Source organism: Acipenser ruthenus, chromosome 10, assembly GCF_902713425.1.
Source record: "Acipenser ruthenus chromosome 10, fAciRut3.2 maternal haplotype, whole genome shotgun sequence".
Classification (NCBI taxonomy): domain Eukaryota; kingdom Metazoa; phylum Chordata; class Actinopteri; order Acipenseriformes; family Acipenseridae; genus Acipenser; species Acipenser ruthenus.
Window position 1 is genome coordinate 3,115,992 of NC_081198.1, and position 102,442 is coordinate 3,218,433.

Below are 102,442 nucleotides of genomic sequence, written 5' to 3' on the forward strand. Positions count from 1 at the left end.
CCAATACTAAAATTACAGAAGAACAAGGTTCAAATTAGAGATGTTGCAGTAAATAAATGTGATTGTTTTATTACCAAATAATACATTTGTTTTTAATTACATTTGTGCATGATATATGGTTATTAAACTCCAGGACATGAAATGTGAGCATTCAGTAGTGTAATGATATAATTATTAGTGGGATTTAAAATGCAAACAATAAAGTAAATGCAAATGTATCACAGATACTCTATTTTAAACATATATTTGAATCCTTTTAAAATATAAATTGCACAGATCTTACTGTACTAGAATCCTGGGCTAATATACCTGGTTGCATGCTCTTTTAATGTTTCCAATGTTTCCAAAATCAATTCCTTCTGTAACACAACAGTGTTTTTTTATGCAAAAAGGATGCAAAACATTTCCCTTTTTGGAGCAAAAGTGACCCTTTAAAGAACAAAAAGCTTCCAATGTCATTTAACATATTTATTTATCCTCTTATCCTTTTTACTCCATGCTTCAATGTTGATCTTTATTAATGCTTCCTTGTAGGTCCTTTTCGAAGTCTCCAACTGTGTTGTAACTGATTTCCTCACTTCAGAAAGTCTTCATGGGAAGAAACTACATCATATCAATACTATATAGTGTAGTATATTGTAGTATTGTGTAGTATAGCAACTCTGAAGCTGAAAGTATTTCTGGAATGAGGAAATCAAAGGCAAAACTGTAAAGCAATGGTATTGTATTGTTCTGAGTCATTTCTTCCTAGATGTATGCTGTTTAAATTCCTCTCCAGGAATATTGCCTCCTCTTCCTTTAGGTATTTCTAAAAACAAATTTCGAGATAGTGATAAGGAATAGAGAACACACTTTCTACCAGGATCAAGCGTCACAGAAAGACCACAATGTGCCACCAGCAGTCAAGTGATGCAACTGCTGTTTCTTTGGGATTTTGTCTTGCAAACAGTGCTATCAGGTGGTAAAACAGTGCCGCAAAAAGCAAATACACCTAACTATAGATGACCTCATTGGCAAAAGGGTATAGCACTGCTGAAAAGCACTGATGGTTTAACACAGTGCTGGCTGTCTGGGAAGGAAACCCTTTCCTTGGGTCTGTGTTCTGAGGCTAGCTGGTAATATCTGAATATTACTATTACCCTGTAATGTGGGGTTTTATTGGTGAATTAACTCAAAATAATGTCTTTTTACATGGGAATTACATCGAGGTATAAGCTTTAAGGAACTGAATGAAATACAGTTTGGTATTCACGAATATGTTCTAGGCTATTGTGTGATTCTTTATTCTATTTTATAGCCTTTGAAAAAACGGTGTTGTTTTTGAGCACCAAAAGCATGTGTGTTTTCATTATAAAAAGTGGATATATAGGAACCAACTCCCCAGTAATGTTGTTGAAGCTGACACCCTGGGATCCTTCAAGAAGCTGCTTGATGAGATTCTGGGATCAATAAGCTACTAACAACCAAACGAGCAAGATGGGCTGAATGGCCTCCTCTCGTTTGTAAACTTTCTTATGTTCTTCTTATGTTCTTATGAACATAAGAAATGCTGGGAGCAAGAAGAGACAGTTGCCATAGGTCAATCAAGACTCCTCCACGTAGAGCACTACTAACTTCTGGATCATCTCTGTTTGTTTTTAACAATCCAGTGTTTAGCTTTTCCAACTTTCCCTGCTTACCTATCCCATGCATTTATTATCCTCCATGTAAAAAGAGTGATGTAACTTCTCAGCTTCTTTACCAATACTGATTTAGGATGTCATAAACCCATCCTATCCCTTCGGATTTTTTTTTCTATGCTAAAGGGATGGCATTCTTTTACGCTGTATAATAACACAGGCACTAAATCCTGGGCATAGCCTATTAGCCTTTTTCTGTATATCCTTAAGAAAGGGTTTTCTCTTTCTTGAGAGGAGTATGGCCAGTCCATTACAACCGGGGTCGAATGCAATACATATTGACTCCATTGTGTAGTGACTGCATTATATATTAACTGCATATTTCCATAATCCAGAAATCAAAAGATGAGAAAAGTGTTTTTTGAGATTGGTATTCATAGCATGTAACTGATAAGATAGTTGTATCTGCAAACATGTAAATAACACTCGTCTATGTTGTTTATCATAGGATCATGTCTTAACACACGAGGTAGTATAACCACAATGTCTGGGGTAATTTCCCTTGCAGCATAAACTAATTTTTAACACATCCTGTTTTTAAAACCAATTATTTTGGACACAACAAATACGTCAGGGAAAATAAATTGAAAAAAAGAACATGCTTTCATCTTTCGGGTTTTCAAACTATAATAAACATTGATTACAAAGTGTTTGTATTTATATTTCTGTGTTGTATGTTTATTTTTTATTTTTATTTTTTACCGAATTAGCTTTGTCTGCTTAACTAAAAAGTTAGGTCTCCTGAAAACAGATGATGGTCTTCATGATTTGTAAAATAAAATACATATCTATATTTATTTATTGATTAGGAAAGTACGTATTATATAAACTTGACATGCAATAAAAGTAAATGTATAGTCCTTGCCTAATTTTTGCCTAATTAGTAATTCATTTAATTTAATAGTGCCTCTAGTATGCAAAGCGTCGCAAAACAAACTTCAAACGAATACAAATGTCTGAGTGGCGTTTTATTGGGCTGCACAACTAGCTCGGCGGTTAATGGCGAGCACTAAGACCCAGAGTCAAAACCTACCTCTCAAAGGAGGAACTTCCCGTGCGGTTGTATCACATGTTCGAGTACGACACTGCCAAGAACTGCAGGCAGTAATTTACCGAAATACGAAATTTAATGGAAAGTTTAACTATTAGTTTCTTCATTCAATCTTGATCTATATACATTTATTAACAAATAGATCTAAATAACAGCCTTTCTTTGATTATTATTATTTTTTTTACATTATTTTATTTTGCTAAAAGCTTCAGACTCGAAACTGCGTGGGCGGTTTGGCAAGAATGACAGTGTTATACAGTATGGTATTATGTAATGAATCATGTTGGCATGTGTTTTTGGACTCCACGAGTTGTTTCAGCCATTACTGGAGAACCCCTTTCTTAAATAAAACAAGTTTAAACGCTTTTTGTATTTCATGAGTTCTGTTTTATTTCAAGGTAATGTAAAGTACGCCTGTAATTAAGGATTTTCAACTCATAACCCAATGTATTCTGGTAAGGGTAGTCCTGCTTCTCTTAAATGTAAGAGTGGTACCTGAGACAGGTAAAACGTTTTAAGTCTCAGGTACCATTCTTACCTTTAAGAGAAGCAGGACTACGCTTACCAGAATGCATTGGGTTGTGAACATCCTTAATGTCGGTGCATTTTGGAATATACATTAAGCGTTTCTTTTACTTTTAATCAACAGATAAACATTACATTTTCCACTATATTTCGCTCCTGGTGATTTACAATAGACTACACAGTGTATTCATTAACCTCATTCTAGAACAGTGCTTCCCAGCACTGGTCCTGGGGACCCCCTGTGTCTGCTGGTTCTCATTCTAACTGAGCTCTCAATTACTTAACTAGACCCTTAATTGAACTGATCATTTTCTTAATTAAACCCTTTTAATTGTGTTCAGCTCTTAAACAGTTGCAGAGTTCAAGTTATAAAATATTATAGCTAATTTGAGGTGGCGGAGTGGTGGAGTGTTTTATTCATTGATGAATGTCCTTGACACACCTGACAGAAGACAACGTGTGGCGATGTCGTGGTGAGCATTATGCTGACTGTTGCGTTGTTCAAGCCAACCGGTGGGGCAGTGGAAGTGTGATGATGTGGGGAGGTATCTCTTTTAACACAAGAACACCTTTGGTGCAGATTGAGGGCAACCTTACTGCTCAGTGATGCATTCAGAACATAAGAACATAGAAAGTTTACAAACAAATGGAGGCCATTCGGCCCATCTTGCTTGTCTAGTTGTTAGTAGCTTATTGATCCCAAAATCTCATCAAGCAGCTTCTTGAAGGATCCCAGGGTGTCAGCTTCAAAAACATTACTGGGCAGTTGGTTCCAGACCCTCACAATTCTCTGTGTAAAAAAGTGCCTCCTATTTTCTGTTCTGAATGCCCCTCTATCTAATCTCCATTTGTGACCCCTGGTCCTTGTTTCTTTTTTCAGGTCGAAAAAGTCCCTTAGGTCGACATTGTCAATACCTTTTAGAATTTTGAATGCTTGAATCAGATCGCCGCGTAGTCTTCTTTGTTCAAGACTGAATAGATTCAATTATTTTAGCCTGTCTGCATACGACATGCCTTTTAAACCCAGGATAATTCTGGTCGCTCTTCTTTGCACCCTTTCTAGAGCAATATCCTTTTTGTAGCAAGTTGACCAGAACTGAACACAATATTCTAGATGAGGTCTTACTAATGCATTGTAAAGTTTTAACATTACTTCCCTTGATTTAAATTCAACACTTTTCACAATATATCTGAGGATCTTGTTGGCCTCTTTTTTTACAGCTTCCCCACATTGTCTAGATGAAGACATTTCTGAGTCAACATAAACTCCTAGGTCTTTTTCACAGATTCCTTCTTCAATTTCAGTATCTCCCATATGATATTTATAACGCACATTTTTATTTCCTGCGTGCAGTACCTTACACTTTTCTCTATTAAATGTAATTTGCCATGTGTCTGCCCAGTTCTGAATGCTGTCTAGATCATTTTGAATGACCTTTGCTGCTGCAACAGTGTTAGCCACTCCTCCTATTTTTGTGTCATCTGCAAATTTAACAAGTTTGCTTACTATACCAGAATCTAAATCATTAATGTAGATTAGGAATAGCAGAGGACCTAATACTGATTCCTGTGGTACACCACTGGTTACCTTGCTCCATTTTGACTGCGTTCAGTTTGAGAATTAATCTTTTATGCAGGACTTTGTCAAAAGCTTTCTGGAAATCTAAATAAACCATGTCGTATGCTTTGCAATTATCCATGTTGCATCCTCAAAAAAATCAAGCAGGTTAGACACGATCTCTCTTTCCTAAAACCATACTGACTGTCTCCCAGGATACTGTTACCATATAGGTAATTTTCCATTTTGGATCTTATTATAGTTTCCATAAGTTTCCATATAATAGAAGTCAGGCTTATTGGTCTGTAGTTACCTGGTTCAGTTTTTTTTCCCTTTTTGTGGATCGGTATTATGTTTGCAATTCTCCAGTCTGTTGGTACAACCCGTGTCAAGAGACTGTTGCATGATCTTGGTTAGCGGTTTGTAAGTAACTTCTTTCATTTCTTTGAGTATTATTGGGAGGATCTCATCCGGCCCAGGGGATTTGTTTATTTTAAGAGCTCCTAGTCCCTTTAACACTTCTGCCTCGGTTATGCTAAAGTTATTTAAAACAGGACAGGAACAGGCTGACATGTGGGGTATGTTGTCCGTATCCTCCTTTGTAAAAACTTGTGAAAAGTAATCATTTAATATATTTGCTATTTTTTTTCTTCGTCTATGACTTTGCCATTTGTATCTCTTAGACATTTAACCTCCTCTTTGAATGTTCTCTTGCTGTTATAATACTGGAAAAACATTTTGGAATTGGTTTTAGCCCCCTTAGCAATGTTCATTTCTCTCTCTCTTTGGCGTTTGCAGTTCCAAGTACTCTTTCTGTGTACTTTGTTTTAGGTTCCTTTTAAATGCTCTGTAAAGTGACTTTCTTCGCTGAATATTTTTTTTTAATTGATCTATTAAACCATTTTGGCCATTTTGTTTTAGATTTAGATTTGCCTCTAGTACTACATTTTTTAAAAAACAGCCATCCTTTTTCTGTGGATGTTTTCTCTATTTTACTCCAATCTACTTCTGTTAGCCTCTGTTTCATACCTTCATAGTTTGCCTTTCTAAAATTGTAAACCTTAGCTTTAGTCATTACTTTTTGGGTTTTAAAAATCACTTCAAATGAGACCATGTTGTGGTCTGAGTTTGCCAATGGTTCTCTGACCTCGTTTTATTATTATTATTATTATTTATTTCTTAGCAGACGCCCTTATCCAGGGTGACTTACAATTGTTACAAGATATCACATTATATTTACATACAATTCCCCATTTATACAGTTGGGTTTTTACTGGAGCAATCTAGGTAAAGTACCTTGCTCAAGGGTACAGCAGCAGTGTCACCCCACCTGGGATTGAACCAACGACCCTCCGGTCAAGAGTCCAGAGCCCTAACCACTACTCCACACTGTACCTTGACAAATTGCGTTAGGAAGCAGTCATTTGTCATTTCCACCATTTCAATTTCGTCCGTCGTGCTTTCCCATTTTATATGGGGGAAGTTGAAAGCCCCCATTAGTATGGCTTCTCCTTTGCTACATGCATTTCTGATGTCATTGTATAAGTTTATTCTGCTCGGCGTCTGAATTTGGCAGTCTATAGTCTGCTCCTATTATTACGCCCTTTGAATTTTTGTCCATTATTCTGACCCATATTGATTCGGCATTGTTTTCTTTGTCCAGATTTAACACCTGGGCTTCAAGACTATTTCTTATGTACAGCGCTACCCCTCCGCCTCTTCTGTCCTGCCTGTCTTTCCTATACAGTGTATACCCACTAATATTATATTCATCTCCATCACACTCAGACAACCGTTTCTGTAACACCTATCACATCGTAGTTACTTGTTAGTGCAGTAGCTTCTGAGACTTCTAGCACTTAGATAAATACATTTAATGGCTATCTTACCCGAGTTGTTGCCCTTGTTTGATGTGGTCTCCCTTCTGTTTTTTTGATGAGCTTGGTGCATCAGGATCAAAAGGACTGGATCAAATTCTGCATTAAAAAGGCTTCCTAAAAACAAAACCGTACGTGTATCGAATGTTGAATGCGAGTTCCCTTTGAGTTCTGTACACCGAGGAACAATTGGAGGAAGGAGCTCTCATTAAAGTTCATCATCCTGTATCAAAAGGGAAGTTTTAAAGGTTAAACAGTCCCTGAGGTAGATCTTATATTTGAAAGGCTCTGATTGAACTGTGCAATTGTTCAGTTGAGTCAAATCAGTTTATAAGAAGAACCTCAACTAAAATAAATAAGTGGGTTAGGTAAGGTAGAGTTGGTTTTATCAGCTATAGTACGTCAATCTGTACCATATCTGTACTGATCATCCAGTTATGTCAGATGTGCTACATTAAGTTCCTTGCCTAAAAGTTTGACGCTTGGTCACCAGGTGGCACTGTGTTCTATGTAAAATGCCATTAGAATTGTTTTCTTCACATCTACAATAATTCCACTTAAGCAGGCTTTTTCAAAGGCAGTTCTTGACAAATGCTGATACAAACATCTTATATACTGTACTATATTACTACTGGTTATTGTTTAGCTGTTCACTAAACATTTAAACTTTAATTCAGTGCATTATTCCTACTTGAAGTTCTCTTTAGTACATTCTCTATTGCTATAACTAAAAATGGGGCTCACAGTTAATTTACACCTTACATCATCGTTCAGGAGTATTCATTCATCAAGCTAACTTTATCCTAAACAGTCGTTTACCACAGATTAGAAGGTTGTGGTAGTTATTTCAGGGTACCACTGACATGCTTTGCCATGGTAGAATCACAGGTTGCATAAAGTGTTTAGCTACAGTGGAAATATAATACGAAAGAACCACAGTTACCACAAAGTCTTTTTTCATGGAAACCCAAACATGTAGCCAGACAAGACCATTTGTTAAATTTGACAGTTTCTTACACAAGACTCAAAATCGAAAGTCAGGAAACATCCAATGGAGAGTAAATAAGATGAGTTTGGTTTTGCTTTCTGATCTTACATATTAAAACCGTGTTGTTTGATATTAGTATTTCTAGACTCCGAGGTAGAAAAAGGTTTTCCCCATTTTGCAGTTACTTGGCACTATTCCTTTTAGTGCAGTACGTGTGGCAAAACAACCTTAACTTCAGTTATTTATTCGGTGAAATTAAGTTTACAATGTATATTTTAGTAAATGTTATTAACCAACGCACACCTGTATTCCCAGTATAGTAAAAACCACAAAACTAATGTAAATGGGGAATAATACCAAGAAGAAAGTTTCTTCATCTTTTATCTAACACCTGTTCCTTTCATCCCAGTGTTAATGATTTTTACAGCTACAGGTTACATTACAGAACAAATGAAAAAATAAAACAACTATACATTCAGCAGTGAATGTGAGACTGCAGAGTAGACACTAGCCGTTGATTTACTAGTGAGCTGGTGCATTAACAACCACATAAATCAAAGCTGTAAAATATCTCTTTTTTTAACACACTAGTACTGGCCATTATGCAAATAGGTCATTTCCTTTATCTAAGCAGGGCTGGGACACGCTGGCCCTTCCTCACTAGGGCCAGGATTAAATCCAGATCACGGCAGCACCATATCTGCTATAAAGAATAGCTATGGCACCGCCGTACATTTTGATTTAATTCAGGGCCGGGTCTTTGATCCAACCGTGTTCTTATCTGAGCCAACTAAACATCCACCCCCGTTTCGAAATCAGGCAACTAATTCATTATGCCTGATAAACTTGGTGTAGAACCATGCGCCTGATATCCAGAAAGCAGAATCTGAAATCTGGTCATTCTGTACACATACAGTGGCACCAAAAATAATCCAGACAGTAGCAGCTATACGAGTAAATAATGTTCCCAGGAAACCGAAGTACCTATGATCTGCGTCGAAATGTTTATTTAAACAGTCAGTTTAAGGGACATACAATGAAAGGTTAAATAATATAATACAAGTAAAAGGGACATGTGAAACAAGCAGAATTGCAGAATTTGTAGTTATATGATCACTTTCTGATTTTATAAATTAAAAAAGAGCTGCACTATCATGACATCTTAGTGGGAAATATGAGTGGAACGGAAGCAGATGAAAGTATAGCAATTGTCTACAAAACAAAATACATTAGTAATAAAAGTTATAATATAAAATGCACAGCGCAAATAAAAACATGATTTACAAAAACGGTTTGCTTTCATTTCCTTTAGCTGCTCAGCACCTGATGAGTTCGGTTTCGCATTACGCCTTGTCTCCTGTGCCAAGAGGGCTGCCATCCTTCAGTTATCACAGTACTGTACTTTTAAGATGGACAGCATCAGCACTGAGATAACTGAGCCAGGGCAGCCTGTCACATCAAGCAGCCGCCCCTGCTGTCCAATGGGAACACTGTTCCATAGTCACCGTGACAACCCAAGAGAAACCAGATCCGTTCATTGCAGTCCTCCTGACACACATTCCGATTCTGAGGAGAACACCACACAGCATTTTAGTATAAAATAATGATAATGCACTCTAAATACAAAATCAATATCATCTGTAACTCAGCCTTACTGTGTGGCTAATATACATTGTGTAATAAATGTATTACCTATTGGTTGACAGTTCTACAGTACAGAATTGTGAATGTTGTGGCAATTCTTCTGCTGTACCACTGACTTGTCTAATTGAATTTTGAATTTTGAAATTTGTCTGGTTATAATCTTAATGGATCCAATAAATAGCTTTGTAATAGGGTCATTGGATTTCCTGCTAATACAGGGAGTTACTGGCAAAAACTGTTTCCCCAACACATTTACAAGAATATTTTATGATGCAAGGTTAAGGGCTAATTCAATGCGTATGTTTCAAATGGTGGTCTCTATTACATTTCACTGTTACTTACAGTACTTGCAGAGTTATAATGTCTTAATATTTTTGGAGCCCTATATATATATATATATATATATATATATATATATATATATATATATATATATATATATATATATATATATATATATCTATCTATCTTTGACTGTATACTTTTATGTATCTCTGTTCACAGCAACCTCTCGGTTGCATTATGTGCCTGTAGCTCCCCCTAGTCATCATTCAGTGATTACAGTAATACTGCATCTCAGTTCTTCTTTGACATCAGTAGAAGAGACATCTGTCTATAGACAACAAAACTGAATCCTTGCTGCGAAGATGCATCAAATCACAACTGTAATAGCGATCAGAAAAATACAAAGAGAACTCCTGCAATTGCCAAAAATATAAATTATTATTATTATTCACAGTTTTGGTTTTGTTGTTTGAGGCAGTAGAAAGAGATTGGCGCCGTGGATCCTGTCGCTACTCACTGAAGCTTTCCTGAGCTTTAAGAATAGGAGTCTGCTGTTCATTAGCACTACAGTACCATGCAAGCGGAAGGGCTGATAAGCACTGGCATGCTGGAATTCAGGGCTTTGTGGCTACAGTTCAGAAGCAAAACACAGCAGCAAACAATGGAAACCTGCTGCCATTTCAGACAGCTCAACACACACTTCAAACGTTACTTAGCACCTCTTCACCAGTCCAGAACCTACGGTGGCTCATTGAGGACATGGAAAAAAAAGTGTTAGAAGTTATAAGATATGTTATCTTGCTCTCAACATTGTTTGAAATGTTGAGATCCTGCGATCATTTCTCTCGTGATCTCAACATAACACATTTCTACCCCCCCCCCCCGTCCTTAATGAGCCACCATTAGAACCAGAAGAGACAGCATTAAAATATCATCTATCTGCAAGCTCTTCTGCTGGATTTCTTTTAAATCACTTTACAGTACCAGGGAATCCACCTGGACTGCATCAAATCACATAATTATCAGGGCAATTCATGTATAACCAAGGACAGGTGGCTGGTGCAATGCAGTGCCGCCGCTTCTGCTGTGATCTATTCCTTGAGGGGTATAGGCTGATCTAATCACCCCCCCCCCCCCCCACCCCCCACCCCCCCCCGTGTAATAACTGGCTAGATAACTACTAATTAAATAAACCAGAGGGCAGCAGAGAGCGACATGTTTATAATTTTCCATACAAACCGGCAAGAGCCATTACCAATAAATAATTGCTAATGATGAAGACAGTACTCTAAAAACAAAAAAGGTAATGGACTTATTAAGGGGTATATCTGTAGACTCAAACAAATCTTAATGTACTAAAAGCACCTACAAAGTTGATTCTGAACATCCTGACTACTTTCTGGGCAGATGTTCTGTGCGGGATCTCACTAATTAACGTCCTTACCATTAATCACGTTGGGATACCCAGTTCGCTGGATACATCTTATTGCATTTCCAGTAGGTCCCTGCCTATGATTTACATGTGCAATTAACCCCTAAGGGGCAAATATTTATTTTAGTTTTGACAACAGAACCAGTTTAGTAGTTACTGGGATGATAAAGTAAACTGCTTCTTTTTGTTTTACAGTTTATGAATGTTTGTAAATGTGTCTCCACACTAAACAAACTCTCCTTTCTACTGAAAGTTTAACTTGGTAAAAGCACAATATCACAGTTCAGTGAAATGCACACAACATTGGGCTGGATTTATTTGCAATTTTTAAAAACATCAGGTCAGGTCTGTTCATTTGTCTCTTTGTTTTAGATATTTGCCTTTAAAATTGGAACACACTCATTGTTTTAAAAACAGGAATAAGTTTAACAAAAAAACAAAGTTATTGCATCTTGTTCTGTCTTTACTAAATTTGGACCATACTCAGAAAAGTCAATAACTAGAAGTACTAGTTAAACATATTTTGCAAGTCAACATGTACATTCATTACACATTTAAATCATGCAATACACATTGTATTAATCAAATCAATGCACACCATACTGTTACAATAAGTAGATCTCTGTAGTGTTCTGATAGTGAAAACCTGGGTATCCAGTTATGGTAACCTTACTATTTAAAAAAAATAAAAAAAATTAAAAAAAAAAGATTTCACACTCCTGTCCTCATAGACTTTTCTAGAACACACTGCTTATTTGTACATTGGAGAATGTTTACTTAAATATAGTGATTGTATCGTTTTTATTATTATTATTATTATTATTATTATTATTATTATTTAATCTATATTTTTTCTTCTTTAGTGGCTTCTAGAACAAACCAGGGGGCGTATTATAGCATGATAGAATATACATACCAGCAATGCGGATCTGTCTGAACCTGGCCCGAGACCACCCTGGACTCTGTAACCAGTATCCCAGTCCGAGTCTCCCTCCGCAGCCTCCTCCCCCCCAGGACTCCGCCCTCTTTGCTGGATCCTTCATGTAAACAACTCAATTTCTTATGTTTGCCATCACAGGACATTTTAAGGGTCAGCTGCCAAAAAAAAATTAACAATAACAACTGCGCAATCATGAAAGCAAACGGGAAGCAGCACCACCACCAAAAAATACAGCTGTCCATTTGTACTACCGTTTATATTCGGTTTCATTGCTAAACTGCATAGTCCACACTTAAATAACAAGTTATACAGTTAAGATACTGCAGTCTGTACATACTAGCTTATACTGAAATTAAACATCTAGTCAGTGAGAAAAGGACGTTCACAATAAAAAGCGGTATCATTTTATATATTTTATCAAAAAAGTAACCAATGATATAATTAAGCATGATTAAATTAGACGCTTTGAATGCCTAGTATGATACTGCGAGTTGTCTCGCTGTTGGTGGCGAAGTATAAATCATGCATTGATCGCACATGTAAAAAACAAAATTAAAGACAAAAAAAATAATAACACTATCCGTCATTATATAATTAAGAAGACAAGACAAATGTTGCATTTTGAGATATGGTGTGTGCAGCCAAATTCTAACGCCCAGTACTGTGTTAACACACCCCCTACGCAGCCAAAATGGTAAACAAACCCGTTAAAAACAAGTTCAAACCCGTTTATATTCATCTTTCTCTATATCGTATTAGTACTGACACCCACCGTCTCAGACCCCCGCTTTCCCCCTCGGTTTTCCCGTTTCTTCCACGTGTTTGGAGCAATATTTTCTAATGACGCAGCAACACCACTTGGAACAACGTGATTATCGCCATTTTTTGTTGTTATTGAAATCTAGTCTCGGAGCCATGTGACAGATATACGAAGATGGAAAGAAAAAACTTCCGGGTCTCATGACCTTTTAAGAGAAAGAACACAGATTTATTTTTAGGACGCTAAAATACGCGTTAAAAAAATGTTTGCGTGTAGGTGGCAATAACAAAAAACCTTACTGTATCAAATGCTGACTACTGTACTATATTAATAATAATAATAATAATAATAATAATAATAATAATAATAATAATAATAATAATAATAATAATAACAATAATACATTTTTAAAAAATGTATTTATGGAATTAATAATTAAGTCAAACCACTGCTGGTATGTACCAGGTGGCTCTTCTCATACTAAACAAACAAACAAACAAAAAAAACCTTACAATTTTTATTCTGTTTCCCTGGTGGGCATTCACGAATCTGCACGACCCCAATTCTTCCAGAAACATTCCGCATTCGACAGCTCTGTTTTGAAGAATGCTACAGTTGGGTTGGTAACAACGTGCGGTATTTGGAGCAGTGGAAAGCAGGGGGGCATTCTACGCGGCAGTATATCCGTTGTGTGGCTGTAGCTTGGTACTTCAAATTGGAAATTATTCAATCTTTTCCAAATGAAAAGACCTGTTAACGTTACAAAACTATAGACAATCACAGCAGGTATTTAATTGAAGGCGGCTGAGTTTATTTATTTACACATTTTGAAACCTGCAAGGTTGTTTTTTTTAGTACCTTTTGAAATAATGATGAAATTTACACTTTGGAGTAAAAGTTTTGAAAATCAGCCACAATAACAAATTGATTTAGCATCTGCGGCATTCCAATACAATTGTACAATAAGCAATAGAATATTTGAAAAGAAAACCCCAAATTGTAATCTAATAGTTAGTCACCTGGACAATGTTAACATTTACCAGTAATAAGTGACACATTACTGTTAAAGTCCCAACCTATCAGAAACCTTTATGTTAAGCCTTTAGCTATTACCAGTTTTTAAACACTTGTCGCACACTGTCAGTGTTGAAACACACTGTCCTGTATACTAAGATAAATTAAGTTGCATACATTTTCACATGGTGCTGTGCTATTCTGTGCAAATGTGTTTCATAAAACATTTAAATGCAGCTATATTCATAGTTTACTGATACATATTAAAAACAAATGGTTGCATGTTTAAATATGTGTGGAAGAAACATGATTACGTTTTTTAAATATTCCCTTACAGAAATACATATATTTCTAATTATCTATCTATCTATCTATCTATCTATCTATCTATCTATCTATCTATTTCTGATATAGTCGACTTTCACTGTGATATATATATATATATATATATATATATATATATATATATATATATATATATGTAATTAGATTACAGATTAGATTACAAATTGGACAGACAAGGGTGTTACTGCTTACAAGAATTTATTTTTTTTGTCATTTGTTTTTGTAAATTATTACTTTATGTATTTTTGTAGGAAACCCTTTTTCAAAGTCTGAAAAACAAATGTAGTCTTTCAAAGAAAACACGTCACACGGTTTGTTTTTCCTTTTTTATTTAACATTTGTATTCAGGAATCAATTATTATGGATGACTCTAACTTCAGGGGATCAGAAGGAATATAACTTATGGAGCTGTGTTTCAAGTAATAATATAATACTGTAAGGTAAAGCTGTTTTCTAAAGTACTACCACTCTCTTGAAGATGAGCACAGTATTGAGGCCCACCTGAGCTTCCTATAAGAGGAGTGCCAGAAGACTCGACCGAATTATGCTCAAATAATTGACAGAGCAGCAAGAGCAGCACCATCAAGCCAGTCTAAAGGACACCAATCGTGGACACTATGGGACAATATCCATGGTTAAAAATGCCTAAATTAGTAAGTACCCTTACCAGAATTGTTCTTTTTAACGTATATTTTGAAATATATATACATTTTGAACCCTGTTTCGTGCACCTCATTTCAAAAATAAGAAAGTTAGCACAATTGTAGGCTGGTTGGTGGGATACAGATGTCTTGCATCTAAAGGGTTAATTATTCCCACAAGTGAAACATTCACCTAACATGTGAATCTTAGATGTATCGCTCCGATGCCATCCCAATGCCTCACAAGAAATTCATAATTTGAGGTAGATTTTTTCAGGTAATGAAAGACAGCCTACCGATTAACTTGACAGACCAGTAGTAATTTGCATACTTGATCAGTTTACATAATTTATATCCTTTTCAACTTGTCGCAAGCAATAGCTGCAGGAGTGACATGTTTTAAACGTGATAACTGATGTGTGCTGTTGTTTTTATTTGCTGAACAATCAGTATATATATTTTTTACAGTAAGTTACGACTATACATAGTATCGCGCTACAAAACCGAATGTTACCGAGAAACTACATATTCCAGAGTTCAGTCGCTGGTACAATTGTGTCCATGCGCAGCAAAGGTTACATACTTGCACGATGATGTGTTAAAAAGGAGTTTTTTAGCTGCGGAGGAGCAAGAAAACTGCTACCTCATTCATTTGAGTTGCAAAGACACTGTCTTAAAGATACAGTAAGAAGAGCAATTTCGTCGCTGGGAAGTTTAATATTTTACTCCTCGCTCTTAATAATTTCCATTTGAATAACAAACGCCATTTTGCAGAAAAAAACCCAAAAAAACACAAGGATTAAGAGGTAAGATTACTTTGTTCCCCCCCTCAGAAACAGACAAACGTTTTAGCTGTGTAATGCTGAAAACTGGACGAGTTTTACTTAAAAAGTTTATTGGCAAAGTATTCAACTCCAGTTTTGCACCACATAACCTTAGAAATGAATGTTTGTTGAAATTGTAAAGAAGTAAGTGAAAACCTATGAGAGCATCTGCACAAGTGTATTCCTTTATTTGACAGCGTTACATAATGGTGTTACTGTTCGCTGTAACTTATTTTGCATATTACATTTTAAGGTAAAGAATGTATTGGTTGTCTAAAAACTTTTTCTAAAGAAAAAATTAAGTACATCAACTAAAAATGATCATTGGCTTTTATTTATTTAGCTCTGATTGTGTAATTAATTAGCATAATTCTATTTACAGCCTTAAGTGTAATGCATGTATAACTTGTTGCCAAAAAAATGCACCTCTTGAGTCGTACATTTACAGTGCTTTGCAAAACATATGTATTATATTTACAAATAGGTCATTTTGAAGAGCAGGATGGCAGATAAATTGTTCCGAGCTGTCATTTTGGGCCCGCCCGGCTCTGGGAAGGGGACCATCTCTCAAAGGATAGCCCAATGCTTTGGCCTGCAGCATCTGTCCAGCGGGGATTTCTTACGAGAAAACATCACAGCGAACACCGGTGGGTTTGCAGTCTGTGTGGCGCTAGCGCGTAAAATCGCAGTTCTCATCGACTCTTAATAACGTCATCACTGTACGTGTTTGGATGCACAGAGCTGGTTCAGCAGGGAAGCATTATTCCTGTACCCTTTTTGAATCGATCTATCTGGTTGAATTAGAATAAGACGAGAGGTGGATTTAGCAGGTATCATTGTAATACATGTACTGTATACGTTTACTGTGCATATTTTCTTGCACAGTAGCTTATTGCAAGTTTTGTTATTTATATTTAGTTAATGAGCAGGGAGCTATAAAAAGCAAATGGTATGTGACCTGTGTTTGTGATTTTCAAAAGCGGTCAGCCATTCCAAATTGGGAGAAAATTATTTATTTTATTATTTGTTTATTTAGCAGACGCCTTTATCCAAGGCGACTTACAGAGACTAGGGTGTGTGAACTATGCATCAGCTGCAGTCACTTACCACTACGTCTCACCCAAAAGACGGAGCACAAGGAGGTTAAGTGACTTGCTCAGGGTCACACAATGAGTCAGTGGCTGAGCTGGAATTTGAACAGGGGACCTCCTGGTTACAAGCCCTTTTCTTTAACCACTGGACCACACAGCCTACCAAATTATAAAAATAATTGGCAACGACTAATTTTATAAAAAAAAATAAAATAAAATAAAAAAGTTACTATCGCGCACTATTTAGCGTGTGTGAATTGATTATTAATGGGTATTGGGCACACCAACAAGAGTTTTACAGCACCCAAGCTTTTATGCTTTATCAGTATGTTTGGTCAATGCATTCTCTGTGATACCTGTTTAGAAATGACTGCCTTGTTGAATGCTTAGGCACGTTGGTTTCATAGAAACAAACCTGTTCAGCTGTTTTTAGTCATCATTGTTGCTATGTGTCTGACTCATTTGTTATTCCCTTTACAGAGGCGGGAGTATTGGCAAAGCGATACATAGAACAAGGCCTTTTGGTGCCAGATCATGTTATAACACGTTTAATGTTAACCAGACTGGAGAAAATAACAAGACAAAGCTGGCTTCTGGATGGTAAGTAGGAGTACTTAGAAAGCAGTCCGTTTGATAGCACTCAATTCCATCTTCCCGTTGCCTCCATATTAATTATGACAGTGGCAGCATGGCTAATAATATCTCAAAAGATCAGGCCTGTCATCTGCCTTGTTGATCTATTATTTAACAATTATTGTATTACGCTGCTAAGAATCTAACTATAGGTGTAGACAGCAGTCCAGGTAAGCTGTGTACCTGCAGTTTTTATGCATTAAAAAATATGAAATGCTCACTAAATCTAAATTTAATACGTAAAAACATGCATAACAATTTTGCTGCACAGCTTGTCAGCCTCCCCTAATGTGTGGTCATTCAGATTTTGGGAGTTTTTTCCAGAAACAGCCTGTGTTTGAAAAGGACAGGTTAGTAAAAAAAATGCGACAGAGCCTTTTACAAGTTGGATATTAGACAGGTAAGAAATGAAATGTTCAGGCAAAAAAGAACAGCCTCCTTTCTGTGTGTGTGTGTGTACTGTAACTGAAGAAGATGAAAACTTACACCACTGTTTATTAACAAGTTCAAAATGAATAGCATGCCGAGAAAAAAAGGGTTAACTTCCGAAAGAAACAGAACCACACACACTGTGTTTAATCTGCAGAGAAATAACCAAAGAATCCCTTCAAAACAGAACATTTCCAAAGCTGAATACACATATACCATTTATGCCAAGCCACAAAATCGCAATCGTCCCTCTGGTTTTTTTTTTATGGACATATTATTTGCTAATGTATTTCTTTTTCTTTCAAATCACAATATGCAGGTAACAACATGTGAAGTTCAATGTTGTTTTGCTGTGACTGACCGGTGCAACTCTCGGTTTAAAAACGTACCCTTGCATTAACCTGAAGCAGAGTCCCGTGAGCTCTTGTGTTTTATTGAGCAGGTTTTCCGCGCACACTCGTGCAGGCAGAAGCTCTGAACAGCACCTGCGATGTTGATGTTGTGATTAGCCTGAACGTTCCCTTTGAGACCCTGAAAGAAAGGCTGAGCACGCGCTGGGTCCACCCCACTAGTGGAAGAATGTACAACATGGAGTTCAACCCGCCGCACATACACGTAAGGCAGGCTCACCATCTTGTGTTGTTTCCACTCTCCTCTATTTAACAAGGTGCACAAAGTCTACTAGATTGATTTAAAGAGTGGTGGAGAAAAAAAACTGTCCAGCCACTCTTTAGAATATGAATACAGGGCTTTATCGCCGTTATGCAAATCAGACATCTAAATGTATGGCTCTTTAGTGTAACAATGTTTGTAAAGTATATATATATATATATATATATATATATATATATATATATATATATATATATATATATATATATTTTTTAAATTTAGTCGTCACCAATTATTTTTACCCCGGTTTTCACCGCAATTTAGCATGCCCAATTATTACCTGTATCCCCGGCTCACCGCTCGCAACCCCCCCGCCGACTCAGGAAACGGAGGCTGAAACACGCGTCCTCCGAAACGTGCTCCTTCCAAGCCGTCATTTTTCGCACTGCAGATCCACAGCAATGCTGCCAGACCTATAGTGCCGGAGGACAACACAGATCTGGCGGCTCCGCTGCAGAGCCACAGGCGCCCTATCGGCCACAGGGGTCGCTGATGCGCGGTGAGCCGTGGATTCCCCTGCCGACCTAAGCCCTCCCTACCCGGGCAGCGCTCAGCCAATTGTGCGCCGCCCCCTAGGAACTCTCGGTCACGGTCAGCTGTGACATAGCCTGGATTCGAACCTGCGATCTCCAGGCTATAGGGCAGATCCTGCGAGGAGCGCCTTTACTGGATGCGCCACTCGGGAGCCCCCATTGAGATCATGTTAATGGTGGGACTCTGCTCTTACCAGCTTTACAGCCTAAAATATTATTAATAGTGGGAAAGTGTTGTACCCTCAGGGACGTTTCAGTGTTAAGGAGCTATTACTGAAGGACGGGGGATAGCAGTGAAAGTGCACACAATCAAGGGTTGGAAATGGATTTGAAATCTTTACCTAACCATGTACTCTTCTGACATACAGTGCATATTGGGTTGAGCTGTTTCTGTCTCTTTCTGCTCAGGGCATTGATGACGTCACTGGAGAGCCCTTAGTCCAGCATGAAGATGATAAACCGGATGTTGTTGCTGCACGGCTGAGAGAGTACAAGGGCATTGCAAAACCAGTCATAGATCTATACAAGTGAGTGCAATGGGCACATCTCTAATGTAAAGCTGTTGTGGTTTTTTTCACGTATATGGACCAGCACGACTTATTAACCTAAGAGCATGTGTAAGGGGCACTGTTATATGATTCTGTACCCTGTCGGTGAGATGAGATGAGCTTAAAAGCTCTCAGACTATGAATGCAGACGAGCCCAGCTCTTTTGCATTGTGGTTAAAACGCTTGCTTGCGGTGTGTGGGTTTGCCTCCACCCTGTTACACATGTCTGCACTCAAACAAATGGCAGATCTAATTTACAGAAATGTAAAATACACTTCTCCAGTTTCAGCTTTTCATAGCGCCTGCTTTTTCCTAATATGTAATTTCATACGTGTGTAATATCATTTTGTGTTTGTTCAGTATGATTCTCTATTTGTACTCGTATGATATTAACTGCCTCTGTTACTGTTGATTTTCTCATAGTGCACCTAAAGGGGATGCCTTTTCTATTCCTGAAAGTCATACACAGGACAGCAGTGCACACTATTCTATAAATGTCCTCACTCACATCATGTTTCTTCTCTGTGATCAAAATGTCACTGGCAGAAGTAAGACCTTTACCTCTTTGATGCATTTTCTCTTTTTCTACAACTCATCCCATTTTGAAGTTCAAGACCTTTAAAACATTACCTTGATCTCCCTTTGTGTGTAACGTTAGTCACGCTTCACTAAACGGTAATGACAAACCTGCAAGATGCACTAGGTAGAATCCAGTTCATTCAAAATGTCATTGGTCCTCTCGTAGTTCTTGCAGTGTTTTATCAGCTCCATTGTGCTTCTTTCCAGTGTGTGCCAATTTTGCCCTACAACCTGTAAGGTGTTAAAACGTGTTCACTTCTTATCCACAAAGACAGTGGACAGCATATTATCACCTTCGCGATGAAGGTCGTAACAAATGAATCAGATTACACCCGTGGGCAACAGCTTGGCTTCTAAAGGGTTATCAGTACATTGGATAATGCTCTGCGGTGCCAAAGGTAACGCAGGTCCTTTTTTAAAGACAACTTCAGAGGTACTTTTCATCACGTTGTTAAACATTAAATATGTAAAACATTACGACTAACATAGAAGCACATGCACATGCACACGCACATGCACACACACAAGCACGCACACACACATGCACACACACAAGCACGCACACACACATGCACACACACAAGCACGCACACACACATGCACACACAAGCACGCACACACATGCACACACACACGCGCACGCACACGCACACATACACATGAACACACACACACACAAGCACGCACACACACATGCACACACACAAGCACGCACACACACATGCACACACACAAGCACGCACACACACATGCACACACACAAGCACCCACACACATATGCACATGCACATGCACACGCATACACACACAAAACTCTTACCTGATTGCACTTAAACACTGTCGCTTGGACTTGGGGAGGAGATTTAGAAAGAAAACAGAGAATATGATGTGAATGAAAGAGTGGGATTAAAATAATATCTAATTCACTTTCCTTGGCTGTCCTATTTACTTGTACTCTACTAATAACTGCCCTGGAATCATGTCCAGCCCTTTAAAAATATAGTGTTGTCTTTTCTCACAGGAAGGAAGGTGTTCTACACTCCGTTTCGGGAACAGAAACCAACAAGATCTGGCCCTACATTTATTCACTGCTGTGCACCAAGATCACTCCAGTGGACCCAGAAGAGTCACAGCACTCCCCTCCTCTGTACAGCCAATAGGGAGCAGATACAGATAAGGACAGGACTGTATGTTAAAAGAAGTCTCCTACGACAGCCCATATCATAGATAAATCCAACATCTGTCTTGTAGATAAACAAATTACTATTTTTTTGTTGAACATCATCACTGTTAAATTGCCCTCTTTAAGCGTACAGCTGAAATTGACCTGTTACAGCCTTGTTTCCTGAAATAATGGCAGTTTAAAAGAAACCAGTATTTTATGCAATTATGTATTGCTGTGGAATCTTATATTCCTCTTGCATTACCTTTAGAAAAACATACATACATACACACACACACATACACATACATACATGCATACATACATACATATATACACATACGTTCACGCATACATACATACATACATACATACACACTAGCTTTCTAAGAAATAAGATGTTTTGCAGAAGTTCTTGTTGAAGTAACGAACAAGTGGTTAAAGTGACTTATATCTGCATTTTATTCTTTAACAAGACTTGCCAACAGTGCAGATGCATCTGCTATAGCTCAGCACACAGGTACAGTGGATAGACCAGTTCACCCTTCAGGGGTTGGAGTTACTGCATTGTAATGTGTTAGCTTCATTTTCTCAAAATCACTTGCTAGATTTTCATAGACCACCCTCCTAGTCAGATGATCCTAGGTTGTTCACTGACCTGCTTGATACTTTGTCAACACTTTCTAGAATTCCTTCAGATTAATATTCAAACCGACTGTGAAGTGCTGAGTCACTGAGCTGCCGTTAATGTGGCATCGGTGTTACTAAAAATCTCACGTGTTTCAGACAGGTTTACAGGATATGCATTACATTACCTTTGCTGTCTCCAGTGTTGTCCGTATGGCAGCATTATATTTTTGAACACACATCATGGGTCATGAATCAACTAGGGAATACATTTCTCAACATTTACTCTGGAGCGTTCGCCACGAAAAATAGGATTGCAGTGTATCCATATCACTCTCCCTCCTGCAACAATGCCTGTTTCCTCTTCCCACAATACACTACTCATTTATATCAGAGCACCAGCTTTGTTGCAGGAGGGAGCATGTATGGGATACACCGCAATGTGTAGAAGTTAAAAAAAAAAAATCCCTAGTTTATTTAACTATGATACAGAAAACGTCAAGGAACATGTTTCTTATAAACACTGCAGGATGTTCTGGAACGATTTAAGGGGATGTTCTAACCAAAGAATAGAAACAAAATGGTGGATGGATGTCACTATTGAGTTGAGCTGAAGAAGTAAATGTTTTTCACATGCAATATGTTTTTGATACCTAAAGAAAAACAGTATATATGTTTATAAATACTATACTAAAGGACTGTATAACAAACGTTAGGGGAAAAATAAATGTCATTTTATTTAACTGTTTTAATTAGACCAAGCTTATTACTTTGACTTGACGACTTTAACTTTTCATAGCCATATCTTAATTTGTGAATATGGGTCCAGTTTTATTTTAATTTTTGTGTATATATTTTAGAGTCTTTATTTAGCAGTGTTATGATGTGTAATTTAGAAGCACAGCAGGATAGTTAATACTGCTCATTGGAACAAGACAAAATGTAAACGATTAGTAAGCATTCTGGAAAGCAGGTCATGTGTCATTATTCCTACAAATACTCAGAAATACTACACATTTCTCACACAAACTCTGCTAGGTTATTTTAATTATGTCTGTAACAGCGTATCTCCTTGATTTGATATCTGTAATTGTTAGTTTAAAATAAAACATTGCATACTGTTTCACAAGCTGTACAAGTATGCATGCGTTGCTGTTTCTTTATATAATCTGTTGTGCAATATATATATATATATATATATATATATATATATATATATTATTTTGGCGTTGGTGGAGTCCTACTGATACAAAGGTGTAAAAATGAATACAATTATTTTCTCAAGATTTGTGACCGTGTGTGCTGATTTAAAACAAAAAACAAAGTGATTCACCCAAAGGCAGGAACCATCTCAAGAGGGTAACTGGAAATGTAAAATGACATTCTGAAAATAATTTTTGTGTATGAATTCCATATCACAGCCGTCACTCAAGGTTATTTAAATGAGCATGTATTACAGAAGAATTTTAAAAACAGGAAATACCTGAGTTACTGATATAGCTGTATTAGCCCGCTGGAACACAACGTGTTATAAAACATTACTACAGAATGCTCGGGTATGTAGCCAAAAGTGTAGAGTACAAATCTAAGGAGGTTATGGGGAGGTTGTGTAATGCACAGGTGAGACTGAAGTGTGTTTTAATGTCAATTTGTGGGTCACTTGAGTAGTCGTTTTTTTAAATGGAATTATTTATCACACGCTTTTAACATGTTGTGTGTGTATGTCAACAGAAAAAAGCGTACGTTCATAATAATGCTGCCGTCTACTGCCCTGCAATTCATCTCTGTGGTAAGGACCAAGGGGCACCTATTAACCAAGATGATTTTACAAATGATTAAAAAGCATTTTATCTGGTAAGTCCACTACCGATGTATTAGCTATGCAAGCATCTGTAGGGCAGCAGTGTGGAGTAGTGGTTAGGGCTCTGGACTCTTGACCGGAGGGTCGTGGGTTCAATCCCCAGTGCTGCTGTACCCTTGAGCAAGGTACTTTACCTAGATTGTTCCAGTAAAAACCCAACTGCATAAATGGGTAATTGTATGTAAAAATAATGTGATATCTTGTAAGTCGCCCTGGATAAGGGCGTCTGCTAAGAAATAAATAATAATAATAATAATAATAATAATAATGCATCTGTGGAAATGATACAGATACGTTCAGGAAATCAATCGCATTCAGGGCAATAACTAGTCACTGGTTATTGATGATTACCTTTGTATGAATCCAAGCAGCCAGACTCAAGGATATGATGATGTAACCCAAAGACATTTTGTTATTTTATTATATGTATGTATTTAGTATTTTTTATATGGACATGCTAAATTACTATGCTTTACAATAATTCCATGTGCGTTACCATGTTATATCACTGTATTATTATTATTATTATTATTATTATTATTATTATTATTATTAGTAGTAGTAGTAGTAGTAGTAGTAGTAGTAGTAATAGTAGTAGTAGTAGTCGTAGTCGTAGTAGTAGTAGACTACTACGACTAATAATAATCATAATACAAAATAAAATTATTTTGTTTTCAGAAAAACAAACTTAAACACAGAGAACAGTAAAATGGAGGATTCAATGGATGGATCAAATTGAATGTGAACAATACAGAGATGCATTTTATTTTCCAGGCCACAATCGGTCAAATGACAAGTCTGCAGTAATATGGGTAAGCAAACCTAATGTAGTTTTTATTCCCGTTCAAAGTCCGCGCCACGTTTTTCACCATATGTTTATGTCCTGCCTGCAGCAGTGATTCTTTCATGTGATGCTATATAACCCTGCAAACATTCAGTACGCAATAGCCCACAATTATCATGCACCAGTGTTAGGATTGATGACACCGTGGACGTACCTCGTTGACCTATGACTGACAGTGAATGACAAATCAAGGGTCAGCATTTCTCAGATTTGCTGTTCTGCAGCTGAAGAAAAAACAGGAGAATGAAAACAACTGCACATAAAGGTATGGGAAACGCTTCTAGAATGCGTGTATACGGTGACTGTTTTATGCAGATATGCTATAATAATACTGAGTAATGCATTACCGCTTTGGGGCAACGATGGCGAAATATAAATATACTGGTAGTTAAGGGATGTATTATGTTCCAAAAAAAAAAAAATACATGCAAATCACGGGCTTGTATTTTAAATTACAATTAAATGTGATTAATTTAATGGAATATAATATTAATACTAGCTACGTTGTTGTATATTGTGAATTTGTATTGTGGAATGTGATGACTTCACCAACAGCAACAGTAAGACATTTTATTCCCACCATAGAACTATTATAGTTATGAATCATTTTTATTGATTTGTATGTTTAATCATTACCAAATGTCATGACATACATAGTTACAGTTATTTGAGTTGGAATATAGTTTGTTTTTGTTTTTTTTCAAAGAAAAACATGTATACTATTTTTTTCTGTATTGTATTTATCACCATCTAAAAATACAGTACGATAATGATCCCTGCTGGGTTGATAGAGATATTTATGTAGTATGAATTATACTGTGAAAAACTGCTTTACCGGAATAGACCTGTTTTGCCCTTGAGATACTATATAAAAACGACCTCATACAGTTGAATGCTTTCAGCTATAGATTTGGACAGGCCTTAAACCCGATGTTCTTCTCTTTGTGAAAACAGTCAACCAAATATCACGAGAACAACAGTACAACACCATTTTAAACTGCACGATATTGCACATCAGATATTTCGTTTTAGACAGTGATTTAATTCTATAAATAATTAAATAAAAAGAATAAAAAGAAAAAAGGGTTGCTATATTAAAAAAAAAAAAAAAAAAAAAAAAAAGCAATCTACAGTGCGTGTTGACAGATCCATCAGTACTGTGGTTTCGCTGTTACGTCATTATCGCTCTAGAATTCCGGCTATATAAGTGAAATGCATGTTAATAATACGTGGAGACCGCCTGTGAAACAATGGCATGCGTTTGGCTTAATTTCTGTGGCTATCTGATCATTCATAACACATGAAGACCGCACACACTGAACACATGGTAACAGTGATACAGTATGCCCGTTTCTCTCTTTTAAGCATGATGCTAATTTTCCATTAGTATCCTATGCGATATAAACATAATTCTATGTTTGGTTTATTTTCACGTTCAATTTAATGAGCCCCAATGCTCTCTGTAAATCTCTCTGTTAACCTGCCATGTTGTCTGCACTGGTGTGTTAGTCAATGCACTGACTAGCGCTGTATTTCTGGTACTCACACTGAAGAGCAGAGCTGTGTTTATATATCCCAAGGTACTCTACTGTACAGGAGTATGTATTTGAAATTATTACTGAAGAATTCTTGATTCTGTTCTGACCTATGACATCATGCCATGGCTTGGTCCTTTGGCTAGCTTCCAGGGAATGGAGGCTGACAAACACATGTGATTTTGCAGCAGCCATCTCTTCTCATTTTCTGTAAGCATGCCGCAAGCTGGAAAAGCCCTGAGTCGTGCAGAAAAATGTATGATGAATGTAGAAGCACAGTGAAATGTCCTGGAGTGAGGGGGAGTTGGGGTGTTTGCATTTGAAGACTAGCTGAGACTGAGAGAGCGATCAGAAACTCAGGGGTTTTCTCTGCAGCATTGGTGAATACTGTGTGCATGAAACCACTGGGTAAACACACTGGATTGTATCAGCCAGCTATTGGTGGTTATACCAGGATTTCTTCTAAAAATAGATGTCTGCTACCCTCCAGGGAGATTCTTCAGACATTCTCTGAATCCGTCTGTATTATGCATTGTCTTTCCTCATAACCTTGTTTTTTTAAGTTAGGGATGATGTTTTCGAAACACGGCTTAATAAATGTGTGAAACACAATATAATACAGCCTCATAGATACATGCCTGTTCTAGGGAGGGCTCCCACCTGTCCCTGTTTTCCCTGGGTTGTCCCAGTTTTGAGAAATGTGTCCTGAGAATTCAAAATGCCTTCCCAGGACATTAAATGCCACCAGTACCATAAACTGAGCTCAAGTTAGATAAATCAGGATAAAATATTACCCTACCTACAGGATCAATTTGTTGATGCATCCAGAATGCAGTGGTTTACAGTTCCACAAGAATGAGTTGCTCTAATGCTCATTCGCTTTGTGAATCAATGCAGACATTTTTAATGGGATTCTGAAAAACCTGAGTTAGCCCTATTACTATTACTATGGTTGTAATGCTGATATTGTGAAGCATCTTGCTTTAGCTGTGGTACAGCAATTCAGACCTGTTTTAATATGTCTCCTATACACATTAACAGTTCAGTATTTCATTAACATCAAGAAGACTTGAGCTGTTGTGCAGGGTCTCGACTGTAAAACGTTAGACAGGAGTTGTTTGAAGATGTTGTTTTTTTATTGTGTTAAGCTCAAAGTTCAGTACCATGTCCACATTTTAAACATAATTGTTGAATCTGCTGGGGGGGCTGGGGGGGGGGGGGGGCGGGTCTGCATTGTGGTTTTGTAAGAGAGACTTTGCACTTACAGTGACTAACAGGATGTTATGTTAAGCCACATGGGAGTTCACCAGTCAATATACGGTAACCTTCAGTGTCAGTTTTTTGCAGTCGCACAAAGCAAAATTTGTCTAAACGATTTATGATTATGAGTTCCACAACTTTGCGATTCAAAAAGGCTTTCAAAAACAGTGATGTAACTGATACAAATACTGGATTGTTGTGTAATATTGCACCCTGCTAGCTTTACTTCTGCACAGTACTACTGTAGTAGCCTTATTGAGGTTGCTAGCGTGCTACATTGTACTAACGTTTGTGTTCCCATCTCTGTTGTAACTAGTCAAGACAGGGCAGCACTGGATCTCAATGAGCATTCCAGGTTCAGTAGATTAGAGGTGTAATTCAATAATGAACTACTTTCACACTTGAACTGGAATGGCGTAAGTGCCCTACTGTTGGCCATTGTGAAATCATTTGCCATGCCTTATACAGTATAGGCAACCTATCAACACCTCTCTTTGCATTTAACAAGGAAACTACGGATTGTGTTGTGATTTTTATTAATAGAAAACGTAAAGCTCAGTTCAACTTTAATGTGTGTTACCAAAAACAGCTCTAACTCTTTAAAAAAAAAAAAAAAAAAAAAAAAAAAGCAGCTCTGCCTGGTAATTTTACAGTTTACAAAGAGCTTCTCATGTACTGTATCCATGTTTTTTTTGCAATGCTTAACCAAAGGTATCTGAAGTTTACAATGCTGACCTGTGCTTAGCGTGATTTCAGTTTGCTTTCGATTACTCCAAGCTGCAATGCCTTTTCCATGGTATACCACAGGGAACGTATGATTACATGCTGTCCTATATACAGCGTGCAGTAACCGGGCTGCTTACAGCCCCTCTTGGTCCTGTATTTAGAAACATTTTTGAATGTTTTGTGTATAGCTGCATCTTATTACTTGCAGAGGAACTGCATGAGTTTGTTTTTCTGACAAGTTTCCCAGCTTTCTTCCTTTCTGTGAGAAATCAGGAAGCACTGGAGCTCCCAAGGAATTAAATCCAGGAAGGAAGACAAGAAACGGAATCACTTGTTAGAAAAAGTTTCCTTTTCAAGCTGCTGTGGCGGCTCGCAGTTAGCAAGAAAGCAAACCGCTTCTCCTGACACAGCACTGCATGTAGCAGTCAGTGCTGACTAATCTACTTCAGCTCATTAGCAGCATGATGACCAACCTCTCTTTACGTGTCTAATGCAGTGAACAATTTAATCAAGCTGCGGTACTTTTGCTACATCTCTCGAACCTTCAGCGAAAAACGAGAGAGCGTTAAATACAATCATAATACCAAATGAATAATGCTGATTTTGAGTAGAGATGCTTGTTGTGTTAGAGAGGTATATAGCATTTGTTAAGAGCTGTAGTCTTTCATCATCGGATGGCTTGAATGTTGTGATATTCTTGTTACATTTGCTGATTGACGTAACTCCTTACCATTGAGAACTGAATACTAAATCAGCAAGCCCAGTGTGTGCACATGGTTTACTATTCCAGTTGTGTGAGGATGTAGTGTCTGACCTGTTGGTTAATGTTTCTGCAGCAGACCCGTTTGAGAGTGTTAGTCATGGCTTTACAATCATCGTTTGCTGTTTGCTAATTGTTCTCATTTAAAGTTGGCCGCTTGGGCGTTTGGCAGTGAACAATTCCAATTTACAACAAAGAAACTGAACTGGTCTTGCAGATCGTGTGCCACATGACATGGGACCTGTTTGTCATAGTGTAAGCTTGTTTAAGAAGATATTGCCATTGTAATTACTGTTATACCTATAAATACATAGAAAGATATGTAGCAAACTGTTATATCAACTCTACTGTCCACCTGCGTTGTTTAGGTTTACTTTAAGAGGTGAATAAGGGGTTATTATTTCACATGTTTGTTCATAACATTGTAAAGCTGTACAGTGTTTTTTAAAGTAAAACGTGTGAGATCACCAGTGGCTCCACTAGTGTAGACAGTGCTACATAAAGTGTGAGGTCATGCAATCGGGAGCTTGCTGGTTCAAATCCAAGTCATGCCGAATTGCAAATCTGGGAGGCGCTCATTGGTTAATTAGGGAGGAACATTGTCTGTGGTTGGTTCAGAGAACCTTGTTGATCTTCAGTCCTCCTAAGTAGATCACATCGGTGAGGTGACATTCAAATTCGGAGCGCGTGGTTGGTCCCATACTTACTGTGCTAGTTCAAGTCCTTGTGTTGAGGTCATGGTAGTCAATCTTGGCAGTAAAAATGAGCCCCTGTTTTGTGGCCTGGTTGCATGTACAGTTCCTGCAGACAGACACGATTGTCTTAATTGTGACAGGTAACAATACAATACAAAGTGTGTTAAAATTAGAAAGCAACTGTAAAACCCATTCTTATCTCAGCTCAGATGTTTTCAGTATGTGATGAGCACTTTCAATTCAGTTAATCTAAACGGTGACACATCTGAATACTGCAGTGGTTTGATTCATGCAAAGAAAGGGACTTTGATACAGTCTAGCAGCGTGTGTGTGCGTGCGTGTGCGCATGTGTATGTGTGTGTGTCAGTGTGTGTGTGCGTGCATGTGTGTGTGTCGCTGTGTGTGTCAGTGTGTGTGCGTGCGTACATATATGTGTGTGCGTGTGTGTGTGTGTCAGTGTGTGTGTGTGTCTCAGTGTGTGCATGCGTGTGTGTGTGTGTGTGTGTGTGTGTGTGCATGCGTGCGTGTGTGAGTGTAAGTCTCTTTAGTGTGTTTTTGTGTTTTAGATAAATTGAACAATTGCCCCTTTGTGTCCTAGAGAGTGAGGAAAACATAACTGCTTTATTTCATTCAGGATTGAATTGAAAATGACTGATTTTCAAATTAATGATATTTACACATAATACACATAAGAATGGATGTCAGCTTTTATATTGAGATTGGTGTTGAAATTGCAATCTCGTTTTCCCTTTTATATGCTGTGATAAATGGCATTCAATGAATTAACTCAGAAACACTGGTGTTTATCTAGACAATAATTACAACCAAACACCCTTAAATATTTGTTGCGCTAACTAAGAAATAGTCAATGCAAATTCTGTACTCCATATTGTCATTTCATTGCTGCAAATGGCTTTTAGGTTGCAAATTAGACATTACATTGACATGTCATGTTGTCACTTTAGAAATGCTAGAAATAAAAGCTTTTTTTAAAACAGACAAAACAAATACACAAAAAAAGAAAATGTGTTTAATTTTAATGGCAAGGAATATTTCCCCTCCAGATAAAATCAGGCAGGCTTCAGACGCCTATTCCTTTTACATGCTATTGTCAGGATTGGCCTGCTGCCAGGAGGAAGCCCTGAAAGGACCCGCTAATTCGTCAGGGAGAGCAGTCTGCTTGTATGTGTTGTCTAGGAAATGCAGCCCCAGTGACAGGATTTTTCACAGGCAGAAGGAAACAGGGACACGAATTCCAAAATCCCTTTTTAAAGAAATCTCCAGTGAAGGCCGTGCACTGCTCTTTTCCCCTTTGCATGTAAGCTGCGGATGTTGGTATCCCTGTGCTCATGAGCCTGCTCGGTGGCTACAAGAAAAAGACTGGTTATGATGGTTATGAATCTTTACAGCTGGTCGACAGCAGCGGTGACTTCAATAACGGGGAGAGAGCCGGCAACACACAGGACAAGAGCTCGACGGAAGCACAGCTAGCAGCTAAAGGAGGCCCAGCCAGACAGGAGGACTGCAGTACCATGGACAGCTCAGGTAAAGCCACTGCCAGCACAGCAATCCTTTATATTATTACTAGGGTGTAACCCTACACCACAGTGCATGGTCTGCTGAATACTGTTCTGCTGTTGTTATATTGTAACTGCATACTGTTAAGGTCTACTGAAATGTTATATGTGCTTGTGATGTCTTTTTTGTGTGTATTTCTGTAATGTATAGTATATCTGTTTGATGTCTTGTACTTATTATCATCATATGCTTGTTGTCTTTGTGGATTTTTCATTTGCATGCGAAAAAGGCATACAGGTAGCGGTACCTCCTTTCTCCTCCACTGTTGCCTAGGCTAGTGCTGTTTTACGGTGTACTGCAGTTTTGAATGCATTTAGATTTGCATCTCGTAATCCAAATCAGTTTACCAAAGATTGTATGTTATAGTTCGGATCATTTCATTTCTGCTTTAATGCTTTACTGTTGTTGGACTAGATTTCACTAGACTAGTATGTCTGTTTAATTCATCAGTAGTGACACTGGGTTTTAGATGAGATACTATGGTCGTTTAGCTGTATTTGCCCTTATGAAAAAGTCAAGAATTGACATAAATTAATGCTGCCTGTGCATTGATGCACAATGCATCCATATATCTACACATTAGTCTGTGTGAAATCTTTGCATGTTGAGTCTTACATGAAACATTGTACATGCTTGAATCATTCAGGAAAGAGAATCCGCGATATGATTGAATGCAATTGAATAGTGATTGATGCAATTTGACATATGATTTAATGACGATAATAAATTTGGCTGGAGGCCTTGTCCAGGGTGCATGACTGTTACTTGCATTACTGGAAGTAATTTGCTAATTACTTTTACTCGCACATCTTAATAGGAGGATCGTTGTGGTGGCAGGTGTAAGAAAGGGGAACCTTTTCTTGGTGGAATTGAAACATGACTGCTGTGAATGCTAGACAATACTGTCGTGGGAGGTGCACTGCATTTCACAGAGACATGAGGAGGCCTTTAGGGCTCAGCCCATTTGAAATCATAATGTAATCATGGAGCGTTTACAAGCGGAGCAGCTTCAGCTGAGCTCTACGTGGCGCCACCGCCTTCATACTTTTTAGAGGGATTTGCACTACAGCAGTGGAATGCATCTTTGCAATGTTTGCAGGGGAGCAGCCTGTGCAGAGCCACATAGCAGAGATAGTGCATAAAATTTGCTGCAGTAGCTCCCAATGGATTTCTATTCCTGTGCCTATTACCAGAATATACGTGAGGGTATTCAATAAAAAAAAAATATATATATATATATAATATAGATCATTGTGTTTTTTCCACTCTGCTAATTTTATTTTTTCTTAGCATATTTATTAAAATAATGTGCACAATAATATATGACTGATATTCATATCTATTTCTTAATTCGTGCATGCAGCGAACGTGTTTCTTGCCATTCTCATCAGGGTTTCATCTGCCCTTCTATCGAGGTGGAATACTTGTAGTGGCAGCAATGCATAGAAGAGCATGTTACTCAGTGCCTGTTATCTGTTCCTCCACATGAGGTCATGTGTCTGTGTCGTGTGTGTGATTGTAAGTCCCTGAATCTGATCCTTTGAAGGGGCTTCATCTCCAGATATGGAGGCCAGCTCTGGGGGTGGGCTGCTGGACATTGTGAAAGGAGGGGCGGGGAGACTGTTCAGCAACCTGAAGGACAACCTGAAAGACACCTTGAAGGATACCTCTTCCAAAGTGATGCATTCTGTAGCAAGGTAAGCCTTTCTTTTAATATATGTTATTCATTTCAATAATGCTACCATATGTTCATGGCCATTGCCCATCACATTGTTGGGATGTTTCTGCTATGTGTGTATATCGGTGTATGTAAGCACAAGGTAATCTGTTTTTGATGAGCTGGAAAAAAGAAGTTCTCCACCACTTAAAATTGTAAATAGTTTGACCATGTACTGAATTACAGGTAGCGTTTAGTTACAGATACCGGTACTGCTGACCCCTGAAGGTGGTAATACAATATTACCGTCACACATTGGATCTGACCCTTTTGTACAGTGGCTCACTTGATTTAGTGCCATGATTCCACTGCTCAGAGAGCTCATGGCTACAGCTGATCCCTGCAGTCACAGAAGAGTCTAACAGAACGCAGGCAGGATGGCGTCTCTGATACAGATAGGGTTGCTCTTTTCTGAGCCCAGATCGCAGAATCGGACAGGTATTCTGATACAGAAGAACTAAAAGAAACTTAATGCCATGACAAACAGAAGTTTCTTTGAGTATTTCTAAATGTATTACTATTGAGGGTTGTATAGTTATGGGGGAGTTCTGATCATATCAAATCTAGCTGTACCAGTGGATACAGCAGATAAAAAATTTAAAAAAAAACATCATGATGAGATGTTTTGCATATATCCTGTATGTATTATATATTCAAATTAAAGCAAAAAAGATTAATGGTCATGGTTAAACATTTTAGCTTCCTGAGCCAAAAAGTGTAGGGAGTTTGTGAGTAGCCCCTCCTGCTGCTGACAGTGCCTGTCAGTGCCTTATCCTGAGGAGCTGCCAGCTCTATAGGCCCCACAACAGAGTCTGTGTTTGTCTGACAGGCAGCAGCCTCACTGCTGAACAGAGGGAGGGGGAGGGGAGGGGGAGGGGGAGGGGGAGGATGATTCTTGAACTGCTCAGTGCATCTCAGAGATTGTTGTCAATGCAAGCTGTCTGGCAGTGCTGGAATTCAACCCTCCAAACCTCTCTGTGCTGTGCAGTACAGTGAAGGAGGACTCGGCCTGTGCCTTTCCCAGTTCTCATTCCTTATTGATGCTGTTTAGCTTTCTAATGGATCCAGACAGGCTGTGCCATTTCTGGCATAGAGAGACATTATTCTTTCCTTCTTTCTTTCTTTCTCACTTGGTTTAATGTTATACAGTATATATAATGAAAACAAATTGAAGTAAAAGCTAGCGATATAGTCACGCAAGCTTAGTTTAGAAAATTAAAACTTGAAGGCCAGTTTCTCTAAGGGTTTGAGAATTCAGCCCAGAAGACGTCTGCTTCTGTGAAACGACTGGCTTCCTCAGCCCTGTGAAATATTTATAACATCCTTAAATGTTCATCTAAACAGTTTTTTTTTTCTCAGTGTTTCATGTTGTTTTGAGAAATGTATCTGTACTACTTTTAAAAAGAATAACTACTTACAAAAAATATTTAAAAAAATTAAATTCCCTGGCTAGCTGAACTGAACACCCCCTGCCTGCCGTTCAGTCCCAGTCCTCTGTGAAGCAGAGATGGCAAATTGTGGCAAATTGTATGATTTTACTTGCGACATCTTGCTCCCTTAACAGATTTTCTCCCATTTCTTGGATGCCTGTGCTTTCATGTATCTTTGGCAACAATGTATGATACATATTGAATAAATGTAGAATTTCTAAATGAGTCCATGTATCTAGGGATATGACCTATAAGGCTACATGTATCCCAGTCAACAGGAGTCTAAGGTCAGTCACTTCAGAATATCTACTTAATGTACGTGGATTGGAAATTCAGAAAATTACTTTGAAAATTATTTTGTAAATTTGTTTAATCCCATCACAGCTTTTTGTAACGTGTATGAAGTGCCTCTCGTATATTTTTGTATATTTGTGTGTTTTTCTATTTCAGTTACACAAAGGGAGAACTGGACATTTCTTATATCACCTCACGGATTATAGGTAAGTACTGTATTTTAAAAGTAATATCTACAATATCGAGGCAGACCTAATATCTCAATGATAAAATTAAGATGACAATACATTTCTGGGTGTTGAAACAACGCAATGGCAACTGCTACACAGTGTTCTGCTGTTTCTACCTGTACCAGTCTGTGCAAGTCATCTCTTTCTATTCCAGTATCAAACTGGAGCTGCCACTGGGGCCAGTCTACAATCCAGTCTGGTGTCAAAGATCGCCTATTTGTGTCATGTTTAAAATAATTGCCATTTATCATTGCCAAATGAAACAAACAGGATCGAGATCAAACTGCTTTGAGCTTAATCCCAGTTGCAGGTGGAAGCAAGACATTCGAGTTTATTAGAGTGCAGCGGGTCTGTAGAAACTGTCACTGAAATATCTAACCCTGCCAGGACTGTTCTTTATGCTTCTGTTCTCAATATATCTCAATCACAAGAAGGTTCTGTATTAAGTTCGGCGTACACAGCTTAAAAGTTATTATTATAATTGTCGTCTTTCTCTTTGACCCCATGGCATCCACCAAAATCTGGAAAAAGAGATTAAAAAAGGTTATTGTTGTTATTCTAAGCTTGCATGCAAGCCTGCATTGTGTCCCAAAAATACTGACATGTAGCAGTCAGCATTGTGCACATACAGTAACTTAGGGTACAGAGACTCAGTGGAGGAGACCGTACATGTCTGTCTGATTGTTCGTATGAATGTCATGCTTGCAGCTTGAGAACAGTTCTTCTAGGTATTGCTATTCAGAACAGTTCTTCTAGGTATTGCTATTGTTTCGTTTTTGATGGTTTCAATATCCAGGCCTGAGGATCTATGTATGCATGATTTCTTGTCGCTGCTGCTTGGTTGGGTTAATGAAGGCTACTGCTTGTCTCCAGAACAGCTTGGACTGATCTGATGAAACTTTTTGCATGGACTTCTGTTAAAGTACATATAGCTAACACAATAATTCCACTAAATTCCATCTAAAATGTATTGCCACATTTTCCTATATCAAGGAGGTACACATTATCTTCAACGTATATTCGATTTTTGTATTGCATTTATAAACAGTATAATTGTCGAACACATCTTGCACTGTTTTCCATGCTGAACTGCTCATTGAAGGACCGCATCCGACACATCTGAGGTACTTCTGGGAGTTTGAGCCTTTGTAGGAAAAACAGTTCTGAAAGTATTATTTTTTTTTTTGTATTTCTGTAGAATAAAAAATTGAAAAATTAAAAAATTAAAATACAGTCTATGTTTGCCATTAATTTTTTTAAAAAGAAGTCAAACTCTCAGAAGCCGGAAGCATTGCAATGGAGTACCAATCACTGCTATTCCAATGACTGATGTGTTTTCAATGGCGATTTCATTCCTTTAATGCGACTTTAGGAAGTTGGCTGGAAGTACAGCATTGAAGCGTTTGATAAATATACATTTCCAACACTTTAAAATAAATTTCCATTAAAAAATCGAATTCATCTGTACCGTAATGTGTGTGTTTTTCATATAGGAAAATCTGATACCAACGAAATTACAGCAATATATATTGGGTAAGATTTACAGGAATAATTTTGTTGACACCATGAATTTATTCCTCATGCTGTGAATTTTCTTCTTCGCTGTACTGACACCTGATTGGGAACTTGGGAACCACATGTTCGATTTTGATGAACCTTTGCATGGCGAGTACTATGAGACGCTATTCTCCTGGTAATGGGTGACGGTCATGCTACCCTACTGGAATGGGTTTTGTCCTCCTTAGGGGGGACAGTTAGACAGAATGGCATTGTAAAACTGTTTAATCTCTGCCCTCCTCACACAGTGATGTCATACCCTGCCGAGGCTGTGGAGATTGGATACAGGAACCATATTGAAGATGTCCGATCGTTCCTAGACTCCAGGCACATGGATCACTACACAGTCTTCAATCTGTCACAGAAACTGTACCGCAGTGCCAAGTTTCACAACAGGGTGAGTGGCCACTCCTATAAAACAAGTACAGATTGATGGACAGACTGAAGGCTGGCTGACCGGACTGTTCTTTTGCAGGTGTCCGAGTGCAGCTGGCCCTCCAGACAAGCCCCCAGTTTACACAACCTGTTTGCTGTGTGTAAGAATATGCACAATTTTTTACAACAGAACCCCAAGAACGTCTGCGTCATTCACTGCATGGTAAGACGAGACCTCAAGAGTGCTGGCTTTGCTTGTGCATCGTAGAGTTCATCCGTGCTTGAGGAATCTGCTTGTACAGGTAGATGTATTGGTTAGATTTGTGTACAGGGCCATTAACAGGGATTAGGAATCAGGATTGGGGATGTGTGCTCCTTCCTGCTGAATGTTTGTAGAAATAGTGTCATTCTGCAGGTTAAGGACTGATGTATTTAAAATCTATTCTCGTTCTTAGTACCTTTTTAACTGTGGAGTCTGCTGTTTAACATGTATTTCGTGAATTAATATTGCTTCACTTGGAAAAGTCTCTAGATATATAACATTATACAATCAAATATGAATCTCTCTCACTATATATGTGTGTCAACAAAATATATGAATCTGACTACCTTCATTTAATATTGCAGTTAAAAAACACAAATTACTACTACGACTACTGCTACTACACCTACTACTACTACTAATAATAATAATTCAGCCACAATTTGCTTGCACATCGCTCCTGCATGACCCTATTCCCCTGTGAGCTTGCACGGGTGTTATCATGCTGTTCATGCTGGCTGCAGAGCATACCATTCTCAGATATTGTGTACTTGATCGCTCTTTTTTCATACTATTGTCTAAGGATGGCCGAGCTCCCTCAGGCGTTCTGGTCTGTGCAATGTTCTGCTTCTGTCACCTCTTCAACAATCCACTTCCTGCTATTCAGTTACTGAACTCCAAGAGACCCGGCTCTGGGCTTTGGCCTTCACACAGGAGGTATGGCTTTGACTAATCTAAGCGCCTACGCTGGGATCAATCATCTAAGGATTTAATGATCACGGAGGTTACAGTCCTGTGTGCTGCCTTGGTTGCTCTCTCCTTTTTCTCTAACCATGCCTGCTATTAAATACAATGCAGAATTGACTATGTACCGGTTTGCTCTCCTGATGTTTTACTGTTTTGCTGTTGCAGGTACATAGATTATGTATGCAGTATGGTGTCTGAGAAACCCACGCTGCCTCACTGCAAGGCTCTCATTATAAAGTCAGTCACTATGAGCCCTGTCCCTAGCTTCAACAAACAGCACACTGGTTGTCGACCTTTCTGTGACATCCTCATTGGGGAAACAAAGATATTCTCAACAGCACAGGAGTATGAGAGAATGAGGTAAGGGTTACTGACCATGCTGAGCTCATTCGCTTCAATGCAAACACACCCTGGCAAAAATCCCTCGTCGCCCTAGAGGAAGATGCTATACATGAGAGTAACTACAGAATAAAAAAGGGAGCCGATACTGTACCCTCTACTGCAGCAGTGAACTAAATCTGTTTTGTTATTGCTGGAGCTCCTAGAGTTCCTTCAGGTAATAGTAATTATAAAGGCCTTTTGTTGTTTCACTGTTCTCTTACCTTTTTTATACAGTCATTCTTAATGATTCTAACTGTATATCCTCAATTTAATGCTGCCCTCAAATAAACACTGCCCTCGAATAAATGCTACCCTCAACAAGAAACAAATAAACAGGACACAGATTTACCATACTGGACCCATGTTATTCAAAAGAAAAAAAGCTAGAAGTTTAGAAAATCACCTAGTCAATAAACATCACCGTCAAAGGAGGGTACCACCCTCAAACCGTACTACAGTACTTCCAACAAGTGCCGCCTTGAATAAATGCTGTTTTAGGCAATTTAAGACAAACGCTGCGCTGTGAATTTGAAGATATAAGACGTTCCTGTTTCACAAGTATTGTCTATTTATTTTTTGATAAGATGCTGTGTTAAGGTCCTTTTGGTTATGAACTCTGGAGCTGCTGCCATAGACATCTGTAATGTAGGCTAGATCAGCCAAAGTGTCTTATATTAGTAAGCGCCAGCACCATCTAGTGCACAGCAGTGTATTACCAGCAGATCGCTAGATGGCGACTGTATTAAGATTTCGATCAATAATATAGACCCCAGGGTGTGTACAGCACAAAGCGCTTGAAAGGTTTGACTAATCATGCTTTATATACTGTAGAGTTTTCGATTGTATTGAACACATTGCTTTTTTAAGGGAGCACAGAGTCCTGGAAGGGAAGGTGATGATTCCTCTGGGGGTCAGTGTGCATGGGGATGTGGTTGTTTCAGTCTTTCACATGAGATCCACTATTGGAGGAAGACTTCAGGCCAAGGTAGGGAATGATTTGACCGGGGGTTTGCAATTCCACTGTCCATTAGCACTCCCAAGTGTTTCTTGCATTCTTTAATTAACTATGATTGCTTGCAAGGAGAAAATAAAAACATGTTAATGTCACAAAACACGTGATGTGCTTAAGAGAACTAGAAATGTAAAACGTAGTTGTCTGGCTTTAGTTTCGTTAACAGGTGTTTTACCTCTTTCAAAATACAGGAGATAATTAGCCTGGAGTAAATGGTTTGAAAATATGGCCACATCGTTCTTATTCATGTTAAACTTATGTCTTGATTTTATTTTTTTTGTTTCAGACTGTTAAATATGGCAACATTTTTTATTTTTACTTTAAGTATGTGTAAGGTGACTTCTTATACAAGTTATTTTTCAAACCAATAAATAAATTAAATCTTTCTTTTCTTTCTTCATTTCTTTTTTAGTTGACAAACACACAGATGTTCCAGATACAGTTTCATACTGGATTCATTGCTCCTGGAACGACAGTACTAAAGTTTACAAAGTAAGTCTGTCTGTCTAATTCATAACCTATACAAGTTAAATAAAACTAAACTTGTTTCAGTAGTTCGGGACAAACACCAATCACAAAATGTTTTAGTACAAATATTTATTGTAGAGAATGCGGAGTATGCGATTTAACAGAAAAGTATGCTGTATATACACATTCATTTGGCATCAAACCTAACTTGGTTTGAGGGTTCGCTGCCTGGCCAACTGGACGAGGCTGAGACCCCCATTTGATAAAACATAAAAACTGTTATTAAGAAAGGTGGAGATGGGGAGGTGGTGGGTTACGATGAAATCAAAACGCAACTGAGAGATAAGTGAAGAGGGTATTTATAGTGCTAACAATTTAAATTAGCTAATGTGTAAATTGAATGATTCAATTTGGTGATGCGGAGATTGGTGTCTGACCCTCCTCCCGAACTTTAATTATAAATTTCATAAAGACCCACCCCTTTTCACAGCAACAACTCTGATGAAACCACAGAAATAAACATGTATTTTTAAATGCATCATTAAAAGTCCTTTGAAAGGGCTTTTGTTTGGAATGACATGACAAACTACTTGGAGTCATCTGCTGTTGCCGTGGCGTTTACAGAATTCTGAGCAGAGGCATTGCAGTAAAGCCCTCCTACTCATGTGAAGTCCACTTTCTGACAGTTTGCTACATATAAGGTAAAGTTTTATAAGGGCTATATTCGGGTGTCGCTCAGAAGGAAGCAGGTCGTGGTGCCTGCAAAGGTTTTTACAGTTGAGTAAACAGACTCTCACAGCATAGCATAACACCAATCATTGCCAACAGCAGAGGCCTAAAATACATTGTCAGTTTAGCACGGTTAGCGTTTTCATTTTATTAAAAAGGGCACATTGAAACTGGGGATGCTGTTTGAAAGAAAAAGTCAAACCGCAAATCAAACAATGTCTAATTGTGTGGGTTTTTACAGGAATGAAAACTAGAAACGATTAAGAAACAATACCATAAAGGAATGGGAGTTTCAGAGTGCCTTTGCATTTTGTTGGTTCATGAATAAATTGGCTACACCATACATGTATTCGTTCAGCTCGGATTGCTACAAAATACATTTGGCCTAAATCAGGTTTTTGGTCAAATGAAGTTAGTGTTTTAAAAACTACAACAGCGCTGGAAAATAAGTCTTGACACTTAAAACCCAGCAGAAGGGATTTAGTGGATATGCATAATTGATGAAAAGCAATTGCACTGAAGGTACTAGCTGCACTCGGAACATGGAGAAATTAAGGGCATGGTCTTTAGAATGAATATTTGAATGTTTGTCCAATGTACTGTATGCTGCTCCTGGTGAACTGAAATGAACGGACTTGTCTTTTTAGCCAAAAGTGCCAATTTGGTATCTGTACATATAAATGAATTAAAAAAATATTCGGCTATGCAAAATATCATTTTTTCTGAATCGAATGGGCTGATACTATTCCTGTGATCGCTAAGGAATCTGCCTGTCAGGTTTTCCACTGAAAACAATGAATTAAAAAGTGTATTTTAATTACCCATAAGCCCTGAAGGAATTGCAGAGTATGACATTAGTTATGGTGGTAAAACATAATAGCTTGCTGTTAGGTGGATGTGGTTGATTAATACATGAAATTGATTCATAATTCTAATTTCCAGCCGCTTCGTAATAATGAAGCCCTAGTTTTAGAGAGCTGTTTCTGAAAGGATGTTTAATTCAACATTTGCTCATGAATAACTCTCTTAGGCTAATGTAACCAGAGAATCCTTTTTTAATGTTACAAATTAAAGGTTCGCTATTAGGTGCAGTAGTGGGTGACTGTACTGGGCTTTTACCACTGGGTTTGTTTAGCTTTGGTTAAATGAGTTTGGGGTCTTCACAAAAAACACATAATTTGGGACTGAGCACTCTCACAATAATAACGCACGAGCAGTCTCAAAGGGAGATGCAAAGGATTGCATGGAGACTGAACTGCTCCGAGATTATACATGCATTGCAATGGAGCTCACAGTGCCACTGACTGTGCTATCGCTGCTCCCTGGATAACTACAGTAGATTTTAGTCTCCAGTGCACAGCCCCTGGATTCTCGGGTAATGTTATATACATTGCTTGTGATTGTCTTTAATCTCGATCCTTGTTTCCTCAGGCCCGAGCTGGATGCCTGTGATTCCCCGGATAAGTACCCTCAGCTCTTCCACGTGGTGCTGGAGATTGAGGTGGAGGCTGCTGATAAGCAAATGGACCTGACCTCCCCCTGGGAGCACTTCCCCACCAAGGATCTCAGTCCCAACATCCTCTTCTCCTGCCACCAGGAGCACCAGGACGCGCTGGCGGTAGGAGGTAAGATGGGAGGCAGCTGTAATCACAAACCTAACGGGACTGCCTCCATGTGCTGCAAGTGGACAGTTCTTTAGCTCTGTTTTTTTAAAAACAGCAAATCTGGAAATATGCCAACTCACACCATATACTGCATGGGTTATAACTTCCCTTCCCTAATAAGTAAAGTTTGTTAACATCTTCCTTCAGAACATGTTAAAACAAAATGCGTTTACCTTCATTGGAGTCTAGTCTGTTTGCTGCTGTTTAGCAGTCTTCTAGCTGTTCCTTGCCTCCTCAGTGCCAGCTGTCTGTTATTAATCTAGGCAGCAGTGTGGAGTAGTGGTTAGGGCTCTGGACTTGACCGGAGGGTCGTGGGTTCAATCCCAGTTAGGGGACACTGCTGTTGTACCCTTGAGCAAGGTACTTTACCTAGATTGCTCCAGTAAAAACCCAACTGTATAAATGGATAATTGTATGTAAAAATAATGTGATATCTTATAACAATTGTAAGTCGCCCTGGATAAGGGCGTCTGCTAAGAAATAAATAATAATAATAATAATCTCTTCTAAAGCGCTCCTTTTCCAGTAGGTAACACCCTTTCTGTCACAGTGGATTACTTCTTCTTGTGCCGTTTACTGACAGAGTAGGCATTACTGAAACAAAGAGCTTTAGAGGGGAGTGAGTGATTCCATTCCCTGCAGTAGATATCATGGGATTGATAATTAAGACAGAGATTGCCTTTTTACCTTTGACCCTGGTCATGTGCCTCTCTCTAACAAACAACCGTCAACACAACATAGTATAATAATGAATCTTGAATTGTAACATTTTATTAATTGAAATATGGTTACACTGTCGTATATTTGTTGTAAAGAAAATAAACCTGCTGCAAAGATGGCACAATGCAGAGCTGGCACAATGCAGAGCTAGCACAATGCAGAGTTGACACAATGCAGAGCTGGCACACTGTAGTCAAGCAGTGCAAGCAGGGGGTCCTGGGCAGCTGACCACTTCGATTCATTCTGAGCACCTGTGTTTAAACACTCCTGCAAGGAGCACTGCCTTAAATGTACTTCAGACTCCCAGAACACAGTTCAAAACTCTCTCTCTCTCTGTCTCTCGCTCTCTCTCTCTCATGCTTTCGCTCTCTCTCTCGCTCTCTCGCTCTCTCTCTCGCTCTCTCTCTCGCTCTCTCACGCTCTCTCGCTCTCTCTCTCTCTTGCTCTCTCTATCTCTCTGTCCCTCGCTCTCTCGTTTTTAGAATTAGTATTATTTTTCTTTAGTTTTTTCGGTTCAGGTTTTTGTTTCTGAAATGTTCAGTATCAGGTATTAATGGTAGCTGACATACAGTACAGTGGTGTCCAAACACACATAGGAAGGCATGATTTCCAGAAGAAGAACATGCAATATTGCTTCATATGTATTAATAAACCATTAAAATAATGGTGTGCTTGTAGATGAACAGTTTTTTGACTTGCAAGTAAAGCCATAGCCAACTCTGTGTATAAAATAAGATGTGTATATATATATATATATATATATATATATATATATATATATATATATAATTACAGTGGGATAAGGACCTGGGCCATTTAAATGCTGTCTGTAATTCGGTGTGTTTTATTCTTACAAGGTTATCTGGATATGGAGGAGTTGGAAGGTACGGTGCATTACAGGAAGCCACAGTGTAACACACCCTTAATGTAGCTGTTCCAATCCATTTGCTTATCCTGAACCTGCAAGAATCCTGAATCTGCCTTCCATGTCCCCAACGCTCTTCTAGTTGCAGTGTTTAGCCTACTGTAGCTCGTGTTAGAGTCACAGAGGTCCCTGCTCCTATGGTGTCTGTTTTCCAGTGCAGCCATCTGGCCTTCACCAGGTAGAGAAACCGTTCTCACGAGCCTCCTGCTGTTGTTGTTATTTCTCAGATCCCAGCAAGGGCCACCCCAGCACTGAAGACAAAGCGGCGCTGGTGCATGAAGACAGCGAACCCTCTGACGATGAGCTCCTGTCTCTCTCAGGCCAGCAGAGCAACACCAGCAACGAGAAGCAGCCTCCGCAGCAGCAGCAGCAGCAGCAGGGCACACCGAAGAGCAGCAAGAGGCAGGAGGCCCAGCCCACTCCCGCGGCCGCACCCCCACCACCGCCCGCTGAAGACGTGGACCTCCTGGGTCTGGATGGGGGTCTGGGGGACAAGGCCTTCACCGGACAGCCGCAGCCGCCCCCCACCAACGCGGACCTGTTGAGCGACCTGTTTGGAGCGAGCACCCCAGCCTCGCCCTCCCACAGGCCTCAGCCAGACAGCAAGCCTGCATCCGCTCAGTCCACCCCCAGGAAGGCAGCCCCATCCTCGTCCCCCTGCCCCTCACCAGGTGAAGGTGACCCGCGCCACTCTGTGTATCAGCTGTGATGGAAGCACTAGGCAGATCTGAGTGTAAAGGGAGGTCATACATTTTGAATTCCTTTTTAAAATCAATTCCCAATTCCAATTCCCTTTTTAATCAATCCCCACACATCATTGATCAAAATTGTGATTAAGAGGAATTCTGTTAAAAGGAGCTTCTCACAGTGGCAACAAATTACTTCAATTTAAGTCGCTGTTTGTCAATTTAATTGGCTTCAAATGAAAGCAGTGTAATAGTCACAAAAAATATGTCTCTAAAATATCAATTCCAATTCCTTCGAAGAAATTGGAATTGGAATTGGAATTGGAATTGACCCTGACCCTGAAGCCCTGTTGCAGTGATTGCTCTGATGAATCTCCATAGAGATATATTCCCGTGTTAAATCATTATTACGGGAAAATTGGGGCTGAGTGGAAATATTCCAGTACACAGTCCGGTACGCCCAGGTATTTCATTCATTTATGAATTATGAATGATTTCATCTTTCTGTTGCATTCTGTTTTTTAAATAAAATTATGTATGTTTAAGAACAAGATACAAATCCTGTTAGGAGCTCAATGTATCCATCATGGCTTTGATATACAGCAGTGGGTTTTCGAATTGTAAGATCTTGCAGCACTGGGAGGATCCAGGGCATCCGTTTTGCTGATTCTGTGTTTTTTTTTATGTTGATTGGCAGCTTTTGATGCATTTGGATCCGGACCTAACCCGGCTGGGCAGGAGTTTCTGGGATCGTTTCTCGGGCCAGGTAATGCTGGAAAGAGTGACCCTTTCCTGCATGTGACCCGGTCCCCCTCCCCCACAGCAAAGAGCACAGGCAGCGACCCCTTTCACATGTGTAAGGGCTGAAGACATGCCAGTGCTCACCTTTAAACAAAACATCAACTCACTCCAGGGTAGTGCATTGAGATATTGCTCCTCATTCCAATGGGAGTCTCTATAGACGCTACATCCACACTTTCATTGACTGTGCATGGAGGCTGTGCTTACTTTCCTATTTCTTTTTTTACCTTAATTTACATTGAATGATTCCTCTTAGGATCTCTCTTTAAATGTGCTATTCAAGGTTTTGATTATTATTAAAATAAAACAGTTTATTACGATAGTGTTCTGATGACACATTACAAGTGTAGAGCTTTGTGTGAAAGACTTGGAAGGTATTAGTTACATGTTCTTACAACTGTGTATCTCTACATCATGTAATATTATTGTTAATAAAGGTGGAGTGTTGTAATCAAAACTTTTATAACCTATTTCTTGGTGCATTATTGACTGTCTGTAATATATCCTTAAACTGAAGTGTCATCATGATCTCGTTCTCATCTATTATTCCATGAATATGACATCAACAGCTGCCTAAACAACCTTTTTAAAATATAGTTTTGAATTCATTAATTCAACTTCATATATATCTTGTCCTTTAGGTAGGACCTCCCCTGTTCCTCCCACAACCCCAACAGTGAATATCCAGCAACCGAACCTGATGGGAGGCTGGGAATGGAGCAAACCCGTGCCAGCAGGTAATACAGACGTACGCACTGTACAGCGTATGCTAATGTACAATGTGCAGATTGTGATAGCAATTTCTATTTCATAATTCCCATGTTTGAATCTTAATACAGTTTAATTGGTGGAATGCATTAGAAACATACGATGCCTGATGCATTAAAAACATATTACACTTTCTAGCTGGCCTAAAGAAAAATAAATCACTTGTTCTCTCTTGCTCTCCCAGGGGGATTTGGAATGGGAAGCAAATCTGCATGCACCAGTCCTACAGGGTCTGTCCACAGCACACCTACCCACCAATCCAAACCACAGACCCTGGACCCCTTCGCTGACATCGGGGCCCTTGGGGCCAATTTAGGAGGTTAGGCTCTTTTATTTCTCTGTCCGTTTCAGGGTTGTGATGGTTAGAAGCAGTAGTGCAGATAACCTGGATCCGTTCATAAAGCGATGTTGTCTTGGCTTGTTGTTCTTGTTGTCTTGCTCATTCATTTTAATCTCTGCAGCAGTTTTCTCATTTTTAGTTTTTCTTAAGCATTATCACATATTTCCTCATTCAGCTGTCCGCCTCTTTTTTGTAGCAGAAGGAAATACTATCTAAGGTACAGTATAGAATTTGCTCTCTGTTTTCTCTTTCTACATTCCTGGCTGCATTGACTATTTACCTAACAGGTGGCTCAGGATTCTCCAGCAAGCCCACCACTCCCACTGGGACAGGAGGAGCATTTCCGCCAATGGGATCACCACAGAAGCCGTCTCCCCAGCACACAGCGGGAGCGTCCTGGCAGCAGAACACTGGTTACTCCTGGCAACAGGGGGGGTCATCATGGCAACCCCAGCAGGGTAAACCGGCCCCGGCGCCCATGCCCCACTCCTCTCCACAGAACAGGCCCAACTACAATGTGAGCTTCAGCGGTGTGGCTGGCGCCCCCAACGCCAGCGGGAAATCACCGGCCAGTTTCGGTAGGCATCATGCCCTCTTTATTCTTAACCCATCTTCGCCCCAAGGCACAGATGTAGAAACAACAGCCGTTTACAGAGGAACACAGTATTAACCCTTAACTGTGATATATGAAGTCCCAATTTGAAGGTAGTTTTCATTCCAGCCAAATAGCGTATGCCATTGTTTTTTTATTGTCTAGTCCCTGCTTGCCACTTTCATTTTCTCTGGATCATTTGCTCTAGGAACAAAGCCAAAAATGCAACACGCTAACTTTGATGACCTGCTGTCTAGCCAAGGATTTTCTTCTGCCAAGGACAAGAAAGGGCCCCGGACAATAGCAGAGATGAGAAAGGAGGAAATGGCCAAAGAAATGGACCCAGAGAGGCTAAAGGTACAGCAAATCACTGGTCCAGTCATTTCCTGGCACTATCTTGATGCCACAGTTTGTAGTCTTGTTCGGTGTTCAATGTATTTAGTGTCTAGTGCTGTGGGCTGGGATCCCGGTTTTAGAAACGCTGGATCCTTTTCCAGAGCTTAATAAAAAGAGCCCTGCTTGTTGTCCATGTTCTTCACAGCTCCTTGAGTGGATCGAGGGGAAGGAGAGGAATATCCGAGCCCTGCTGTCCACCATGCACACTGTGCTGTGGGAGGGGGAGACCAAGTGGAAACAAGTGGGCATGGCAGACCTGGTCACCCCCGAGCAAGTGAAGAAGGTCTATCGCAAAGCGGTGCTCGTGGTCCACCCAGATAAAGTAAGTACGATGTTGCATCTCAATGGACTGTACATTGGTGTAACTTTAACAAATATCAGTGTGTTTTATTAGTATTTAAAGAATACCAAGAACATGTGTAGTGCTCTGTTTGAGCATAATAGATAATGATGACCCCTGTAGGTGAGGCTTGGTAATGAGATATTCATGCTATTAATTACCTGACCACACATTGTATAATGCAGCAGTGTGGAGTAGTGGTTAGGGCTCTGGACTCTCGGACCGGAGAGTCATGGGTTCAATCCCAGGTGGGGGACACTGCTGCTGTACCCTTGAGCAAGGTACTTTACCTAGATTGCTCCGGTGAAAACCCAACTGTATAAATGGGTAATTGTATATAAAAATAATGTGACATCTTGTAACAATTGTAAGTCTCCCTGGATAAGGGCGTCTGCTAATAAATAATAATAAAACCGCTGCATGTTGGGCATCCAGCAAGCCAGCATAATTAATGAATGTCTTTAAAGAATGTTGTTTGTTTTCTGTAAAAAAAAACTTTAATGAAACATGAAACTTTAATAAAATCTGTTTTAACCAATGAGTTCAAGCTTTGTCTGCAAGCTAAAAAAAACATTTTTTCTTTCTATTAATATTATTGTCCTCTTGCAGGCTACTGGACAGCCGTATGAACAATATGCCAAGATGATTTTTATTGAATTAAATGACGCTTGGTCAGAATTTGAAAGCCAAGGACTGAAACCACTGTATTAAAATGCTAGGAAGTACAAGCCCCAGTCAATATTTTATCCTTCAGAGCTGTGCTGTGGATTTTTGTTTTGTTGTCACTGTGATGTATTTTTTCCATAGAGAGTTTAATATACCAGGTTAGTTGTTTAGATGTGAAAATCAGACTCGCCTATTTAACTGGTGCACGCTGTCAAATGGGGGAAGATAAAGTTGTCTTGTACAGAACTTTCTTGACTGGAACTTAAATCAATACTTTGTTAAAACAACGTTATCCTTTACGGATGAGACATATTATTATTATTATTAATAATAATAATAATAATAATAATAATAATAATAATAATAATAATAATAATAATAATAATGTCTTAGTTTATCAGACACAAACCTTGCATTTTACAAACTATTCAGACCGGTTTGATCATGGTCTGCTGAAAAGTAATTTCAGACCGCTTTCAACTTGGTCCCAGTGGCTAATGGAAACAAGGCATGGGATTTGGGATTTGGGATTTGACTTTGCTTAGGCAGGACTGATTTGGATCATAGTAAATCCTGGAACAGCTTATCCCATTAATTACTCAAATATTTTTTCTTTGAAAAAAAATCAGAACACAAGCTGTATTTATGTCATTTGACACATTCTAAATCAATATGCTACCATTCCATTTGGACATGACTTTTGCGGTTAACAAAATGAGAGTAAATTATCATAACAATATAATTAAAGATTAAATTAAAACAATAGGTAGATGACAGTTTAAAATGTTCAAATTACAAAGTAGCCTGTCCTCAAATGAGGGCAATGGTACTTAATGGGTTCAATCGCTCACTAGGAAACTGGAATGTTGTCTTTTTATAGTTCCTGTCCTCAGAACTCCGGGGTACATTTTGAAATCTGAATTTGGCAGAAGTGTTTGGCAGCCTTTTTCCATTTCGTGAACTGCACAACAGACTGAAATTTTCCTAGTTTCCGTACACTTTTCAGATACATAGATTGATCCAACTGAACTGGGTTGTGCCGTGCATGTTAAAAAATCTACGTTTGTCTCATCCATAGAGGACCACTCTTTGTGTGTGTTTTTGTTTTGTTTTACCAGAAACGCAGCTAGCTTGTTTTAATAAAACCAGTATATACCTTTAAATAACTCAGATTGAGATGTACTGTATTTATGAGAAGCCGTTTACAGAAGTTTATTTTTAAATTGCATTCAGAATAACTTGCAATACAAACCCTGCAATTAAACATAACATACAACAAAAATGAAAGAAAACTAATAGAAATGTTTCTATCAATACTATTATTGAGAGAGCAAAGCTAACAGTAAGGAAAGTGAACATTAGAAGGAGGATGTTTTTCAATGAAATATATGTAATATGCAATGCAGTCCACCTTTTCATTGATCTAATTTGTGGGAGAGTACAGGAAATGATTGAACAGCAGTTAAGCTTAGCACATGTTTTACACCAATACACTCCAGGAAAGAAATCCTCGTTTTGCAATTAAACATACCTTCTGAAATTAAATCAAAACTCTTAATACAGCATTGTTTCTTGTTTTCAAAAATAACTGATCTACATGTTCACAATCGGCACATGGTATCCACAACCGGACCAGTTTAAATGGATTTTATCTGGGAAATCGTATTGGCACAATCTGATGTGCTTGGAATATATATTGAATCTCACCCCATTATTGTAACAATGAAAATATTCATTTAAAACAGTAGTTACATGCATGCACTGTTCAGTCCAGGAGTGTAATACTGTTAAAGCATTTCAGCAAAAGGGTGTAGTGTGAGTTGTGTCATTGCATTTAACCCAAAGCAGTTCTGATCCACAGCACTAGAGAGTGCTACTGTTTGCACTTGCACTGTAACTTCATTTGCATGAATTTGACATTAACTACTACCTTCCAAAATGCTCTGGTCCCACTACAGTCCTAATATGTGTTGGGAGTACTAAGGTATTTAGAAAGGGACACAGAGTTTTTGTGGGTGTAGATCATCTGTTGCAAGGTTTCCTACCGTGAAGTTTTTGTATCTGTTCTATAAACCTTAGTGTATACCAGACTGCTTGTCTGTCAATACCTGTATGAAGATCTGAAGATGTGAAAGGGATCATATGTTTTATATTATGTTCGTTCTTTTGGTGTTCTCTCAGCAAATGAGAAGTTTCACTGTTTTTGTAATATATTTTATAAAACAATGCACACTTTATTCACGAAAAGTTATAATTTATTGTAAACAAATATAATTATTTAAGAAATATAATTATTAATTTCTTTCTTTTAAAAAAAACAGGAATTTTTAGTATTTATGAAAATATTTTCGCTTATGGTTGGGATTTTAAGTCAAACAAAACAGAGTATTCAGCTAACTGATACTTGTTGGATATAGTTGATAGTTATAGTTGGGTGCAAAATGAGGTTTCCTTAATGGCTGTGAGAAGAAGTCACGCGTTAACTAATAGAAAAGTATTCTAGAATGTTGAATTGAAGACTCTGTCCTGTTTGTCCTATTATGGCACCAAATCCTGTGAAGTGTCTTCATCTTCCATGGAGTCTATTTTAATGAACTAAACAGCAGGGGATCTGAATAGCACCACTCTTATATTAATCCAGCTGGGTTGTGTAACGGGCAGTGCTGTGTGACGCAGTGCTGTGTGATACACTGTCGTGACGGATCGTGTCCCCGGTCGGTGAAATGAGATGAGGTTAAAAGCTCTAAACCTTCGAATGCAGACGAGCACTGTGGTTAAGACGCTTGCTTGCAGTGCTAGGGGGTGCCAGTTCATGCCCAGCCTCTGCCCTGTTACAGCAGTTTATTCACCCCCGTAATGACATTACTACATACCCTAAAAATCCTGTGAAAGGAGGTTGAAAAGCCAGGTTTATAAATGTTCCCTTTGCAATAAAAGTTTACCACAGTATCTACTGTGCATTTAACATCGCTAACCCTGGTGTTCCATGTTTATTAATATGCTTTACCATACCTCATTAGTCTTTACAGTGCTTACCAATGCTTTATTACACTTTGCTATGCTTTTATTATGGTATGTGTATAGGGATTAGGGTGGCGGTATTAAGATCTGTCACTGTTTAGATTAATAAAATACCCCCCCCCCCCTTGACATATAACCTGTGGAAATATCATGTTGTACTTTATAAATGAAACGCTTCTTTTGTTTGTTCATTTGCACCATTGTGAAAACCACTAATTTGTAACAATAACATTCCTGGGTTTGGCAAGACCTACCATGGCCTGAATTCAATACAAAATGAGTAACAGGGCTGTTTTAAATATAGCAGTGCTGCTGCACCATTCAATAGCATGTCTCCCCTGTGAAAATATAGCAGTGTGCTGGACCATTCATTAGCGTGTCTCTCTAGTGAAAATATAGCAGTGCTGCTGCACCATTCAATAGTGTAACACAGCACAGAATATCTCAGTGACCAGTGGTCTTGTGTTAGCAAGCATCTGCACAGTTAAAACAACACCTGTAAGAGCTTATCTTCCTGCCCCTCTTTAAGACTGGTCTATTTTCAAATGTCCAACTGTGTGAGAAGGTGGTGAGTTTTTGATACAATATGTTTTTGTTCATCTGCTGTAAAAGTATTACTGAATTGTGAATTATGTTTTTGTGAGTTGTTGGTTATGTTACTGCCCATTGCAACCTGTACATACAGTTGTGTGCAGTGCACAAACACAAAATAAAAAAAAATACAAAAAACAAAGTAGTGGTTTGTTTGTTGTCAAGGTTTATGTACACAGAATATATTTGTCACACTTTTTTGTGAACTGTTAAAAGGTACTGATTTCATTATAAAAGCCTTTAAACGATGGTTGAAACCACTGGTGTAGTATGTGGGACACATCTGACATTGTAATAAGATAGTACAGTATTCATGGAGAGTCAAATGTGCTGTGCAGAACCCCTTTGCAAGGCTTTATTTAATCATGGCACGCCAGGCCTGTCACCATAGTGATACACACAGCAAATACTGTGCACTATCCTGCCAGGAGCATTTTTGATACTACAAATTTGCTGAACTGCCCTAACTAACTTATCGGTCACACTCAAATCAACCTGTGCCAGTGGGAGCAATGATCTGTTTGTGAATTTGATTTATTTACCACTGACTACACTGAATCCTTACAGGGAGTGAACATGCACGTCCATTTAACTTTGAAAAATGCAACTTCATTGACTGTACATCTAAAACACCTTGTGACAAATAGAATACATATTTGTATTCATACAACAGTGTCCCAAACAATCCGTTGTGAACGAAGCTCCAAACATTCAAGTACTGCGAGTCCCTCTGCTGGCCAAACGACATATCGTTATTATTATTAATTTCTTAGCAGATGCCCTTATCCAGGTCGACTTACAGTTGCTACAAGATATCACATTATTTTTACATACAATTACCCATTAATACAGTTGGGTTTTTACTGGAGCAATCTAGGTAAAGTACCTTGCTCAAGGGTACAGCAGCAGTGTCCTCCACCTGGGATTGAACCCACAACCCTCCGGTCAAGAGTCCAGAGCCCCTAACCACTACTCCACACTGCTGCTCGTTATTTTTAATGTAACTGGTGCAAGTTGTACATACTGTTACATTAACCCGTGGTGTGTTTATTTCTGTATGGAAGGCCGTCCGGGTCAAAAACGCGTTATTTAGTACACGTTCTCATTTGACTTTAGTACGTGTTGTAATAATAATTACTAAGCATTAGAAATCGCTTTAATTCAGTGGTAACCCCACTGTAACTAATATGTAAATTTAAACAAGTGTTGAATGATCTGACATTGAATCTAAAATTAGCTATGGTAGCTCAATATTTAAGTGTAAAACTGAAATAAATATAATTATAAAATCAATCAAGCAATCAATAAATAAATAAATAAAACGATTGTGATTATTGTTAATACAAACTGAACCGGGTCACGGTCAACATTGTCTCAAGAAGTCGGTATCACTCAGCAAATCTGTATTTGCACGGTAGAAGAAAATGTCTCGCCGCTGTGATTTGCAGATGTTCTTATACTTCCATGTCTGAAATTCAATACAATGTTATCCCGAAGGTGATTGTCTACTCTTGTAATTAACGTGACTGTAAAACGACCAGCCACTAAGTAGAACATGCGTAGTTAATTTACATTTATTTACAAGCCGCGGCTTTATTATATATATTTTTATATCGGTCCAAATCAATACGTGTACTAAATATTTGAACGCGTTCTAAACAACGCACTTTTGACCCGATGAGTTTTGCTATCTAACTGTTAAATACCGTCGCTTCATGGAAGGCCATCTGGGCCAAAAATGCGTTATTTATTACACGTTTCAAATATTTAGTAAATGTATTGTCCTTGTCATTTGCATGTATTGTTACTAATATTAGATTCAATGATGCTCGTCTCAGAGGGTCCGGGTCGATCAACCTTTCTGACTTTACCCAGCAGGTCCATATACCGCCACGAATTGGGAGGGAATTGGCACTTTTAATTGGGTAATTTATTAAAAAATACTATTTTCTTTAAATTAATTGGTTGTTATTTTGTATTTAAATTCATTGGTTCTGATTGGCGAAATTAGTACCCGAGAATTACAACACGTACTGAAATCAAATTATAACGTGTGCTTAATATTTGAAACGCGTACTAAATAACGTATTTTTGACCTGCATGGCTTTCCATAGAAATGCCACGTAAAGTGTGTACTGTCTGTTTAAGAAAGTCAGCTGGTCGAGTGAGTCAAATTGATGCCATACACGCAAAAACGTAGCAGGAAACAGGAAACAGGAAGCGACTGCAACCACTCAACAACAACAACAACGAAGAAACCAAATCCTTTAACAACATGGCCGGGATTAAAGGTACGTCACACTTTGTTTCTGTTGCTCATTTAACCCTTATTGAACGCTGCTTCAGACACTTCTGTGCATGCTTGTAGTTGTGCTTTTAGCAACCGGCAAGATTATTGTTTTGTTTTGATTTGATTTGAGGTATGGCTGTGCCAAGATTGAACTAGCTGGGAATCATTCAGTGTGGTGGGGTATGCAAATGACAACGTCAGTTCAGTTTTGTACACCCAAAGTGAAGTTTTAAAACCTAGCGGGCTTCTGTTTTGCATGAATTCATCTCTGAACCTGATCTACAGAAACTTAAAACATCTGGCAACTTAACTACCGATGAACCAAGAGTGCTTCTGTATAAGGTGTGGCAACCGCCTTCAAAGTAAATACAGCCGAAAATGGCTTGAGATATGCGATTCTAACCCACAACAAACACAGAAAAAAAACACTCTGATGCAACACAGAGTATAAAGCTATGCTTTGAGGCAGCATGTTTGAAAAGCCTGGTGACCCAATGCGTCCAGTACAATCCCTCGTTACATGTCTAAAATGCCTCAAAATCCAACGTTTCTATCTTCAGCCAAAGCCGTTCTCTGCTGAAAATGCTGCCACACAACCTATTTGGTACACCTGCAAACCACTATGGAAAAACACGATTGGCAATTTAATGGTTACCTTGAGCGAAAAAGCAATGTTTAGCAAAAGATAAACCAACCGCTGTATAAGAGCAACAACTGTAAGTTACTTTTCTGACGCTGTTCTAGAGACGAGGGAAATCATGTCTGTGACAGGACACCGTAATGAAGACTCAGTTTGCAGCTACTGGACAGCAAATCAACAGGAAAAACACGATTGGTCCACATTTCTGTCATCAGCTCGCTCCAAACAACACCCCTCCATCAAAACCAGCCAATCAAACTGCCAACCCTGTTTCAGTTCTTTCTGCACCAGCCAATCCACTCTCTGCCAGCTTGAATGACGCCCCGCCTCCAACAACAAATTTCGAGTCCAACTACATACTAATTAGTGAGACAGTTGATTGGACAGTAGATAAGGAGTGATTTCAGCTGTTGAATTTCAAGCTTGATTAAAAGCAATAAAGAATAATAAAAAAGCCACGTCTGTCAAGAGAGCAGCGCCTTCGTGCAACGGCATGTTGGAAGCTGGACTAGGGCAGCGTACTGTGGCTCGCCGTCTTGGGTGCTCACAGCCAGCAATTTCAAACCTGGCGAGACGGTATAACCAGACACACTCTGTCAATGAAAAGCCACAAACTGGGAGACCAAGAGTCACAACACCTGCCCATGCTCGACAGATCATTTTGCAGCATCTTCGTGATGTCGGTTGTTAATCAGCACCATAAAAAGTCACAGGACGTGCTCTGAAACAGTGTTTGTCATTTTTCGATCACAGCTAGTGAATTTTATCCAAATATAAACGATATGTTTCTTTTGATGCTCATATATAAGTATAACTATTTAGAAACTATCTATTTCTCTTGTATATATTTATTTATATTTAAGTTAGTAAATCCGTTATATAAAAGCATTAAGGTACGAGAGGGCGTGGGTTTCCGTGGATATTGTCACAACTTGTTGCCATGTTAGGTACTAGGAACTAGGTACTAGCAGCAGTGTGGAGTAGTGGTTAGGGCACTGGACTCTTGACCGGAGGGTTGTGGGTTCAATGCTGTTGTACCCTTGAGGAAGGTACTTTACCTAGATTGCTCCAGTAAAAACCCAACTGTATAAATGGGCAATTGTATGTAAAAATAATGTGATATCTGTATAATGTGAAATAATGTATAATATGATATCTTGTAACAATTGTAAGTCGCCCTGGATAAGGGCGTCTGCTAAGAAATGAATAATAATAATAATAATAATAATAGGTGCTTAATGCTTTAGTAACGCAATAAACGAGCTTCATTCTTAATACATTGTTCCCAAATATTAATTCAGAATTCTGTATAGTAAATGTTTTGATACTTCTTTGTATTGCTGATTAATTACATTAATGAAGGCTGATAAACTGCAGGTAGCCTATATTTTCTGATTGTTTGAGTTTTTGTATGGTCTGCTTACTGTAATGACTTTGTAGATTGTATTTGAATTGGATCATCCGTGAAGAAAACTCTTGGACAAAGAGCTTTGTTATTGTTATTATTATTATTATTATTATTATTATTATTATTATTATTATTATTATTATAACTCTCCGTTCAGATTTTACATTTAACTAGAGTTGCCCTTGAGCTGTTGTTGCTGCCCGCTGCCAATACCAGATTAACCCACTCGGAGATAAAGAAAAGACTCCCGTTGCATAGCAGATTGATTCATTACAGGTTTTACTATGAATTTCATTCAGGGATGGAAATAAGACTCCCATTACATAGCAGTTGGATGCATTCTTGGTTTTACTGTGAGTTTAATAAGATACACCTGAGCTTGTTACTTGTACACTGTGGCCAGTCAAGCTTGTTTAACAACCTGTAATGGGTAGTTACTGTACAGTAGTTCAGGTGTGGTTAACTTCGGTCATAGTAATATAGAATGACTTAAAGAAACTTAGTTATTTGACAGCGTTACAGTTCTAAACCACGGCCACTTAATGAGCGGTCATCCATTCCTACTGTATGTGTATATATATAAAAAGTGGATCTTAGTGTTACCCTCAAGACTACTCCTGCAGTAATCTAGAATGTACAGTATGTAGTAATCCGATTAACACCTGTCCTTCACTTGCTGATCACCACGCCTGTCTACATTACAAAGTTGGGAACCATGAATGTTTATTTACTTTCGTGAGGTGGCATGCGTTTATTATAAATCTGTGTATCCAGAAACATAAATGGGAGACACAGAAATACATTTCTGCAGTGACCTGCTATTTCCACAAGATGGCAGCCTTGTACATGTTCAGTGTAGGACTGTATGCGTGCATGTGAACCTTCTTGAACCTTATTTCAGCTTTGTATTCAGTTCAGTAGTGCGTAACTCCTGATCAATGTAACTCCTGGGAATAGATACAAAGCAAGCTGATTCACTCTGTCCATGTTTTCAATGAAATGTAGCTGCCTTTGGTAGAAATGAGAATAATAGCATGTGCCATGATGTGACATTTTCTTAGCAATTAAAACTTATCAGCTTATCAATCAGAAATGTAACCATCATCATTCTGGTGGTTTCGAGTATAATAAAGGTTGTACCGTACAGCATTGAGTATTAGTGTTATGATTCCTTGCATAATGTATCTCTAGGTGGCAGGAGTAGATATAAAAACAGTACCTTATTTCAGTCATTGAAAGTTGCTGGAGTATTGTGTCATGCGAGTAGCCATTAAGAATTGTATTAATATAGTTTTATTGGCATAAGGTTAGCAACACTCTCTGACTACCTTACCTAAAGTAAAATTGGGATAATCCAAAATTAGTGCTAATTGTGGTCTGTGAAACCATCTGATATTTTTTTATTTCTTTTGTACAAATGTGGGCTCCATTTTACTCAGACCTTGCTATTTCCAACAATTTGAATTAATAAAATGAGTATCTGAAATGTTTTAACTGTTATTTCTGTCTTGGCTAAAATCTTGTTCTCCAGGTTAATTTAATTCAAGCAAGGTCTTCTCTTGCTACAAGACTTTCATTCATGAGTTTGTTTTGCCCCTGAGACACCATTAACCTATTTGGTTGTGCCCTGAATTTGAGTTGATGCAATTGAAATATCGCTACTAGTCACTTTAAGCTCGTTTGCATGTTTTCTTTTTCAGCTTTAGTTGGGTTGTCGTTCAGCGGCGCTATTGGCCTCACATTCCTAATGCTGGCATGTGGATTGGAACAGTTTGGGTATGTATTGTGTTTTTACTGGGCATACACTTCCATCCCACTGTAGGTATTGGCAAAAGGTGATATTTCATTTTATTGCATGTGGCAATACATTTCTATATCTCCTGAACTTGCTGTTCCCCAAAATATCTCCTTGTTCACAGGTGTGCTTGTGGAGAATTTGAGGAACACTACACAGTGCTAACAACACTTGTAACAAGCTCTAAATAGATTGAGATTATTTTCATCACTAAATGCATGCAACACATTTCAAAGGTTGTTTTTTCCCTGGGATTCTCCCCTCACAGTGTGTACTGGCCTCTGTTTGTCTTGATGTTTTACGTGGTATCGCCCATTCCTCACTTCATTGCGAAGAGGATTGGAGATGACTCGGACGCTGCCAGCAGTGCCTGCCGGGAGCTGGCATATTTTTTCACAACCGGAATTGTGGTCTCCGCCTTCGGGATGCCAATCATTCTCGCTCGGGTCAATGTGGTGAGTAGCTTTATAAATAGCCCATTAAAAAAATAGATCTTGCACAAGCTTTCTAGTTACCAACACTGGGAAACATGAACACTTTTTATGAACTGTAGGCATAATGGCTTTTGCAGCAGATATGCAATTGCTTGTTTATTGCCTATAAAGAAAGGAAGTTGATATCTGAATTGTAACCCATTTCATTTGCACAAGAACATTGTTACTACAAATAACATTAACAAAAGTATAAAGAAAGAATGTATTAGGAAAGTGACAAGTCACTGACAGATACGACAATACTGACCCCCTCAAACAATAAACTGAAACAATTAAAACCTATTTTAAAGACCTTGTCAAGACTTAAGGTCAAATCTACAGCTCGCCCACACTGCTGTGACAACTTTTGTCTTTTATCAAATATCTTCATGTTTTTAAAGATCAGGCTATGTCAAGTACATTTCTTCGTCAACGCGAAAGCCGTTTCCTGTGTAACTTCCAAATGACAAGAACCCTGCTCTCCAACGGTTTTTCAAGCAACCAATAACATGTCATTTATTTTAAATGTCAAGCATGTGAAAAGGTTACTGTGATTGTCTGTATGATTGTGAGTTGAATTGTGCATGTGGTTTTAAACGCCACTGAGCCCCATGTTATCTGCTGGAAGCTTTCTGAATGGATTTTGCTTTGCGTCTCAGATCGCGTGGGGAGCGTGTGGACTCGTGCTAGCTGGGAATGCTGTGATTTTCCTCACCATCCTTGGCTTCTTCTTGGTATTCGGCAGAAGCGATGACTTCAACTGGGAACAATGGTAGCTTACCCCCGAGTTAACACATAGGCATCACAAATGAAGACCTATTGACTGCTGTTTTGGTTGGTTTTATTTTGTACAAGAACATGATAATTAAGCACTAAAGCCATTCTCTGCAATTTTTTTTCTCACACTGACATAAAATAACAGTGGTTAAATTCTTGCTAGATTTCAGAAGAAAAACAATTACAAAATTATTTTACAGTGGCTTCGGTTACGGTATGCCAACTTCTGTCTCTAACGCATTTCCCGTCTGTGAAGTCTAGAAAATAAACTGAAACTTTTGAAATACCAAAGATCCAAAAATGTTAAAATAAATAGCAGCAGTTTCATGTTTTTGTAAATGGACACTGCCATCAAATCTGGGAATACAAAATAACATTTCCTACATCTATTTTCAAATTTTGGGATTCTTCCGCTACGTCCCAACCCTGCCCCGTTGTATAGCTGTCCGCCGTGACCAACACTGAAGGAGAGTGTTCATCTTATTGTCAGCTTTACCATAGAAGTTTACAAGTGTAGCGATTGAAGTTCTCCGCTACCTGGGCTTTATTTGCTGTACAAACACTGACATGGTGTGATTTGAATGGTCTGATCTATGATGAATATGATTGCTGATGCTCTTTAACTTGCTACTTTTCGATATTAATCATTACACGTCAAATTACCAAAAAATATGAGTTTGACTAAAGTAGATTTATATAGGATAAACGTCGGTAAAACCACTCGCTATTTTTTATTTTCTTACCAAAAATAATCATTTAGAAATCCTCTCTAGTTTGTGCAGTTTTTATACTTCCTGTCTGTCCGTCTCTGTTCCGCTCTGAATGGCTAGGCGTCGCTGTCAGTCAAATCAGTGGTCTGTTAGTACTGTGGTTTCGCTGTCACTGTCATTTCACCCTGTTCTGACAGATCTCATTGCCTGAAGCAGCGCTAGAATGCTCTCATTCGTTTAAATGCCTGTCAATCATCAGACCAGCACGGACTGTACACTTTCATTTGCCAGCTACAGTGTCTGTCATTCAATGCACCGACTTTGAAATTAGCAGGTAAGGTGTATGTAAGCTTTTGCTATTAAACGGTGACAGTTACTTGTTAGAGTGAAAATGTGGTGCAAGAGGAAAACACTAAATGAGTATTGTGCAGAATACCCTGACTTTGAAGTGAAAACTGTAAAGAAACGTGGGACAGGAGATGAAGAAAATATCCTGGTCTGTAAACTGGTATGTAACTGTGCAAAGCAGAAGTCACTGCAAAGGCAAACAGAATGGTTGAACACATGAAATCACAACAAGGTCATAAAAATATTAAGGCTAGCGCTCAGAAACTGTCTTAAAGTACAATGGATGCTTGCTTGGTGAAAATGCAGGAAAAAAACCAAGAATCCAGTGCTGGTTTCCCTTCTGATTTATTGCATAAATTGGTCAGATTCTGCACAGAATCTGCGCAGAATAATCTCTGTGAACGCACCCATGGTATCTGAGTCCAGCTGTGAGAGGGGGGAAGCTCAGACTGCAAATAAGTGCAAGTTGGTTCTGTTCAACTATCAGTTTTTTGTTCTGTGCATATTTTACTAGCAAATGTATGCTATAAAAGTCTGTGTAGCAAACATTTAAATGTGGCGTTTTCTGCAGTTTATTTGAGACATTTTATTTTTTTAATAGTGTAGGATCTTTATCTATACAAGACATAGCTCCGCATTGACCAAACGTCATTTCAGTTTGAATGTTTTTCTATTAGAATGTTGGTGACCATGGTTTTGTTGCATGTTGAACAATACAGGGGCTTCGCAGTGGCATAAACAGTCTGTTTTTTTTTTTTAAAGCATAAAGGTCGATTTCACCCATTCTCTGCTTGAATTGAAAAATAAAGATCGGGGGGAAAAAAAAAAGAAAATCCGGTAAATTCTTAAAAGTAAAGTTGTTGTTAGTCATTGATTTGGCAAAAAAATAAAAATCGAATAGTAGCAAGCCAAATTATAATCTAGTACACAGACTCAATTAAGTTTCTTTTTAATGAGGTCTTCGATGAGAGTGCTTTCTAATGCTTTAAAACCCTTTTCTTATAAGCTTTACTAACATTATTACTGGTCCCTCTTTTACTGGGTTCAGAATCTTCGTTCGTTCTTCGTGTTTTTCATGTCATGCAGATAATCCAAAACAACTCTATAGATAAACTGTTGTGTCCTGGTACCTTTGCTGTAGATCACATGGTCTGATTGCAGCTAGATCATTGGTGGGAATGTGTACTACATTTCATGAAGTGATTAATAACCAGGAAGTCGCAACAGCTTTTTTACATTTATCTGTAGCATTGTTTTTTAAATATTTGCGTATTCCAAATTGAAGTATGAAGTACAAGAAAGGAACCAAAGGTTATTCAACGGGGCCAGTGAGGTCATCCATAACTATGAAATACTGAGTAGAAACACTAAAATTAACTTCATCATAAAAAGGTCCAGTGATAATATTGATTGTGCTCTTATGAACCTTTAATAATAATAATAATAATAATAATAATAATAATAATAATAATAATAAACAACTAAGCCACCCCTGGCCCCTCATTAAAAATGTTTATGCTCAACTCACCGTTTTGCTAATCGACATACAAAATGGGGTGTGGCTGTATTATGGGATTATATTGAATCTGGAGTTAATTAGTCTGGAGTTGTCTTCATTTCTTTTTTTACAGTGTCAGTAGTTTACAGACACACATTATATACTGCATTTCCTATGTTATAACAATTTTGTGTTGGCTGTTTCGCAAAAACACAGCCAGTGTGATTTAGTTGCAATGAAGTGCCTTTTTGTTAATCATCCAGATATAATTGCTCCTGTGAATTGTATATGTCACTCTTCTTTTGTAGCGGGGGTATTTTTTCACGATTTAATTTCAATATCATGTAAAAATTAAAAAAGGAACTAAAGCACTATTTGTTTAGCAATTTGTATACAAAATTGTAATACAGACTTGTTCATTCTTCAGTTTTGTATTGTAAAATATTAATAATAACCCTTTTGTAATGTTGTTAACTGAACAGTGCCTATTACTAAATCTGTTTACATAAAAGTTATGCGTATAGTGCACTGGAGAGAAAAAAAAAAAGCTTTGTCTTCATGTGTGTGTGTGTGTTTTTTTTTTCTTACCTTTTTTTTTTTTAACTTGACTATATTAAAGTTTACTTGTAAGTACTTCTGTCGATTTATTTCATGTTAAAGAGAAAGTGAGCACAGGAAGTATTGTGTTTGAAATATGTGCATATCACAAAATGAAGTATAAAACACAAGCAAAGAACCAAGTACTATTCAACCCAGGATAATCATTACTAGTGCTTGGACAGCACTCATCTAAGACCCCAATAACATGACAAGTATTGCTGCAGTAGAACTTTTCTTTGTAAGGGGCCCTAACACACTGGCTGGGAATCTTTGTTGAAGATATGCCTGTTTTATACAATACTATGCTATTATACAGTAAGACAGGTGGAACCAACAGAGTTAAAAGGACACAGCTTCGCAGGGCTTTCTAAAGTGAAGAGATCAGACCATAGCCATATCTAAAGTAGAGGAACAGAAACTCACAACAGCAAACATAAAAGGTAAGGGAGAGAGGTGTTACAATCAATACATCCAGGTAATTAAATGGCATTGGAAGCTATATCCTCTTTTTATTGCTGCATGTCCTTGGAAATCAATTTGGTGAAATTGCAACATTGACTTTCAGACAGTCTGCATTGTAGTACTAAATATACAGTGGTACATTTCATGAAAGAAACACTGTGTTGTGAAGCTTTTTTCCATCAGCACCATAGTTCTGTTCCTGCACCTGACGAAGCACCTATAATATAAAAGGATTTCTCATCTGGCACATTGATAACAAAGTGAAAATGTTGCCTGAAGCATTGATTATGTCATTCTGTCTGTTTATAAAACCATTTCTGCTCTATTCAATCATCAAATAGACATCATTATAAGATTTATGCAAGCTCTTTAGGAAATTATATGTAATTGCTTACTTGGCTGTTCTCTAATGGCCGGGAAGCCAAAGGACAGTTTGTTTTTGCACTGATTCACGCCCTGGCTTATCTCTTTTAGTACCTTTATATTTATCAGCTGCACAAAGACGGCATCATCTTACAAAACTATAAAGTCAAAAATACAAAGTCAATAAAGTCAAAAATACAATCATGGGTAACCTATGTAAGCCTCTGCAGAACCAGTTTATATACACAGTACAACCGTCTACAGTTATGGATGTTAAGGAAAGCAAACTGATAAACATTTCTATTTTTTTTTTCAGTGTACAAGATTACTTTAGCCACTATGCAAAATACATTTAATGTGTGCAGTGGTTGTGTAATGCATGCAAGCAAACAAGGCATTTTCCAAGTCTTCAAGGGTTTATTCATGCAGGTGCATTTAGAAGTTACCAAATGTTTAGTTAATGGGGCAATACATTTTTTTTTTTCATTTCAAAGAATACATGCCCTTTTCTGATATACAAGCTTGAAAAAGCCCTCATAAGAAGATAGTGTTGTTTGTGGAATTGATTCTCTTCAGCTCTTTTATTTCCTGCTGCAAAAACACAGAAAAATGGAAGTCATGTCACCTGTGCCTGATTGTGTCTCAGTCGACCTCCTGCTATAGAAAACACACTATGATAGCTGTCATGGAGTGCTGACAGTGAAGTATTTTGATGGTAGATTCTTGACAGTTCTCTGATGGCTTAGTTACAGTAGGTAAAACTTAAAAGAAAAGTTTCCTGTACATGCATCTATCAGTGTATGCTCTGTATTGTTTTTTGGAAGTAGTTTATACAGGAGTGTGAGAGTAGGGGATAGCATACTGTGCACTACAAGCTGCAGTCTCTACAGAAGCATTATGAAGTCCTGCTCAGCTTGACAGCTGACTTATAGATGTAAACACCACTGTAAACCAGCACTGTGCCTTTCAAGCAATTCTAGCCTTTGATATGCAAAGTGGGGAAAATGTGTTGACAAAAGGCCTGCCTAATGTACAGTGTTTAGTAGTAATGCCTCTTGCTGGGAAGTTAATGTTAAAGCCACATAAGCACTGGGAAAAGCACCAATGTTCAGCTCAGAGTGCCTGGGTTGTGTGATGATTGGTACATATTCCTGGCTGCTCCTCAGAATAGTCTCAACTGTGTTGGCCTAGAGACAGCAGGCTGAGCCAGCAGAGTAACACATGTGTGAGACTGGATCGAAAGATAGCAATAACAACTTAGTGCTGTCTCTGTGTGTGTTTCTGGGTACTGCATCATGTAAATGTCCTTATCAACAATCGGTGAGTATTCAGATGTTCTTTTGATTTTGCAAACAATCATACTAAAGTAATGGTTTGCTTTTAATGGGTTTTGCAAAGTGTTTTATACTTGCTGTTTCAGTTTTCTTTGTTCAAAACGCTAGTAAAGTGTATTGGTTTCAGGTTAAGTAGTAATGCACTCAAGCACTTAAAGAGAATGATTCATTGCAAATTTTAAGTTTTGTAAGGCAATAACTTTACCATGCTGTTCCATCTACCTTTTAAAGCGCATATACGGCTATGTATCAATTTGAATACTAGGTTAAGAAACTTTATTCAGATCCCAGAAAAAACACCCCTGCTTTTTCTTTGTCACCGGGATTAATGGTAGGTTTCATGTTGGTATTTGTATAGTGTTGTCAAGTATCATGAAATCTCAAAATGCATGCCTAACATAATCACTTTGATGACCCAGTACAAATGTGTCTTTGATAAGATGTATCTCAGGGACAGCTTTGTGTTCTTTGGTGTACCAACCATTCTAAATGCATTTTGCTGATAAGTGTAACAGGCTTGGGTCCAGGCTTGTCATAAGCAAGTTCTTAATGTACTGTACAGTATGTAACAGTGTGAGCCAGCATTAATACTGAACTTGTTTTTTGAAACCATCACAAATGCAAAGCCTGGCATGTTGCTTAGAATCAAAAGGTTTCCATCAGAATGTTAGGATTGAGATATAATAATAATAAAAAAAAATATATATAAACATAATTTAGATCTTTTATTTAACATCACGTAAGCAAAGAAACTACAAAATGATATCGCAAAAGTCTACCGGAAACCATAATAGTAGTACAGTATTTCATGTTAGATTTCGAAATGTCACGTTTTTAAAGTTTTGTCAGTATTTCGTTTAGTACATGGAAAACTACATAGCAGTATGTTAACGTAACATTATTCAGCAGGTTTCATTCGTTAGTTAATTCTATAGGGCGATGCAAAACTTTTGTCCATAGGTGCATTGCTTTTAAACTGATATTTTGCTACAATGTGCAGTATGCAGATTCCTGACTCAGGTCATGGAGTGCAAGCCTTCAGCCATGCAGAAGCCCCGGTAGGATGTGTCAGCAGGTGCTTTTCTTTTTGGCGATGATTTGGGTATCGGCTTTCTGGAATGTATATAATGTAGGACCTTTCTCAAGACTCTTTTCTGTTACTGATTGAATCATTAAATGTGTTTGCTGATTTTAACAAGACGTGAAAAAACAAACAAACAAATAACAAATGCTCAACAATAAAACTAAACTGAAAGTTGCTGATTTTTATAGTTCTGAATGAATGTTGATAGCCTTTCAATTTTTTTTTTTTACGAATTGCATTACCTTTTAAATTCAGATGCTGTCTGCTGAATTGTATTTGCATATGGCACATTATGTGGTACAGTACAGTGCATCCGCAATATTTCACAATTCCATCATTTGGCCTTTTTACACTAAATTGTACAAGTACTATATTTTGCTGTATGAGGGCCCTTCACTAATTTACTGTTTTCAAAACTTCACTTTACTGTACTGCAATGCATTTAATGCAGGCCGTACAAATACAATAGACAAAATAGGTCTAAGGTTTGTATTCTGAGAATGTGACATATTTGAACTGTTAAACCTGGAGAGGAATGGCCCCCCAGGACCGGTATTGGGCCCCCTGGTCTGTATAGTGGTGTTCTATTATTCTGTATAAATAGCATATTGACTGAGAGGCTCCTGTGTGTTGTTGAGACTCAGGTTTAGCACTGCATGTTCCCGTTGTCCTAGTGACAGGCAGTGTGGTATCCCTGTACACATGCCTTCTGACCTTTAGTCTAGTCTAGGAGATTTCACTGCCAAGAACATGCAACCCTTCTCTAGACCCTTGTCATTTATGTAATTTAACACCTTTTTTTGTTTATTTTTTTGGCCAAAATAATTTGTACACACACAAAGCATCGTTCATTAAAATGCTTTAAAATCATGTTGCCGCTTTTTCATTTTTGGCCAATAAAATGTCAATACTGAGGTATACTATATAGAGATGGAGTAAGGACCATTTTTAATGGTTATTGAAAATGTATAAGCAGCAGCTCCTGGGCTTCCTAACAGAAGGACTGTCAGAAATGGATCAATAACCTTCTGTATAGGTGCTATTTGATGATGTTCTTGCTGTGAGAAATACCTGCAGTTCAACGGTACTGCTGATACAAGGCTCCTACTCATTGGCTCTCTACTCACACAGCACACGTCTCTTCTGACTTTCTGCTTGACACCCAAAATTAGGATGAAGGGGACTGTGAAATATGATATTCAAACCTCTAACAGCGTCCCTTTAAATTACTTTTAGCAGATGCTTGAGCACAGATTAGACAATTCAAAATGAATGGTAGGCTGTTTGGCAGAAGGCTGCATTTCACATTTAAAACTATATCCCTCAGCGACTGCTGTCTAGTTAAGGTAGCAGTTTCTAATGAAAAGTTTTGACAGTCTGTAATTAAGATGAATGCTGGCTGCATAATGCAACAAGTCGAGTTTATTGTTTCTCATTAGTTATTATTTTAAAAGTGAGCCTGTTTTATATATATTTGCTCTTCTGCTTTGTATAAACTTTCTGCCTTATGCAATACGGATAATCTTCAGGTTTGTGTTTATTCTTTGTCAAATCAGCGCTTATTTGTATAACAATTTACAAAGCAGTTGCATTGTCATTTCCATAATAATGCAAATACATAATAATGACTTAATAATTACAACCCCAGACTTAGTGTGAATTCATTTATTTAGCGGTTCTTAAAAAAAAGTCATGCACTTTGATCCTGTTTAAAGTTGGACAAAGAAAATATTGAAATATTTTCCAGACTTTAAAGTGTGTACTTTGGGCAGTGTCCCATCTACAACCAAATAAATTCAAGATGTGATTCTGTCTGTGACGCTGATGTAATTAAATACTGTAGATCACATACCAGGACTTGTGAACTGTCTTACTTCATTAGTGCACAAGATTAAAGTTGCTCTTGGTAATATTTATGTTAATTGAATCTGGTTACATGAAAAACTTTACCATGCTGTAGATGGTCAGTATAAAATTTATTAGCACTGCATTTGTTGAAAATAATTCTACTTGCATTGATCATTTTTAGCATAAAAGACCTCACCCCAGACACATTTTTCTTACTGATAAGCTATCTAGTGCTTCAGTTGTTCCACAAGACCAGGTTTTGCAGAAATCTTATTCTGAGAAACACATGTTAAATGGCAAGTATTTTAATACCGGTAATAATTGTTATTAATTTCCTGCTTGTGGTTTAAAAGAAATGATTTTTAGTTGACATTATTTATTCTGTTCTGTACCCATTGCAAGACGAATGTTCTCACATTAAATTTTGTTTAAACGCATATTTTAATAATTGTTATTTAAATGACCTCAGTAGGATTAGAGTACATAATGGGGTTTCTTTCTAAAAGGCTGGCATTTAAACGGAATGATTAGTTTTATTCACTGTTCAGTACGTTGCACTCCAGTTTATATGTGTATTTATGGGCTGTTTGCTTTCTTTAAGTGCTCACACTATAGAATGTAGGTCCAGCAGCCAGAAGGTGACGTCCATCTCTGCTGTTAACACATTAAAGGGCGAGTGTTAAATACATACTTCAGCTTGTCTTAGGAGCTGCACACCTTTTTTTATTACAGAATGACGATTTCCGTATGTTGTCAGAGCATTTTACAAAGATCGTTACAAAACTAGAAATTCAGAGCCTAAATGGTAACTGTACCTGAGTGCATTGTCTTACTTTTTCATTTCCAGAAACCCCACAACTACACTGACAACCCTGTAAAGGATCCATTAACACCTGATAGATGTTTAATGACATGTGCGTTACATGAATTAAACAAATTACACTGGAGAGCAGGTTTCTGTATAGACTGTGATAACAACATTTACAATTGTTGAGTACACCAAAACAGTGTTTAAAGCTCAGACCTTGAATTCAACATGAACTGTCTGAAAGTGTAGCTACACAAGAATATGACATTTAAGATATCCCAGTGTCCTCAAAGAACAGAATACAATTAAATAAACAGGAAAGGAGACCATGAATTACTGTTTGGCACATGAGCCAGAGTATTCTTCAGGCACAATTTAAGACTGCTCATCAGCAGAGCAGCACCATTTAATTAATGGCTAATCCAACGGTGAGCAAGGTACGGATCCCAGCTCAGTCAATAGAAATGTAATAAACGTTAAACCCTCGGTATTACACCAAGGTCAAGTGTCCATTACCAGCATCACAGCTCTGTGTAATTGTGTGGATTGAGCAGACACAATGAATTCAGCGATGTACTTTCCCCCCTCCCCCCTCTTTTTTGTTGGTTGTGTAATTCTTATTTTCTATAGATTTTCTAAAGTAGCTTGATTTTTACAGAGGAACTGGAGATGGAATTGGAATTGAAGAATAGGAATTTACCTCAACCCTGGCTGTTTCCACGGCATGTCCACTTCCTTATTGACTTTCCATTTCTCAACACAGCATTCAGTACCTTTGTATAAACATTCTGTGTTCGTAGTTTGTTCATATCTTCATGTGCCATTTTCTCAAAGAAACTTTTTTTGCAGACTATCTCAACAATATATATATATATATATATATATATATATATATATATATATATATATATATAATCGATTAATCAAACCCGTTTGCTATAAAATGCAATTGTAGTGAAAGACAACTAAAAGTAACAGTATTAATGCTATTTTTGCAGGCATTTATTAATGACACCTAACGTTTAACAGGCAATTACTGTGTTGAATAGAGTCGTTTTTAGTATAAACTTTTTAATAAACTATTTTATTTTAGTTTAATTTAGTTAGCTGAATATTCCACAATTAAGATTTAGACTTATAGCTGTATATAGCTGTAAATGTACTACTATGGTACAGATTGAAACTCATATAATACGTTGTATAAAATAAATTAACTTACTTGTGACTCAGATAATAAGATAAACTTGTAGTACTGTCATGAACGGAAAGCACCAAAGAGCAAATCTTGCAAGTTGTAGTCTTTTTTGGGTAGACTAGATTAATTGATTTTTTTAATCGACCAACATCTACAGGCATGATTAATCGATTAATCTATAATCGATTATAACCTAAGAATCTCTTAACAAAACCTAATTCTGTTAACAACACTAGACCATTAAAACTGATAACTAGCCCAGGCACATGTCAAGCACGGATGGTCAGATATATTTGGCAGGCATCACACAGCTCTGTTTTTAATGTGACATTTTGTAATATATGCTCTGCATTTTAAAGGAAATGTAACCATAGCAGAAGGCAATTAACACAAAAAAATTATTAAATCCTGATCAGCCTGAAAGATAAATGCATTAAAAAAAAAGGATTCTGGTGTACACTTTTTTAGATATTAATGTTGCTGGATTATTATTTCATGGCGTCAAGCTTTTTCTTTTTCCAGTAGGTTGTAAAAAAATAAAAAAATAAATAAGTAAATACATTTTTGCCTAATTCCATTCACTATCATAAGCTTGTAATAAAACATAAGATTGCCAGAGCTGACTTTTCAATTTTCCAAGCCTGGGAGGATTGTGGGATCGCAGCCATTATAGCTAAAACATATCCTCAAAGGACCTCAGTAACTGTCACCCATACATCAGGCTCACCATGGTAACAGAACAAGACCCAGGCCTACCTTTCCTGCCGTTGGTATTTAGTTGACAGAGTAATAGCTGCATGCTAAAATGAACACAAATACAAGATTCTCGCCCTGGCTTATCCTGGTCAGAGCGTGTAGCCGTACTGGTTTTAACTAGACGTGCTGGTTCAAGAATAAAAACAGGTCATTTAAAGTCCTTCAACTGTAAAAATGGAATCCAATTCTCGGCTCCTGCTGGTAACGAGCTCTGCAGCAGGGATCTTATTAATGGAATGGTTATTGGTAATAATACGATAATAAAGAAACAAGATAACAGAAAGGATTTATCACAGAAACTCTGGTGCAGGTTACATGACCAGACTGGCTGTGACACAGGGCTTCTGTAGACTTTGCTTTGACTGGGACTAAACTGCTGATTTTTTAAAGCTTGGTCCTTAGGTTGTAAATTCTCATGGCCCTGGGGTATGAGTTACTGATCTAAACAGCAGTGGTTCTAAATACTACCACTGTTTCGCTACCACATCAGTCCTGCTAGCATTTTTATTGGCCACCTAATTAATTAAATATTGTATATTTGAATACGATGTACCTCACAATCACCAGCCCCTTATCCGTAATGATTAGGGGCATTCACAACATAAAGACACCATGAAAAGATGTAATGCAGTATAAAAATAAGAAAGCCAAGGATTCGAGAGAGGTACATTTTGTTCCAAACTTGTTTCACACAGTGGTCAAATCATTGGAACTTGATTATGAAAGGCTGGGGTAAGATGGAGCAGCAGGCTAATTCACTAGTCTCTCTTGCTTAAGCTTATTTTTGCAATATTGTATGTGTGCTCCACTGTATTTCATTGCCATTGTTTTGTAACAGTGCGTCCTAAAATCAAGGCTGCACCATTAAAACGAAACACCAATATTTATGAAGCAATATTTCTGACACGCAATGTACAGATTAGCTATGCAAACAGTTCTTGTTGTTGGGACAAGCTGTAAAATCACACTGATTTTCCTTATTTTAAGATACATATTTATGAGTCTGACATGCCTTTCATTCTCATTGTATTCGAAAGCTTAGTGACTGCTGTTCGGCAGAAGCAGACATTAAATCATGCGCCACTGTTTAATGAATATCACATTATTACCTTGTTTGCGATAATGTGTCTGTGAGAGTTAATTGAGTAAATGTTCTGTTGTCTGCAGGGAGGCTGTTGGAAGCCAGGTGTCAGCATTTAATTTGGATTTCTGAAATGAAAGAGCTAAATCTCTCATCTGACCTTTTCATTGCTTTTTTGCAACACATGCAGGGCAATTCATTAGAGAAAAGGAAATTGGGTTACATGCCACCTTTATATTCTTGAAGGGTGACGGAGCTTAAGTTTCAGAATTGAGTTTGACTGCTTTGTGAAGGGAATAAACAAGCTGTTTTCTGACAAACTGCCATTCTGCCTGGCTTCACATCGTCCAGCAGATATAAAGCAATACAGTTCTGCCTTTTTAATTGATCTCAATGTACTGCGGTCATGCATTTCAGAGATTGCTTGGAATTCTAACAACAGACACGTCTTGCATTGTCCCTAATAAGAAGTAAAACACTTAAAAATAGAACATCTTTCTCACAAAGGGAAGCAGCCTCTGTAATTTACATGTTGGCAGTGTGTTCTCTTGATTCAGAGAGGAGAACAGCAGCAAACCAGTGAGAACCAAGCAATGAATTCTCAGTACAGATTAGCATAGTTATGAGCCTCGCTAATCATTATTGGCACAGCCTGTCAGCACATTCTGAGTTAAGGCAAACAAGTTGGTGCGGTTATTTGTTGATGAGCAAATATTTCTTTAATAATTGATTGATATGACAAAGATAATTCTCCTGGGACAGTGACCTCTCTCTATGATGTTATCATCGCTGAATTAGGCAATCCTCCATCTCTTGAGGGATATCAGTGTGTCGCTTATGTAATGTTTATTTAAAAAAAAAAAAAAAAAAAAATATATATATATATATATATATATATATATATATATATATATATATATATATATATATATATATAGGCTTAGCTAAGGGCACTATTACATTATTATTACATTATTACTATTTTTGCATAGCAAAGTGTGATAAAGCACAATGAAAGCATTGTAAAGCACCGTGACAGCCATGGTAAAGCACAGGGAGGTATGGTAACAGATCAAGAAACAGATCACATTTCTGTCTTCCCTTATTAAAGTCATTTCCATGTAGAAAAGGCTTAATTTAAAAGTTAATTTTCATTGATGCAGTCCTCATTCATGTCTGGGATTATGTACCAGATGTTTTGACCGAGAGCTTGGTGGATGATAGATGATATACCAGTGAGACCTTCAAAATAATAACAGCCTTCCCTTGTTTATAAAAGTGTGTTTGTTCTCCTTCGCACATTCCTGTTCCAGAGTCATTCACCTGCTGCTGTTGCTTCTTAATTAGGTGCTACCAGGGTGCTACCTGCCTCACAGAGACGAAGTGCAAGTCGGGTATTGCATTTACAAACAACAGCCGAAACAAAACCTTTCTTTAATATTCAGTACTAACACACAAGAAAATGAACACAGCATGCCCGCAGCATTCTCAAAGCTTGAGTATGAAATTTAAAAATAGAAGAGAAATTGAGAATGATTAAGAAAACAACAATGTACATTAAGTTACATAAATTTTGTTTTTGCTTTTTTTTTCTTATTGGAAAAGGGCAATTCATGTGTAACACTCGATCATGCAGTCTGAGGTAGAACCGTTACAAACTGTAAGAAAATCAAGCAGGCAAGTGTTACCAGCTAATGTAATAATAATATAATTAATGACACCAATAAAAGTGTTATTGTTACAGAACCAAAGCTACTGTATAGCATGAACTCCTAGCTGGGGAGATTGTCTAGATAAAAGATGTCAGGACCCAGGGGTGTCTTCCAGATCTGCCTCTTCAATCCAATCAGTGATTCACCCTGCCCTCTGAATCACTAAACTATCTATCACCGCACGATTAACAATAAAAAAATAACTTCCAACCTTCCATCTCTTCACTGGGTGGCATTTTTTATAAAATCATAATTCATTTTTGTTGGCTTTTTGTCTTATTTTGCTTCTCTTATAAGAAAGAGAATTTTGAATTGAAATAAAGGCTTGTGCTGTGGTGCATGTTTTTTTTTCCCAATAGGCTTTTTAGCAAAAGCATGAATTAATTTAGCACACAGAATAAAAGTCTGGTGCTGCCTTTTTGGCTTTTTGCAGCCTACTTATTGGAAACCAATTTCAATACCTGATAATACTTGTTTACAGGCAGTGTGTTATTAATACAAGATAAGGATTCAATTCCTTGAATTTATTGCCACACATAATCAGAAAAAAGCATCACGCTGTGCCGACCATCGCCTGCAGCTCAGAATCACACGCTGAGAGTAGATAGACTGATTCAGCTGGCAGTGGCAATTCCTAGGAGGTACTTTAAGTCATATACTGAACTCAGAGTGCCTGTTATATTCATTGACTTCCAATATCAAGCAACACATTGAGTTCAAAACCTTACTTTTTATTTTTTTGATCTGCCTCTCGAGCAATGCTTCCTGCTGTCTGTAGGTGCTGATCTCTTCTCCCGTGTCTCAAGGATATGCAATTCAAAATCTCTTTAGTGTATGTGTAAAACATTAGGAGTGGTCTTATTTTAATGATTTAAACAAAAGATGTTTTTAATATCCACCAGTGTTTAGATCAACTGACTAGACCCCAATATTTATATTTTCTTTTTCTGTTAATGATAGAGTGAAACATAAAGAAACCTTCAACCCGTACAGAACCTCACTGGATCTTTATGCATATCTTCATGTATATAGTCCTTCAACAAACGACAAGCTTGCTGACTTAGCGCCTTACATTCAAAGACATTCCAAAGCACTTTACTGTCCTTTCTAAGAAAGGCAATTTTGTGTAGGTGAATCACAGAATATATTAGATCTGATTCACACAAACAAGACCATAGAGATTCGGTGGGTTTACTGGCCTCCGTTTAAGCATCTATGCATCTTCAAAAAGCATTTTAAACACTTCCTTCCCCCTCAGGAATAAACATATCTAAACTTGTATTGATGTTTTAATAAGTTCTTCAATTGCGGACTTGTCAATGTAATTTATTGTGTGTTTTGTACTAGGAAGACAAATGAGATGGCAGAGGAAATTGAAAAGGCATTGATTTTCTACCTGCATTGGGTGATATAATACAATAATGAAGGGTCAACATGTGCAATGCTATGGAGACAATACCAGCTGGCATGTTTATTAGGAGCCCTTGTTGGCAGTGTATGGCTGTTGCACTGGATATCTGGGAGCAGTTGTGAAACTGCTTGATTTTAGCAGAGCACAGTTCAGCTTTTGAGTAATCAGTTCCCATACATGTCCCGTTCCTGCGGTTCTGCAAATTCTCATGCAACAAAGACTTTTTGTTGCATGAAAATTCTCAGTGCATGAGCAATAACTGCATGGGACTACAATGCGCTCATTGGAAAACTTGGAATAACAGTGATGGACAGACGGTCATAAAAGTCACTACAAGTGAGGTTGTTCAATAAATTGCTTTACATTATGCAATGCATAATTGTACTGTAATGGTACAGTAGTGGAAGAGCCTTATCAGATTAAAGTCTGTTGAGTGATGTTTGAGCCAATTCAGCCTTGGATAGGATGGCTGAGGCCCATCCTACATCAACAACGACAGGAAAACTGTGCTTCAGTAGAATCCCATTTCCATATAGATATTGCACCAATCAGAATGACTCTAGATTTACATTTTGATGGAGAGACTTTGAAGTGGATCCCAGAATGCAAGAGCAGAATAAAGGTTGATAAAAAACTTAACTTATTTCTTGTCAAGCTTTCAAAACCAGGCCTTGAGAGCTGCAAATAAAACAACTAAGAAAAATAAATACATTATCAAGGCCATCCTAATAAGATTGCTCCCATTATATGGAAATATGGAAATAATAATAAACTGCAGCTCCTTGTCTCTGAGTCTCTTTTCATGACTATAATACCTGGTGCCACAGCGCTATCCTTCCACACTACTGAACAACCACAAGGCACCATAATATTTCAAGGGGAGGTGAGGCTTTCTCTTTCTAGTTTTCCAATACTTGGAATATTTTACGAACAGTTAACACTTGCATCCCTTCCTACCTCAAAAAAGTGTTTTTTGAGAGCTTTATTGCTTTTGCTAATTTTCAGATGGTATAGAGATATTCTCCTAGAGTTGCTGCTGCACGATGCCCGAAGTTTAGATTGGTTTAATAAGTTCAATAAGTTCCACAGCAAATAGTTGTGCAACGGCTCAGCTTTCAGATATGCTGTAGAGCAGGGGTCTCCAACCCTGGTCCTGGAGAGCCCCTATCCAGCAACTTTTATACGTGTCTTTACATCATCAGTGGCTAAAGATATGGAACAACTGTTAATCTTGACTAATTAAGCCAATAATTGGTGCAATTAAGTAATTGAGAACTCAATTGAAATGAAATCCAGCAGACCCTGTAGCTCTCCAGGACCAGGTTTGGAGACCCCTGCTGTAGAGACAGTGTGCATTGGAATGTGTAGCACCTAGAGAAATAACGAATGCAAATATAAGTTTCTTGCTGAGCAGTGACACTTTTAACAATTTTATACTTCGAGCACGGATGCAGTGATGTGTAACTGATTGGGTATGCTTGCAGTCCCCAGACCCCCTTGTAAATAGATGCTGGATCTCCGAAGTATACCCTGTAGATCAAAAGTTATTTTAATATATCAATTTTGACAAAAATCCTTTTTTCTTTCATTACCATACAGAGTGAAGAATAGGGAAGATGAACATGGTTTGTTGCACAGTACTCTTCGCTCAACTTATCAGTATCAGATTCATTAAAGTTGCAGGATCGACACTTTAGCAAATTCTTGGTGGGGGGGAGGTGGGTTGTATTCATATATCAATAGCATGCTGGTTAACACATACGATTTGGTGGCACTGTAATAGTTTATTAATAAGGACCTGATATTTATCCTGCCTATGTTCACTACATACCCTGCCACTAATAGATAGGTAGCAATAGCACCAACTGCTTTAGACAAGTTGGATAGGATATATGATTAAACCAGTCAATGAGTTTGACATAATATGAAGTACTTGAAAACAGCTGGATATGAGCAAACAGCTCATCCTTTGTGAACAGTGCTTACGTTTTTATCAGCACACTTAAACATGATGTTATACACAAGGGGCAGCGTGATGATGTCATTGAGCAGACTGAGAAAATGAAGTGCGTAATTGTGGCACATTGGACTGCATTGTAAATTTGCTATTTGTCAAAATGAGCCTCATTAGGACTGGGGTCACCTAACCACCCCCAGATCCCCAGCCTGGACCAGGCTCACCTGGACGTTTTGCACCTCTGTGGCTCTGGTGTTATATAAAAGAGTAAGATGTTTAACTTGATGAAATTTCACATGTGTCACGCGTACTGTAAATTATGAAATTGAAAAAAAAAAAGTTAACTTCAGGGCAACGATGCTTGTGAGAAAGTGAGGTAAACGGACCAGTGAAACTACAGTAGTGCTGTAAGGGAAGAAGAGCAAAATGTTTTCATTGGGAAGAGAGAGAGAGAGAGATCCCTACAGACATTACCACCCCCCCACCACCCCCCACCCCCCCCGGGTGAGATCATTTGGTTTCATTTGTTGAGATCATCCATTTTGTAGGATAGGCAAATGAAGGACAGCTGGCAAATGTGCAATTAACATATTAAAACAAACAAAACGGCCAGGCTAGGGTGTCTTTCTGAGAATAGTGAGTATGCTTCTCATTCAGGTGAAAGGGGAGCAGTTTACCCTTTTTCTCCTGCAGTGACAGTTTGTGTTATCTGAGATACATCTCATATATACACTGTTGGTGGTTCTGAACCTTGCTTTTGGTTTATATGAAGTCTGCACCCCCTTCTGTACTGTAGTTCTGCACCAAAAACAAGGCAAGGCTGGTTTTATATAAGCTACGACAAACTCTTACTACAGAGGTGAAAGCAACATGGGATCCTTATACTTGTTGCACAGGGAGTGATTCTACTGTACATGCATAGTGTGGCAGGATGAATTGGTTTCATCCAATCTGAAGTACATTTCCTACAGAGTTTGTTTTCATGTTATGCTAAGGAGAGGTAATGTTTGTTTGTTTTTTTATTTTTTTTAAGTCATGGTTGTTATTACCTTTTTAAATATTAGCTAAGGTATGGTAGAGCTGAACTGCAGTTTCAGATGTTTATCTAGATTACTAGCTACACTACTATAGGGTGCATGCTTTCATTCACCACACTGCTGTTGTCAGACCCTGGACATTTTCCAAGCATAATCTAGAGACCTGAACTCTGTCAGACGGCGCTATGGCTCAGTGATGATTCTGAGCGTTATCAGGAGTGTCTAGTAGTTGTAGTCTCTGCAGCCGCGTGCGCAGCGTCGCAATGTCAATCACTTTCACAGCGCCTTGCTGAAGCGACAACCTCTGCCGGAACTCAGGTAGGACGCATACTGTTCGTTTTTTAAATCAAAACTGTGTGGAAATTTCCAGTTAACTTTAATAAAAATTAATGCACGTTAACGTGTTTCGAGATTTAAAGCGTTTTTTCCCCCCAGTTTGTATCTTTATATTGTGACAGTTCGCACCAGTAGCCTACTGTTTTTTTTTTTGTCATTATTGAAGACACATAGGAGACAAACAGGTTAATTAAATGTGAACACAACTACCGTACTGTATTTTTTTAATTAAGTTTTTTTTTTTATTTTGAAATGCAAGACGTGATAAAGTAATAATAATAATAATAATAATAATAATAATAATAATAATAATAATAATAATAATAATAATAATAATAACCTCTATTTATACTACTGTCGACTTGTCAATGTATTGTGCATTACCAGAACATTTCCAATTACTCCAAAATTAAATTAGCTAAAAAAAAAAAAAAGTTGTATTTATTTGGGGGAAAAAAACGATATAAATAGTATAATGCTGTTCCTATTATATTTTTAATTAAAAAAAAATTCTACCCTTACCATCTGTGCTTAAAAACTGTGCTGTTTTGAGACATTTCAGATGTTATCATCAGTGCTGCATTAATAGTATGTAAACGCAGGGTTAGTGCATTTAATATTTAATGAAAATAAACTCCTTTATAAATGCAAGATGTCATTTTGAAATAGTTTAAAATGTTTTTTTGTTTAAATCGAATTAAAATAATTGGGTTGATTAGTTCACTTTGGCATGTGAGTATTAAATTGAGGTACAATGTATACATTTTTTGTGATTATGTATTCTTTCTAGTTCACTATAAACATAAACACGTTGGCTGTATCGATGGAGGGAGCGTATGTGCCTGCAGAAGACCTTTACCATACCTTTAGGAGATGTAAACAATCTGGAAAGTGCACTGCAGAGAAGTGTAAACGATATAGATAAACATTTTGATATTGTGATGAAATGATTTGTATCCAGTTGGTTGGAATTTTTGATGCGCTTATTGTCCCAAATATACGGCGAACAAGGCGTTTTTCAAAATGAGTACAATTATTGTATTACAGTATAAACAACATCCATGCTGTCTGATCTGTCAGTAAATAATGATTTAAAATAAGTTTATATAAACAACTGACCCTGGGGACAATTCAGTAACAATTCAGTGTCGGATCTCAATACTGGCGCGGAGATTCTAATTTGAATGTGTGTACCAGGGTTATTAAAATCAAACATGTAACAGTGCATGTGAGTCTGCATTTCTGTCAGTAAAACAATATGTATAACACCAGAGACAGTCCAGTTTAGTGATAGGTTGACAGCCTTTGTTTTCATAAGCAAAGAACATCAATGTATTTTTGAAGAATAGGAGAGTAAGGCTAGGCGCATATGACTAACGATTTCCCATCAGCCCAGATGCTCATAATTGTTTAAATGCAGAGAACCTTGAAAGAAAACATGATCCATTTTATGCATTTGTTGTAGAATCTGTCAAGGGGGAAAGGGTTTTCATTATTTCTTTAACACGGATCATTCATTTTCAATGAAATAAAATGTTAGGCTTTCCCTGCCGGTCACAGTTATTCAGAGGGTTAACTTTTATTGTATTTTTTTTTAAGCGATCCTTACATTAATGCCAGGCAACCCATATATCATATGACAGAACTGAGGATTTGTAGGAACTTCAATCCCCTCCTAGCTATCAGGGCATGAGGTGTAGGTGATGGAGATACACAGTGGACTGTGTTCAGTATTTTCAGCTGCAGGCAGTGGAGCCCACAGCTCCTCATGAACAGCTGTTATGTTTTCTGAATAGATAGCAAGCTTTCAGCTAACAAAATGCGCTTGTACACACTTTCCCCCCCTCTTTATAATGTTGTTATGTGAATTTTCATCTTTGATATGACTTTGTATTAAATGATTGACATATATATATATATATATATATATATATATATATATATATATATATATATATATATATATATATATATATATATATATACACACACTATAATTGTATAGTGTAACAGTATTAAGTTGGAATAAAGAACATATTGTACAGGATTCATTTATTTATTTATTATTATAACAGCCACATTTACATAAGTGTTTTCAGACAGAATAAAAAGTAGCCATCTTGCTCCAGTTCCATTTAGACCGTTAATTTTCATTTTTTTTTTTAATTATTAATTAATTAGGTTCTTTTATTTCAGACCACACAGTACACTATTTAGCATAAGAGGGTGCATGAAAGAAATGATCACCCCTCTTACATTTAAGGTGCACAGTCCTTGGTGAGGAAGCGTACGCCGGATTGTTCCAGTTATCAGTGATATATCTGTATCTTCAAGTCCTACTGGGGAATCTAGAAACCACATGTAATTGAATGTCTGGTTACATGACTCCTGCTAATCAGCTAAATTCAAAATTGAAAACTGGACAGTTTGATGCAAGTTTTACCATCTTGTTTTGCAGCCTATCAATCATACATGTGAAGAATGAATAATGTGAGTAACAAGCATGTTTTGTAAATTTGTATGCAAAATAAATACATAATTAAATATGGAAAGCACCACTGGATGGCTTTGAACGATCATCATTTAATTGTAATAGAAAGTATACTGAAACTCTGAACACTGCTCTATGTATATTTTTGATAATACATTTTTTCCTGTCCAGGGGTTCTTTCGAAAAGGTTTTTTGGCTCCTATGCTTGGCTGCATCTCTTCAAGCAGGTAAGTGTTTACTTGTAAAATGAATTTCAGATTATACACGTGCTTTACCACGTCGTGTGGTTTTTGCTGTTTTTTTTTTGCTGCATAATACATACAGCATAAACAGTGAAACATAAAACAAGTACAGGATGTTTCTTTGTCCAACTGGTTTACGAAATCACAAATATGAACTTGGTCGGGCCCATCGGCACAATAATTAGGCATAATCCTCTTAACCCATTGAGTAAAAAATACAATTTTCTTTAAAAAAATCTGAACACATTTAGACTTTAACTTTTGCGGTTAACAAAATTAGAGTAAGTTATCATAACAACAGTTTTAAAGAGAAAATTAAAATGTAAGTTAAAAATGCTCCAGAAAATTACAAAGTAGCCACCCTCAAGTGGCTTTCTTGAGGGGGGTTTTCAAAGGCTTTATTCAGTATTACATCACTGTCTCTGACCCCATTTACATTCAGTCTCACATAATGATCACAGGAACTCAAATCCATATGACACAGTGGTAGTTTATGAACTATTCTGAACACACTGAAGCCAGTAATGATGGAGACAAAACAAATGACAAGCAGTCTTTAATAACAGCAACTGTAACCTGTAGTAAGTCCCACACAGTATTTTTCAAACTAGCTACCCTAATGTAACTCCAACATCAAACACAACCTTTTTGTTGTGAAGTGCCTTATATAATGATTCTGCTTTAAGCCTAGGCACTTGATATTGGAGAACATTCTCCAGTTTACTGGAGATTCAAAGCACACATAATTAATCTGTTGATTCCTCTATGCTAGACATCACAATAAAAACGGTGTCTTGTTGTCTTCTGTCTTGTTATTTTATGGTATTAATACAGTACATCCTTCCGGGACTCCTGAGAAAGTGTTCTTTAAATATTAACGAGAAAAAAACAGAAACATGACAAGGACACTTAAAAAGCACCCGAGTGGTGCATCTGGTAAAGGCGCTCCGCATGGAGCGCAGGATGTGCCCTTTAGCCTAGACATCGCCTGTTTGAGTCCAGGCTATTCCACTGCCGACCATGGATGGGACATCCCAGGGGGTGGCGCACAATTGGCCAAGCGCTGCCCGGGGTGGGGGGGTGGGCTTAGGTTGGCCAGGGTGTCCTCGGCTCACCGCGCATCAGCAACCCCTGTGGTCTGGTGCCCCGCGGGCTTGCCTGTAAGTTGCCCAGAGCTGCATTGTCCTCTGACGCTGTAGCTGTGAGGTGGCTGCATGGTGAGTCTACAGTGTGTAAAGAAGCGGTCGGCTGACGGCACGCGCTTCGGAGGACAGCATGTGATCATCTTTGCCGCTTCCGAGTCAGCGAGGGGGTGTTAGCGGTGAGCTGATCCTAAAAATAATTGGCTATTCCAAATTGGGGAGAAAATGATGAAAACAATTGATGACTACAAAATTAAAAAAAAAAAAAGCAGCGTCCCTATTACAGCATCTTGTGTCAAAATATAATATGTTCAGACCAGTCTCTGAAATACCATCTAAATCAATAGAACATTTCTTTGTTTCTAATGTGCAATAAAAGTCTCAGTGTCTCTGAAAAGTGGTTTTGCATTACAGTATATAGTGTAAAGAGGTTTTGGATAAGTACAGTAAGCACTACTGTACAGTAACACCTGTCATTTTACATGTAGACTTTTCCATTTTCAGGTGCCATTGCTCAGATTTTTATTGATGAAGATGCTAATGCATTTTGGATTCCTCCCTGGCACTTTTCATTGTCCTGCAATCTGTATAATGAGACCGATGCAGGAATAAATCCCTCTCAGAGAAGTCTAGGCAACATTAACAAGCAAACAAACAAGGAAAGTGCCATGAACCCCCATAATACTGACCTAGTTGGATCAGGCATCAGGAATGAAACTCGTTGCCATCTTTGGAGTGACATTAACAGTCAGAGATCTCTTTGTGATGACAAGGTTATGGAAGGTAAGATTCCTGACAATGCTCATTTGTACTGAATGATACAGTAGTATTTATGTATGTCTATTGTGGGATGCCATTTTCTGATTTCTAACTGGCTTTGCTAATTAAGGTTACCAGTATACAGTATCTTCATTAGTGTTCTGAATAGTGGAGGGGTTGGAGTGGAAGTGTTTTAACGATAGAGGTCCAAAATGAAGATAAGGATGTTGTCATTTAAATACATAAATACAAAATTCTGATTAATATGGATCCTGATTATCCATATGATGCCAGTTATAGTATGTGCTCAAAGTTCTAAAGGGGTATTGTTACATTTTTCTGCAGAGAGCTAAAGAGGAGCTTGATGCCTTTTAAACCAGAGAAAATGTGACGCTTACAGTATCTCTAAAGTACAAGATCAAGACACCTATCTGACCCGTCCTGTGCCAGTGATTTTCAGAACCTTGCTACTCAAGGGCCATGTGAATAATCTAAACCAAACCTTCATCACTGTTTAGATTAAATGAATAGACTCCTCTGTCTCTCAATTTACTGATGAAATTCAGCAAAATGAAGAAGATACAAGTCTGCTTTTGCAACAGATTTTAAAAAAAGGGACACTAAGGGGTACCTGTACATTCAATATACAAATCCTGCACAGCTTTATGACCCTGTAAATGCCAGTCAAAGATGTATACACCTGGACACATAACTGCAAATGTCAAAAACTCTCATAATCCCTTCATTTTAAGTGAGTGCACACTGTGCAAGTGCTGTATTTTTTATTTCTCCCTTAATGTCTGAATGATTTCAGCTACTGTAGGATTATACAAGGGCAATTGGAAGTAGTTATTTCTTTTGTTTGCAACACTTGTTACTTGTATGTGGATATACATGTGTTTAATGCTTTAATTCTATGAGACTGGCCATTGCTTTTCTTTTAACTGGAAGAGAACAATAAGGAAGGAAACCAGTGCCTTGAAAATCAAAAACAAGAAATGGACAAAAACAAAATGTCACAATTCAATGCTTTAGCATTCATCCAGCATAACCACTTCAATGTATGAGGCCTAAGACAGTCATGATTTCTGCAGTAGTGACAGTCGAGTTCATTAAAACAAAACACTTATCTCACTTTGAAACGGAATACAATTTATTTTCTGTATTTAAACTGGGATGATACATTTGCAATAATCCTCTCCCTTGATTTGCTTTTAATCATTTGATCGCACTTTGACTTTGAGCTATTGTGCTATTTTTTTTCAGTGTTCTGTTTGAACATCCTGTGCTGGGTTGATGGAAACCTGAGCCATTTAACTTGTAATCTGATGCCAAGCAGCAGACCGCCAGGCACAAGCATGTTATCTGCAGTGAGGCTCCATTATGAAATGTAAGTCATTTGCTTCCAATTAAAAATATGCAATGAATTCCCATGTATTACAATTGTATTGCCCTCACTAATTATTGTAATGAAATGATGGTGGTATTAAAGTGAGCGGCTGTTTATCCATTAAAACAGACCCTTTGAGTTATTTATACACCTTAAAACATTACAAATGTTATGAAACATTACACCTTTTGCAACTGACTGATTTGTACAGTGCCTTTGAAGAATGCCCATTCTTCATTCAACTAGAAGATAATGCGTTGGGAGATTTTCTGTACAGCAAACATTAGAAATACTGTATACCGGTACTGGAAAAGGCTTTGAATTACCTGTGAATAAAACAACTAATTAGAGCCAAATCGTTGCTTTCTATTTTAACCCTTCTGCTTTGCAGTATACAGTACATTATTCTGTTTAATGCATTTTCAAGAATGCATTCACCATAAAATAGCAACCTAATGATTTGTCATTTATTTTTTTTACTATAAATTGTATCCAGAAAACAGTGTTAAGAGTTTTGTAAACTTCAAAACTGTTTTTCAAATTATTTAAAGATCATGTAACAAATATGTATTCCCAATACAGGCGCATTGGGCTCAATCATTGGAATAAACCTCATTAATGTATCTGTCTTAAACTGGTTATTTATTATTAAATAAATGTATACAGGCAAAATTCAGGAATACATAAAAAAAAGCTTTAATGAGATAGACTTTATTTATTTATTTATTTATTTATTTATGTTTTTTTAGCTCAGACTCATCTTCGGAGGGTTTGTCTAGGGGACACAGAGAAGCTGTTATTCGTGCTGATGAAAGCAGCTGTTCTGGGGAGGAAGCCCTGCAGTGTGTCATACCTGGAATCAACATGAATTACACCTACACCCTGCTCCTATCAGTCACACATCACCAGAGCCGTGTAGAGGCTCCAGCCATGCGCGCCACTCCAGGAGACCTTGGTGAGTCTGACACTCTGAACCCCAAACCTGGAACTCACGAGTGGGTTGTTCGGTTTGGGTGTTATTTTTTGGAGTGCACAAAATACTATAATCAAACAGTCACCTGGAGCAGAGAGGTGTTGAGTCACAGTTCTAGAGGGGGCTTCCATAACAGGTAAGAGATCAAACAAAATAAATAACTACTTTAGAGTCTGTATGGGGGGTTATTTGGTTCAATTAAAACAATTTACAGTGGACTAGGATAATGGCCAACTGGGCCACCCCTGATCTAGAGTGACATACTTGTTTTGAGCCGAACAGGTAAGAGAATGAGTGGGGTGGAAAACATATCAACCCACTTTTAATTGTGTAATTCTCTGGTTAAACATATATCTTTCACATTGTTTTCCCTGTCTTCCAAATACTGTTGTTTTCATCCTTATCTTCCAATAAGATTGTTACCAATCTGAAGTTATTGTGTATGAACATACACTTTACAGGAGCATGATGACAGGCCACATTTCTCTGCAGTGATTGTCCTCGTCCATGTAACACTATCACAAGCCAAATGTGTGTGATTTTTTAAAACAGCTTTAATATTTACCATGTTGCTGGATAATTAAAACTGCCCTGTTTTAGCTATTATACTGGTAATTACATATGAATGTTTTTTTGGAATGAAGTGCATTGTTAGTTGTTTAAGTGCAGTGTATTTACTATGCAACCAGATGTACAAAGCCATGTTATGTAAAGTGTCAGATATATATCACACTATATATCCTGTTCAGCAAAAAGAAAATTATAGGCTGGCGGGGAGGAGATAAAAAAAGATGAGATTTTGATTCTTTATCACACCTGCTGGAAATACTATGCTGACAATATCTGGGCAAGGTAATTGGAAACAGACTGAAATCACTTACTGTGAGGTCAGGATTTATTTAAAGAAACAACAGGTAGATAAACTGGGCAATAGCAGACAGACCAGCAGAGCGCTGTGGTTTGTGTTCTTACTTGTGTAGTTTAGGTTGTTTAAGTCTTTGGGTTTCATCCAGAAGAATATTCAAGACAAGTGGAGTCTCTCTGCCATATACTTTATCTTTGGGATTGAAAATCCTGTTTTCCTGCGATAACAGTACCACAGTTTTGGTTAACATACGTCACAGCACTCCCTGTATGAACAGAGTGGGATTGCTACAACAGTATGTACTTGTAGGTAAGTCTAAACCTCAAATTATTGCTTGCATATGTTGTCAGCTACTGACAAACTGGGTTAAAAAAAAGACCACCTTCAGACACTTATTTTACAAAGCCGTATTTCCGTTGACATTTATTACTTCTGCCCATCTACTTGCCCACTTTAAATACATTATGATTAACTTCTCACCAGAAAGGATGTTTACTGAAGGCCGGAAACTATAGCAACAGGACGCAGTGTTAAGAAACAGGAAGCATCACTTCAGTAATGTAATCTTGTCACCAGCTTGACTAGATAAAGCACAGTCATTTCAGTTTGTTTAGAGCCACTTACAACATGCAAATACCAGCTTCAGCTGTTGAAGCGATACTTGTAAGTTATGTGTCTTTTTGATTCAGCTGACTGTACAGTATGCTCCTGGCTAAATGTTGAATTTGTTGGCTGTAGGCTAAAACAATAGGTACAGCTTGGAATTCAGCATTAGGATTGCCAGGGTATTAAAGGCACCTGGTAATAAAGGCACCTGCTGGCATTTTTCCCCTACTGGTCTTTTTTTTAAATCCCTTCCGTTTAGAAATTCCGATTTCGGAAGTGGAATACCAGTAGTATATAACCACCTAAGCAGAAACAAACATAGATAATGATACAGAACATACAAAATAGGATAATATAATGTATCCCTTAAATAGGAGCTTTTTAATAAAAATAAAACAAAATATGGAGACACTTAATGTTTGTAATATTACAGATCTTTTGAAGAGACTTTTTGGTTTACAGAAAATTACACAGTAGAGCACAGCTAGGCTTTTTAACATACTCTGTGCAGCAAGAAAATGAGAGATCCTGACCCCGTACAGATGCAGTGTAATTGAACATTGTCATTTGTAAAGAATTGAAAAAAATTGTTAAAATTGTAGAACCCTTTTATTTAAAACACGTGTATAGACTGACTGCTGCCATACGACAGCTAGTACCACGGGTGCTGTTTGGTTGAATCATCCCCTAAGCTTCAGCCATTACCACACATACTGTAAGGGAGACCATCTTCAAGGTAAAGTGATTTTGAGCACATTATTATGTATTATGTATTGACACCCAAGTATAGTTATGCTAAGTTGTTGTTTTTTTTATTGCTTATTATTATTTTTTGTATTTGCTTTATTTTTTTTTTAGATATGTATCAACCAGTTGTTGAAATCTGATTTTTTTTAAGGCCATTTTCATTCCACAGTGAAGCCTCACCCACCACGTAGCCTGCAGTATGAGGTAGTTGTTGACATCTGATTTTTTTTAAGACCAGTGAGTGATTTTCGTTCCACAGTGAAGCCTCACCCACCACGTAGCCTGCAGTACGAGATGACTCCAGAGGGGGTGTCGAGGATCAGCTGGAGAAGCCCAGAGCCAGCACCTTATGATCTGCAATATGAAGTTCGCTATTCTGTAAATGCTACTGAGAAAACCTGGACGGTATGATTATACACGAGTGGATCTCTTTGAACAAAAGCCCAAGAGGCTGGGTGTTTTCCCCTGGGGTAGATTTATAGACCCACCTGATTACACTAATATATCCAACAACAATACAATCTGCCACAGAAATTTTAGGGCAGAGTTATTTAGACCCACCACTGTTTTTAGACAGTCAAAATAGACCTCTGAATGGGTATATTTTACGTTTAGTTTGTACACCCAGGTATCGCTTAGAAAAATGCGTTTGTTTTTTTGTTTTTTGACACAGAATGTAGAAGGTGTCTTGGAAGCGTACGTGACTCCTGGTGATTTGAAAGCTGGCTTGGATTATACCGCTCAGGCTCGCTGCAAGCGGGACAGGAGACCTGGTCTCTGGAGTAACTGGAGCGAACCCCTTTATATAACGGTGCAGGGTGAGTAAGGAAATAAACATCACAGAGCATACTGTGTGCATTTATTCTGCTGAGAATGTGGTATATAATAAATGATCTGGTTTTGAACATCTGATATGTATAATTTTAAACAAAAATGGACAAAAACCCCAGTTTTTAGGCATACGTGATTGTAGTTTAAAGAGTAGAGCAGAGATGAGTGGTCTAAACAGTGGAACATGGATACTGAAGTCCACAAAGGGTGCTGGTGTACAGTGCTGTATACTTCACATTTCTTACAATTGTTTTTTTTTTTTTTTCATAGAAGTGACATATATTCCTGCAACAGTGCTGACTACAGCTGGTTCGAATGTAACTGTATACTGCGTATTTAATAACCGGAGCCCGAGTGTAAAAAAGGTGGTGTGGTGGCTGAATGCGTCCGAAAAAGTTCCTGAAAAGCTGTATTCTGTCATGAATGACCATGTGAGCAGGGTCACCCTGCCTAATGTGAGTCCTTCAAAACCCAGAGGTTATCACCTGTTACAGTGTTGCCGGCAAACAGGCGAAACATCGGATTGCAACTTCCGCTATGCTCAAATTTATGTTGTAGGTAAGCTTGAAGTACAGTAAGGCAATGCTTTCTTACTTGCAATTATGTGAGGTTGGTCTTGAATTGACCGAGACATTTGCACTTTTTCACTCATTGTTTTAAAGACAGAGACAACATTAAATGTTCATTGTATCTTTACATCTACAAGTTATGAGCTATTGGGGATCTTCGCACCTGCAATGTACTACCTGTTGGGTGCCATCATCTAAGGCGCAGTAAATTGCTACTTGAGATTCTATTATTAAGTGCATTTAATAAATACTGTAACAACTGTGTTATCTCAGTGTACATGTAGCACCTGTAAAATGTATCTAGCATTGTTTTATATTAATTAGTCAGTGTCTTGAACCGAAACGTTGTTTGTTTATTAGATGTCAACTTTCTGATCTCTTGCGAAACCAATGGATACCAAACCAACATGACTTGCAAATGGAATCCTAATGGAGTACAGCTGCCCCAGGGAAGCAGTGTCCGGTTCATGTATCGGTGAGTAAAGAGAGGAAAGGGCTGAGGTGAGCGGCACAATCTGGATAAGTGATCAAAAGAGAACGTTTTCCATTATGTAGAAATAATAATAATAATAATAATAATAATAATAATAATAATAATAATAATAATAATAATAATAATGACATTGTGAATTAATATTGCAAAATTACTTGCAACTACAGATGCTGCCATACAACAAAATCATGAATCATTTAAAATGTATATTATTATTCACTTCAATACAGAAGGAAAGTTGTAATGTTCCATAACTGAGAGACTTCACATTGCACTGTTCTATGATTCTTTCCATCTCTTTTAAGCATTAGGAATGACATCTCTTGTGATGCCCTACAAGATGACCTGCATGGCGCTGATGCAAAGGAGTGCCAGCTAGGAGTTCATGACGAGTGCACATTTCAACCCCTTTACCTGTATTTTTGCCACATAATGTGGATTGAGATGCAATACAAGCTGGTAACAGTGAGATCTCACCCAGCGTACGTCACTCCAATGGATGTGGGTGAGTATGTTTCATCAAATGAGTGAAATGTGACGGGAGCATACAGGATGTGTTATGCCCCTTGGAAATTGACTTTGTAATGTGGCCAAAAGTTTTGCATCACCCTATAGAATTAAATAAAACAAACCGGAATGAAACCTGCTGAATAATGTTACGTTAACAATGAATTACATACTGCTTTGTAGTTTTCCATATACTTAACAATGTCTCAATCCTAAAATTCTAGGTGATGCAAAAAAACGTTTGGCCATAGCTGTATAAGCATTTATCTACAGGAACAGAAGAAGGAAGCAAAGATGTTTCACTTGCCAGAGACTTTAATAATAAGCTTGTATTCTTTTTGCTGTTTTTGTTAGTAAAGCCAGATCCTCCTTTCAGTGTAAAAGCAGAGATCACTCAGACTGAAGGATTCTTGAATATGAGCTGGGAGAGAAGAGAGCTGCCTGTCTATGATCTTCAGTTTGAGGTTCGCTACTCTGGAGAGGAGCAGGACAGGAAATGGAAGGTGTGCCTCAAGAATAAAAAGCTTTTTCTGACATGCACAGGTTGTGATGTCAGTTAACATGTGATGTAATGTTAACCCTGTCAGTTAACATGTGATGTAATGTTAACCCTGTCAGTTAACATGTGATGTAATGTTAACGCTGTCATGTAACATGTGATGTAATGTTAACTCTGTCAGTTAACATGTGATGTAATGTTAACCCTGTCAGTTAACAGTACAAGATGAGTTTCACGGGCATGCTCAGTGACAGAAAGCATTGCTACACCTACTGGTGAAAGACTGCTGAAGAGGGGATTCTTTTAATTAGAAATTAAAAATCAAAAATAATAATGAATAGCTCATTCGTGCAACTTTTATAATAATCTCATAACATGGTGATACAAAAAATGGTGCATTGTTGTGGAAGATTAGTAAATACGCCCCATTCTGATTTAAATTAATTGACAACACCAAAACATTTTTAAAATAACATTGCTATAGAACAAAAAAAAATGCTACGAAGACCATTGTAAATTGAAAACATGACATTGTTATAAAACAGTTTAGCTTAGTTTTCAGTTGCATTTCATTTGCCTTTTTTTTTGTTTGTTTCCAGACCCTTGGCAATGTATATAATGAACAGGCTTTGATAGAAGTGGCGGATCCCTGTGTTGTATATGTGGTTCAGGTCCGCTGTAAGAGACACAATGGGACTGGACACTGGAGCACATGGAGCAGCCCAGTGAACACCAGGGTTAATGATATTAGGGGTAAGTAACAAAAGTTAGCATGCCATATTGGAAATAATGTGCCCAATCCAGATTGAGAACTGGACTTCACTTGCGCCTTTAGATACCATTGCATAAATATCATTAATGACCTGATTTCAATAAGTGAGTCAACTGATTTAATCTAATCTGCTGCAGCTCCAGCAAGGGGTCCAGATTTCTGGAGAGTAATCCACGAGGACACTGTGACCAAGCAAGCGAATGTTACTTTGTTATTGAAGGTAGGAATCTTTCTGATAATGGTCAGGATAACATGTAAGTGCTCTGGGATGCAGGACATGAAAGGCACTTTCTAAAGTTAAGAGATATTGAAGTAAGTGAGCCGCTCAGAGCAGCTCAGTGAAAGAACCCACTTAACAGCATGCTCAGTTCCGCTCCCCCTGAGCAGCTCAGAGCGCTACAGAGCAGGTTTCAGCAGTGATCCAAGTGAGTGGAAAAACTCTTGCTCTGAGCCACTCGGTTACTTAACGCACCCAATGTAAAACCTTTAGAATTCTTCTTATAAAACGGAATGACATTTATAGCCTGTACTGTGTAATATTGTCCAGTGCTCACTTTTGAATTGCGTTAGCATTTTCATTTAAATGAAGAAACAGTATCATAATTCATAGAGCAGCAGAGGTGATCAGCCTGCACTGTGTGTCCAGTCATGTTTAATGTAGGACAGTAATGAGTTCAGACATTTTGAATGCTGTGTTTCTGTCTTAGACTTCTGCTTTCCTATATTGAATATGTGTATTTTTCACCACCATTTTAAGCCTCTGAATATAAAAGAAGTCTTCTGTACTGTGAAGGGCTTCAGAGTCCAGCATCAAACCTCCAGTGGCTCCACGTGGTCTGATGACCTGAGCAGCGCCACTGCCTATAGCTTTCCCTGGACAGAAGACTTTCACAGTGTGTCAGTCATAGCCTTCAACTCCTTGGGATCTTCAACGGAAAACTACATTTTAAATGTATCAAGGCATGTGAGAAAAAGTAAGAAAGAAAGATTTGACTTTGGTACACTTACAGTACAGAATGCCAGCATGTAGCCCATATTGACTAAGCTTTTACTCCTGCACCAAGTTTGCAAAGGGAAGTCTTAAGTGACAAACTATTATGTGAGTTGCCGGATTTGGTGTTGACCCAGGTTGTCCCAGGCATTTGCCAAACCATTGATAACCCTGATTGGTTTGGCTGGGGTGTCGTTTTCCAAGCTTGTTCTGGCAATGGTTAACCAAGGCAATTGATGGCCAAATTAGGGTACGGTACACCATGTGAATGATCTTGTGGATTGAGATATTTCGAGTCCTTTGTTTGTTACATGCTTTGCCTGCACTCTAATCAGATCCTGTGAATGCTGCCTATCAGTACTTCTATTTTGATCTACCATTACTTTGAATTTTCATTACAGTTGTGGAAAAGCAAAACAATATTAGCCCTTGTGCAAATGCTTGGCATCATTTAGCCTAATGGACAATCTAATTAGTCTATATATAGTTATAATTAAGAGCTATTCATGAGTGTATTATCCATACCAGTTACCATAGTGAATGGTACCTCATGTCCCTTTCTTTCATAGTACAGTGTGTTCAGTCTTTCCATGCATCCATTGTAAACAGCAGTTGTGTGGCACTTTCATGGAAACTCCTACCAGACAGCCCTCTTCCTGAGTCTTTCATTATTGAATGGGAACGTCAAAAGAAAGAGGGGGGAGAGGAGGAGGAGGAGGAGGACAGCTTTAAATGGGTGCGAGCTCCTTCAAACCAGACCACCAAATATTACTTATCTGGTATGTTTACTTTCAAAGCACTGTGATGAAACGTCCTTCCAATGCATGTAAATGTTTCAAGAATTTGTTCAAATAATTGTACAGTGTACTAGGCTTTAGGGAGTGTTCCGGCCAAGAATTACTACTCAAGACATCAGATCCTGCACTTTGCACGTTTCTGATATTGTATTCAATTGATCGGAATGTAGCTCACTGTAATAAGCCTCAGGGTACAAGGAGTCTTGGGAGAATGCTTTTAACTTTCATTCCAGGGTAATGAAAACAGGTTTCAGTTTTCCGCATTGCTTGATTCTTCATGGTGTTAGTCTAACAGTAATAATGTAGTGTTTGTTTGGTGTTACTAACTTCACTTGGCCGGAACACTGCATTGTGTTTTTATGTTTTATTTTGTGTTGCTGCCTCTGATTGTGTGGCTGGGGTTCCCTCTAGTGGTAAGCCGTTTATTGAACGGAGGTTATTCTGTGGTCATTGCTAAAATTTAAAGAAGTAATGAGATCAGTTTAAACAGATACATTTGCTGTGTGATTTTGCTTTTATTTTATTTTTTAGTCGCCTATTATTTTTATTATTTTCTTCCAATTTAGAATATCCAATTAGTTTTAGGCTCAGCTCACCGCTACCACCCCCACGCTGACTCAGGAGGGCAAAGACGAACACACGCTGTCCTCCGAAGCACGTGCCGTCAGCAGACCACTTCTTTTCACACTGACTCACCGTGCAGCCACCTCGGAGCTACAGCGTCGGAGGACAACGCAGCTCTGGGCAGCTTACAGGCAAGCCCGCAGGCACCGGGCCAGACCACAGGGGTCGCTGGTGCCCGGTGAGCCGAGGACACCCTGGCAGACCTAAGCCCCCCACCCCCCCATCCCCACCCCTGGGAGCTCCCGTCCACTATGAGGCGCTGTTCAGGAAAAAGCAATTCATTCAATGGTCATTCATATTATTATTATTATTATTATTATTATTATTATTATTATTATATTGAATACACACACTGCTGTGTGCTGGTGAGTTGACTAGCAGACGTTTAAGTCAACTTTCCTTTAAGAGAGATCGTGAAATGATCTTGTAATTACAATGTTTGGTCACCAGGTGTCATCACTGAGTGAAGAAAATGACTGCATAAGATCACTTTAACCACAGTATATACTGGTACATACTTTTTCGTATCTTGAATTTGGTATGACATTTTTCCCATATCTTGATGGATGTGTGGGGGGGAGGGCTTTTGCTATACTTGTTGTCTAGGAAATTGCTTTTTGCTTGTGGTGGTCTCTCTCTCTCTCTCTCTCTCTCTCTCTCTCTCTCTCTCTCTCTCTCTCTCTCTCTCTCTCTCTCTCTCTGTACGAATCCTAACAGTACACTTAGGCAGGTTTTCAAGGTTGGAGGTTTCTAGGTTTCAGGCCACTAATTTAAAATGAAACTGGTTTAGCATATAGCTTGTCCCGATATTTGACATTTCATTTTCTTCTTACAGATGCCTTTTTTGTACATGATGCGTACAGGTTTATTCTGTACCCAATATTCCCAGAAGGGGAGGGATGGCCAGAGACGTTTTACATAAACAATAAAGGCAAGTGACACACATCGCTTGCCATCACTCTTGGATTCAGAGGCCAGGTTTCTTTGCTTGCTGATGCAGGTCTGTGTTGTTCTTTCAGGTGACAATGGGAGAAGCAGAGGAGAAGGAGCAGCCTACATACTTCTTCTTATAATTGCTTTTCTATCAGTTGTTCTGCTTGTGACGCTTGCAATCTCCCAACACCAGTATGTGCATTTATCATTCATATCTATTGTTGTTTTGTTATATTTTATACTGTATGTGCAGATAGAAAAATCGTTATGTGAAACCTTATGCTGCAATTCTCTAACAAGATAGGTGAGTGTAAGGATTTGCATTTTTTATGTATTCCTAATGAAACTTGCATAGTCCACAATGTGTCACTGTCAAATGCATTACAACCAGAGTCTAAAAACTGGTGACAGTCAAAATCTATTGAAAACCAGTGCAATTACACAGCCCTTTAAAACCCAACATTGGCCCTTTAAAACCCAACATGACCTATTTTGTCTTTCAATATATTTGATAGAATTTAGAGCCAAGTCTTCTTTTCTGTAAATCCCAATTTACTATACATCTCAAATTGTAGCACCCCACTGATCAAATGGCTCCAACTGCAAGACCATTACTGGGTGTTCATGGACCTGAAAAGTGAGTTGCTTTGTGAACTACATAACTCAAAGTCCATTACTACAGACAGGCTTGATGCTCTTTGCTCCATTATCAGGACATCAGGTCACCTTGCTCCAATAAGAAAGCCTGCAAAGTCACATTAACACGTTTGCAGGTACTTGCTATCAGCTATTTGAATAAGGTATCTTAATGTCAACTGGCCATTATGCCACGATACAGCGTCATGCATTGGTTTTATTACCCATGTTTATAGTTACAACACGGCTAATGCTATTTTTATACCTTAATTTATAGACAATTTCAGCTTCCAAATGAGTGTTAGGGCACATTCACATTTGGTACAAGCTGTCATTTGTTTGTCAGTACAATATAAAAGCAGAAATACTTCAGGGTCTATCCCACTGGTGTCAGGTGATTTCAAAAGGATTTTATTATTTTAATTTCTGTTTTTTAATAGTTTTTTTTTCTAAAAGAAACAGAAATGTGACAAAGCCCCTAAGTGTATCTCTATAGAAGAATGGAGGATTACTGTATCTGTCTTTATGAAAGGACGTTGTTATTACTGTTATTGTTATCACTGCCTTGCCAGAATGAAGAAGCTGGTTTGGAAAGATGTGCCTAATCCTAATAATTGCTCCTGGGCTCAAGGAGTAGACTTTAAAAAGGTATGTTATAAATCTTTGACTGAGCTGTAAACATGCAAAGCATAAAACAGCAGAACAGTGATATTACATATATGTATATATATATATATATATATATATATATATATATATATATATATATATATATATATATATATATACAGTGCCTTGCATAAGTATTCACCCCCCTTGGACTTTTCCCACATTTTGTAATGTTACAACCTGGAATTAAAATGGATTTAATTGGGATTTTTACCATTTGATTTACACAACATACTTAACACTTTGAAGGTGCAAAATATTTTTATTGTGACACAAAAGTTAATTAAACAAAAAAAAAGACATTTGTTGGTTGCATAAGTATTCACCCCCTGAGTCAATATTTGGCAGAAGCACCTTTGGCAGCGATTACAGCTGTGAGTCTTTTTGGGTAAGTCTCTACCAGCTTTGCACATCTGGATCCTGCAATTTTTGCCCATTCTTTTGGCAAAATTGCTCAAGCTCTGTCAAGTTGGATGGGGACCGTTGGTGAACAGCAATTTTCAAGTCTTGCCACAGATTCTCAATCGGATTGAGGTCTGGGCTTTGACTGGGTCATTCTAAGACATTCAGGTTCTTGTTTTTAAACCACTCCAGTGTAGCTTTGGCTGTGTGTTTAGGGTCATTGTCCTGCTGGAAGGTGAACCTCCGCCCCAGTCCCAGGTCTCTTGCAGACTGAAACAGGTTTTCCTCTAGAATTTCCCTGTATTTGGCTCCATCCATCTTGCCCTCAATCCTGACCAGTTTTCCAGTCCCTGCCGATGAAAAGTATCCGCATAACATGATGCTGCCACCACCATGCTTCACCGTGGGGATGGTGTTCTAAGGGTGATGAGCAGTGTTGGCATTGCGCCACACGTAGCGTTTTGCGCTAAGGCCAAAAAGTTCAATTTTGGTCTCATCAGACCAGAGAACCTTTTTCCACATGTTTGCTGTGTCTCCTACATGTCTTTTGGCAAAATCCAAACAGGATTTGATATGGGTTTTTTTCAGCAATGGCTTTCTTCTCGCCACTCTTCCATAAAGCCCAGCTTTGTGGAGCGTCCAGGTTATAGTTGTCCCATGGACGGTTTCTCCCATCTCAGCTGTGGATCTCTCCAGCTCCTTCAGAGTTACCATTGGCCTCTTGGTTGCTTCTCTGACTAATGCCATCGTTACCTGGTCACTGAGTTTTGGTCGCGGTTGTGCCATATTCTTTCCATTTTTTAATAATGGATTTAACGGTGCTCCGGGGGGATGTTCAAAGTTTGGGATATTTTTTTATAACCCAACCCTGATTGGTGCTTCTCCAGAACTTTATCCCAGACTTGTTTTGATAGCTCTTTGGTCTTCATGACACTGTTTGTTTAGATATGCTCTCTAACAAACTCTGGGGCCTTCCAGAAACAGGTGTATTTAATCTGAGATCATGTGACACTTTAATTGCACACAGGTGGACTCCATTCAACTAATTATGTGACTTCTGAAGGCAATTGGTTGCACCAGAGCTTATTTAGGGGTGTCACAGCAAAGGGGGTGAATACTTATGCAATCAAGACTTTTCAGTTTTTTATTTGTAAATAATTTTGAAAAATATGTAGATTTTTTTCCCCACTTCGATCAGTGACAAAATTCTATTTTATCCATTTTAATTCCAGGTTGTAACACTACAAAATGTGGAAAAGTCCAAAGCACTGTATATATATATATATATATATATATACATACCCATTTCTTTTTACCTGTTTTAATACAAATAAATCTTATTGTGTTAAAATTATTAAACAGTATATTAGAAAGAATATTACAAAATGTGTCATTTTAAAAATGTGCAATTGTGGTACAGTTGTTATCAAAACAGAGAAGAGATCTTCACTTGAGGTTCAATCCATTCCAATACCCTGTTTCAACTTCATTGCTCAATTGAAAACAAGGCAATTCAATTATGTAATTAAGAGACTTGGTTGGAACTATGAATTCAATGACCACAGATAGTGGAAAAGAGAGTCACAAACTAGCTTTAAGTTCCATGAGACATGGAGTGTTAGCTATCCTAAGGTTAAACTTCACAGTATAATCCACACTGCAGCACTGGTTATCACAGTATAATCCACACTGCAGCACTGGTTATCACAGTATAATCCACACTGCAGCACTGGTATCACAGTATAACCCACACTGCAGCACTGGTATCACAGTATAACCCACACTGCAGCACTGGTTATCACAGTATAACCCACACTGCAGCACTGGTATCACAGTATAATCCACACTGCAGCACTGGTTATCACAGTATAATCCACACTGCAGCACTGGTTATCACAGTATAATCCACACTGCAGCACTGGTTATCACAGTATAACCCACACTGCAGCACTGGTATCACAGTATAATCCACACTGCAGCACTGGTTATCACAGTATAATCCACACTGCAGCACAGGTAGACTACAGGGATTCTTAGTCTACCCCACAGCCTTCCCCTGCCCTGCACACTTCACACTTGAACAGTTGCACTCTTTGGATTATAACAGATCCCATGCCCTATTGAGCACAACTGGTACTGGTATTAAAGAATTCAGCAAGCCTCTGCAATGCTGAGTCTACTGGAGTGCATCTATGCACTTTATCTCTTGACTTTAGGAAATAGTCTCATGGCATTTTACTTGCCTCAGATTGCAGCCAAGATTTTGTGCGACCTCATTCCATACCGACTGCTGGGATTCTGTGCGACAGGGAGGTCTTTAACTTCATAATAGTATCCTAAAGCATATTGTGTCAAGAAATGTTCAAACTGACGCATTATTTGGTATCACATGAACATATAGGTGTAAATCTGCACAATCTATTAATAATCATTTTTATGTATAACTATTTTGCAAATATACACACACCACCCCCTTATCATCCAAAACCAATAGGTACAAGTGCATTCTGTTTTATAACCTTTTGTCACAAGTTACTGCATGCCAAAAAAGTGTTAGACAGAAAAGGAGAAGTCTGACAGAAAGGGCCTTATTTTCAAAGTGTTTCCTCTGTTCTTCAATACATTTTTTGAAAGGAGAAACAAATCATGTTAATGTTACAAAACGGGATACAAAACACATTGAGGGTGCTTGAGGGAACCTAATATATATATAAGTTTGGTTTTAGGTTTGTAAAATGAACAGGTGTTTTTTTACTGCTTTCAAAAAAATAGGAGTTTATTTTAGACTGGGGTAAACCCTGTACAGCTATCTCCTAACATAACCTGGGAGTACAGTAAGTTTTTTACAGTCACCTAAAGAGCTAGATGACATACTTATTGCACGTTCAAACAGTAATAATTACAATGATCAGTTGCTTATATTAGGAAAATAGAAATAGAAATGCTGACACTTTGTTTAGTGGGCCTAATTTATAAGGAACAATGCTGCTGTTAAATGCACTGCAGTAAATTTGTGGCATGCTACTGCTTTATGTACATCTTTAGCCAGGGTATTTAAATGGTGGTTTTGAGGGTGAATGGGGCTCAGGTATTTAGGGGTGAAACTGAAGATCAAAAGGAGAGTAACGAAATATTGTGTACTTCATAATTTTAGGCAGAAACCATTGGAAACCTCTTTAAGCACCACGAGAGGCTGACATCTGGCCTGCTTCTCTTGGAATCAGAAAGAATTTCTGAAGCTGTAATAGTTGAGAAAATTAAACAAAGTGTGGAGGAGAAGGAGACCAGAGTTGCCTTGGATGTCTCACTGAGTCAATGTCATGAACCGCAGCAGGATTCCCCTCCTTCTGAGCAACACAGCCACACTGAAGAAGAGGAGAGGGAGCCGGTGGTCTACCGAGACAGTTCAGGAGAGCCCAAAATAGAATATGCCACCATCCTGCCCAGCGATCTGTACAAACAGCAGAAAAGCATCAGCAGCTCCTCCGACGAGGGGAACTTCTCCGCTAACAATTCGGATATTTCTGGGTCCTTCCCCAACAATCTGTGGGAGGTTGAAAATCAGTCCTGCATACACTTAGCACAGGTCAACCCGCGGATGCTGCGCTCCTTTAATTCTTCAGAGGGCTTTTCAGAAGCTTTTGATGATCAGGACGACAGTCTTCTCGATGAACCGTGCCCCGAAAGAGACATTTACTACCTGGGGCAGGTGTCGACCGAGGAGGAGGGGGAGAAGGAAAAGTTCTTGAAAGAGGATGCACAGGTTCTGTGCCAGGACAGTAGAGATGAAACAGGACATGAAGCCAATCCTTTATTAAGCTGCCATTCTCTGCTTCAATTCAAGATGAACCAAACAGATTTACCACAGAAGAGTAGCAGATTATATATGCCCCAGTTTCGAGCAGTGTCTAATACAATTCCAAAAATAACCAAAGCACAAAAATAATTAAAAAAAAGCTTGCCAAGAAGATTTTATTTGGTAAATTCAATTCAAATCAATTCAAAGGGACTTTATTGGCATGACTAACATCGGCAGTATTGCCAAAGCATTTACAAAGTACAATAATAATAATAATAATAACAGTAACAATAATAATTATAATAATAATAAAAATACAGCATTTATAAACATTATTATTATTATTATTATTATTATTATTATTATTATTATTATTATTATTATTATTATTATTATTTATTTCTTAGCAGACACCCTTATCCAGGGCGACTTACAATAAACATGAACACATTTAGATACAAATAGTAAATAGAACAACACAAAGACACTGAATTAAACATTGAAACACTAAATACTGAATAACTCCCCTCCCTCCCCAGCAGTGCCCCCCCCCCCACCGTGCAGAGTGCTCACTGTGTGCCCCTCAGGCTGTGACAGGCGGCTACATACTGGGCAGCCAGTGGGGCTGTGTGTCCCTCTACCAGTACGACTGTCAGTTTTTCTAGGTCCATCGTGTTGGAAATGTGAGAGAATAGTAGGTATCTGAATATAAGAAACTATTTATTTGTGTATTTGTTTTTTTAAGTTGAGCTGGCATGATACAGTGCAAGAATGCAACTATTTTTAAAACATAAAAGCATTCTGTTTTGATTCCATGTAGCATTCTGGCTTCTGGAAAACCATCAATAACTGTTCTCCATTACTGGTGTTGTCTATCAAGGCACATATACAAAACATACCTCCCAGCCTACTCAGCAGTTAATGCTCTTGATACATTATGAATACACAGTCACTGTACTTGGCCAGCTATTCTAAAATCTTCATCTTTGTATTTTTCTCAAAGCAGATAGTTAACTGGCAATACCATTTTTAGCATGCTGTTATTGACCAGCTGTTCTGCAAAAAATGGTGAAAAATGTTTATCTGTATTTGCAAAACAACAAATGAATTTCTATTTTTCTGTTGTGTGTTCCAGTATCTGTAAAATCCTGTGTTACAGTATGTAAGGTTTGTGCCAAACTATTTTCTCAGTGTGCTATTTTTCTAATCACAGCAGGAGATGATTGTGTCAAAACTTTGAAAAGGCATAACTTTGTAATTGTGATTTTACACAGTGCCTACAGTGAGAACAGTGTAACTACAAAACTGCTTGCATATCAAGATTGGATTCCCTATATTTTTGTGGTTAAAATAAAGTATTTATTGTCAAAGTTGCTGCTGTTGTTTTCTTCGATGGAACTTGTAAAGAAGTTATGTCCATTTAGACAAATGTTCTTTGTACTAACTGAGGCAATTGACTTTATGTCTCAATAACAGCTAATAGGGTAAAACACAGTCAGGAGGTACAGTAGCATAGATTTGCTATGTCTTAGATTTTGTAGCCGTTTGCTGTAATATTTATTTTAGCTATAACAGAATATCTCAAGTGAATTCAAACAATGCCAAAGTACATTTCTCAACATGCAAATGAAAAACATCTGAAATAATGCAGGTGACCTTGTATTATTAATTGAAATGCTCACAAAGGATCAGGGAATAGAGGAATTGTATGAAAGGATAAAGAAGCTGCTGCTGCTGTGAGTCACTAGAAGGGAAACAATCGAGAAGAAAGATAGTCATCCTCACAATTACTTGGCAGGATAAACTGTTTCTGGACCTCAAAAGTTACAAACTGTTTCTCTCTCAATCCACCTTGGGTGTATGTACTGTAAGTAAAGCGATGACATTTGGGTGTATGTACTGTAAGTAAAGCGATGACATTTGGGTGTATGTACTGTAAGTAAAGCGATGACATTTGGGTGTATGTACTGTAAGTAAAGCGATGACATTTGATCCTTATTACAAGTTTATTTGGTACTGTGGCTATGTACCATGGTCTGAAAGTGCTCTTGAGATTCATTTTTAACTAGGACATTTGTCTGGGGGGGTGGAGGTGGAGAGATGGGACTTACTGGCACTGACGAAGAATAAAGGTAAAGATGTTGGAATACATAACAGAAATATACAGCATTGTGAATACAGTTGGAACAAAGCACAAAACAGACAGAGAAAAAGGAGAGTGTGAGAGAGGAAGAACTACTAACTACTAACAAGATAGAAAGTTTTGATTAATGGTAGTTAACACATGATTCAAGACAATCATGGTTATCCTGGTAATTATTAGCCGATGATCCATAATTAGATCGATTATGGATATGTGACAACAGTTCGCTAAATCTTTAACCGATTCATACGAATGTGGTTCTAACTCTGCCACCTGTTGGCAACACCAGTGCAATGAAGCCATATGACATTTTGTATGCACCTTTAACCAGAATAATAATTATAAGAAAATAAAAAATAAACCAAGATAGCAGTGTTGTTCTGGTGAAATTCCCAGTGTCTTCACGTCTTTTACAGTAGTGACAGCTCTGTTTGCAGGTTTCATGTTGTGTGTTCGGGTTGAGTGGCCAGTTTTATTTTTGTTTTGTTTTTTTATAGCAGTGAACTCGCTTCTAAGGGTTTGCTCAACTCTCTGCAGAAGTGTTGACACATCAGTGTCAGAGCTCTTAGATGAAAGGTCAAGATCTTAACTCGCAGGCTCTGGGAGATTGATCACTGGTCTTAAGCCCTGTCCTGCTTGTTAGCTTGATTAAACAAGGACATTTTCTCAGATTTTTTTTTCCTGGAACATTTCTGAACACGTTACAAAACCCCTAGACAAATTGCCACTGCTGCAGGCAGTAATAGCACACTTGTGAGGATTAAAATAATACTGATTGATTCTAATCTAACCCTAACAGATCTACCTGTTCTACCTAATACTTACCTAATA

The 102,442-nt window shown here is 38.1% G+C and overlaps 4 protein-coding genes and 1 long non-coding RNA gene across 17 annotated transcripts; 4 read left to right on the forward strand and 1 right to left on the reverse strand.

Moving 5' to 3' along the window:
- Positions 1-8,043: 8,043 nt before the first annotated feature.
- On the reverse strand, positions 8,044-12,927 carry LOC117405534 (uncharacterized). The gene is made up of 3 exons (XR_004544869.3): positions 12,752-12,927; positions 11,956-12,134; positions 8,044-9,244 (listed from the first exon to the last, which is right to left on the reverse strand). It is a non-coding gene; the product is annotated as an uncharacterized LOC117405534 (long non-coding RNA).
- A 1,715-nt stretch (positions 12,928-14,642) lies between these two features.
- On the forward strand, positions 14,643-22,966 carry LOC117400262 (adenylate kinase 4, mitochondrial-like). 3 transcript variants are annotated; one of them, XM_059031509.1, is made up of 7 exons: positions 14,643-14,751; positions 16,048-16,210; positions 17,135-17,254; positions 18,159-18,331; positions 19,330-19,448; positions 19,893-20,017; positions 21,070-22,966. In XM_059031509.1, the coding sequence occupies exons 1-7, from the start codon at positions 14,716-14,718 to the stop codon at positions 21,273-21,275; spliced, it is 942 nt and encodes a 313-aa protein (XP_058887492.1). In that variant the 5' UTR covers positions 14,643-14,715; the 3' UTR covers positions 21,276-22,966. The 3 variants fall into 3 exon arrangements, with proteins under 3 accessions (XP_058887492.1, XP_058887493.1, XP_033855815.1); XM_033999924.3 differs by lacking the exon at positions 14,643-14,751 and adding an exon at positions 15,117-15,545; XM_059031510.1 differs by lacking the exon at positions 19,893-20,017 and having other exon boundaries at positions 14,648-14,751.
- Positions 22,967-24,572: 1,606 nt separating this feature from the next.
- Positions 24,573-51,950, forward strand: LOC117411411 (putative tyrosine-protein phosphatase auxilin). Of its 10 annotated transcripts, XM_059031518.1 has the most exons (19): positions 24,573-24,807; positions 30,928-31,063; positions 32,643-32,793; positions 34,694-34,743; positions 36,573-36,721; positions 36,800-36,920; positions 37,537-37,678; positions 37,874-38,068; positions 38,957-39,074; positions 39,514-39,593; positions 41,730-41,923; positions 43,835-44,284; positions 44,991-45,149; positions 45,736-45,831; positions 46,047-46,181; positions 46,490-46,780; positions 47,003-47,151; positions 47,336-47,512; positions 48,140-51,950. In XM_059031518.1, exons 2-19 carry the CDS (start codon positions 31,051-31,053, stop codon positions 48,239-48,241), a joined length of 2,772 nt encoding a protein of 923 aa, XP_058887501.1. In that variant the 5' UTR covers positions 24,573-24,807; positions 30,928-31,050; the 3' UTR covers positions 48,242-51,950. The 10 variants fall into 10 exon arrangements, with proteins under 10 accessions (XP_058887501.1, XP_058887494.1, XP_058887497.1 ...); XM_059031511.1 differs by lacking the exon at positions 24,573-24,807 and having other exon boundaries at positions 30,675-31,063; XM_059031514.1 differs by lacking the exon at positions 24,573-24,807 and having other exon boundaries at positions 30,675-31,063; positions 32,658-32,793.
- Positions 51,951-53,927: 1,977 nt separating this feature from the next.
- LOC117412891 (leptin receptor gene-related protein-like) lies at positions 53,928-61,759 on the forward strand. Its single transcript, XM_034021517.3, has 4 exons — positions 53,928-54,099; positions 57,847-57,922; positions 58,210-58,396; positions 59,074-61,759. Exons 1-4 carry the CDS (start codon positions 54,084-54,086, stop codon positions 59,188-59,190), a joined length of 396 nt encoding a protein of 131 aa, XP_033877408.1. The 5' UTR covers positions 53,928-54,083; the 3' UTR covers positions 59,191-61,759.
- A 2,631-nt stretch (positions 61,760-64,390) lies between these two features.
- LOC117404132 (leptin receptor-like) lies at positions 64,391-100,927 on the forward strand. 2 transcript variants are annotated; one of them, XM_034006887.3, is made up of 20 exons: positions 64,391-64,492; positions 80,190-80,221; positions 80,394-80,449; positions 82,111-82,389; positions 83,632-83,755; positions 84,505-84,710; positions 87,206-87,351; positions 87,620-87,764; positions 88,048-88,335; positions 88,707-88,821; positions 89,145-89,344; positions 89,701-89,849; positions 90,445-90,598; positions 90,755-90,837; positions 91,375-91,591; positions 92,178-92,387; positions 93,865-93,960; positions 94,049-94,154; positions 95,171-95,246; positions 98,824-100,927. In XM_034006887.3, coding segments are annotated over exons 2-20 (3,444 nt in total). In that variant the 5' UTR covers positions 64,391-64,492; positions 80,190-80,219; the 3' UTR covers positions 99,616-100,927. The 2 variants fall into 2 exon arrangements, with proteins under 2 accessions (XP_033862778.3, XP_058887503.1); XM_059031520.1 differs by lacking the exon at positions 64,391-64,492 and adding an exon at positions 77,604-77,713.
- The last annotated feature ends 1,515 nt before the right edge of the window (positions 100,928-102,442 follow it).

What these genes read in the sequence shown, in the direction of transcription:
- LOC117400262 (XM_059031509.1), top strand. Translation starts at nt 14,716, where the DNA reads ATGGGACAATATCCATGGTTAAAAATGCCTAAATTA. An exon ending in ACAAAGCTGGCTTCTGGATG is followed by an intron (nt 17,255 to 18,158) that starts GTAAGTAGGAGT and finishes TTTATTGAGCAG; the next exon opens with GTTTTCCGCGCACACTCGTG. An exon ending in TCAAAATGTCACTGGCAGAA is followed by an intron (nt 20,018 to 21,069) that starts GTAAGACCTTTA and finishes CTTTTCTCACAG; the next exon opens with GAAGGAAGGTGTTCTACACT.
- LOC117411411 (XM_059031511.1), top strand. Translation starts at nt 30,868, where the DNA reads ATGAGCCTGCTCGGTGGCTACAAGAAAAAGACTGGTTATGATGGTTAT. An exon ending in GGACGCGCTGGCGGTAGGAG is followed by an intron (nt 41,924 to 43,834) that starts GTAAGATGGGAG and finishes GTTATTTCTCAG; the next exon opens with ATCCCAGCAAGGGCCACCCC. An exon ending in GAAATCACCGGCCAGTTTCG is followed by an intron (nt 46,781 to 47,002) that starts GTAGGCATCATG and finishes CATTTGCTCTAG; the next exon opens with GAACAAAGCCAAAAATGCAA.
- LOC117412891 (XM_034021517.3), top strand. An exon ending in TGTGGATTGGAACAGTTTGG is followed by an intron (nt 57,923 to 58,209) that starts GTATGTATTGTG and finishes CTCCCCTCACAG; the next exon opens with TGTGTACTGGCCTCTGTTTG. An exon ending in TTCTCGCTCGGGTCAATGTG is followed by an intron (nt 58,397 to 59,073) that starts GTGAGTAGCTTT and finishes TTTGCGTCTCAG; the next exon opens with ATCGCGTGGGGAGCGTGTGG.
- LOC117404132 (XM_034006887.3), top strand. An exon ending in CGCCACTCCAGGAGACCTTG is followed by an intron (nt 84,711 to 87,205) that starts GTGAGTCTGACA and finishes TTCGTTCCACAG; the next exon opens with TGAAGCCTCACCCACCACGT. An exon ending in CGTCACTCCAATGGATGTGG is followed by an intron (nt 89,345 to 89,700) that starts GTGAGTATGTTT and finishes TGTTTTTGTTAG; the next exon opens with TAAAGCCAGATCCTCCTTTC.